The following is a 124,793-nucleotide window of genomic DNA, read 5'->3' on the forward strand; positions in this document are numbered from 1 at the left end:
AAATACTGTGCCCCTGCAAGTACTAGACTCTCAAGTGGTGGAAAGACCCAATGAAAGTCTGCATGGGAACCCCATTCTCATGTCCACCACAGTCAAAAATCTTCATGACAGATGCCTCTCTCCTGGGCTGAAGGTAGGGTTAGGGTGTGCATCTACAAGGGGCCAAAGTACAGGGCAAATGGTCCCCACAAGAGATATTGGTCCACAACAACATCCTGGAACTATGGACAGTATGCTGTGTGTGTCAGCACTTCCTTTATGACACAGAGGGACACTCTGTCAGGTAATGCTGGACAACAGGGAGACTATGTACTGCATAAACCAACAATGGGGAGCAAGATCCCAGTCCTTATGTGCAGAATTTCTGAGACTGTGGAAAATGGTGCATTTCCTATCACATAGAAATCTCCCTGGTTTACCTACCAGACCTTCAGAACACAGTTGCACACATCCTGAGCAGGAATTTCCATCAGGATCATGAGAGGGCATTCAACTGTTCTGTCTTCCACAGCATCTGTCAAATCTGGGGCCTCCAGAAGGTGGACCTCTTTGCAACTCCAACCAATGCCAAATGTCACCTTTTCTGCTCCAAGAGACAATATGGCTGTAACTCCTTGGGAGATGCCCTGCTAATACGTTGGCCCAGCATCCTGTTCTACGCTTACCTGCTTGTACCTCTAATCCGCAGAATCTCGCTCAGATTGAGACAAGAAGGGGCAAGGGCTATCCGGATAGTGCCCTCATAGCTGAGACAAGTGTGGTATTCAGATCTACATTTCTCTCTCTGTGATTATGCCACTCTGCCTTCCCCTCAGAGAGGATCACCTGTCACAGAGCTCTGGTGCTCCGACCCATCCCAGCCCTTCATCTCTGAACCTGAAGGCTTGGCTCGTTAGTGGTTCTCAGGCACAGAGTTAAATTTATTAGCCAATGTTAAGTCACATATTTTGTCTAGTAGAAAAGCTATTACTCACAACATTTACCTGAAGAACTGGAAACATTTCCATACCTGGTGCTCTCACCACTCTTTGTAAACTTCAGAAGCTTCACATTCAAGGATTCTGGATTACTTTTGGATTTAAAGACACAAGGTCTGTCAATGATCTCAGTCAGAGTACACTTAGTACTATCATGGTCTTCCATTCACCTAAAGAAGGGGTTTAATTTTTGGCCCACCCAAATATGATCAAACTCCTTGTACAATATATTTCCCCCAGTCTGGAACCATGCTCCACCATGGAATCTGAATCTGGTTCTCCAGTCTTAAGAAAACCCCATTTGAACCAATGGCTACCTATTCTTTCTCCCACCTCTCCCTTATGACCATTTCTAATAGCCATCATCTCATCCAGAAGAATGGAAGAACTCAGGGTGCTCATGGAAGACTCACCATACCCTACTTTCTACCATGATAGTATCACACTATGCCCACATCTTTGCTTCCTCTCTAAAGTCTTGTCAGCATTTCATATCAACCAAGAGATTTGTTTACCAGCATTTCATCTGAAGCCTAATACCTCAAGAGAGGAAGCTAGTCTCCACATATTAGAGGAGCCCTTGCCTTCTATCTTGACAGGACTAAGACCTTTAGCGCTTCTCTCAGACTCTTTGTATCCTTTGCTGAAAGGATGAAGGGTCAGACATTTTCCACTCAAAAGATTTTCAAAGTGGGTTTTAGGTTGTATCTTTACATGCTACAAAGTGGCTGAGATACATCCCCCTGGTAGAGTGACAGCTCACTGTACAAGGTCTCAGTCCACTTCCATAGCTCTCCTCCAAGACATCCCCTTAGTGGAAATCTGCAGGACTGCAGCTTGAACCTCAGTTCACGTTTGCCAAACATTGTACCATCATACCTGCATCCAGAGTTGATAGTACCTTTGGTGATGCAGTCCTCCAGACTCTCTTGGATTTCCTGCTTCAGCACCCACCTCCATGTTGAGATAGTGCTTGGGAGTCTCCTGTGGTGGAACACGCATAGGGACATATACTCGAAGAAGTTAATCAAGTTCCACCACTTGATTTCAAGATGTTCTGTCCCTATGGGTGCTCCACCTCCCGCCCTCCTTACCCTGTGCTGAGACGTCTTCAGGCTTTATGGTTAAGAAGGAACTGGAATGGCGGTGGGTCCACGCCTCATTATATGCCATTGCGTGAAAGCACCAGGTGCTGCTCTACACAGGCATGGACCTGTGGACCCTGCTAATTGCAATATTCAGTCAAGAGTGCATTGTCGCCCACAGATCCTATGGTGGAGGCACATAGGAGCAAAACATCCCAAGGAACTCAAGTTACAGGTAAGTACAGGTAAGTAACCTCTCCGTCTGTTGTTCAGTTCTGAGGAGCTGCTGTAGACAAAACAGAAGGGAGAGACGTGATAGGATAGTAAAGATGGAAAAAGACTACTTTTATTGATGTTCTCAGGATAAAGGGCAGCTAGTTAGTCATGGACAGATAAGAACATAAGAACGGCTATACTGGGTCAGACCAAAGTTCCATCTAGCCCAGTAGCCTGTCTTCCAACAGTGGCCAATGCTAAGTGCCCCAGAGGGAAGGAACAGAACAGGTAATCATGAAGTGATCCATCCGCTGTTGCCCATTCCCAGCTTTTGGCAAACAGAGGCTAGGGACACCATCCCTGCCCATCCTGGCTAATAGCCATTGATGGACCTATCCTGCTTTGGGCTGACAGGTTGGCCATAACATCTGTTGATTTGGATCCTGACTCACCTCTCCAGAGACATCATCTGGTTGGTCTGGTTAGGTTCTTCTTCACTGGTCCTTCTCAAACTGAGCAGAGCTGGATAGGCTGTCTCATCTTGCCAGGCTGGTGCCATGTAGTTTTCAGGCTCAGGTGAAAAGCCAAGAGAGAGAGAAATAGGACAGCCATGGTTAAAAAAAAAGTTCCCTTTTTCTCTCCCAAAGTCTCTTTTTAAAGGCTGCAAAAAGGCAATGTGCAGAATGGTCCATCCACTTACATTGCCAGCCAACTAGGCCTAATGTCTGGTCCTTACCTCTTCTTGTTTACTAGTCATTATCCTAACATAGTCCTTGAGTGGTATTAGTAAACCCTTTATGTTTAAATTAATTCAGCCTTTCTGTCACCTTTTTACATCTTTTCTTAAACAATTTTATATAACAGCTCATTATGACAATTCATGAACCTTTACCCACTTTTCGCCAGTTAGGCTAACAATTAAAGTAGGCCAGCTAGGGCTCGGCCCCAATTGTTACACCACCGTCAATGCATGGGGGAAAAAAAATCTGTAAAAATTGACAAAGCTGTCACCTTATCCTTTAAATCCCTCCTTAAAACCTAACTTTACTTACAAATCATTCCCATCTAGTATTAGTTAGGCAAATGACATCTTCCCAACTACCCACACCCTGTTTGTCCATATGTCACATTCTGTTTGACACCTAAACTACAAGCTTTCTAGGGTAGGACCCATGTTGTTTGTCATCTTTCTATATGCTGTCTAACAAAATGGAGACCTGATTCCTCTTTGGTGTTCTAAGGCATTAAATAAATAATAACTCAAAGATCTTGATATGCACACAGAAATCACTATAACATTCATTTTTATTGAAGCAGAAAAGTCACACCTTTCATCTAGACTTCAGGATAACTACAGTCACTTGACGTCACCTGCCTTGTGCTGGAAAAATTGTGACACATCTCTGGTTTAATGCAGTCTGGTCACATTGCTTATTGACACCCCAGCAGAATGTTAGAGGACTGCTTTATAAAGTGATTCCCTAGAAAAATGAAAATAAAAAAACTGACCACAAGGAAAACTGCACTAGAAATCTGCTAGTAATAAATGTGTTTAAACATGGTAATAGCTTTCATAGTATTCATCCTAGTCTGGGAAGGGCCTGTAAATGTCAGACTCAAGCAACATGCAGCCCCATAGCTTTAAAATACAGTGAATAGTAGGCATTAGTTTACTCTTTGAATTGTGTCATTTTATATAATTTGGTTATTATTTTCACTCACTGCACATTTCTTGTCTTTTAAGAGATTTTTTAAGCTTCCATCTCAAGAAGATTAATTCTATTTTTTTCTAGTTTTCCTATTACCCTCATCACCATATTCTCGGAGCACCTTGGGCTGCTGTTCAAGTCCAGTTTAATTTTAGTAGCAGCATAATTACCTATTTCATACTAATGTCCATTTAAGACCAAATCCTGCAGGCTTAACCAAGTCCAAGCTTCCAGTTAAGTCCTGTTGAGTTCTGAGTAGCTATGTCTGAATTTGTTCCTTAGACAAAGAGATTCATTTTGACACATTCTTAGATGTGAATGGGTTTTTAGTAACACAGAGAAATACAAGTGAAAAAGTTTACTGGTGAATATACCTGTGACATTGCACTCCATATGTTTATGGAAATATGCTTATGAGTGTAAATATAATGTAACTGGAATATGCTTTCTGCAAAAGGTCTCTTGTAAGGTATCGTTACAAAGACTATAATCTACTGAGTGCGTTCATCCTATTTGTATGTATGTATCATTCCTGTATCTAAAACTAGAAATATGAAGTTAACTCTGAGATCCTATTGTAATTATGCAAAGTGTGGGCCATTAATGGTGGTTTAGAATCTTGACGGCACCCATTGACTAGGACAATTGGCTGTAGATGGTTTATTTACCTGCAAGCCTTCTTGCGGACATGGGGGCTAGCCTGTGGGTAATGAAAGAATGAGGTTTTACAGTAACAAGTGATCATGTCACCTGGTACTGGAATCCATCTTAAACCTGGTGCTTTTCCATTTAGGAGGGGTGGGGACCCTGAGAGACAAAAGATTCCTGCCTTATGCCAAAGATATTAAAGGGGGTGGAACAGAACAAAGGTGCACAGTCATGAGAAATCCCCTAGTTACCACCTGAGCTGGAACAAGGACTGTACCAGGGGAAAGGATTGGGCCTAGACTAGGAAGGAGTCTAGTCTGTGAAAGAAGCTTATTGGAACATCTCTGAGGGTAAGATTTACCTGTATTCAGTTTCTTAATGTATTAGGCTTAGACTTGCGTGTTTTATTTTGCTTGGTAACTTACTTTGTTCTGTCTGTTATTACTTGAAACCACTTAAATCCTACTTTTCATACTTAATAAAATCACTTTTGTTTATTAACAAACCCAGAGTAAGTGATTAATACCTGGGGGAGCAAACAGCTGTGCATATCTCTCTATCAGTGTTATAGAGGGCGGACAATTCATGAGTTTACCATGTATAAGCTTTATACAGAGTAAAATGGATTTATTTGGGGGTTGGATCCCTTTGGGAGCTGGGTGTCTGGGTGTTGGAGAGAGGTGACCTCCTGAGTAGTTTTTGGTTAAAGTCTGTAGCTTTGGGGGCATGGACCAGACCTGGGTCTGTGTTGCAGCCTGCTAACATGCCTGGCTTAACAAGGCAGGGTTCTGGAGTTCCAAGCTGGCAGGGCGGCTCAGAGGTAGTTTTAGCACATCAGGTGACAGTCCCAAGGGGGTCTCTGTGACCGAACCTGTACAATACCTTTTTTCCTCCCTCTCAAATATACAAAACATGCTTGGGGTAACATTGTGCTAGATTCTAGATAGACATCTAGTAAAAGACAGTCCTGCCCCAATGACATAAATAACAGTGTATTTTGAAAGTTGTAAAATGTGCCCATTGCACAGTCTTCCAGAATATGTGTTGGAATTATCAATAATATTTGAAATTATTAATAATATGGGAGACCATCAGACATTAATTTAACCATAATTCCTTTATTAAGTCCAAAGGCCAAATGGTATTTTATACAATTGCTCTAAACATGCCTAACAACCTAAAAATAAGCAGTCACTACATGCCAGTACAGTAACAAAGTAGTTGTAAGCATCTGATCAGTATACTTACTTACAGACAGACCAGACCTAAGTAAAAACCCTCTAATCCTAGTGTGCTCCAGCATGATCAGACAGTGTCTCACAACCTTCAGATTCATGGCTCTCTTTATATCCTTCAGCTAATTTTCTATCTTGAGCAAAAATCCCATTTGAAGCAGTATATCCTTGCTATTTTCCTTCCTCCAAGGTCTTCCCTTCTTATCTCCTCCCCATTCCTTGCTTATCAGCAGAACGGTGGGAAGGTTCATGCTTGTTTCTTTTAAGACCGTTTTTGTTTGTTTGTTACTGTAGATCTTTATTTTATTGGTTACTTTTTGAACCAAACATCCTTCCCACACTACAGGCAATAAGTAATACTACTTATTATTCTCATGGCCTTCTTTTACTTGCTGATTGGGGCCTTTTCCTTACTAGCCACAAACATAAAGCAAATATATTATTTTCTTAACCAGACTTAAGCTAACTTTAATTCTTTTATTTTCATAATTATCCCCACAATATGCATGAAAGCGTAAAATAAGATATGCAATTTACTGGCAGAATGCAACTGTACTTTCCCCACAATCATAACCTTCAGGCACAAGACTGAGCAGGTTATGCTGTGCTATATCCAGTTCACAGTATAAGAACATAAATAGGGCAGAATTTTCCTCTCAGCTATCCTACATGGAACTTAATTGAGCAGTTCCTGCTTTATTTTCTGAAGAAGCATGTGTCACCATTCAGGGCAACTGTACCTGTACTTCCCTTCTGTGGCACCCAATCCAAGCTTGTGACACCTGAGCTATCACCTCTCTTGGGCAGAGAGCTGTATTTTTCTCTGTCCTGACCAGGGTTTTTTCCAGGTTGCACAGTTCCCCTGCATACACTGCGATATTCTCAGCAAGCCAGACTGCCTAAATAGGCCAGTGTCTGCGCTTTGCTTTCTCTTTGTAAGCTATGAACAGCTGTAATTGCCAGCAGTTATGCATTACCATGCAGCCCTTTACAAGCAAGCACATTTATTCATAAGTTGAAAGCATTACAGAGAAAACATATTAAAAACAATAAAAGGTCCTATATGCATGCTAAAAGCTTAGCAAAGGTCCTCCATCAGTCTTATAGAGCCTAAGTATACCAAAGATCTTGCAACCCTCCCAGGAAGGATTCGGGATCCTCTGGGACAGAGGGTCCTGTCAGTTTGTTGGATCAGAAAGAAGGCCCTGAGTCAGTTTAAATTCAGGCTATTTATCTAAAAGTCCACTCTTTGTCTGTTGGTCTCTAGAGAATCCAGCTTGAAACAGTATGTATGAGCCTCTCCTAGTGGTGGTAACTCTGGAGAGGTTACAACCTGAGTAAATTTTCCAAATCACCCCCACTGTTCTTAGTTCCTGGAGAAGCTGTGTTCGCCCACCCCCATGGAATTACATACAGTGCCTCGCCCACAATGTTACATATTGTGACAAAGCTCTGTCCTTGTCTCCGTGGGTCCCACATTTCCTGGCAGATTTGGCTAGCCTCAGGGGCTCACTGTGACCCTCCAGGAAGCCCTTCTCTCTCTCTAGAGGCAAGGGTCACAGCTTACTATGCCATTTTCATCATAAGCCAGCAAGGGCGGTGAGGAGAAGCAAACCTCCCTCGCACAGTCTGTGTTGTCTCCCAGTCTCAGTGATTAATCAAGGAAGGGAGGGTGGAGCCCTCTACTCTGGGCTCCAGCCCAGGGACCCTAATAGTAGAAGCTATGGTAACTGACTTTTTGGAAATAGGATGTGTAAAATTCCCTGGGCCACTTCCCCACAGCAGCCCCCACTCAATATCTCCTTCACCGTTACCTCAGGGCTTCCTTCCTTGTGCCTGATATGGATTTGTACTGCTTAGTTCCTCCAACAGCATGGCTTCCTCCTACAGCTTCTGTCACGCACGCTTCACTGACTAACTGGGAGGCTTTTAACTAGTTGCAGCTAGCCCTTGATTGGCTTCAGGTGTCCCATGGTACCAGGGATTTGTTTAGCCTGGGGCCAACATACCTGTTCCTCACTACTTTACTATAGTCATCTGGCCTTGCCCCGTCACAATATACTTAAAACAGCAAGATCTCTCAAAGATATTGTAGTAAATTGCAATACCTGTCACAGCAGGCATCTTATATACAATAGTAATACTTTGCATTTATAGTGCCCCTTTCATCTGAAGATCTCAAAGAACTTTACAATTGGTGTGGTGGCTGTGGTGGGGGCAGAAAGAAACTTCAGTATTAAAATAGCTCTCAGAATGTGCTATTTGAAAGAATTATATAAAATGGTTACTATCTTAATGGGCAATACATCATAATACAGAAGTATATTAACCTCATTTCCCCCCAGGCAGTTTCAGTTGGATATGGTATTTCTCACTGCCTGTTTTTAATTTGTATAATGTTGCTGTGTGCTGAAGAGTAATCATGGTCCATTACAGTAGCAGCTGAATTTCCTGTGTATACACATAATTTGTATATCATTTTGTATGCTTGAGCTGAAGAATGCTATTGAAATGATAAGATTAAATCTGACACACATAGAGGCTCGTAGTGCATCCTTTGCACACCTAAAACTCCACTTGATGTCAGTAGGCATTTTAGGTATGCAAAGAATGGAGAATTGGAGGAAAGATGGGTTTGAAATGAAGGAGATGGACTAGCACTCAGGAGAGCCAGGTTCTGTTCTTGGATCTGCCACAGACTGCCTCTGTGACCATAGAAAAGCCACATGATCTCAGTGTACCATAGAGAATAATAGTTCACTACATCAGTGAGAGTTATAAGGCTTTCAGTTACTACGGTGATGGAGGTTATATACACTCCAAGATATAGAAAAGAAGTACAATTCTTTACGAAGAGACTTCACTAAATTCTGCTATGAACACCAAGGAAGGTCTGAAATATTAAACATGGTTCTGAAAAGTCAGTACAACACTCCCCGCCCCATAATACAAAATGTATGGAACAAGATTCTTTACAGAAATATGTAGCAGCATAGAAAACAAGATAATTAACCTGAAAAATACATTTGGTACAGTATCAAGGTGTTTTCATAACTTCTTCTAATGTTACATAAAACAGCAAAGCAAACACTGGAAAATAAACACACATAACCTACATGCATTTCCACAATTAGGAAAAACAGCTTTTCCCCCTAGTATAAAGTGCTTTGCCGAGAACAAAAACTATTTACATTGATCAGAATGCCAAGTCTGGACATAGTCTTCGGCGAATTTCTGTGAAATTTGGCAAACGATAAATTCTTCATACTTGGACTTGGTCTTGATTTCCCTTTATAACTTGGCCCCATAAACTAACTTCATAGTCCATTATTTGGTCTGCTTGTAAAATTGGCATTTAAGACTTGCAACTTTATGTACCATGCCCATCGTGTAGTATGACCGGCATTTGACCAGGTCCCATTTATCATTGGCAGGTTCATCTGAAAGAGACAGGCTTGACATATAAGGTTTGGATCAGGATTAATATTTCCCCAAAGTCTGGAAGTGTTTGTCCATAATGGCCAGAACCAAACTCCTATATCCAAAGGGGTCACCAGTGAAATTTCTATCCAGATCTTGGTTCAACTTCTGCAATTCCCCACTGTAGTTCAGGGATCTGTGAATCCAGGTTCAGATCCACTCCTAATAGAAAGGCAATTTAAAATATACTGTTTCCACAAATAAATAGCCTTGTAGCAGGAAAAGCTAAATGAACATTAAGACTAAGCAGTGGCTAGTTTTGGGATTGAACCTGGGTCTTCCATTCCTAGGATCTGACTTGCTAGTGATAAAACATTAGACATTACTAGACAATGAAACTAACCCCACTCCCTTTTCAAGGGCATGATACAATCCCTTGAGAGGATATATCTGATCATCCACCATCCTGTAACTGAGGTGCTTGTAAAGATGAATTCTATATCATGACTGGAGCCTGCTGTAACTACTAGGAGGAGATCCTGAATGCTTAGCTGCAGCATTAATACATATAAATAAAGTATAATCCAAAAGAGATACAATCAAAAAAACAAAACAATACACCTGACACGAGAAGAGCTGATCCAAAACTATCTGGAAAGTTTTGTGGAGAGAACTTCAGCATTTTTTCTCTGATTTTCTCCTCTCTCAGCAGCAAACAATGTAAAAACGATGCTGGAGATCGAACGAGCTCACACTTAGATAGCATCCATCCAGAACAGGGCTGAGGAACACTGGTGAAGGTAATAGTGGTGGGACAATATGGGGAAGTTTGCACTCCCACTGTTTGTGCTGTACTTGTGTCTGTGAATAAAGTGAGAGTGTGTCAATCTCCAGAACTGTTGATCCAGCAACTTTCACCAGAACTAAATAAAATTAAAAAGTGAAACATAAATCCTCTAATAACTAAAAGCTCTGTTCATTTCTGTCTATCTGAAGGATGTATAGTCCTAACTGACTTCTCCATTTTTCACTGAATAGAAAGGATATTTGTGGTGGATCTTCCATTGTCAAGTGTGGAAATATTAATGTCTCATTCTTGAACAAAACCCCACATTTTTGTATTGTTGTTCTGACTGTACCGGGGGTTATAACAAAAAAATTACAAGTTCTTTCTTTATCAGCCTCTCTAGTCCCACAAGCAATGTTGTTTGCTAATTGTCCCAGCGTTTGGCAGAGGGTGTTTTCTTCAGTTCCAGCCATATCAATTATTTCTACTAGTGGGTCTCTCTTATTGATACTGAGCAGAAACCTGGGAGGCATATAGGTATGAGCAAAGAGTAGAGTATAGTGTGTTGGATGGTTCAGGGATTCTGGAGAATGTATGAGCTGTTCTAAATGAGACAGGCATGGGATCAGCCCTCCCTGGTGTAAGCACCCAAATAAAAGGGCACCAAGAACATTGAAAATAATAATGATGGGTTTCCACTTCAGGGTTCTATTCTGCTGTGTGATCAATAGAACTAGTGGTAAAATAAGAGGAATGAGGAATCGAGGTTCTTGGTGGCTGAACAGGGAAAGGAATGCCAAAGGAACAAAATAGAATGATAATAATGTTGGATTGCCCTTGGCAAGCACCAACATTGTAGGTGGCCTATGATTATGTAGTCTGATCCATGATAATTGACGGATGTTTATTTTCAGCATTTCTAAACCAACACTGATGGCCAGAATGTGTAGGATCCCAAAGAGCATTATCCCATTGACTACAAAATGAGTAAATCGTGGGTGAATCCCATGCTGTGCAAGATTATGGGGATTAAGGTTATAGCGGAGAAAATTAAAAGGGGTCACTATTACTTTCTGATTTATTTGAGCTATGGTGCTTAACAAGCCATTCTTTTTAATGCTGTATAGGCTAATCTCTGATCCAATGGAGGTAAAATATAACGTGTCAGCTGCTGTGAAGATGATGGCAGTGAAAGCTGTGCTTGAAACAAGCTTCAAGAGGTGGTTTGCAATAGTTTTAATGCTGTGCTGAGAAGTGGCATTTAAAACTGCCCAGTAAAGCAGTGGCATTAAAGCAAATGCCAGAAAAGTTGGCCTGTTGAAAAACCCAGCAACTGTTATAATTCCTATGAGACTGCTACTGGTAGGTTTCACTTGGCTGATGTCTGACTTAGGTGCTGTTCCATAACCAACTGCTTTTGGAGATACTAGTACCATCAGCAGGGCAAACAGAAGTCCTTCAAGTGTGTTGGTAAATGTTCTTGTGTAAAATACTAGTGTGACATAGGACCCAGCAAGCAGAACCAGGGCGTTCCACCGATCTGCACCCCAGAAAGGAGCTAGCTGATACACGCTATAGTCTAGTATGAAAGAAAAGGTGGTGAGGAGAAGACGAGGTGACACAAGAAGGGTGTAGCTGTTGATGCCATTTGGCCACATGCCCAGCTGTTGCAAAGACTTGATCATCCAGTAGGTAAAGCCAGATGTAATTAATGGGAACACAACGGTTCTACAAGGAGAACTGGAAAGGAATTCCCAGGGATAATAGACTTGTAGGTCTAAAATATCTCCTGTGGAGGGAGAAGAAAAGCAGATGACACATTTTGGTAAACTGACCAGTATATGTGTATTAAAAATACAGTTTAGTGTGAGAAGCAGCATGGTTTAGTGGACAATAATACTGTAACAAAACTATAACCATCTAGGACTTCAGAGTAGTTATTATGTTGTCCATCATGGCTATTTAGAACTTCATGGTGAGAACAGAAAGAGAAATCAGATCGTCCTGTTCCCAAAATAAAAACTTCTATCCATCTGAGCTGCTCCAGCCCTAGCAGCTGCTCCGGTTATGGGGGGCTGCTTCAGGCGAGGGCCTGCTCTGGCCATGGGGGATGCTCCAGCCCCAGCCGCTGCTCCAGCCCTGGGGACTGACCCAGCCCCGACCGCCCAGGGTGCTCCAATCCTGGCTACTGCTCTGGCCCTGGAGAGTGCTCCAGACCCCTGCCGCTGCTCCAGCCGTAAGGACTGCCACTGTTCCAGCCCTGGCTGCTGTTCCTGCAGCCAGGGAAGAAGCTCAAGAACTCACAGGGGTCTGTTAAAGTCACAGAATCCAGACCTCCATGAAAAAATCATATCCTTAATTATAATACATACAGAACCCACCTTACATGGGGGTTGTGAGGATTCGTTAGCACTTGTATAGTGCTTTTTGTAGATGAAAAATATTATGAAGGCTAAGTATTATTAATTTAAAAATGTTCAAATGGAAAGTTCAGTTCTCAAAATATTTTCAAACAACCTGCCCATTTTATATAAATATACTAGACATAGGTTTGTTATTAATCAATTATAATTCCTAGATAATAGAATTAGGGTCCAATGCTACAGCCACCCAGCATGCAGAATATCCATTATCTTCAATAGGTATTTTGCATACAGAGAGCCTGAAGAATTCAGAGACTTTTAAGGCCAGAAGGGACCACTGTGATCACCTAATCTGACCACTTGCTTAACAAATATATATAGAATTTCAGTCAATATTTGTTGCATCAAGCCCAATAGCTGTGCATTGTGTGAAGCATTACTTCCTTTTGTTTGTTTTACACCTCCTGCCTATTAATTTTATTAGGTTATTGTGTTATGTGAAGAGGTAAATAACACTTCCTTATTCACTTTCTCTAGACCATTCACAATTCTGTGGACCTCTACTAACCCCCCCCCCCCCCCCCAGTCTTCTCTTTTCCCAGCTGAATAGTCGCAATCTTTTTAATCTCTCTGGCAAGCTGTTCCATACCCCTAATCATTTTTGTTGCCCTTCTCTGCCCCTTATCCATTTCTAAGATATCTTTTTTGAGATGCGGGGGGAACCAGAACAGCACACTGTATTTAAGGTGTGGGCATAAATGTATTTATATAGTGGCATTATGATATTTTCTATCTTATTATCCATCCCTTTCCTAATGGTTCCTAACATTCTGTTAGCTTTTTAGACTTCCGCGGCACATTAAGCGGATGTTTTCAGAGAACTATCTACGATGACTCCAAGATCTCTTTCTTGAGTGGTAACTGCTAATTTAGACCATATCATTTTGTATTTACAGTTGGGATTATACTTTCCAATGTGCATTACTCTGCATTTATCAAACTTGAATTTCATCTGCCATTTTGTTACCCATACACCCAGTTTTGTGAGATCCCCATTGTTACTCTTTGCAGTTTGCTATAGACTTAACTATACTGTATCGTCTGCAATCTTTGCCACCTCACTGTTTACTCCTTTTTCCAGATAATGTATGAATATGTTGGACAGCACTGGTCCCAGTACAGATCCCTGGAGGACACTGCTATTTACCGCTCTCCATTCTGAAAACTGACCATTTATTCCTATGCTTTGTTTCCTGTCTTTTAATCAGTTACTGATCCATGAGATGACTTTCCCTCTTTTCCCCATGACTGCTTACTTTGCTTAACAGTGTTTGGTGAATGATCTTCTCAAAGGCTTTCTGAAAGTCCAAATACACTATATCTATTGCATCATCCTTTTCCATATGTTTGTTGAACCCCTCAAAGAATTCTAATAGATTGGTGAGGCATGATTTCCCTTACATAAGCCATATTGACTCATTCCCAATAAACTGTGTTCCTCTATGCATCTGATAATTCTGTTCTTCACTATAGTTTCAACCAATTTGCCTGATACTGAAGTTAGGTTAACCAGTCTGTAATGGTCAGGATCGCCTTTGGGGCCTTTTTTAAAAATTGGCATCACATTGGCTATCCTCCAGTCACCTGATACAGAAGCTGATTTAAGCAGTTGGTTTACATACCACAGTTAGTAGTTCCGCAATTACATATATGAGATCATTCAGAACTCTTGAATGAATACCATCTGGTCCTGGTTACTTATTAATGTTTAATTTACCCATTTGTTCCAAAACCTCCTCTATCAACACCTCAATCTGGGAGAGTTCCTCAGATCTTTCACCTAAAAAGAATGGCTCAGGTGTGGGAATCTCTCCCACACCCTCTGCAGTTGACAGACTGATGCAGAGAAGCTGAATTTTGTAATTTTGCAAATCTTTGCAATGGCCATATCTTCCTTAAGTGCTCCTTTAGCACCTGGATTATCTAGTGGCCCCACTGATTGTTTGGCAGGCTTCCTGCTTGTGATGTATTTAATTTTTTTTTTTTTGGCTGTTAGTTTATGTCTTTTGCTAATTGCTCTTCAAATTCTTTTTTGGCCTGTGTAATTACACTTTCACACTTGACTTGCCAGAGTTTGTGCTCCTTTCTAATTTCCTCAGTAGGATTTTACTTTCAATTTTTAAGGGATGCCTTTTTGACTTTAACTGCCTCTTTTATTCTGTTGTTTGGCCATGCTAGCATTTTTTTCTGGTCCTCTTTTTTTTTTTTTTAATTTGGAGTATACATTTAATTTGAGCCCCTCTTATGGTGTTTTTAAAGAGTTTCCATGCAGCTTGCTGGAATTTCATTCCTGTGACTATTCCTTTTGATTTCTGTTTAACTAGCTTCCTCTTTTTTATGCAGTTCCCCTTTTTGAAGTTAAATGATACAGTGATGGGCTTCTTTAGTATTTTGCCCCCTACAAGGATGTTAAATTAAATTACATTATGGTCACTATTATCAAGCAGTTCAGCTGTATTCACCTCTTGGATCAGAACCTGTGTTTTAGGAGCAACAGGCAGATTTGCTGTTTATAGATTGAAGACCAGTACAGGGGGCCATCTGTGGACTGTTGTGTTTGTAACCATTCTCACATAATCAGAATAGCACAATAATCCAATCAGAATCCAGCTGTAGAATTACATACTTTACAAACATTGATGATTTTAGCCTCAGAGCATATTGTCCTGGTGAGGTAGCAAGTACTATATTATTCTAATGTTACAGGTGGGAAAACTGAAGCAGAGAGGTTCAGTTACCTGCTCAGAGTCACACTGCCTGTCAAAGGGACAGCCAACTGCTCAACAATGCTGCCTTTTTACCTCTGATAGTGTGAATAATGTAATGTTTCCTGCTTAAACCACTATAATGTAGAGTTCTAAATGTGGGTTTCTAAAAATAACCGTGCACAAATGCAGGAAAATTTACCTGCCATGACCTCAGGTGATTGGAAGAATTCATCAGGATGAAGGTAACCTGTCTGAGGAAGAAGGCACCAGAAAATTCGGAGCAGAGCAAGAATCCCCCAGAAAGTCTTGGCTGACATCCTAAGTTCACTCCACTTGCCAGAACTCAATGATGTCTGGGCGAAGTCACAGACTTGGACTATTAGAAACATCAGTTGCCATGGGATCATTAACTTTGACCCTGAAATGGACAAAAAGTTTATTACAGGAACAAATCTGGCCCATCAAAGAGAGAAAAACATTGTCAATCATTCCTAAAAACTATAAAGCAAAGGTACATGGAAGTATGAATGAAAACTAATTAGGGATAAAGTCTCCCCTCTGATGTACAGGTTTATGGCTAATATTGGCCTTGAATGGGTGAAAGCCTTGCACAGCCTTTATGGACACATTCTCACAGCTGAGCCCACAGGATGGATACACCCTATCACACCTTTTCCCTTAAAAACATGAAGTAACTGTAGGCCCCAGTATCCATTTGCAAGCTCATTTTACTCAATTTTCATGCTCAAAGAGTGTATCTGCATTTTTACAGACTTACCTACTGCACTCAGCTGGGAAAATAGATTACTTCCTAATAAAATTAACACAACCCACTTAAAACTATGAGAGCATGTACAGTATGAGTATAGCATGTACAGTATCAGTTCAGCCCAACAGGAACGAATGGACAGCATTTATTTCTTTCAGAATAGCTAGATTAGATTAAATGTTTATTGATGTTCATAAAGAAACAGGTTTCAGAGTAGCAGTCGTGTTAGTCTGTATCCGCAAAAAGAACAGGAGTACTTGTGGCACCTTAGAGACGAACAAATTTATTAGAGCATAAGCTTTCGTGGGCTACAGCCCACGTCATTGGATGCATAGAATGGAACACATAGTAAGAAGAGATATAGATACAGACAGAGAAGTTGGAAGTTTCCATACAAACTGTAAGAGGCTAATTAGTTAAGATGAGCTATTATCAGCAGGAGAAAAAAAAACAAACAAAAACAAAAAACTTTGTAGTGCTAATCAAGATGGCCCATTTAGACAGTTGACAAGAAGGTGTGAGGATACTTAACTTAGGGAAATAAATTCAATATGGGTCACATTTTATTATATATATAAAACCTTCTTACTAGATGTTCCATTCTATACAGCCGATGAAGTGGGCTGTAGCCCACGAAAGCTTATGCTCTAATAAATTTGTTAGGGTATGTCTACACTACGAAATTAGGTCGAATTTATAGAATTCGTTTTTTTAGAAATCGGTTTTATATATTCGAGTGTGTGTGTCCCCACAGAAAATGCTCTAAGTGCATTAAGTGCATTAGCTCGGCGGAGTGCTTCCACAGTACCGAGGCAAGCGTTGCCTTCCGGAGTGTTGCACTGTGGGTAGCTATCCCACAGTTCCCGCAGTCTCCGCTGCCCATTGGAATTCTGGGTTGAGATCCCAATGCCTGATGGGGCTGAAACATTGTCGCGGGTGGTTCTGGGTACATATCATCAGGCCCCCGTTCCCTCCCTCCCTCCGTGAAAGCAAGGGCAGACAATCGTTTCGCGCCTTTTTTCCTGAGTTACCTGTGCAGACGCCATACCACGGCAAGCATGGAGCCCGCTCAGCTCACTGTCACCGTACGTCTCCTGGGTGCTGGCAGATGTGGTACTGCATTGCTACACAGCAGCAGCAACCCCTTGCCTTGTGGCAGCAGAGGGCGCAATAGGACTGGTAGCCGTCATCGTCATGTCCGAGGTGCTCCTGGTTGCCTGTGTGAGGTCGATCAGGAGCGCCTGGGCAGACATGGACGCAGGGACTAAAGTTGGAGTGACTTGATCAAGTCATTCTCTTTAGTCCTGCAGTCAGTCCCATTGAACCATCTTATGGTGAGCAGGCAGGCGATACGGATTGCTAGCAGTCCTGTTGCATCATCTTCTGCCGGGCAGCCATGAGATGTGGATGGCATGCAGTCCTTCTGCACCGTCTGCTGCCAGCCAAACATGTAAAAGATAGATGGAGTGGATCAAAACAAGAAATAGACCAGATTTGTTTTGTACTCATTTGCAAACCCACCCCCCCGTCTAGGGGACTCATTCCTCTAGGTCACACTGCAGTCACTCACAGAGAAGGTGCAGCAAGGTAAATCTAGCCATGTATCTATCAGAGGCCAGACCAACCTGCTTGTTCCAATAAGAACAATAACTTAGGTGCACCATTTCTTATTGGAACCCTCCGTGAAGTCCTCCCTGAAATACTGATTGATGTAAAGCCACCCCCTTTGTTGATTTTAGCTCCCTGAAGCCAACCCTGTAAGCCGTGTCGTCAGTCGCCCCTCCCTGCATCAGAGCAACGGCAAACAATTGTGCATCTGAGTTGAGAGTGCTGTCCAGAGCAGTCACAATGGAGCACTCTGATGGGGCTAAAACATTGTCGCGGGTGGTTCTGGGTACATATCGTCAGGCCCCCCTTCCCTCCCTCCCTCCCTCCATGAAAGCAAGGGCAGACAATCGTTTCGCGCCTTTTTTCCTGAGTTACCTGTGCAGACGCCATACCACGGCAAGCATGGAGCCCACTCAGGTAACCGTCACCGTATGTCTCCTGGGTGCTGGCAGACGTGGTACTGCATTGCTACACAGCAGCAGCAACCCACTGCCTTGTGGCAGCAGATGGTACAGTACGACTGGTAGCTGTCATCGTCATGTCCGAGGTGCTCCTGGCCACGTCAGCCAGGAGCGCCTGGGCAGACATGTGCGCAGGGACTAAAGTTGAAGTGACTTGATCAGGTCATTCTCTTTAGTCCTGCAGTCAGTCCTATTGAACCAACTTATGGTGAGCAGGCAGGCGATTCGGATTGCTAGCAGTCCTACTGTACCATCTTCTGCCAGGCAGGCAAGAGATGAGGATGGCTAGCAGTCCTACTGCACCGTCCTCTGCCGAGCAGCCATGAGATGTGGATGGCTTGCAGTCCTTCTGCACTGTCTGCTGCCAGCCAAAGATGTAAAAGATAGATGGAGTGGATCAAAACAAGAAATAGACCAGATTTGTTTTGTACTCATTTGCTTCCCCCCCTCCCCCGTCTAGGGGACTCATTCCTCTAGGTCACACTGCAGTCACTCACAGAGAAGGTGCAGCAAGGTAAATCTAGCCATGTATCTATCAGAGGCCAGACCAACCTGCTTGTTCCAATAAGAACAATTACTTAGGTGCACCATTTCTTATTGGGACCCTCCGTGAAGTCCTGCCTGAAATACTCCTTGATGTAAAGCCACCCCCTTTGTTGATTTTAATTCCCTGTAAGCCAACCCTGTAAGCCGTGTCGTCAGTCGCCCCTCCCTCCATCAGAGCAACGACAGACAATCGTTCCGCGCCTTTTTTCTGTGCAGACGCCATACCAAGGCAAGCATGGAGGCCGCTCAGCTCACTTTGGCAATTAGGAGCACATTAAACACCACACGCATTATCCAGCAGTATATGCAGCACCAGAACCTGGCAGAGCGATACCGGGCGAGTAGGCGACGTCAGCGCGGTCACGTGAGTGATCAGGACATGGACACAGATTTCTCTGAAAGCATGGGCCCTGGCAATGCATGCATCATGGTGTTAATGGGGCAGGTTCATGCTGTGGAACGCCAATTCTGGGCTCAGGAAACAAGCACAGATTGGTGGGACCGCATAGTGTTGCGGGTCTGGGACGATTCCCAATAACTGCGAAACTTTCGCATGCGTAAGGGCACTTTCATGGAACTTTGTGACTTGCTTTCCCCTGCCCTGAAGCGCATGAATACCAAGATGAGAGCAGCCCTCACAGTTGAGAAGCAAGTGGCGATAGCCCTGTGGAAGCTTGCAACGCCAGACAGCTACCAGTCAGTTGGGAATCAATTTGGAGTGGGCAAATCTACTGTGGGGGCTGCTGTGATGCAAGTAGCCCACGCAATCAAAGATCTGCTGATATCAAGGGTAGTGACCCTGGGAAATGTGCAGGTCATAGTGGATGGCTTTGCTGCAATGGGATTCCCTAACTGTGGTGGGGCCATAGACGGAACCCATATCCCTATCTTGGCACCGGAGCACCAAGCCTGCGAGTACATAAACCGCAAGGGATATTTTTCAATAGTGCCACAAGCTCTGGTGGATCACAAGGGACGTTTCACCAACATCAACGTGGGATGGCCGGGAAAGGTACATGATGCTCGCATCTTCAAGAACTCTGGTCTGTTTCAAAAGCTGCAGGAAGGGACTTTATTCCCAGACCAGAAAATATCTGTTGGGGATGTTGAAATGCCTATAGTTATCCTTGGGGACCCAGCCTACCCCTTAATGCCATGGCTCATGAAGCTGTACACAGGCAGCCTGGACAGTAGTCAGCAGCTGTTCAACTACAGGCTGAGCAAGTGCAGAATGGTGGTAGAATGTGCATTTGGACGTTTAAAGGCACGCTGGTGCAGTTTACTGACTCGCTTAGACCTCAGCGAAACCAATATTCCCACTGTTATTACTGCTTGCTGTGCACTCCACAATATCTGTGAGAGTAAGGGGGAGACGTTTATGGCGGGGTGGGAGGTTGAGGCATATCGCCTGGCTGCTGGTTACGCGCAGCCAGACACCAGGGCGGTTAGAAAAGCACAGGAGGGCACAGTGCGCATCAGAGAAGCTTTGAAAACCAGTTTCATGACTGGCCAGGCTACGGTGTGAAAGTTCTCTTTGTTTCTCCTTGATGAAACCCCCCGCCCCTTGGTTCACTCTACTTCCCTGTAAGCTAACCACCCTCCCCCTCCTCCCTTTGATCACCGCTTGCAGAGGCAATAAAGTCATTGTTGCTTCACATTCATGCATTCTTTATTCAGTCATCACACAAATAGGGGGATGACTACCAAGGTAGCCTAGGAGGGGTGGTGGAGGAGGGAAGGAAAATGCCACACAGCACTTTAAAAAGAAGGCTGGCATTCAATAAATTTTAAAGTTGTAAACTTTTAAATTTATTGAATGCCAGCCTTCTTTTTATTGGGCAATCCTCTGTGGTGGAGTGGCTGGTTGGCCGGTGGCCCCCCCACCGCGTTCTTGGGCGTCTGGGTGTGGAGGCTATGGAACTTGGGGAGGAGGGCGGTTGGTTACACAGGGGCTGTAGTGGCAGTCTGTGCTCCAGCTGCCTTTGCTGCAGCTCAGCCATATACTGGAGCATACTGGTTTGATCCTCCAGCAGCCTCAGCATTGAATCCTGCCTCTCATCACGCTGCTGCCACATTTGAGCTTCAGCCCGCCACTTACTCTCTTCAGCCCGCCACCTCTCCTCCCGGTCATTTTGTGCTTTCCTGCACTCTGACATTATTTGCCTCCATGCATTTGTCTGTGCTCTGTCAGTGTGGGAGGACAGCATGAGCTCAGAGAACATTTCATCAGGAGTACGTTTTTTTTTTCCTTTCTAATCTTCACTAGCCTCTGGGAAGGAGAAGATCCTGTGATCATTGAAACACATGCAGCTGGTGGAGAAAAAAAAAAGGGACAGCGGTATTTAAAAAGACATTTTATAAAACAATTGCTACACTCTTTCAGGGTAAACCTTGCTGTTAACATTACATACATAGCACATGTGCTTTCGTTACAAGGTCGCATTTTGCCTCCCCCCATCGTGTGGCTCCCCCCTCAACCCTCCCCGTGGCTAACAGCGGGGAACATTTCTGTTCAGCCACATGCAAACAGCCCAGCAGGAACGGGCTCCTCTGAGTGTCCCCTGAAGAAAAGCACCCTATTTCAACCAGGTGACCATGAATGATATCTCACTCTCCTGAGGATAACACAGAGAGATAAAGAACGGATGTTGTTTGAACGCCAGCAAACATACACTGCAATGCATTGTTGTACAATGATTCCCAAGTATGTGTTACTGGCCTGGAGTGGTAAAGTGTCCTACCATGAAGGACGCAATAAGGCTGCCCTCCCCAGAAACCTTTTGCAAAGGCTTTGGGAGTACATCCAGGAGAGCCGCGAATGCCAGGGCAAATTAATCCTTTCACATGCTTGCTTTTAAACCATGTATAGTATTTTAAAAGGTACGCTCACCGGAGGTCCCTTCTCCACCTGCTGGGTCCAGGAGGCAGCCTTGGGTGGGTTTGGGGGGTAGTGGCTCCAGGTCCAGGGTGAGAAACAGTTCCTGGCTGTCGGGAAAAGTGGTTTCTCCGCTTGCTTGCTGTGAGCCATCTTCTTCGTCCCCAAAACCTGCTTCCGTGTTGCCTCCATCTCCATTGAAGGAGTCAAACAACACGGCTGGGGTAGTGGTGGCTGAACCCCCTAAAATGGCATGCAGCTCATCATAGAAGCAGCATGTTTGGGGCTCTGACCCGGAGTGGCTGTTCGCCTAATCTGGTTTTCTGGTAGGCTTGCCTCAGCTCCTTAAGTTTCACGCGGCACTGCTTCGGGTCCCTGTTACGGCCTCTGTCCTTCAAGCCCGGGGAGATTTTGACAAAGGTTTTGACATTTCAAAAACTGGAAAGGAGTTCTGATAGCATGGATTCCTCTCCCCATACAGCGATCAGATCCCGTACCTCCCGTTCAGTCCATGCTGGAGCTCTTTTGCGATTCTGGGACTCCATCATGGTCACCTCTGCTGATGAGCTCTGCATGGTCACCTGCAGCTTGCCATGCTGGCCAAACAGGAAATGAGATTCAAAAGTTTGCGGTTCTTTTCCTGTCTACCTGGCCAGTGCATCTGAGTTGAGAGTGCTGTCCAGAGCGGTCAAAATGGAGCACTCTGGGATAGCTCCCGGAGGCCAATACCGTTGAATTGTGTCCACAGTACCCCAAATTCGACCCGGCAAGGCCGATTTAAGCACTAATCCACTTGTCAGGGGTGGAGTAAGGAAATCGACGGGTGCAGGTTTACATCGATTTAACGCTGCTAAATTCGACCTAAAGTCCTAGTGTAGACCAGTGCTGAGTCTCTAAGGTGCCACAAGTACTCCTGTTCTTTTTTCATAAAGAAACAGACAATGAAAAGTACAAAAAGGTAAATGACTTACATCTTGTATGTTTCCAAATACACAGTTTATATTTCTTAAGGTACAGTGACACTTTAATACTCTTAGACCTTGCCTATATAAGAGCGAAGTACAGCTCTAAGACCCATTTGGGCCTCCTAGTATACATGTAAAATACCTTGAGTCCACAGACAAAAGTACTCAAACAGTATACATACATGTGGATAAGCCACAAATTAAAGACATCTCAGCCTGCAACATTTTAGTGATGGTGTGATAGGAAGTTGTCATAAACACAGAGCTAAAGGTAGCCTAGAATTCCTCCTTACCTGTAAGGGGTTAAGAAGCTCAAATAGCCTGGTTGGCACCTGGCCAACAGGACCAATGGGGAAAGAAGATACTTTCAAATCTTGTGGGGGGGGAGGTTTTGTTTGTGCTCTTTGTTTTGTGTGTGGGTTCTCTCTTGGGACTGAGAGGGGCAAGACAGAAATCCATCTTCTCCAAGCCATCCCAATCCAAGTTTCCAATACTGCAACCAGTATAGGTAAGCCAGGCAAGGCAGATTAGTCTCTCTTTTGTTTTATGTGAATTTTCCCTGTGTTAGGAGACAGGTTTATTCCTGTTTTCTGTAACTTTAAGGTTTTGCCCAGAGGGGGATCCTCTGTGTTTTGAATCTGAATACCCTGTAAAGTATTTTCCACCCTGATTTTACAGGGATGATTTTTACTTTTTTTTTTTTTTTTTAAATAAAATCCTTCTTTTAAGAACCTGACTGGTTTTTCCATTGTTCCAAGAGCCAGGGGTTTTGGTCTTTGATGATTTTGTAACCAATTGGTTAGGATATTATTCTCAAGCCTCCCCAGGAAAAGGTGTGTAAGGGCTTGGGGGGATTGCTGAGGGAAGAGGAACTCCAAGTGGTCCTTTTCCCTGGTTCTTTGTTAAATCACTTGGTGGTGGCAGCGTTACTTCAACCCAAGGTACAAGGGAGAATGTGAGCCTGGGGAGTTTTTAAACCTAAGCTGGTAGAAATAAGTGTAGGGGGTCTTTCATGCGGGTCCCCACGTCTGTACCCTAGAGTTCAGAGTGAGGAGGGAACCCTGACAGAAGTCATTATCCTAATAGCAGAAAGGCCCTTATATAAAAAGTGATACCCCACCCCACCCCACATTGAGATTTTAGAATGCAAAGACTTTACTCTGACTGAGTTAAAGTCTAACGTTTCATCTACATTATATGCGAAAATAATGCTGGTGAAAATTGAGTAGATTAAGGGGGGGACAATGATTGTGCATTGTTAGTTCATCATTGTTAGTGTGATACATGAAGGGAGGGGGGAGTAGCTCCCTTTTATGGACACCCAGCCAGCCAGTTAGCTGTAAAATCCCTCTTGGTCTGTTCTCTGCTTGCTTTACCTGTAAAGTGTTAACACAAGTAAAAGAAAAGGAGTGGGCACCTGACCAAAAGAGCCAATGGAAAGGTAGAACTTTTTAAAATGGGGAGAGAAACTTTTCCTTTGTCTGTTGTTGTTCTCTGGGCTGCAGGGATGGAGCAGCGATGCTGTGTAAGGCTTGAACCAGGTATGCAAATTCATCGTCCATACCTAGAAGAAATTATTTGGATAGGGAATGTTTAGACAGACACAATCAGGTTTATTTTGGCTTGCGGATCTCCTCTGTGCTAACACTAGATGCTTTTGTTTGCTTGTAACCTTTAAGCTGAGCACCCAAGAAGCTATTCTGGGTGCTTGATTTTGGAATTGCTCTTTTAAAAATCTAGCAAAAGCCTAAGTTCCAAATGTAATTTTTTTTCCTTTTCGTTTTTAATAAAATTTACCTTTTTTAAGAACAGGATTGGATTTTTGGTGTCCTAAGAGGTTTGTGCATGTTGTTTGATTAGCTGGTAGCTACAGCTAATTTCCTTTGTTTTCTTTCTCAGCTCTTCCCTGGGGGGGGGGGGGGAGCAGCGGCGGCGCCCGGAAAGGGCTTGAGGGTACCCCACAGGGAAGAATTCCCAAATGCTCCTTCCTGGGTTCAAAGGTTGGGTTTTTTTGCATTTGAGTGGTGGCAGCGTTTACCAAGCCAAGGTCAGAGAAAAGCTGTAACCTTGGGAGTGTAATACAAGCCTGGAGTGGCAAGTATTAATTTTTAAAATCCTTATGGGCCCCCACTTCTGCACTCGGAGTGACAGAGTGGGGATTCAGCCTTGACAGTTAGTTTTAAGTAAATTCTATGTTAGCTTTTATAGTATTTCTGTAGCTTTTAGCTCTAGCTTCTTCTAAGTCCTAGAGGCCAAATTTAGGCTGCTAGGTAAGAGCTTCAGAGTAGCAGCCGTGTTAGTTTGTATCCTCAAAAAGAAAAGGAGGACTTTTGCATCCGATGAAGTGAGCTGTAGCTCACAAAAGCTTATGCTCAAATAAATCTGTTAGTCTCTAAGGTGCCACAAGTCCTCCTTTTCTTTTTAGGTAAGAGCTTGAAGTCCAGGACCTCCACAGTAGCATTCTCTGAAATGCTTCCAGTTCCAAGCACAGGGCCAGTTAGACAGGAAGAACAGCAGGGTCTCAATGCATGGATGAGATGATGGTATAGGGAGGAGGGGTTTAGATTTATTAGGAACTGGGGAGCCTATACAGGAAGAATGGGCTCCACCTAAACCAAAATGGAACCAGATTGCTGGCACTTAAAGTAAAAAGGTCATAGAGCATTTTTTAAACTAAGGGCTAGGGGAAAGCCAACAGTGCAGAGGAGCACATGGGTCGGACAGAGACATCCCTTTGTGGAGGATCTACTAATGGACATTCTCTGTGTCCTGGTAAGAAGGAGAGTATGGAAGATAATAAAATACAGGTAGGATCTGATGAGAAACAGTCAAATGAAAAAAGTCTCATTCAATTACATCATCTAATGGGAGATAGCTAAAAAGTGACAAGTTTTTAAAGTGCTTATATACCAATGCTAGAAATCTAAATAATAAGATGGGTGAACTAGAGTGCCTCGTATTAAATGAGGTTATTGATATAATAGTCATTGGTGGAATGAGGATAATGAATGGGACACAGTAATACCAGGTGTGACATTCTATACCTTGGGGGAGCATGCTGTAACCCCTGTATTCCTCATTTTCATATAATTGTGATCTTACGTATAAAGCATGCCTTGTAAAGTATAAGGAGAAAGGTTACGATCTGCTGAAAGTCATTTATCTGTCCATATATGTATATCATTAACGCATATGAAGTTATGAGAATTGTGTAGTATGGTTGTCACTAAAACATGCTGTAAGTTGGGGAATCAGCCAGATATTAGCTCCCCAGAGGCAACAGCAAGGAAAGTAACCAACACCCAGGCAGGGTGTCAATCAACCCATCAACAGCCATTGTCCAGCAAGGGAGCTACCATGCGATGACTCACCTGCATGAGGCCGCACCAGGGGAATTGCTCAACCTTGCTTGGAGAGACTCAGTCATGCTCACCTGACTCTGAAGGGGGGGAAGCAAAGCCAAGAGGGAAGAAAGGACATGAGAGACATTTGCCATGCTGGCTCTCTCTCTTCCACCTACATCTACAGACACGACCAAGCACGGTGACAGGTTTCAGGGTGGTAGCCGTGTTAGTCTGTAACAGCAAAAACAACGAGGAGTACTTGTGGCACTTTAGAGACTAACACATTTATTTGGGCATGTCAAGGTTCCTCCCCCACTCTGAAATTTAGGGTACAGATGTGGGGACCTGCATGAAAACCTCCTAAGCTTACTTTTACCAGCTTAGGTTAAAACTTCCCCAAGGTACAAATTAATTCTACCCTTTGCCCTTGGAATTTCCACTGCCACCACCAAATTTTAATTGGGTTTACTGGGAAACGTAGTTTGGATATGTCTTTCCCCCCCAAAATCCTCCCAACCCTTGCACCCCACTTCCTGGGGAAGGTTTGGTAAAAATCCTCACCAATTTGCATACGTGACCACAGACCCAAGCCCTTGGATCTTAGAACAATGAAAAAGCATTCAGTTTTCTTACAAGAAGACTTTTAATAGAAGTAAAGGAATCACCTCTGTAAGCTCAGGATGGTAGATACCTTACAGGGTAATTAGATTCAAAACATAGATAATCCCTCTAGGCAAAACCTTAAGTTACAACAAAGACACACAGACAGGGATAGTCATTCTATTCAGCACAGTTCTTTTCTCAGTCATTTAAAGAAATCATAATCTAACACATGCCTAGCTAGATTACTTACTAAAAGTTCTAAGACTCCATTCCTGTTCTGTCCCTGGCAAAAGCAGAATACAGACAGACACAGACCCTTTTTTTCTCTCCCTCCTCCCAGCTTTTGAAAGTATCTTGTCTCCTCATTGGTCATTTTGGTCAGGGGCCAGCGAGGTTACCTTTAGCTTCTTAACCCTTTACAGGTGAGAGGATTTTTCCTCTGGCCAGGAGGGATTTTAAAGGGGTTTACCCTTCCCTTTATATTTATGACAGGGCATAAGCTTTTGTGGGCTAAAACCCACTTCATCAAATGCATAGAGTGGAAAATACAGTAGGAAGAGACATATATACACACACAGAGTACATGAAAAGATGGGGGCTGGTAAGGGCTACTAGGATGATCCGAGGAACGGAAAACCTGTCTTATGAAAGGAGACTTAAGGAGCTTGGCTTGTTTAGCCTAAAAGAAGGTTGAGGGGAGATAGGATTGCTCTCTATAAATATATCAGAGGGATAGGAATTATTTAAGTTCAGTACCAATGTGGACACAAGAACAAATGGATATAAACTGGTCATTGGGAAGTTTAAACTTGAAATTAGATGAAGATTTCTAACCATCAGAGGAGTGAAGTTTTGGAATAGCCTTCCAAGGGAAGCAGTGGGGGCAAAAGACCTATCTGGCTTTAAGATTAAACTCGATAAGTTTATGGAGGAGATGGTATGATGGGATAACATGATTTTGGTAATTAATTGATCTTTAAATATTCATGGTAAATAGGCCCAATGGCCTGTGATGGGATGTTAGATGGAGTGGGATCTGAGTTACTACAGAGAATTCTTTCCTGGGTATCTGGCTGGTGAATCTTGTCCATATGCTCAGGGTTTAGCTGATCGCCATATTTGGGATGAGGAAGGAATTTTCCTCCAGGGCATATTGGAAGAGGACCTGGAGGTTTTTCGCCTTCCTCTGTAGCATGGGGCATGGGTCACTTGCTGGAGGATTCCCTGCTCCTTGAAGTGTTTAAACCACGATTTGAGGACTTCAATAGCTCAGACATAGGTGAGAGGTTTTTTGCAGGAGTGGGTGGGTGAGATTCTGTGGCCTGCGTTGTGCAGGTCAGACTAGATGATCATAATGGTCCCTTCTGACCTTGATATCTATGAATCTTTTCATCTACTCTGTGTATATATATCTTCCTACTGTATTTTCCACTCCATGCATCTGATGAAGTGGGTTTTAGCCCACGAAAGCTTATGCCCAAATAAATTTGTTAGTCTCTAAAGGTGCCACAAGTACTCCTCTTTGTTTTCACCACCACCACCACCAAGCGACTGAAGCACTGTTCAAAGGGGAGAGCCTGGCTGAAGAGCAGCCAGCCTGTGGTGAGAAGCATCTAAGTTTCTAAGGACATTGAAAGTGTTAAGATCAGTTTAGAATGCGTTTTGCTTTTATTTCATTTGACCAAATCTGACTTGTTCTGTTTTGACTTATAATCACTAAAATCTATCTTTATAGTTAATAAATCTGTTTGTTTATTCTACCTGAAGCAGTGCGTTTGGTTTGAAGTGTGTCAGAGACTCCCCTTGAGATAACAAGCCAGGTACATATCAATTTCTTTGTTAAATTGATGAACTTATATAAGCTTGCAGCGTCCAGCAGGTATAACTGGACACTGCAAGATGGGGGTTCTTAGGGCCGTGTCTGGGACCGGAGATATTGGCTAGTATCATTCGGTTGCAAATAGCTAGGAGCAGCTTACATGCCAGAAGCTGTGCGTGAGCAGCCCAGGAGTAGGGGGTTCTCACAGCAGTGCATGGTAAGGCTGGGTCCCAGAGTCAAGGATTGGAGTGACCTAGCAGATCACCGGTCCAGATAACACCAGAGGGAAACGTCACACTAGGGTACAAAATATACTGGAAGGTCAGAACACGTCGTCCTGGTGGGGGAGTAGCACTATATGTGAAAGAAAGTGTAGACTCAAATGAAGTAAAAATCTTACATGAACCAAACTGTACCACAGCATCTCTATAGATACTAATTCCATGCTCTAATAGGAAGAATATAGCAGTAGGGATATATTACCGACCACCTGACCAGGATGGTGATAGTGACTGTGAAATGCTCAGGGAGATTAGAGAGGCTATTACAATAAAAAAAACTCAATAATAATGGGGGATTTCAACTATCCCCATATTGACTGGGTACATATCACCTCAGGACAGGATACAGACAGGGACAGCCCACAACATTTTTGGCACCTGAGGCGGGAAGCTCAAATGACACCCCCATGTCCCCTCGCTTGGGACAAAACTTTGAAAGGTCTCAATTCTGCCTTCTTCCTGTTCTACTCATCTCATGGTATTGCTCTGCTACCTACCCCAATAAAAGGGAACTAACAACTTAAAATGCCTTGTTCAAAAATTTTAAACACTTAACTTTCAAACGCCTGAACAGCAAATGTAACTTTTCTTGTCTGCATAGTAAACTCTGGCATTTTTATCTGTTTGAATTAATCAAAGTGGTACTTTCCGTGCCTTCTTGGTTGCAAAGATTTGAACTGCTTCCTGAAGGTCCAAAGTCTGGGCCAGCTCATGCTCTATTGAGATGGTTGCAAGGCCGACCAGCCTCTCCTGTGGCATTGTGGAGCGTAGATGTGTTTTATCAACTTCAGCTTGGAGAAGCTGCGTTCTCCACTGGCAACTGTTACAGCAAGTGTTAGAAGTATGCGCAGAACAACAAAAGCATTTGGAAACAGGGTGGTCGTCTTATCTGTGCACATATATTCCAGAACAGCCTCTGGAGTTGATCCTGCTGAACTGTACCTTGAAAGGGCTTTCAGTTCATCACCTAAATCACTCGCATCAATATCGCGCATGTCACCATGTGTCAACACTGTCTCTAGTGCCCTGCATTGCTGGTGTAGGTCTTCAGGTATAGTGAGGAGTTTTGGAATATCATACAATGTCCCAAATATACTGCTGTGTTCCTTGGGCTGCATGAAACATTCTTCAACTGACTGTATTGCACAATCTAGCACCTGGTTAAAGAATTCAACTTTGCATTGTTGTTTGGGGTCTCTTATGGGATTATCCCGTGCCTCGTAATCAAAATGTCGTCGTCTTCTTCGGTGACTCTTGTATTCTTGAATGGGTGGCAAAATAGCTTCAGTGTGAAGTTCCTCTGCCAACTTCTGTGCACGCTTCAGAAAGTTTTGAAATCCCTCATCTGACCGGTAAGACTGTACGTATGACTTTGCTTTGTCCAGTTGTTCCACTGCTCCAGATATATCAAGATCGACACCTTGGAATCTCTTGCTTACAACATTTATTTCAAACAGTATGTCATGCCACAACACTAAGCCACACAGAAATTTGAAGTTATGTATGTTTCTGGTGATTCCATTTCCCTCTGCTACTGTTCTCCTAAGAACAGTTCCTGTCATAGCATTATCCTCCATAATGGCAACTATGGCATCATCTATCTTCCCAATTTGGTGTTTGATAGGCTTTATCGCCTCCACTTGACTTTTCCATTGTGTGGCACTCAGGGGTTTCAGTGTGAGAGAGGATGTTCCCAGATGTTGCTTTAAAATTTGCCATCGATGAGTTGATGCAGAGAAAAATACATAGATGCTTTGAATTACATTAAAAAGATGCAGCATCAGCTTCTAGTGAGACTGCTGAATCACTGACCACCAAGTTCAATGAATGAGAACTGCATGGGACAAAAAAAGCTTGAGGGTTTAACTCTCTGATCCGTGTCTGCACACCTCTGTTCTTTCCTCTCATGTTGGCACCATCATCATAGCCCTGACCTCTCATGTCAGCTATAGCAATTCCCCTATCTTTCAGCTTTTTAAGCAGCACATTTGTCATACCAGCTCCTGTAGTATCATCAATGTCAATAAATTCTAGAAAATGCTCTGACAGTCACCATTGCTGGAACATTTTCACTAGGTTCTGCTGTTATTACAAAATGCACCATTAAAGCCATTTGTTCCGTATGGCTGATGTCAGGTGTGCAGTCCAGAACAGAGTAATATCTTGCTGACTTCAGATCTGCCACAATCCTCTGTTTGACTTTTGTTGCCCGTAACTGTATGATTTCATTTTGAATTGTTTTCCCAAGGTAGTGGTGTGTGTATGTTTCTTGGGCGGCGACTCTTCTTAAATGCTCCTGGAGTACAGCAGCAAACAGCCATCAACTCCACAATTTTAAGGAAGTTTCCATTGTTTGGCACATACAGCTGATCTTAAGTGCCACGCAGTGCTAGGTTTTGGATACCAAGCATTCTCACAATGGCAATGAGCCTTTTCAGAAAATTTTGCCAGTAAAGAGACTCTGATGCAATCTTCTCTTGATGCTGATCATCTATGGTGGCCTTTAATCTTAGTTTCATCTCAAGCTCTTTCTATGGAATGTTCTCCGGTGATTTGCTGCCTTCTCATGGCATGCCAAATTTCTAGCCAGATTTTTCCAGTCCTTTGTTCCTGTAGAACCCAATGTGGCTGGAACATTAGACTGGCAGAGTTTGCAACAAAAACAGTATGCAGCATTCTGGGTTTTTGATTGAGTACATAAGCCATGGCCTCTCCACTTTGTCACCACTGGGGATTTCACGCCAGTAATGTGTTGGATGGAAACTTCTATTTTCATTGTCTTTGGGGAACATGAAGTTTTTCACTTGCTGCGGCCCATGCAGTACAAGGAAGCCCCTCAGGCTACTGCTCAAGTGCGTCCACAGTCCTGGATCATCTAGACTTAAGGAACTAAACTCAGCAGCAGCAGTTTCTTCACCACACTCTTCTCTGATCTACACTTTTCTTCAGGAATGTGCATGGTTACATCCATTTGAGATGGAGATATGGATGCTGCAGTGGCTGCCACGTCACCTGCACTCTGACTACCTGGAAGATCTGGCCCCAGTTAAGATGTGAGTAGTGAGGAGATGCCTGAAGGCCCACTGTGACCATTTGTGTCTATGTATCTCAGAAGAGCTCCTTCCCGCTTAGATAGAAAAGCTTCCTTTGCTTTCTTTCTTTTTCTGAATGCTGCCCCAGAGGGACATTTTCTTCTTTCACTCATGACTGCTGTTCTGTGCCAGCTATAGTGGCTCTCAACACTCAACTGAAGGAGACAAATAAGCAGGTGGTAGCAGGGCCTGAGTGAGGGAAGATATCAGCGTCTTAAGGGCCTAACTTGCTCCTACTACTTCAGTTGACTACCTGTTCTCCTCAAGTGGGTTCAGGGAAGCAGCAGGAAACAGGAAGCTCCCTGAGAAGCTGGTGTTAATCAGTCCATGCTCCTGTGGGTGCTAGAAAGTTACATAATAGGCTCCTCCTCCACTCTCCCCCTGCAGCTCCCGCTGCTTTCTCTTATTCCCTCTCACCTTTTCTCCTGCCTGCCTATGTCTCTTGTGCCCTCCTTCCTCCAGCATAGCACTCCACCCTCTCTGTGCATCTAGAGCAGAGAGAATACATATGCACCAGCAGCAGACACAATTTTCTAAACTCTGGGTCCTAGTGGTGCCCCCCCCACAGTCTGGCACCTGAGGCAACCGCTTCAGTTCACCTCATGGTAAGGCCAGCCCTGGATGCAGAGATAAAGTTTCTTGATACCTTAAGTTACTGCTTCTTGGAGTAGCTAGTCCTGGAACCCACAAGAGGAAAGGCAATTCTTGATTTAGTCCTAAGCGGAGCAGAGGATCAGGTCAAAGAGGTGAATATAGCTGGACTGCTTGGTAATAGTGACCATAATATAATTAAAGTTAACACCCCTGTGGCGGGGAAAAAAACCACAGTGGCCCAAAACTGTAGCATTTAATTTCAGAAAGGGGAACTACACAAGAATGAGGAGGTTAGTTAAACAGAAATTAAAAGGTACAGCACCAAAAGTTAAATCCCTGCAAGCTGCATGGAAACTTTTTAAAGACACCATAATAGAGGCTCAACTTAAATGTATACCCCAAATTAAAAAGCATAGTAAGAAAACAAAAAAAGAGCCACAGTGGCTGCCAGGGTTCCTTCCCCACTCTGAACTCTAGGGTACAGATGTGGGGACCCACATGAAAGACCCCCTAAGCTTATTCTTACCAGCTTAGGTTAAAAACTTCCAAGGTACATGTTAGGATATAGATATTCAGGCCTGTCTGTAAAGGCCTATACTCTAAGAATTTAGGTGTATTCTTATCACTTGGCTAGTTAGAAGTATAAAAGAAAGAATAAAAATCACTGTCTGCCAATGTAAGGTCCTTCTCTTACTGTGACAGTCTGAGGCCCTGTTCTTAGGCTAAGGCCTTTGGCTAAGCAACAGAGGCAGCCATAAGCTGGGAAGTGACCAGTCACCTCCTCACATTCCAAACTAGTCACATTGAAATAAGGTGCTATTGGGCTGTTCGGAATACAATCCTGTCCTGATAATGCCTGTCACCTCCAGAGAAAGGGAAGTGCCTAGAAGATGTAAAAGAAAACTTAGTCTGATAGCATTCTCTCTGGCAAGAACTCACTTATCAATAGCTGGGATGTGAAATCCTCACTTCTGTATTGTTTTGTCATTATAGTTCCCACTTTGCTATTGTCTGTATAATCTCTGTCTTGTTCTGTGATTGTTCCTGTCTGCTGCATAATTAATTTTGCTGGGTGTAAACTAATTAAGGTGGTGGGCTATAATTGGTTACATAATCATGTTACAATATGTTAAGATTGGTTTGCTAAATTTCAGGAAAATGATTGGTTAAGGTATAGCTAAGCAGAACTCAAGTTTTACTATATAGTCTGCAGTCAATCAGGGAGTGAGTGGGTGGGGAAATTGGAATCATGTTTGGCTAAGGGCAGGAATGGGAACAGGGACACAGGTGTAAGGCTCTGTGGTGTCAGAGCTGGGAAGGGGGATACTAAGGAAGGAAACTGGAACTATGCTTGCTGGAAGTTCACCCCAATAAACATCGAATTGTTTGCACCTTTGGACTTCAGGTATTGTTGCTCTCTGTTCATGCGAGAAGGACCAGGGAAGTGGGAGAGTGAAGGAATAAGCCCCCTAACAGTACAAACTTTGCCTTGTCCTTGAACAATATGCTGCCACCACCAAGAGTTTTAAACAAAGAATAGGGAAAGAGACCACTTGGAGACATCTTCCCCCAAAATATCCCCCCCCAAGCCCTACATACCCCCTTTCCTGGGGAGGCTTGGTTACAAAATCATCAAAGACCCAAACCCCTGGATCTTGGAACAATGGAAAAACCAGTCAAGTTCTTAAAAGAAGGATTTTATTAAAAAAAAGAAAGAAAGGTAAAAATCATCCCTGTAAAATCAGGATGGAAAATACTTTACAGGGTATTCAGATTCAAAACACAGAGGATCCCCCTCTGGGCAAAACCTTAAAGTTACAGAAAACAGGAATAAACCTCTCTCTTAACACAGGGAAAATTCACATAAAACAAAAGATAAGCCAGGCAAGGCGGATAAGTTTACCTATACTGGTTGCAATATTGGAGACTTGGATTAGGATGGGTTGGAGAAGATGGATTTCTGTCTGGCCTCTCTCAGTCCCAAGAGAGAACCACCACGTAAACAAAGAACACAAAACAAAAGCCTTCCATCCCCCAAGATTTGAAAGTATCTTGTCCCCTTATTGTTCCTTTGGGTCAGGTGCCATCCAGGTTAGCTGAACTTCTTAACCCTTTACAGGTAACAGGATGTTGCCTCTGGCCAGGGGGGATTTTATAGCACTGTATACAGAAAGGTGGTTACCCTTCTCTTTATATTTATGACAGTGGCTAAACAAAGTAAAAAGAGCAGTGAGAGGCAAAAAGGCATCCTTTAAAGAAGGAAGTTAAATCCTAGTGAGGAAAATAGAAAGGAGCATAAATGCTGGCAAATGAAGCGTAAAAATATAATTAGGAAGGCCAAAAAAGAATTTGAACAGCTAGCCAAAGACTCAAAAAGTAATAGCAAAATTTTTTTAAAATACATCAGAAGCAGGAAGCCTGCTAAAGAATCAGTGGGGCCACTGGATGATCGAGATGCTAAAGGAGCACTCATGGACGATAAGGCCATTGTGGAGAAACTAAACGAATTCTTTGTAATGGTCTTCACGGTTGAGGATGTGAGGGAGATTCCCAAACCTGAGCCATTCTTTTTAGGTGACAAATCTGAGGAATTGTCCCAGATTGAGATGTCATTAGAGGAGGTTTTGAAACAAATTGATAAACTAAACAGTAATAAGCCACCAGGACCAGATGGTATTCACACAAGAGTTCTGAAGTGGAGAGACTGATGCAAAGAATTAATTTAGCTTCTCTGCAATGGTCTAGTCTTCTCTGAGTGCTCCTTTAGCACTTTCATTGTCCAGTGGACCCACTGACTGAATAGCAGGCTTCCTCCTTTCTGATGTACTTAAAAAATTGTTTGTGTTTTTTGCTAGTTGCTCTTCAAATTTTATGTTGGGCTACCTAATCATATTTTTACGTTTGACTTGCCAGAGTTTATGGCCATTTCTATTTTCCTCAGTACTATTTGACTTCCATTTTTTAAAGGATGCCTTTTTGTCTCCAATCACCTCTTTCACTCTGCTGTTCACTCTGAGTTTTTTGTCCTTTAACTATTTTTTTATTATTATTAATAGTATTATCATTATTATTTGGGGTATTATGTTTATTTTGAGCCTCTGTTATGATTTTTAACGAGTTTCCATGCAGCTTGCAGGCATTTCACTCCTGTGACTGTTCCTTTTAATTTTCATTTAACTAGCTCTCTCGTTTTTGTGCTATTCCCCTTTTTGAGTTTAACTCTTCTTTGGTGGGGTTTCTTTGATATTTCCCTCCCCCCACTGCAAAGATGGTAAATTTAATTACACTATGGTCACCATTATCGAGTGGTGCAGCTATTGCCACCTCTTGGATGAGATCCTGTGTTCCTTTTAGGACTAAATTCAGAATTGCCTCACCCAGTGTGGGTTCCAGCAATACCTGATCCAAGAAGAAGTAATTAATGGTGTCCAGAAATTTTATCTCTGCATGCATCCCATCTTGAGATGGCATATACCCAGTCAATATGGGGATAGTTTAAAGCCTCCATTATTATTGGGTTCTCTGTTTTTGTAGCCTCTCTAATCTCCTGAGTATTTCACTATCACCATCACTATCCTGATCAGTAGTATATTCTTACTGCTACAAGCATGCCATTTCTATCCACAGAGATTCTGTGGTAAAGTTTGCTTCATTTAAGATTTTTACTATATTTGACTCCCTGCTTTCTTTCACATATAGCACAACTTCCCCACCAGGGCAACCTACTCTGTCATTCCTATGTATTTTGTATTCTGGTATTACCATGTCCCATTGATTATCATCAGTCCATCAAGTTTCTGTGGTGCCTGTTATATCTTTATCTCACACTGTTGCCATTGTTAACAATTACCATGTTAACTGGGACTAATTATATTCTCATCCTTTAATTCTTTATTGATTGAATCCCATACCATCTTTTCCATTATTTGGGCTGGGATTTTAATCAGAGTAGTTGACTAAATTACCCAGATCATGCTGATTGTCTTTTTGGAATATTGGCATAACATTAGCATTCTTCCAGTCTTATAGAATTTCCCCACTATTCCAAGATTGAGTAAAAATTAACTTCAACAGGGCAACAATCACCTCAGAAAACTCTTTTAGGACTCATGTGTGCATGTTATTCAAACCTGCTAATTTAAAAAATGTTAAGCCCTAGTAGATACTGTTTAACATCTTCCATAGTTACTAATGGACTGAGAAGTACTTCCTCGTGCCCAAGTGATGTGAGTAAAATATCCTGCTTCTTTCTATATACAGTAGAGAAATATTTATTGAATTTTACTATCTTAATTTATCAGTGGGTCTACACCTTATTACAGGGGTTCCCAAACTTGGTTCATGGCTTGTTCAAACAAAACGCTTTGTTTACCTGAGCGTCCGCAGGTACAGCCGCTCACAGCTCCCAGTGTCCGCGGTTCGCCGTTCCTGGACAATGGGAGCTGTGGGAAGTGGCACGGGCCAGGCCACCGCTTCCCGCAGCTCCCATTGGCCGGGAACGGCGAACCGCGGACACTGGGAGCTGCAAGCGGCCGTACCTGCGGACGCTCAGGTAAACAAAGTGTCTCACGGCCCGCCAGAGACTTACCCTGAACAAGCCGCAAACCCCTGCCTTATTTGGATTTCTTCTGTTCCTGGTGTGGTTAGAAACATCTAGTTATTATCCTTAGCCCTGCCAGCCATGGATTTTTCCGATACCTTTAGCCTTCATAATCAATCTTCTACCCGCCATAATTTCTAGTTTATACTGATTGCGAGCTACTTCCCCTTTTTCCATATGTTATAGAATGTTTCTCCTTTCTAACTGCTGCCTCTGTAACACTGACAGACCCCGGTTGTCAGTGGGCGGGATCAAACCTGGGACCTCTGGAGCTAAATGCATTAGCTAAAAGCCATATGGCTGTTAGTTAAAGTTGTAGAGCAGACTCATTAATCTCTCTCAGTGGCCTTGGTGCCACTAGATCGGACAGAACGCCACCACACCCAGGAATTGTGTGGGTTTCATACTTCCGTTAGCTGAGAAAGCCCACCCCGAACTTCAGAGCCTTCCCAGTTGAAATCCCGGACAAGCCCTCTGTAAGGGAACTCAGCCAGGGCTCGTCCCTCGGCGGGGTGGTGGGGCACCACACCGCCTCACTACACTCTTTGCTGGGTTGGGGAATGCCCAGTCCATGGCCCAGTCCTTCAGGCTGGGTCCCGCAAGCAGTTCAATATAGGCCCAGGCTCTGGGTCAGGGCGGGGCAGCAAACAAACAGTCAGGGGCTCAGGCAGGGGCTGAGCCAAATAGTTCAACAGAAGCCCAGGCTCCTAGCTTTAGCAACCAGTGGGAGGGGGAGACTGCCATCCGCGAGGTGGGTGGCAGGGGGGACACAGGCCCACCCACTCCACTCCACTGCATCCCAGCCCGGGGCCCTAGCAGCAGCCAAAGACCCGCTGCTGTATCAGTGGGGATCCTGGCCGCAATACACTGACATTGGCTCTGGCAGTGCTGCAGCCAGACTGGGGTCGGCTGCCTCCAGGCTGCTTCTAGACTCCCCCTCGTAGGGTACCTGGGTCAGGGTGGCATCCTCGGAGGGTTCCAGCACCATGGGCTCCTCTGGGTAGCTGGCAAGGGGTAGGCTCGGTAGCTCCTCTGGGTGTCGGTCAGCATCAGGCATTGGCTGGTCCGGGTTGGCCGCGGCTTCCTGGGGTCTCCCAAGCCGGAGCCAGGCCACAGGCATCTGGCCTCTCCAGCTGCTGTCGCTCAACTGAGCTCCAGGTTTGGGCTTTTCTACTTCCCGTCCTGCGCCTTGACCGCCGGGGGGTGGGCGCTGGATCCACTGGCTCCGCCCACTTTGATGTCTGGGGAGGTTCTTCTCTCTGCAGGGTGGTGGGGCACCACACCACCTAACCACACACCCACTTGTAGCGCTGACAGACCCCAGTTGTTGGGGGCGGGGGGTCAGGATCAAACCCGGAGTCTCTGGAGCATCTCTCTCTCTAAGTGGTCTCGGTGCCACTAGATGGGACAGAACACCACACCCAGGAGGTGTGGGGATTACACCCTCACATTGCTTTTTAACCACTATGGGCTTTTAACCAAAGTTGGCCTGATTTGGAATTGTGGCTTTTTGACCATCTCAGTGGTGCTGGAACTAAGGGTGCTACCGCACCCCCTGGCTTGAAGTAGTCATAACAAACACCAAATACATTGTTTCCATCAGCATCCCCCCCCCCCATAAAAATTGTTCCAGCACCCCAAGCACCCCTACTTAACCTACTCCCAATTTTCATCAAATTTGCTATATGATTTTTTTTTTTTTTACCAATTTCACTCATAATTTTCCTCAGCGTTGGGCAGTTAGCCCATCTGAAGCACCATACACAAATCGGTTTGCACTGTTCAAAGTCACGAGGCGGCGGAGAGATGAGGCAATTGCTAATGGAAGGCAGACTTGAGCAACAGCAATATATGATGCCACTGCACCCAAACGCCCAGCTCAGGGGCCCTGCCTGCACTCGGGGCTATGCACCCGCCCTGCCAGCCCCATGCAGCCAGGGCAGGTGCCTGCCGGAGGCTAAGCTGCTCCCCGGGTCTATCAGCAACCGGCTGCCCTAAGGCAGGCGCGCGGCTGCGGCTCTGAGAGATGCGTCTAGCCGGTGGGGCGTGTCCACGGGGCGGGGCTACCTCAGAGAGGCGTAGTGCCACACACCTGGGAGCCAGTTAGGCGCTGAGGGCACTCGGCCTGTGCCATGTCAATGAGCTGCGGGGTGGAAAGACGCCGCCGGTGGCACGGGAGGTCAGGCTGCTCCGGGCGGCGCTGTGCCCACGTGTGCGGTCGCCGCCTCTTGACTCCGAGGAGCTAGGCTCGCTCCCGCTCCCGCCACAGAGCCGGCGCGAGTATCTGGTCCTCCCAGGCCAGCGAGGCAGCCGGAACCGCAGGCCAGACAAGCCATTGGGAGCAGCCATAGAGCGCGGGGCCTCCGCCATCAGGGAGATGAGCCGAGAGCGGGCGGTTGGGTCTTTCACCATCCCCGAACCCCCTCTTTCCACCCCGCGCCGCCTTCGGCTCCCCTGCCCTTGAGCGCCCTCTGCTGCCTCGGCTGGAGCCTCCGCCCAGCCGCCACCGCTCCGCCAACCCGCTGGGCCGGGCTTTCCCCGGCTCTGGGGCGCGCGGAGCGTTCACCGCCCCGACTGCGTCCTGGGCAGGCGCTTGCGACGTGCTGTCGCGGAGCGGACCTGGCCGCGCCGGCCCGGCCTGCAGCCGTAGAGGGTGGGGGCCGCGCGCTGGAGTGGAGCCTGGGGCGGAGGGAAGCCGGGACAAGGTCATACTCTTCTCACGAGTGAGTCGTTCACGACGCCGGCCTTCACAGTCGCGCCCCAAGGCCCTGCGCTGACCGGCGAACAGCGCTGGCGTTTACGTTGCCGTGCGGTTGCAGAGCTAACAGCCCTAGGGCGAGGAACGGGACCGCAAATCGCTGCATCACGTATCCTCAGCTCACGTTTGATGGCGGTTGTGGGTTTCTTGCAACCTGGAGCGCGGGAGACCATTTCTTTCACAGCGGTAGCTGAGATTTTGGAGTACAAGGAAGCAGCTTCCATTCAATAGTGCTGAACTCCTGCCCCATGATCAGCAAGGTCACTACATATACATATGAGGGTACCAAAACGAAGCATGCGTTCCTGTATCTTTCTGAACGTGTGTAGAGCTGATTACTGCCGCACTCTCTTCTTCAGCATCACCAATATCTGCTTCACCTCTCTCAAATTGATCCAAAATATGCCTGATAATTCCTTGTCCTTCAATCTAACAAGTTACTCACCTCTTTGCATCTATCTACTGGTTTCCTCTTGCCCACTGCATCAAGCTTAACATTATTTTCACCTTCAAGGCCCTGCAACACTCAACCCTGGCTCACATCTCAAACCCTCTCTCTTAGATCAATACTGCACCAACAATGTCAGTCTCCACATCCTACAAGTCTACTGTTCACTTACATCTTTTTTTTTTTCTACGCATGGAATGCCCTCCCCATCCCTATTTTTCCTAGTTACAACCCTTTCCTCATTCCAATCCTAAGGACTCATTTCTTCTACAATGCTCATAACTCACAAGTAAATCAAATAATTCAAAGACCTCTCTAAATTATTACTACTTCCATTTCCCAGTGAGTTTTGTCACATCTAAATCTTCCAAACAGCAATCTCTCAAAGCGAGGGCCTCTCTATTTTACCATCTGATACTTGTCCATGGATGTGAAATTAGTCTAAAACTAGTGCCTAGTGAACAATTATTCACATTACAAAAACTAAGAGTTAGCACCTGTGGTTGAATAAATAACTCCGCTCTCTGTTTCTCACCACACATGTGGGGAAGTTTGCTAAGGTTTATCATCATCTGCTCTGCCATGTCTTATTGTGGCCACAGAGTGATGCAATAGATCACAAAATCATGTATCCGAGCTTCTGTCCTGAAAGCTGACTTTCTGTACAAACTTAAGCAGGTGTGTCTCAATCTCTCTGACAAAATGAAGCAAACAGAAGGCAGAATCTTTGTGGGATAAGCTCTACTTGTGGAGAAGAGTACACCTAAAATGGCAGACATGCTAGTGATTCTAAGCCACTGGCTACAGTTATTATCAGGCCCCCATTTATACTCTCTAGTGCAAGACAGGAGAATTCTGAAACTAATGTGCTAATATGAGGTGAAGGAACATAAGGAATCTTAAATAAGGTTGGAACAGCTCAATGCAGGGAACATTGTTTGGAAGAGGAAAACAAGCTCTCTCTCATTTTCAACTCCCGATCAGTTTATTAATTTTAAATTAACTAGTCATTGAACTGAACCAGTTGAATAAATCAAAATGAAGAAAATATTCTCTTTGCCCCTGCAGAAGAGGCTGTTGCTGTGAAAAGCTTGTCTAGCATTTCAACAAATTCTGGTTCCAGGTGTTTAACCAGTGACTTCCACCAGGTCAGTGGTTTGACTTTCTTTAAAACTTCAGCAGAAAACATACTGCTTAATTTTTTTTTCATTTAATTGAGATTATTTTAATAAAGTAAATTTAGGTCATTTCAAATTTAGTAGTACCTGTAGAGGGGCAGCGCTTGAACCTCGTGGCCATAGCCCCTCCCCTGACCACATGAGGTGGCATCACCCTGACCCCCCCTCAATTCCTGCACACCAAATGCCCTTGAGATCAGACTCTGATGCAGAGGGGACAGAGGGTGGGTCATGGAATATATGTCTGCATCACATCTCGAACAACCACCGATCCAGTAAATAACCATTTCTTTTCCAAGTAGATATAGTTGTGTATTCTACTTAGGTGACTTATAAGCAGTACCTTTCCCAGGAGGCGGGGCTCAGAGTTTACCTAAATAAGGATTGCAAGACTGCCCTTTCAAGGCTTGCATCTGCTCTAGTAAATGTAGTAATGGCGTAATGCTTCATAAATGTATAGATGGATGACCATGTAGTAGCCCTGCAAATGTCCAATATGGAAATGCCACTGAGGAATGCTATTGACGTTGCTTGTGCTCTTGTTGAATGAGCTCACACCCATGGAGGGGGTGTAGCCAAAGCTATCTCATATGCAGTCTTGATACAGGATGTTATCCATTTACAGATGATCTGTGAAAAGACTGCTTGACCCTTCATGAGATCTCATATGTCACCTTGTGTCTTTGGAGAACTGAGTATGTATGTCCTACTATTTATAGCACCTGAGACGTAAGCAGTTCTGGATTTGTACATTAGTGGTAAAGAAAATCCTGTGAATTAAGCTTTGAAATGCCTGTTCATCATTTCTGACAAGGACACACACATGCTGCAAGAGTGCAATGCACATTCTAGACCAGTGGTTCTCAACCAGGGCTACGCATACCTCTGGAGGTACACGGTGGTACATCGACGCATCTAGATAGTTGCCTAGTTTTATTCTGGGCTACATAAAAAGCACTAATGAAGTCAGTACAAACTAAAATTTCATACAATGACTTGTTTATACCGCTATTCCAATTGATTTATTTTATAATTATATGGTAAAAATGAGGAAAGTAAGCATTTTTTTCAGTAATAGAGTGGCTGTGATACTTTTGTATTTTTATGTCTGAATTTGTAAGCAAGTAGTTTTTAAGTGAGGTGACACTTGGTGGTACGCAAAACAAATCAGACTCCTGAAAGGGGGTACAGTAGTCTGGAAAGGTGGAGAGCCACTGTTCTAGACCAGTGGTTCTCAACCTTCTTTCATTTGTGGACCCCTACAAAAATTCAAATGGAGGTGTGGACTCCTTTGGAAATATTGAATGGATGTGCTGATCTTTTTGGAAATCTATTGTCTGTATATATAGTAGACTTCTGTTCAGTCAGTTTTCAGTCTAAGTCATGGGGTCCGTGGACCACAGGTTGAGGACCACTGTTCTAGACAGTCCCTCCCAAATCATGTGCTTTTATGTTTAACCAATTAGCTTTTCGAAATAAAGGCTCTGCTTAGATAAGTGATTACTCTTCATCTGCAATTTAGCATGATATAAAATACATAAGTACGGGGAGCAGGGCTTGAATTGTTGGTGCGAGGTTCAGTATAACTACAACTCTTCTAAACTGCCCTTTTGTGTTCCAGAATCTACATTTTCATTTTACAAACATTTCTAGTCCTTATGATTATGAAGATAACTTTAAAAATATGATACACATCAGTAACCAATGCAGTGATGGCTGCCTAAAGTCTGCAGAGAGTCTGAAAGAATGCCCTTGAGATGGGTCAAATATCCTTGTGCATTTCAGATTAAGCACCTGTAAAAATCAGGACCAGATTCTGTGCTGCATCTCCTGAGACTTTATGTCACCTTTCTGCCATCCAGATCCTGGGCTGCTATGGAGAATGAAATTACTTCCAGCATAGGATAGAGGCCGAGTGCTGAGAGCATGCCATCACACACCCAATTTGTTTTACTTTATTTTATATTATTTTATTTTTAACTGCTGCCTTCACCTCAGTACAGCACCTATGCTAGGGTCTCAGGTGTAACGGGGGAGGGAAGGAAAGATACAAGGTCAGTCTCATAGACTCTATGCTGATCCTACATTGAGGAACTTCTCCCCCTGCCCATTGCAACTCCTTGACATACTCTATAAGGTGCCAGATTGGCATATGGGGACAGGTGTGGAGGCCAGAATCTGGCTCCATGATTATAAATCCTTTGAGATCCTGGGTAAGTAGGTGTGATAGAAGGGCAAGGGCATAACAACGGTGTGTCTGATAGAATTTTATCACTATCACACCAAAATTCTGACAAAATTAAAAACAACCCAAAATGTCCTCAGTTTTCCTCAACAAAATGTAAGGTTCCTGCTTGCAAAAACTGCATCTTGTTTTCATGAAAAATTCAAGGCAAATGAACATGAACTGATAAAAATTTGACTTTTTTTGTTCCTGAGGGTGAGAATTCCCCTGGACTGTAACTTATGCTGATAATCAAATGCAATACATTCATTCCTTGTATTGAAGTGGAGCTACTCATGCAAGAATGTAGTGTGTTAATTGTGAGTAGGTTACAGTTTAAAATGAATTAATTTTATTAATTTGAGTTTATTCTAGTTAATTAGTACAAGTCTAACACCACCAAATAACATCTACCTATATAATACCTATTTGGAGATCATTAATACTATATAACTCTAAGGCCATAGATCAAAGAGAGACTTTATGGAAAGTGTAGGGGAAGTTACATTTCCAGTTACACATACAGTATCTTCAACTCCTACCTGTCTGAGTGTTCAATGCAAAGCTGATATAATGAACTGAGGCTCAAGGGATTGGTGATGGCATTTCACCATTAGATAATTCAAATCAAGCCCGGGGTCAGTGGTAACTAAAGGGTGTTACAAGTGGATAGCTATTTGGTGGCCTATATGAAGAGTCCCAGTTTTTAGTGGCCTAATGTCCTCATCCCCCAACCCCCACTTAATTGGTATATAACAGTTCTAGCCACCTACCTGATTATTTGGCCTCCATCCCCATAGTATCTGAGTGCCTCTCAAAGCGAAAAGAAAGAAAAGAAAAGAAAAGAAAAGAAAAGAAATAATAATATAAAGTTACCACAGAGAGGCCAACGATTAAGTTGGTTGTGGAGACCAAACTAATATTCCACACTTAGAGGTGATCCCATGAAAACATGGGCGAGGCATATTGTGGGGTAGCTTTCATTGCCTCTTCCTGTATTGTACCTGGTCTGTGAGTATAAGGATGACTTCACTGACTTGGCCTGTGTGTCTGGAGCACTAAATTTACAAAGACAATTTACTTTTGAAGGAAAGTATTAACACGAAATTATTAATAGTGCTGTTCCTTCATACAGTAAAAAAAGGTAACCTTTCTGCCCACATGTTGTCTGCAGCAAGAAGGACCGGGTTCAATTTTCTAGGAGTTCTTTCTGAATGCTTACACCTGCTTAAGCCTCCACCACCCAAAAAACATGGTAAACTATATTTCACCCTGGATGACCTTGATGGTCAATATTTCCGACTAACAAGCACTGAGTCTAAAGATTTAAAACAATGAGAACTTTATTAGGGGTAGGGGAGACAACAGAATGAATTTGGGAAAGCTAGGAATTAATAAATTAACAATATCTATTAAGTAAGATTCCCCTCCCTTTTGTGTTTTTTAATAATAGTCCCAACCTCAGTCCATCTCTTGCAGTTGTGAGTGGCTAATGCATTTTAGTCACTTCCCTCATCCCCAATTTCCCAACTCTCAGTTTGTTGGCCAAGATTGGTGGAGTCCAAGAATTCTGGCAGGTCATTCTCTAGCCGCAGAGGGAAGAGCTGGCTAGTGTTCTTCAGGGGTCTCTACCACCCAGCCCAGCTGAAGTTATTTCAACTTTGATTGCTGGGTATGAAGACCTGCACCAGAGTCTCTGCTCATTACAGCTTCAGTCCAAGGTACCTCAGCACCATCATCTGCTTCAGCTCTGGTTGTTGCCTTGAAGCCATCCGCTCTCTTGAGACTACCTCTGTGCTGAGCCTTCAGAAAAGGATCAGTAGTATATAGAACCCTTAATAGAGTCCTCATAATCAGAGAGACACTCCCCATGGAAGATAGAAATCTATCTTTTCTGTCAGGTCTGTCCAGGCTCCCTTCCCTACGGGTGCCTGACTATGGTCTAGTCAGGGTGACCCCTTGCCCCAGGCATATTTCGTGCAGTTCTTCCATTTTCCACCAAGAATAATAGTATTTTATTTCCCCAAACGCAAAACTTAACTGTATTTTAACTAAAATGCCCCAAATTGTCACATAACCAAAATGCAAATGAGGCTGGCCTATTCATTTGGTGTTCTCAAGAATCTCTGGGGCACTCTTCTCCTTATTCACCAATTGGTGTCAATAGTAAAGTCCCCACTCTCTAGGGCTTCAGACATGAGGCTTACACCTGGAAGGATATAGGCAGCAAAGCCAATAGTATTAGGTGTGACTTGGGGAAGCCAGGGAGAGAATAGCCTTAGAAAAGGGAGTGAGAACCTGCAAAAGTACCCTGAGATCTTAAAAGGATTATCCACAAGCAAAGGGGAAACAGCAAAACATTTAAAGCCAATATTCATGTCCCTTACAAACACCGTCAATGCAGAATGATGGAGACATAGATAGAGAATTCTCCTCTCTGATGTGTGTTTAAAAACATTCTTTATTATTTTTCTTTATTATTGCTGAAATAGGGGATCCCTTAAGAAGCAGGCACACTGACCTGGCAACTAAATATTAGTTACACAAATGCATATACATATTGCAGTTGTCTGATTTCTTGTACAGAAAGACATGCAGACCACAAGAAGCAGGGGATCTCCCAATGAAATTAATAGGCAACAGGTTTAAAACAAACAAAAGGAAGCACTTCTTCACACAACACACAGTCAATCTGTGGAACTTGTTGCCGGGGATGTTGTGAAGGCCAAGACTACAACAGGCTTCAAAAAAGAATTAGATAAGTTTATGGAGGATAGGTCCATCAATGGCTATTTGCCATACTTGTCAGGGATGCAACCCTGTGTTCCTACACCTCTGACTTACAGATGCTGGGAGTGGACAACAGGGGGTGGATCACTTGATACTTGCCCTGTTCTGTTCATTCCCTCTGACGCATCTGGCATTGGTCATTGTTAGAGGACAGGATACTTGGCTAGATGGACCATTGGTCTGACCCAGTAAGGTCATTCTTATTGTAATCTTAGCAGCTGTATGTGTCCCATTGTGACTCAGCTTGACACTGAGCAGGCCATTAATGTTCCCGATATACTCTTTTATAGGGACTTTATATAGTTGTTTGTGTGTCAAGCTCTGTGTCACTAAAAAAGTGAAAAAAGTTGTATTGAGAAGAAAGTGTGTTTAAAAAAAACACTCAAAAGTTTTAGTCTTGAGTGAGCCCAGCGTGAGTGACAGTGCTATGCTGGGACTCAGAGGCTGACTCCTAATCTCTTCAATCAGGACTTGGGAGCACTAAAGGGTGGCAACTCAGCACTTTGTGGCCTGGGGGGACACTTTGGCTATGGAAGAGTCGCAAGGAACTCTTCATGGCTTAAGGAACAGAAATCATAACTCAGGTCATTTGAAAGTGGGAGGAAAGCAAGTGGTAGAATGGTTAAAAAAAAAAAGAAGTAGATATACTAACCTAATCAAAACGTCACATTCCCCAAATGAGAAGTGGGTAAGCTGAATTTATCCTGAACTACACTACAAGAGAGTAAGTAATGGGATGGTGAGAAGAGAAGAGGAAACCTTACAAAGGAAGATGCTTATCCATGAAGCTCCTATTCGGTAAGTATTTCAACTGAAATTTAGGGTTCTTCAGAGAACAATACAAAAATGGTGTGTGTGATTCAAGGCCATATACAGAAATTATGCCCACTTCAGGTACTCTCATGTGACAATGAGAATGACAAATGGGAGAGTGCTACCAGGCCACTGGGATAGGCCTTTAATCTCTTCCATCAGGAAATGCTGAATGTACAACTTGAAAAAGTTTGGATTAAATTCTGAGGGCACCTTTTAAAAAAAAACATGACCAAAAATTATCCATAGTTGTGGGTATCAGAAACCTGAGTCTATTTTCAGGACATGCAACAGCAGGATTGTATTTGGAGCCTATTTCCTTTGGTATCAAAGTGCCATGGCTGGGAACAGCATCCGTAAAACAAATGGAAAGGGTAAGAGAGGCAGGGAAGCAAAGGGAAGGAAGCCAGGATGAGGCTGCAAACTGCATCCTTCTCCCACCCTCCCAGATCTCCCATTACCTTTATGGATATATAGAGCATCAGGGAATGGCCTGGATAATTCTGCTGCTCTCCACATGCGTCTCTCATTCATTTTACATGTTTTATTTCATCTTATTTATATTATTATTTACCAGTATTTCAGTTTATTATGCTGAATATCTGTTAATCCAAGGAACGGCCTAATGATCACGAGTAGAATCTAATCAGAAGGACACTAGCTGCTGGCAGCACAACGATGTTCATGGATATTGCAGCTACGAATAAAAATACAAATTGAGCACTGAGAGTTAGAAGTTGATTTGACTGCTAGCTGATTGTGAAATAGTTATACAGGAGCAGGCTAATCAATTTAATCGGCTCCAAATACAGTTTTTAGCTCCTCAGAGGCATTGACCACACCATGCAGAAAGGTTCTAGAGCCAGATCACACCCAAATCAAATCACTCCTGGTGAAAGCTGCACCAATTTAAATATCACAGAGCAAAATGACATCTTTCGCTAAGCAGGGAACAGTGACACTGAGGTGCAAATATATGCTGATTATTCAAATATAAACAAATTCAGTGAACACATGTACTTGACTCATCTGCTCCTGAGCTCTCCTTCCCAGCTGCAAAACATAACCCCTGCAATCTCTCTAGTTTTCCTCAGCCCCCAGTGAATGCTGGGATTTAGTTGGGGATTGGTCCTGCTTTGAGCAGGGCGTTGGACTAGATGACCTCCTGAGGTCCCTTCCAACCCTGATATTCTATGATTCTGTGATCCCTTGCTTCCTTCCAGTGGGTGAAGAGCCTCGCTGAATACCTCTTCCCAGCCACCAGCATCTGCATGATACAAGAAGCTACTCTGGATTCCACACTTTATCCTCTGTCCACAGCCTGCCCTCCCAGCATACACTCATCCCCTGCTGATTCCCAACTTCTGCCTGAAGTCAGCAACCACACAAAGGGGAGGAAGGGGATAAGCCAGAACAGAGCCAGTGAGAGTAGGACCATTCCCATCAAGATGGCCAGACTGGATTCACTAGCCAGAAGTCCCAACACTGCACTGTCTCCCAAGGTCCAAAAACTGTCCCTCCTGCACAGCACACAAACCCAGTGTCCATGTCATGGAACCTGGGAATTGTCCAGTCCATAAGGATCAGACAGCACCTTACAATTAATACGAAAGAGGAAGAGATAGAGAAAATCATAATCTCACATACACCAAAAAATGCTGGCTCACCTGCCCCAGAACACTGTGGTGATTGCATCCCTTCAAGAGAATCTATGTATTCACTCCCCAGCCATTCTGCATAGGTTGTTTTCTCTCCTACTGGTACAATCTTAACGGTGGAATCTTTAAAGATCAAATCTGTTCCTAGGAAATCTGAGGAATCAAACATTTTGAATCCATTTCCATTGCTGTCATTTCCAAAGAAATCCTGAAAGCAATGCAGTTTCCATTAGTACCAGAGTTTGTATTATATAGCCAGTGCTATATTCATCTTTAGCAACATACATAACACAGTGGAAACTCACCCTCTCCATTTCTCAGAAGCTCACAGACAAACAATTCTAACTTCAAAATACTTGCCCTTTATATTGTCATAAGTTTTTAAAATCAATTTGGAGTAACCTTTTGTGTTAGTTAAAGGAGCGCAATAGAATATTCCAATTAAGGGTGAAAAGCTTCTTCAGTGTCAAGCCCATTCAGTCCAGGGCCAGTCTGCTGAGACTCCCAGTATTGGAGCCAATTAGCAAGGTATTTTCTGTGATCGTTATGGCATAACTTGAACCTTTTTTCTGTCTGGAACTCTCACCATAGTTGGCTTTCACATCCATCCATCTAAAATGTAATACATAAGGGCCAAATTCTGCTCCCAGGTTCTGTGTCAAAGTGAAGGCAGCAGTTAAAAATAAAATAAAATAAAACAAATGGGGAAAAAGGTATATAGATAGCAATCACTATAAATTGGAAGTTATGAAGTGTAGAAATTTGCTAAAGAAAGCTAAAAACATCAGAAAAAACCCATGGCCAGCAGTGACAACAAAAACAAGGAATTTTTAAAGAATATTAGGAACAAAAGAAATCCCAACAATGTTATAGGACCATTACTAGTATCTTAGTATTAGATAAGGCACAATTGTTAAAAATGATGAATTCAAATCAACTTCTTCCTCCTTCTCTTCCTCCTCTGTGCTTCCAGGGTGCTAACAGGGGGAGCATGGAGAGTCCAGGAGAGACAGTCTCCATATTCTTAGTTCCTGCGTGGGGCATCTCAGCCGCCCTCGATAGCCAGTATCAGGGAAAGCCCTGCTCAGTTACTGCATTCCTGGTATGGCACATGCTCAGTGGAGACAGAATCGTCAGAGAATTTAGCTGCCAAACTAACATACACTACAGAGTACGTGCACACTGAGATTTTCATAAGCTTGTAACTCAGCCATAGTTGGACAGATTTCCAGGGGGCTGGCAAAAGGCACATCCCTGACTATAGACACATCCCTGCTAAATTTCAAGTCCCTGCTCCAAAGCATGAAGTCATTAGCGGTCAACAAAATGGTGTTCTATTAACATGAGCAAAACAATGTATTTTCCTCTAATCTTGTGCTCAGAGAGAGTTGAACCATTTAGTTGAAACTTTCTCAAAACATTCATCTTGAAGCAGACACCCAGCATGGAAAATTTTAGTCCCACTTGTTTAAGTTTAGTAAAGTTATAAGCAACTGAAAATAGAGTCTTATAATGGAAAGTGTTGGGCAACCTTAAGTTTAGGTGTCAGTACCTGCACCACCTATAATAAACTGAATAGTTTGAGGGGTTGTTGTTTTGGAGAGTCTGCTACTAAGCCCTGGAGGCATTATGCTTTCAAAAGTCTTCTGTGTAATTACAATAATTTATCATACATGTTCTTTTCTCATGTAACTGTTGCAGTTCTATTCATGAGTTTAGGAAGATTTCAGGATAAACAAGTATTCTGGTTGTGCACATTTTCTTTTATATTTTTAAATTATGAAATTAGGAGCATTCCTTAGGCTTTTGGAAATTTGCCGTTGCGGCCTGTGATTGGGCCAAGTTTGGATACCCCTGCTCATGATGATCTGAGAATGGCCTGCGTTGACTTCTTATATAGTGCCTAACTACCTCATCAGGTGAACTAATTGTAAATTATACCTGAGCTTTGTCCAGTAGTCCATATACAGCAAAAATGTTGGTGTCTGGGTGGACCATGACAACCTGAGCAGGCACCTGAGCCAAGTGACATTGAGCAAACTGAGTGATTTCAGCACGGGCTCCATTTGGACACAGTAACTGGAAATCACTGGACTGCAAGTGAAGAGCCCAGGAATCAGCATTGTTACCTGAAAAAGGAAACTCGCCATTATGACTCACTGAATGCTTTAGAATAAAGACGACAACAAAAATAATGAGTTGTAATAAAAAGTTATATAAAACTAAATACCATCAGTGTTCTCAAAAACTGTTGAGTGCTTGACAAAGGCCACATCACCAGAATCCTCCACCAGACACCTTAAAATAAGACAGGTAAAATTCAATGCAATACAATGCAATGACATACAAACACAATACAGTGCAATGTCATGAATGCATCTTTAGTTTGTATAGTATCTTTCATAAAAACTGTCTACCAAAATACTTCTTAAGATTAGGATCTGATATGCCATCATGTGCCAGCAATGCCCCTCTGCCATGTACATTGGCCAAACCGGAGAGTCTCTACGCGAAAGAATAAATGGACACAAATCTGACATCAGGAATTACGGCATTCAGAAACCAGTAGGAGAACACTTCAGTCTCCATAGTCACTTAACAACAGACTTAAAAGTAGCAATTTTTCAACAAAAAAAACCTTCAAAAACAGACTCCAACAAGAAACTGCAGAACTGGAATTAATTTGAAAACGACACCATCAAATTAGGCCTGAATAAAGACTGGGAGTGAATGGGTCATTACAAAAACTAATTTCCCCATATTAATTTCCCCCTACTGTTACTCACACCTTGTCAACTGTTTGAAATGGGCCCCCCCACTTGATAAGGCAACTCCCATCTTTTCATGTACTATGTATATATACCTATGTGTATATATATATCAGCCACACTATCAGAGGCTCGTTCACCTGCACATCTACCAATGTGATAGATGCCATCATGTGCCAGCAATGCCCCTCTGCCATGTACATTGGCCAAACCGGAGAGTCCCTACGCGAAAGAATAAATGGACACAAATCTGACATCAGGAATTACAACATTCAGTAACCAGTAGGAGAACACTTCACTCTCTCTGTTCACTTGATTACAGACCTAAAAGTTGCAATTTTTCAACAAAAAAACTTCAAAAACAGACTCCAACGAGAGACTGCTGAATTGGAATTAATTTGCAAACTGGATACAATTAACTTAGGTTTGAATAGAGACTGGGAGTGGATGGGTCATTACACAAAGTAAAACTATTTCCCCATGTCTATTCCCCCCCTTCACCCCCCACTGTTCCTCAGATGTTCTTGTCAACTGCTGGAAATGGCCCACCTTGATTATCACTACAAAAGGTTCCCCTCTCTTCCCCCCACCGCTCTCCTGCTGGTAATAGCTCACCTTAAGTGATCACTCTCCTTACAGTGTGTATGGTAACACCCATTGTTTCATGTTCTCTATGTATATAAATCTCCCCACTGTATTTTCCACTGAATGCATCCAATGAAGTGACCTGTAGCTCACGAAAGCTTATGCTCAAATAAATTTGTTAGTCTCTAAGGTGCCACAAGTACTCCTTTTCTTTTTGCGAATACAGACAAAACGGCTGCCACTCTGATACCTGCTACTGTATTTTCTACTCCATGCACCTGATGAAGTGGGTTTTAGCCCATGAAAGCTTATGCCCAAATACATTTGTTAGTCTCTCAGGTGCCACAAGAACTCATTGTTTTTGCTGAGACAGATTAACATGGCTACCCGTCTGAAACCTTACTGACTTCACTACTTATGTTCTTCTTGTACATGGTAGGTTGCAGGGCTACTATTAGCAGGTCAGGCTGCTGTATAAGTTATGGACTGAGACAAGCGCTTCTTCCTCAAAGGGATACACACCAGATGTGTTCACTGTAAGATCCCTTAATGTTCTGCCAAGTATGACTGAGAGTCACATAAATAAAATGTTACACATAGCACCACCTACTAGTTGAACAGAAGAATACAGTTTAGCAATCCGTTTCATCTTCTGTAACTTCTATGTTCTTACCATATATAAAATTTACACTATCATTTTGTCTTTGAAGTTCAGTCTGTAACATGTCTCTAAATCATACTGGTTTTCTAACTACACAACTCAAACACATAACAACTTGGTCATCTAGTTGTCAGTGGTTTGTAAGTCTTGAGTCATCGTCTTCTTACTCTGCATCCCCCATCTGTAGAGTTTGCTCGGTTGACTGTATTTTCTGAAGAGCAAACTGTAGATGTTGATAGTTTCTATTAAATTTTCCCATGTTGGTCTCGATCACATATGGCCTAGGTGCTGAATTCTTTTCCTTTATGACAGCTGGACATAAGTGGTGTGTGACTCTTTCATTTGGGGAGGCTTATGTGAGCGACAGCAGCTCCCTCTGTCCCGAGGCCCTGCCCCTGCGTGGCCTGTTCCCCCGAGGCCTGCTCCCAAGCCACCTCTTTCCAACCTGCCTCTTCCCCCGAGGCCCTGTCCTCGCTCCACCTCTTCCCGCCCCCCACTCCACCTGTCATAAATATAAAGGGAAGGGTAAACCCCTTTAAAATCCCTCCTGGCCAGAGGAAAACTCCTTTCACCTGTAAAGGGTTAAGAAGCTAAAGGTAACCTCGCTGGCACCTGACCAAAATGACCAATGAGGAGACAAGATACTTTCAAAAGCTGGGAGGAGGGAGAGAAACAAAGGGTCTGTCTTTATGCTGCCTTTGCCGGGGATAGACCAGGAATGGAGTCTTAGAACTTTTAGTAAGTAATCTAGCTAGGTACATGTTAGATTATGATTTCTTTAAATGGCTGAGAAAAGAATTGTGCTGAATAGAATAACTATTTCTGTCTGTGTATCTTTTTTGTAACTTAAGGTTTTGCCTAGAGGGATTCTCTATGTTTTGAATCTAATTACCCTGTAAGGTATCTACTATCCTGATTTTACAGAGGGGATTTCTTTACTTCTATTTACTCCTATTTCTATTAAAAGTCTTCTTGTAAGAAAACTGAATGCTTTTTCATTGTTCTCAGATCCAAGGGTTTGGGTCTGTGGTCACCTATGCAAATTGGTGAGGCTTTTTTATCTAACATTTCCCAGGAAAGGGGGGGGTGCAAGTGTTGGGAGGATTGTTCATTGTTCTTAAGATCCAAGGGTCTGGGTCTGTAATCACCTAGGCAAATTGGTGAGGCTTTTTACCAAACCTTGTCCAGGAAGTGGGGTGCAAGGTTTTGGGAAGTATTTGGGGGGAAAGATGTTTCCAAACAGCTCTTCCCCAGTAACCAGTATTTGTTTGGTGGTGGTAGCGGCCAATCCAAGGACAAAGGGTGGAATATTTTGTACCTTGGGGAACTTTTTGACCTAAGCTGGTAAAGATAAGCTTAGGAGGTTTTCATGCAGGTCCCCACATCTGTACCCTAGCGTTCAGAGTGGGGGAGGAACCTTGACACCACCTCTTCCCCGAAGGCCCCCCCCACCCACCGCTCGCTCCTCTGCATCCCCTCTCTCCCCATCACTCACCCTTAAGGCAGGAAAAAAGTGGGAGGGCATAGCCCATCACTTTTAAAAGTGGGACGACTAAGCGCTCCCACCTTTTTCCTGCCTTAACAATGAGCAACAGGGGGAAGGGGTGGAGAGGAGCAAGTGGCAGGTGGGGGAGTCTCGGGGGAAGAGGCAGAGTGGTGGAAGGAAGAGGCAGAGCAAAGGAGACGCTTTCGGGGAGAAGAGGCAGGATGGGGGTGGGGCTTCGGGGGGAAGAGGCTGAGCAGCAGCAGGGTCTCGGGGAGGACCGGGGTGGAGCACAGGCCGGGACACGGTCCAGGCACCGGTGCCCCGCCTACTTCTAGGGCTCTTCCGGTGGCAGTGCTCCAAAGGCAGTGGGCCAGCACGCCTCCAAAGGGAGGTGACCTGTGCTACAGCTGGCATTTCTTGCCCCCCTGCACGGCCAGCCTTTTTTTGTGGAGGCTAAACCTCCCAGCCTCTTATACGTGCCGCCCATGCAGCTGGAATTGTCCAAACTTCTTCTTCATCCAATTTGATACAAATGGAGACACCAGGTTCTAAACACTGCAATTTTCTAACTGAGTGTCATCTCTTGTAAAAGCATTCGTAAGCTCTTTTTGCCTTTCATCCAGTATGGCTACTTTCTTCATATCTGTCCACTTGGAGATAGATTCTTTTGCAAAGTTGGAACTGTACTTCTGAGCTGTCTTACCCTCAGGAGCTGTGCTGGTCTACATTGACCAATATATGCTGGTTAGCATATCTATATCTATATAAAACAATCAATATTTATATCTGTCTATCTCAGGGGTCGGCAACCTTTCAGAAGTGGTGTGCCGAGTCTTCATTTATTCACTTTAATTTAAGGTTTCACGTGCCAGTAATACACTTTGACATTTTTTAGAAGGTCTCTGTAAGTCTCTATATTATATAACTAAACTATTGTCATATGTAAAGTAAACAAGGTTTTCAAAATGTTTAAGAAGCTTCATTTAAAATTAAATTAAAATGATGATCTTAGGCCGCCAGCCCGCTCAGCCCGTGGTTCCATTCACCTAGGCTGGCAGCAGGCTGAGCGGGGCCTGCGGTCGGGACACCGGCTGGCAAGGGGCTGGCAGCCAGAATCCCAGACCAGCAGCAGGCTGAGCGGAGCCAGCGGCCGGGACCCCAGACCGGCAGTGGGCTGAGTGGCCTGCTGCCAGTCTGGGATCCCAGCCCTGCCCACATACAGTGGGTACCTACCTTCTCCCTGGTTCTAGCCCATTCTCTTCCTCTCTCTCTCTGCACTGAGCTGAGGGTGGGAGTTCACTGAGCACAGAGCTGGCGGTGAAGGAGGAGGCTGGGTGTAGGGCCTGGCCAAGAGCTAGAGTGAGGGAGGGGGCTCAGGGTTGGGGCAGGAGATTTGGGTGTGGAGTGCTTACCTGGGCAGCTCCCATTTCGTGCAAGGGGTGGGAATGTGGGGGTGCAAGAGTCTGGGCATGGGGTGTGGGGGGTGCAGGAGTCAGGGCAGAGGGCTGGGGGCATGTGAGAGGGGTGCAGGAGTCAGGGCATGGGGTGTGGGTGTGGGAGGGCTGGGTATGTGTGTGGGGAGGCTGGAGTCAGGGCTGGGGTTGTGGGGAGTGCAGAGGTCAGGGCAGAGGGCTGGGAGTGTGTGAGGGGAGTGCAGGGGTCAGGGCAGAGGGCTGTGGGTGTGCTCCCAGGGATATGCCCTGATTCCACCCCCCTTCCGCAAGGCTCTGTCCCCACCTCTTCTCCGCCTCCTCCCCAAAGCAGCGAGTGCACTGCAGCTCGGCTTCTCCCCCTCCCTCTCAAGGGCCATCAGCTGATGGGCGGCAGGGAGGGAGAGAAGGAGGGGCAAGAACCCAGCATGCTGGGGGAAGAGGCAGGGGAGGGGGGACCTTGCCTGCCCTGCAGCAGTAGCCAGCAGGACCAAGCTTCTTCACCCTGCCCCCGTGGCGGGTGGGGGGGTAGAGAAGAGTGGGCTGGGGCAGGCAGGATTTTTCATGGCATGCTGCTGCCTGCCGGGGTCCAGGCCTGGGTTCGGCAGCGGGCTGAGTGGGGCCGGTGGCTGGGACCCGGCAGGCAGCAGCATGCCATTAAAAATTGGCTCACGTGCCGTGTTTGGCACACGTCCCATGTTGGATCATATTAAAGATCTGTATTAAAATCACAAATGAGTTTGATTCCCCATAGTTTAAATTCCAGGGTATTACTAATTAAGAGGTCTCTTGGTTTTTGGTACTGTTTCTCTCCCTCTATGTGTGAAACTTGCAAGCTGCTAATTGCGTTAGTACATTCTAAGACAGAGACTGTTCTCAAAACAATTCACATAGAGAGAGACTCAAAGCAATACTCTGTAACAACAGAAACAGCACCCAGAGACTCCCCGCCCTTTTGTTGTATTAACAATTGTGATTAAAATAGAGATAGAGGATGTATGTGGATGGATGCTTGGTGTGGATAATAACTGAATGATCAGGGAGGTGCCAGCCTAAGAATCCAGTGTCCATCGGCTGAAGAAGGCATCAAGTGGAAATAACCAGTGAACCCCCAGAGGGCAGACTGGAATCCACCCAACAGCCTCAAGAATGGGAGAACCAAAGAACAAGATAACATCTAGCAGCACGGAGCCGTCAGGAATGTGACATCTGCTGATTGGTTCAGCAACAGCATGATGAAGCAATTCCCATAGACTGGCCTAGGAAAAAATTTCTATAAAAATGGACTCTAGAAAGTGAGAACTTTGGGGTCTGATTCTGCAAACCAACTTCCAGGATTCAGAGTAACAGCCGTGTTAGTCTGTATTCGCAAAAAGAAAAGGAGTACTTGTGGCACCTTAGAGACTAACCAATTTATTTGGTTAGTCTCCAAGGTGCCACAAGTACTCCTTTTCTTTTTGCAACTTCCAGGAGCATCAGATGAGCATCTGACAAGGCCCTGCTCCCTCCTCATGTCCAGGCCACCTGGCCAGTGGCTTGGCATGAGCAACTCTAAGGCTGGTAACTATGATAACAACCTTGCAGAACCTGTGGGTGTGTGTACGAATGAATGTGTGAATAAATATGAGATTGAATGGAATGTTATAGCTATAACTAACTGCTTACTATGATTCTTTCTGTATTCACAATAAATGTGGTATTTTGCCTTTTCCCCTTTAATAAGATCCTGCTGGTTTTTATTTTATTGGTATAACATCCATAGGTTGCCAACCCCTGATCTATCTCATATTAATACGTATTATCCAGACCATGTATGTGTTAAGCACAAACAGCTTTAAGCACAAATATTATAGCAGTTTTATAGCCTAAATTGGCCTATAACTTTACTATAACCCTGTTCACTCATGCTAAATAGCCCATAACACCTTGCATTAGCTGAAATAAGCTTTGGCGTAAGCAGATAGGAAAGCTGTCAGGATCAGGACATATGAGGTATTTTACTATAGCAAAAGGTAGAGAGTTAGTCTCTCAGGCCAGTACTGGAATATCCCAAAGGAAGAGGACAAGACATAATGGTTGTTCTACCCTGGTACAAACCTAGAAGATACCTTCATGGACCAGTACCTGGAGTGCTAGTAGCCAAAACAAAGATAAGGAATGGAACAGGACATGTTAAGGAACTAGAACAAATTGATTAGTTGAATTTTAGTGACATGTAAATAAATATGTAATTTATAAAATTATCCTACAAATACAATCAGCTGAAATATGTAACTTTGGGAGCACACCTTTTGCATAAGGTGAATGTAACAACTCTACATGAGATGGTTTCCTGGAGACTGGTATTGTATAGAGCCTTTTTCCTGTACTATGTTATTATAAGCTCATACCAATACATTTGACTGACATTTGATCTCCTGAGACTATTTCATGATGAAACAAAGTGCGGTCAAGCAACTGACTATACATTTTATCAATAACTATATCCAGTAGCTGCTATTGGTATTGATCTGTAACTCACAAGAGCAAGGAATGGATCTTCCTGCTGTAGGATTTTCTTGGCTGTCTGTACAGCTCTCTCAGCCTCTCCACATACTTGTAGGTAATGTAGGCTGCTAGTAATATGATCAAAATCATATTTGGTTCAGAAAGATTTAAATTCCATTGCAGTGAATTGTGGTCTGTGGTCTGTCACTAGTTATTATGGAATACCTCAGTGAACAAAAATGCACTTCAGTTTCTCTATAACACTGTCACGTTATATCTTTCAAGTACATTATTTCTATATATTTGGAAAAATAGTCCACAAAGATGAGGTAATGATATCCTTTGAATTTACATAAATCTTCAGCTACTATCTTCCAAGGTCTGTTTGTTAGAGGTGTTTGTACATTGTATCGTTCAGTATTTTCTCAAGTTTATTTGTACTGGATCTCCTTTCCAAAGTCCAATATCCTCAAATACTCCATCGAATTCTTCCACATTTCTCACTAGGCCCATCATGGCTGCCATGCTGCGTCTAAGAAAGTTTTTGGTCTTTGATCATATGTGCTGTGAATGCATAGCTTTTGTCTTTGTAAGTTATTTCCATAGTGAACTGGCCCATGCAGTTCAGAATACCTTCAGGGCTAGTCAGAGCTGTGTCAGGTGACTTCAGCTCTGAAAGGGGTTGAAGGTTATTATAAGTCCTGTCTGAGTTGACTGTGAGGTCTGCTCCTGAATCACTTTTAAAGTCAATAGTCTTTCCATGAATAGGCAAGTTTCACTCTCCAAGCAGGTTCCGTGTCATCACACATGATAGATCACAGAAACAGTGACCCTTGATTGTCTGTAATATGAGTCAACTCCCTAACTGCTTTGGTGAGACAAAGAGCCACAAAATGTCCATATGCTGTGCATTTATTACACCTGGAGCCTTTGGCTCGATATGCATCATCTCTTGGGATATGAATTTTTCCATGTCTCCCCTTCTTCCCTTTAGCCAGTTCTTTATCCACCTTACCATTCTTCTACTAATCCCCAGCTTCTTTAATTTAACTAATAATTTTCCATGCAGTACAGTCTCTAATACTTCACTGAAGTCCAAGTATATTAGATCTACTGTATTCCCCTTATCTAGAACATGAGTTATTTTCTCAGTAAAGAAAATCAGGTTAGCCTGGCATGATGTATCTTTGGTAAACCCATGTTCTGTGAAACCAATTTATCAACAACCTTCTTGAACTGTGGACACCACAACTGGACATAGCATTACAGCAGTGTGTGTATCAGTACCAATTTGGGGCCCCCGGAAAAATCTCCCTTCATCTCAGCCCAGGGGCTGGAGGAGCTCTCGGGGGGACAGAGCTTCCCAGGTCTTGGGGCCGCAGCGGGGGGTGGTGTGCACTGGAAAGGAGAGAGCGGCAGGGCAAGGGCACATTGGGTTGGGGTCATGGGCGCCTCAGGCAGAGGGGGCAGAATGGAGTGGGGCCACAAGCAGATGGAGCAGGGCTGTGGGTGGAATGGGGGCAGGGTCACAGCGGAAGGGGAGGAATAGGGTGAGGCCATGGGTAGGGCCATAGGTGGAAGGGGTGGGCTAGGGCCACAATCCCCCACCCCCACTTGCTCTGGCCCAGGGTCCCAGTAGTAGACCTTAATCCATCTCTAGACTTGAGACACCTTCATAGTGGTACATTATCTTAGAACAAATGGCACAGCTCAGCCACAATGACATTTGTTGCTTATCAGTTTGTTGACTGCTAAATTATTATCTAAAGCTATGAAGTGTGACAGAAGGTCTGGAGTCTGCCACTAATCTACATTCCATGGCAAGGGAAAATTGCTTAGGTGGTTAAAAAACAAGAAGTCTGGATGAGCTGGATGCAGCCAGAGAAAATTATTTGTAAAAGGCTGTGCTTGAGTTCAATAGTTAGGCATTGGAAAGGCAGCTATTATCTCCTGGAAGGTGGAAAAGCAAGTGCTTGCCAACCCTTCTGTATGTGTATTTATCTTCAGAAAAGTGTTTTGGGAAAATAGGGCTAGAGCAGGGGTGGGGCGGGAGAGGTTTATAAGGGATCTAGGGTGAAGAAATGGGAAACAGCTCTCTCTTTGGACACATTAGCATGAGACTGATACATTGAACAGCAGATGTCAGAGAAGGGAGTTGCTCTTTAGACATGTAAGAGCATTCTTTCTTCTCTAGCTAAGCTAAGGGAAAAAACCTCTCTGGGCTCAGATTGAGTATCCAAATGAGGTATGTTATGCAAACCATTTATTTTAATTCTCTTAATTTGTAATAAATCCTGTTTTAAGGCAGCTACTCATAGACTCAGACTTTAAGTCCAGAAGGGACTATCATGATCATCTAGTCTGACCTGCACAACAAAGGCTACAGAACCTCACCCACCCACTCCTGTAATAGACCAATAACCTCTGGCTGAGTTACTGAAGTGCTCTCATCATGAATTAAAGACTTCAAGTTACAGAGAATACACCATTTACATTAGTTTAAACTTGCAAGTGACCTCTCCCCATGTTTCAGAGTAAGGCGAAAAACCTCAGTGTCTCTGTCAATCTGACCCAGGAGAAATTCCTTCCCAACCCCAAATATGGTGCTCAGCTGGACCCTGAGCATTTGAGCAACACCCAAAAGCCACACACCAGGAAAGAATTCTCTGTAGTAACTCAGAGCCCTTTCTATCTAGTATCCCATCACTGGCTACTGGGGATATTTGCTACTAGCAGTCCCAGATCGGCTATATACCGTTGTATCCAGTCTCATCATACTATCCCCTCCATACACTTATCAGGCTCTATCTTGAAGCCAGTTAGGTGAAGGTTTCTAACCATCCAAGGAGTGAAATTCTGGAACAGCCTTCCAAAGGGAGCAGTGGGGGCAAAAAACCTAATTTCAAACTTAGATTCATAGATATTAAGGTCAGAAGGGACCATTATGATCATCTAGTCTGACCTCCTGCACAATGCAGGCCACAGAATCTCATCCACCCACTCCTGCGATAAACCTCTCACCTATGTCTGAGCTATTGAAGTCCTCAAATCGTGGTTTAAAGACTTCAGGGAGCAGAGAATCCTCCAGCAAGTGACCCATGCCCCATGCTACAGAGGAAGGCGAAAAACCTCTGGGGCCTCTTCCAATCTGCCCTGGAGGAAAATTCCTTCCCAACCCCAAATATGGCGATCAGCTGAACCCTGAGCATATGGGCAAGATTCACCAGCCAGATACCCAGGAAAGAATTCTCTGTAGTAACTCAGATCAAATCAGACTTGTTGATAGCCAGTTTACATCCATTTGTCCACATAGTCTGCCTTAAATGAGAGCCAAGTCTTCAAACCTCTTTGAAGAGGAACAGCATGAAGAAAGGCATTGTAAGCTGTGTACAGCCTTCCCGCCCTAAAAAAGTCCTGATAGGTTAGGGGTGGGGCACATACCACACCCTGGCTTTTTGCCGTTGGCCTGCCTCCCATTGTGGGGGTGGTATAGTAGCTGGAGATTGGCTACTGACCACCTGATCAGCGATCCCCCATTGAAGGGGAGGAATGTCACTGCAGAACAGAGAGAGGAAATTAGCTGTAGGTCACCTGGTTGCTCTAGGTCAATCAAGCTGACACAGGGACAGGATTGGGAAAGTGCTGCTGCAGTGGCAGGCTGTTTCATTTTGTGGTGGGAGAAAGACATGAAAGGAGGGGACAGCTGAGAGCAACTGTGGAGAGTCAGGCAAGGGGCAGCAGCATTCAGCACCCCAAGCTCCCAATGCAGCCCAGCATCTGTGACTTCAGCAAAGTGCCAGTTGGCACCCAGGTTGGGACAAAGCACTCTGGGTCAGTCTTCTTGGGCTTTTAATTGGGTTAGAGAGCATTAAGCATTGGGGGCTGTGTATACTGTACTATTGCTAGGAAATGTGTATATGTAGATAGGGCTATACTCCTGGAATTTGCCTTGATACTGAGTGAGATTTGCCCTGCTTAGATAAGAGTTGTTTTATTGTTGAGAGAAGTGTTGGTCCTGGGATTAACTCCTGCTTCTCCAAGGGTGTGTGTGTGTGTGCGTGCGTGCAGGGGTTTGGATAGGAACAAGGGGAGATAGCATTCCCAGACTCATGGTCTAGGATCTAACAGTTTGCCTGGAGTCCAACCCCTACCATCTCAATCAGAAAGGCATGGACAGAAGCAACTTCTTTCAGCAAGATGTGCTGCCCAAGGTTATGACGGGTGCACACAAAGAGAGATGCTTACTGTACCAAAGAGGAGGTGTGTCAACAGGGACGTGGATGACATAAAGTGGCAGCTTTTTGGTATATTTTTATTGCTGGACTTCTGAGAGAGATTTGTGGGACAAGTGCCATGTTAAACTTATTAGACAAGGTAGGTGAGGTAATATCTTTTACTGGCCCGCACCCACCTTGTCTCTAATATTCTGGGACCAACATGGCTACAATTACATTGAATACAATAATGCCTCATCATCTTTTGCAAAATAAGCATCCACATTGCACAATAATTATGTTTGTTCATTACCTGAAGGCTCCACTGTAGCTATAATAACGTTCCTGGGTACTTGCATCACATTTATTGTTTCCACTGTTATCTCCGATGCAAAGCTCACAGAGTTTTGATGGGTAATTGTCCATCTTGGCTGCAGGCACACAGCTAGCGGAGAAAAAGTCACTCACAGCTGAAAAAAGAAAGATGTGCCAACAAAAAGCATGGAGAGGTGAGTGTCAGCCATTCACAAAACACCTAGATTACAATATCATTTAATTATATGGCAATGCAGGTTTCACTGAAAAGCCAGCAACATGCATATTATATTAGGCTTACTGGGACTGACTAATTATATCTTTCAAAACATCTTCAAAATTCAGTATAGATTGTTAGCTGGCGAGATAGGCTGAAGGATAGATTGGGTTAGATTCTCCAAGAGCACATGCTAAGCTTATAGTTGGTTAACAGGGGTACAAACTGCTTTGATTACAATAGACACTTCAGCTGCATTTCTGAAAGTTGGTTTAAGATTTTGCATGTCCATTTTGTTAAAACAAGCAAATCAATTAATTCAGTGCAAAAATGTGCCCCCTATGTAGAAAATACACTTGCACATTTAAAGAAGGCTATGTAAAATACCGGGCCTGCCCACTTCTTTGTTCATTAATTTGCACACACATTATTGATTAAAAATGCAATTGCAGGGGTAAAACTCTGCTTCGAGAACTACTCATTCTGGGCCAAAAGCCTGCAGATCTTGTTTAATCTTTACTCCAATAAGGTCTTGATGAAATAGAAAGTTTTCAGGATTTGGCCCATGCACAATCTGTACACCCAATTAAGCCACAACTTTTCAAATATTTAGCCCAGAAGTCTGTTCTTGCTCAGTAAACATAGGTTGGAAAATACACCAGAACTGTGGGCCAAATTCTCCACTGACTTCCAGTAAATCCTGTCTGATCATATTGACTTCATTGGGGTTACACAGAATTTGGCTCCGTGTTTCTTCTTCATTTGGGACTTCCATACAAAGTATCACAAAGAGCCTAATCCTGCAAGCCTTACTTACACAAGCAGCCCTATTGACAGCAATTATCTCCAGAGATGCACACTGAGGTATAGCGAGTTCATGACACTGTGTAACCCACACACCTCTTGGGTGTGGTGTTCTGTCCCATTTAGTGGTACCAAGTAGAGAGGGAGATTAATGAGTCTGTTCTGCACCTTAGCTAACAGCTGTATGGCTTTTAGCTCATGCAGTAGAGGCTCATGCACTAAGCTCCAGAGGCCCCAGATTCAATGCCGCCCGCCGATGACCGAGGTCTGTCAGCATTACAACTGCTTCTGTAAGGACTGCTTGCTGGAGAGGAAGGGCTGAAGGACTGGGCCCATATTGTTTTGCAGTGAGTTAACCATCAGATGAAATGGAAAAAAAGGTTTTTCTACTCTACCAGAGGAATTTCTCATGCATTACTCCCATGAGTCTTCCCAGGTGTAACAGACCTAATCCTCAGGCATCAAGATAAGCATTTAATACCAATATGAAACACACACAGAGCTAGGAAACTTCTCTTGGGACTTTTCTTCCCTGAATAAAAAAGGCACAACCAACCTGTCATTGCATCTTCTGATGTGTAGAACCCTTACCTTGAGGAATATTGCAGTCTGTGGGCCTAATAAAGCCCCTTTTAATTAGAACACCAATAGGGATGTTCCATCCAGCCATTCTCCCATATCCTGTGTGGCAGGACTTTTTCCCTTTCAGATCATTGATGGTGAAAGCATTGGAGGTGTTCCGTTTCACTAATGCCACAGCATAGTACATGTTGCTGTTGTCATCAGCTTGTTGGGAAGAAAAAAAATAATTATCCCTTTTCCTGAGTGGCCTTATAGTTTCATGAAAACCTGATTGATATGGCAGATCAATTATATCTCATTTGCTGCTAAATTCCTAACTCATCCTACATGAAAGAGATTGCACCAACAATTCCAGGTTATGGAACGTCATTTTTCCTCCTTTCATTATAAATACGTAATTCTTAATTAGCTGTTTTACACTAACTGACATTCATGTGGAGCCTTTCATTTATATATATGCCTTTACTGCTGTCTTAATATAGAGATGGGTCTGAATTGCTTTTTCAAATGCCATGAAAATATTTCTAAGTTTTAGTTTTTAGGAATTACCCCCCATCTTTTTTCCCCTTTTCATTTTGCAAAATCCTCCATTTGGGTCCTAAGCTACGTGACAAAGCTGCTTTAAAAAGCACATTGCTCATATGTAACTTTTACAGATTTGGAGGAAAAGCTCTAAACATTTTGCAGATTTCTATAGGCTCACCTTGATGACAAACACCACCACTAGTCAGCCTTTTATCACTCTACTTTTGAAAAGTATCAGTGAGGGGAAGAATTTGATCTCAGCTAGAACTTAAAATGTAAATTTCTGTATTATTTTCTTCTGTGAAAGTTCTTTCATTCATCCCCTGGGTGAAAAATGATTTTTGACACAGACAACAAAAGCTATGAACTAACACCACAAAATTCCAGAAACCTTCACATCTTTGCAGAACTGGTGAAAAGACAAAAAGTCACCAGTAACATTTTGGATAAACAATGTTACTCAGCCCTTTATTTGCAACTCATTGCTAAAGCACAAAATATTTGTTGTGGGTGGGTGAACAGAAAGGGCAGTAAGACATGCATGAGGTCAGATCATCAAAGAATAAGCACATAGAGCAGCCAGGGTCTGCCACTGACTTGTTGTGAGGCCTCCCCCCTCTGTGCCTCACTTTCCCTATTTGTAAAATGAGGATAACGATATTTACCCGCCTTTTTAAAGTGCTCTGACATGTATTGATGAAAAATGCTACCTAAATACTGTCAAGGTTCCTTCCTCACTCTGAATGCTAGGGTACAGATGTGGGGACCTGCATGAAAACCTCCTAAGCTTACTTTTACCAGCTTCCCCAAGGTATAAACTATTTTACCCTTTGCCCTTGGACTTTCGCTGCCACCACCAAATGTCTAACACCGGTATTATTATTATTAGGAAAGAGTTCGTTTGGAAACGTCTTTCCCCCCAAAATCCTCCCAAATCTTACCCCCTTTTTTCTGGGGAAGGTTTGATAAAAATCCTCACCAATTTGCATAGGTGACCACAGACCCAAACCCTTGGATCTTAAGAACAATGAAAAAAAAATTCAGTTTCTTAAAAGAAGAATTTTAATAGAAGAAAAAATAAAAAAGAATCACCTCTGTAAAAACAGGATGGTAAATACCTTGCAGGGTAATTAGATTCAAAACATAGAGAATCCCTCTAGGCAAAACCTTAAGTTACAAAAAGACACAAAAACAGGAATATTCATTCCATTCAGCACAGCTTATTTTCTCAGCCATTTAAAGAAATCAGAATCTAACGCATACCAAGCTAGATTACTTACTAAGTTCTAAAACTCCATTCCTGTTCTGTCCCCGGCAAAAGCATCACACAGACAGACCCAGACCCTTTGTTTCTCCCCCCTCCGCTTTGACAGTATCTTGTCTTCTCATTGGTCATTGTGGTCAGGTGCCAGCGAGGTTATCCTAGCTTCTTAACCCTTTATAGGTGAAAGGGTTTTTCCTCTGGCCAGGAGGGATTTTAAAGGTGTTTACCCTTCCCTTTATATTTATGACAAATACTAAGTATGATTATTGTGCAGCCCAAGTAGTAAGCAGGCAAAGTCCATTGACTTCTAAGGAGATGTGCACACACTTAAGCAGCGGTGAATATGGCTATGTAAAATATGCCATTGACAAATGCGAAGTTCTAAATGTGGGAGAGACTAATTGGAACTATTCATACACCATACTGGGGGTGTCAGCTAAGGAAAAGAATGTGGGAATCATTGTAGACAGCTCACTGAAGACCTCTGGTCAATGTACATCTGCGGTTAACAAACTAACAAAAATTAGCAATGGAATAGAGAATAATATAGAAAATATTATAATGCCATTATATAAATCAATGGACTGCCTCCACTAGAATACTGTGCGCAGTAATGGCCACCCCAGCTCAAAATGGCTATTGCAGAAATATATGGGTGTGTCAAAAATGGGTTACAAGAATGTTTGGGGCCTGGAGAGACTTTCATATGAAAAGAGACTGAAAAGGCAGGAACTGCTTAATAGACTATAAGGCCAGAAAAGGACCATTGTGATCATCTAGTCTGACCTCCTGTATATCACAGGCTGAATAAGACTTCCTGAATTAATTCCTGGTTGAACTAGAGCAGATCACTTAGAAAAAACATCCAATCTTGATTTAAAAATTGCTAGTGATGAAGACTCCACAACGACCCTTGGTAAATTGTTCAAATTGTTAATTACCCTTTCTGTTAAAAATTTGTAACTTATTTCCAGTCTGAATTTGTCTAGGTTCATCTTCCAGTCATTGTATGTTGCTATACCTTTGTCTGCTAGACTGAAAAGCCCTCTGTTATTAACTTTCTGTTCCTCGTGTAGGTACTTGTACACTGTGATCAAGTCACCTCGTAACCTTCTTTATTTTGGTAGGCTAAATAGATTGGGTTCCTTGAGCCTTTCACTATAAGCATGTTTTCCAAGCCTTTAATCATTCTTGTGGCTCTTCTTTGAACCCCCTCCAATTTATCAAAATTTTTCTTGAATTATGAACACCAGAAGTGGACACACCAGCAGCAATCACATGAATACCAAATGCCGCAGTAATATAACCTCATATAGGCACCGAATTTCTAATCTGCTGGGGGCTGCTCCCACCGGCTCCGCCCAGGCCCCTTCCCCACTCCGCCCCTTCCCCACTCCACCCCTTCCCCCAGTGTCCCCCCCACCCTGCATCTTCCCACCCCACTCCACCCCTGCCCTGCCTCTTTCCGCCCCCACCCCACCTCTTCCCCGCCCAGTCCCTCCCTAGGGTGACCAGATAGCAAGTGTGAAAAATCAGGACGGGGGTGGGGGGTAATAGGAGCCCATATAAAAAACAGCCCCAAATATCAGGACTGTCCCTATAAAATCAGGACATCTAGTCACCTTAGTCCCTCCCCCTGCGTCCTCACACCTCCTGATACCGCAAAACAGCTGATCCATGGCAGGCAGTAGGCACTGGGAGGGAGGGAGAGGCGCTGATCAGTAGGGCCTGCCGGTGGCAGGAGGCACTGGAGGGAGGGAGAGGCCTTGATAGCAGGGCTGCTAGTGGGGTTTGAGCACCCACCATTTTTTCCCCGTGGGTACTCCAGCCCCAAAGCCCTCATGGAGTTGGTGCCTATGTAACCTCCTCACGTCTACCTGAGAGTCACAGAATCATAGGACTGGAAGGGACCTGTAGAGCTCATCTAGTTCAGTCCCCTGTCATGGCAGGATTAAGTATTATCTAGACCATCCCTGACAGGTGTTTGTCTAACCTGCTCTTAAAAAGCTCCAGTGATGGAGTTTCCCCAGCCTCCCTAAGCAATTTATTCCAGTGGTTAACTACGCTGACAGTTAGGAAGTTTTTCCTAATGTCCAACATAAACCACCCTTGCTGCAATTTAAGGCCATTGCTTCTTGTTCTATCCTCAGAAGTTAGGAGTAATTTTTTTCTCCCTACTCCTTGTAACAACCTTTTATGTACTTGAAAATTGTTATCATGGCCCCTCTCAATCTTCTCTTCTTCAGACTAAACAAACCCAATTTTTTCAATCTTCCCTCATCGCTCATGTTTTCAATAATTTTTATTACTCTATTCTGGACTTTCTCCAATTTGTCCACATCTTTCCTGAAATGTGACACCCAAAACTGGACAAAATACTCCAGTTGAGGCCTAATCATTCTGGAGTAGAGCAGAATAATACTCCTGCATCCGATGAAGTGAGCTGTAGCTCACGAAAGCTTATGCTCTAATAAATTTGTTAGTCTCTAAAGTGCCACAAGTACTCCTTTTCTTTTTACTCCTGCTAATACATCCAGAATTACGTTTGGTTTTTTTGTGTGCAAGTGTTACACTGTTGACTCATATTTAGCTTGTGATCCTCTATGACCCTTGCTAGGCCATCATTTCCCATTTTGTACATGTGCAACTGATTGTTCCTTCCTAAACGGAGTACTTTGCATTTTTCTTTATTGAATTTCATCCTATTTGCTTCAGACCATTTCTCCAGTTTGTCCAGATCATTCTGAATTTTAATCCTATCCCCCAAAGCACTTGCAATCCCTCCCAACTTGGTATCATCCGCAAACTTTATAAGTGTACTCTCTATGCCATTATCTAAATAATTGATGAAGATATTGAACAGAACTGGAGCCAGAACTGATCCCTGCAAGACCCCACTTGTTATGCCTTTCCAGATTGACTGTGAACCGCTGATAACTACTCTCTGGGAATGGTTTTCCAACCAGTTGTGCACCCATCATCTAGTAGTTCCATCTAGGTTGTATTTCCCTAGTTTGTTTATGAGAAGGTCATGCAAGACAGCATCAAAAGCCTTACTAAGTCAAGATATACCCCACCTACCGCTTTCCCCCTATTTGTCAGACTTGTTATCCTGTGAACAAAAGTTATCAGGTTGCTTTTACATGATTTGTTCTTGACAGATCCATGCTGACTGTTACTTATCACCTTATTTTCTTCTAGCTGTTTGCAAACTGATTGCTTAATAATGTGCTCCATTTTCTTTCCAGGTATTGAAATTAAGCTGACTGGTCTAATTCGCCAGACTGTCCTTATCCCCTTTTTATATATTGGCACTATATTTGCTTTTTTCCAGTCCTCTGGAATCTCTCCTGTCTTCCATGACTTTTCGAAGATAATCACTAATGACTCAGATATCTCCTCAGGCAGCTCTTGAGTATTCTAGGATGTATTTCATCAGGCCCTGGTGACTTGAAGACATCTAAGTAGTTTTTTATTTGTTCTTTCCCTATTTTAGGCCTGGTCTACACTATGGGGTTAGGTCGAATTTAGCCGTATTAGGTCGATTTTAAAATGAATGCGTCCACACAACCAACCCCACTCTGTCGACCTAAAGGGCTCTTAAAATCAACTTCTGTACTCCTCCCCGGCAAGGGGAGTAGCACTAAATTCAACCTTGTTGGGTCAAATTTGGGGTAGTGTGGATGCAAATCAATGGTATTGGCCTCCAGGAGCTATCCCAGAGTGCTCCATTGTGACTGCTCTGGACAGCACTTAGAACTCCGATGCACTAGCCAGGTACACAGGAAAAGCCCCGGGAACTTTTGAATTTCATTTCCTGTTTGGTCAGCGTGGCGAACTCAGCAGCACAGGTGACCATGCAGTCTCCCCAGAATCGCAAACGAACTCCAGCATGGACAGAAAGGGAGACACTGGATCTGATTGCTGTACGGGGAGAAGCATCTGTGCAGGCAGAACTCTGATCAAAAAGAAGAAATGCAAATATATTTGCCAAAATCTCCCAGGACACGTTGGAGAGAGGCTACAACAAGGACACAGAGCAGTGCCGCGTGAAAGTTAAGGAGCTGAGGCAATCCTACCAAAAGACAAAGGAGGCAAATGGTCACTCCAGGTCAGAGCCCCATACATGCTGCTTCTATGATCAGCTGCATGCCATGCTAGGAGGGGACCCTACCACTACCCCACCACTGTCCGTGGACACCTGCAAGGGGGGAGTCTCACGCAACAGGGAGGAGGATTTTGTGGATGAGGAAGAGGAGGAGGAGAATGCACAGCAGGCAAGCGGTGAATCCGTTCTCCCTGGCAGCCAGTACCTTTTCATCACCCTAGAGCCAATACCCTCCGAAGGCAGGATCCCCGACCCTGAAGCTGGAGAAGGCACCTCTGATGAGTGCACATTTGTAACTAGGTACAGGGTTTAAAAGCAATAGTGTTTAATGTTTGATTTGCCCTGAAGAATTGGGATGCATTCGCAGCCAATACAGCTACCGGAAAAGTCTGTTCACATGTCTGGGGATGGAGTGGGAATCCTCCAGGGACATCTCCATGAAGCTCTCCTGGAGGTACTCTGAAAGTATTCTGGAATCATTTCAGCACAAAGCATGGCAATGAATGGTCCTGGGTTTTGGTCGCATTCAAGCAACATTTGGTCTAAATCCTTCTGTGTTAGCCTCAGGAGAGTGATATCATTCATGGTCACCTGGTTGAAATAGGGGAATTTTTGTAAGGGAACAGTAAAAGGACCCCGTTCATGCTGGGCTGTTTGCACTTGGCTAAAAGGGATCATCCCGGAGAATGCATCCGATGAAGTGAGCTGTAGCTCACGAAAGCTTATGCTCAAATAAATTGGTTAGTCTCTAAGGTGCCACAAGTACTCCTTTTCATTTTGCGAATACAGACTAACACGGCTGTTACTCTGGATCCCGGAGAATAGCCACTCGGTAGGGTGGGGGGAGGTGTGTGCTGCACATTAACCTGAAAACCGCAGCCCCTCCTTTTAAATGTGAAACCCAACCCATTGCTTGCTATGGGAAAGGATGGTGCTGCAGTTTGAAACCATTCCCACATATTATGCGTAAGAAGCCAACCCCACGTACCCTTTGCCTTACCATGGCTGCATGGAAACTGAATTCTGTTGCCCAGCCATGTGTGATGTGTCACCATACCAGCAGGCGCTCAATATAAAAGGCAAAATGCGACCTTGTACCTAAAGCACATGTGCTGTCTGCTGTGAATTGCTTGATTCACTGTGAAAGAGTCTCCCTTTTGTTCTCAGAAATGTAACATCTTAAATTTTACTTTCCCTTTTTATCTCCCCCCATATCATCTCCGTCCCTGAGGTTATCACAGATTAGAAGGCAAAAAAAACCGCACTTGCGATGACACATTTTCTGAGCTCATGCAGTCCTCCTGCACTGATAGGGCACAGCTTTATGCATGGAGGCATTCAGTGTTAGAGGCTAGGAAAGCATTGAGTGTGAAGAGCAGAGACACGAGTGTGAAGAGCGGAGGCAAGAGGTGATGCTAAGGCTAAGTGGGGAGCAAATGGACATGCACCACTTTGTATAATTAAGTATTCATTGGGCCAGAAAGAGAGACAGAGGAAGACATGAGAGATTGATTGGAGTTTGAGGCGCAAGTGGTCTTCTCGTCCATCCTCCCCGTGGAAGGAAAAGGCCTAGGTAGAGACTGTCGAATCGTAGAAGTCAATGAATGGCTACGCAGGTAGTGTCGGAGAGAAGGCTTTGGATTCTTTGACCATGGGATGGTGTTCCAAGAAGGAGGAGTGCTAGGCAGAGATGGGTTCCACCTAACGAAGAGAGGGAAGAGCATCTTCGCAAGCAGGCTGGCTAACCTAGTGAGGAGGGCTTTAAACTAGGTTCACCAGGAGAAGGAGACCAAAGCCCTGAGGTAAGTGGGGAAGTGGGATACCGGGAGGAAGCATGAGCAGGAGCGCGCGAGAGGGCAGGGGTCCTGCCTCATATTGAGAAAGAGGGACGAACAGTGAGTTATCTCAAGTGCCTATACACAAATGCAAGAAGCTTGGGAAACAAGCAGGGAGAACTGGAAGTCCTGGCACAGTCAAGGAATTATGATGTGATTGGAATGACAGAGACTTGGTGGGATAACTCACATGACTGGAGTACTGTCATGGATGGATATAAGCTGTACAGGAAGGACAGGCAGGGCAGAAAAGGTGGGGGAGTTGCATTGTATGTAAGGGAGCAGTATGACTGCTCAGAGCTCCGGTATGAAACTGCAGAAAAACCTGAGTGTCTCTGGATTAAGTTTAGAAGTGTGAGCAACAAGGGTGATGTCGTGGTGGGAGTCTGCTGTAGACCACCGGACCAGGGGGATGAGGTGGATGAGGCTTTCTTCCGGCAACTCACGGAAGTTACTAGATCGCAGGCCCTGGTTCTCATGGGAGACTTCAATCGCCCTGATATCTGCTGGGAGAGCAATACAGCAGTGCACAGACAATCCAGGAAGTTTTTGGAAAGGGTAGGGGACAATATCCTGGTGCAAGTGCTGGAGGAACCAACTAGGGGCAGAGCTCTTCTTGACCTGCTGCTCACAAACCGGAAAGAATTAGTAGGGGAAGCAAAAGTGGATGGGAACCTGGGAGGCAGTGACCATGAGATGGTCGAGTTCAGGATCCTGACACAGGGAAGAAAGAAGAGCAGCAGAATCATAGAATCATAGAATATCAGGGTTGGAAGGGACCTCAGGAGGTCATCTAGTCCAACCCCCTGCTCAAAGCAGGACCAATCCCCAATTAAATCATCCCAGCCAGGGCTTTGTCAAGCCTGACCTTAAAAACTTCTAAGGAAGGAGATTCTACCACCTCCCTAGGTAACGCATTCCAGTGTTTCACCACCCTCCTAGTGAAAAAGTTTTTCCTAATATCGAACCTAAACCTCCCCCACTGCAACTTGAGACCATTACTCCTTGTCCTGTCCTCTTCTACCACTGAGAATAGTCTAGAATCATCCTCTCTGGAACCACCTCTCAGGTAGTTGAAAGCAGCTATCAAATCCCCCCTCATTCTTCTCTTCTGCAGACTAAACAATCCCAGTTCCCTCAGCCTCTCCTCATAAGTCATGTGTTCCAGACCCCTAATAATTTTTGTTGCCCTTCGCTGGACTCTCTCCAATTTTTCCACATCCTTCTTGTAGTGTGAGGCCCAAAACTGGACACAGTACTCCAGATGAGGCCTCACCAATGCCGAATAGAGGGGAACGATCACGTCCCTCGATCTGCTGGCAATGCCCCTACTTATACATCCCAAAATGCCATTGGCCTTCTTGGCAACAAGGGCACACTGCTGACTCATATCCAGCTTCTCGTCCACTGTCACCCCTAGGTCCTTTTCTGCAGAACTGCTGCCTAGCCATTCGGTCCCTAGTCTGTAGCTGTGCATTGGGTTCTTCCGTCCTAAGTGCAGGACCCAGCACTTATCCTTATTGAACCTCATCAGATTTCTTTTGGCCCAATCCTCCAATTTGTCTAGGTCCCTCTGTATCCTATCCCTGCCCTCCAGCATATCTATCACTCCTCCCAGTTTAGTATCATCCGCAAATTTGCTGAGAGTGCAATCCACACCATCCTCCAGATCATTTATGAAGATATTGAACAAAACCGGCCCCAGGACCAACCCCTGGGGCACTCCACTTGACACCGGCTGCCAACTAGACATGGAGCCATTGATCACTACCCGTTGAGCCCGACAATCTAGCCAACTTTCTACCCACCTTATAGTGCATTCATCCAGCCCATACTTCTTTAACTTGCTGACAAGAATACTGTGGGAGACCGTGTCAAAAGCTTTGCTAAAGTCAAGAAACAATACATCCACCGCTTTCCCTTCATCCACAGAACCAGTAATCTCATCATAGAAGGCGATTAGATTAGTCAGGCATGACCTACCCTTGGTGAATCCATGCTGACTGTTCCTGATCACTTTCCTCTCATGTAAGTGCTTCAGGATTGATTCTTTGAGGACCTGCTCCATGATTTTTCCAGGGACTGAGGTGAGGCTGACTGGCCTGTAGTTCCCAGGATCCTCCTTCTTCCCTTTTTTAAAGATTGGCACTACATTAGCCTTTTTCCAGTCATCTGGGACTTCCCCCGTTCGTCATGAGTTTTCAAAGATAATGGCCAATGGCTCTGCAATCACAGCCGCCAATTTCTTTAACACTCTCGGATGCAACTCGTCCGGCCCCATGGACTTGTGCACGTCCAGCTTTTCTAAATAGTCCCTAACCACCTCTTTCTCCACAGAGGGCTGGCCATCTACTCCCCATGTTGTGATGCCCAGCGCAGCAGTCTGGGAGCTGTCCTTGTTAGTGAAGACAGAGGCAAAAAAAGCATTGAGCACATTAGCTTTTTCCACATCCTCTGTCACTAGGTTGCCTCCCTCATTCAGTAAGGGGCCCACACTTTTCTTGGCTTTCTTCTTGTTGCCAACATACCTGAAGAAACCCTTGTTACTCTTGACATCTCTTGCTAGCTGCAGCTCCACGAATACGGACCCTGGACTTCAGAAAAGCAGACTTTGACTCCCTCAGGGAACTGATGGGCAAGACCCCCTAGGAGAATAACATGAGGGGGAAAGGAGTCCAGGAGAGCTGGCTGTATTTTAAAGAATCCTTATTGAAGTTACAGGGACAAACCATCCCGATGTGTAGAAAGAATAGTAAATATGGCAGGCGACCAGCTTGGCTTCACAGTGAAATCCTTGCTGATCTTAAACACAAAAAAGAAGCTTACAAGAAGTGGAAGACTGGACAAATGACCAGGGAAGAGTATAAAAATATTGCTTGGACATGCAGGAGTGAAATCAGGACGGCCGAATCACACCTGGAGTTGCAGCTAGCAAGAGATGTTAAGAGTAACAAGAAGGGTTTCTTCGGGTATGTTAGCAACAAGAAGAAAGTCAAGGAAAGTGTGGGCCCCTTACTGAATGAGGGAGGCAACCTAGTGACAGAGGATGTGGAAAAAGCTAATGTACTCAATGGTTTTTTTGCCTCTGTCTTCACGAACAAGGTCAGCTCCCAGACTACTGCACTGGGCAGCACAGCATGGGGAGGAGGTGACCAGCCCTCTGTGGAGAAAGAAGTGGTTCGGGACTATTTAGAAAAGCTGGACGAGCACAAGTCCATGGGGCCGGATGCACTGCATCCGAGAGTGCTAAAGGAGTTGGCGGATGTGATTGCAGAGCCATTGGCCATTATCTTAGAAAACTCATGGTGATCCGGGGAAGTCCCGGATGACTGGAAAAGGGCTAATGTAGTGCTCATCTTTAAAAAAGGGAAGAAGGAGGATCCTGGGAACTACAGGCCAGTCAGCCTCACCTCAGTCCCTGGAAAAATCATGGAGCAGGTCCTCAAGGAATCAATTCTGAAGCACTTAGAGGAGAGGAAAGTGATCAGAAACAGTCAGCATGGATTCACCAAGGGCAAATCATGCCTGACTAACCTAATTGCCTTCTATGACGAGATAACAGGCTCTATGGATGAGGGGAAAGCGGTGGACGTGTTGTTCCTTGACTTTAGCAAAGCTTTTGACACGGTCTCCCACAGTATTCTTGCCAGCAAATTAAAGAAGTATGGGCTGGATGAATGGACTATAAGGTGGATAGAAAGCTGGCTAGATTGTCGGGTTCAACGGGTAGTGATCAATGGCTCCATGTCTAGTTGGCAGCCGGTATCAACTGGAGTGCCCAAAGGGTTGGGCCTGTGTCCGGTTTTGTTCAATATCTTCATTAATGATCTGGAGGATGGTGTGGATTGCACCCTCAGCACGTTTGCAGATGACACTAAACTGGGAGGAGAGGTAGATACGCTGGGTAGGGATAGGATACAGAGGGACATAGATAAATTAGAGGATTGGGCCAAAAGAAATCTGATGAGGTTCAACAAGGACAAGTGCAGAGTCCTGCACTTAGGATGGAAGAATCCCATGCACCGCTACAGGCTAGGGACCGAATGGCTAGGCAGCAGTTCTGCAGAAAAGGACCTAGGGGTTACAGTGGACGAGAAGCTGGATATGAGTCAACAGTGTGCCCTTGTTGCCAAGAAGGCCAATGGCATTTTGGGATGTATAAGTAGGGGCATTGCCAGCAGATCGAGGGACGTGATCGTTCCCCTCTATTCGGCATTGGTGAGGCCTCATCTGGAGTACTGTGTCCAGTTTTGGGCCCCCCCACTACAAGAAGGATGTGGAAAAATTGGAAAACATCCAGCGGAGGGCAACAAAAATGATTAGGGGCCTGAAACACATGACTTATGAGGAGAGACTGAGGGAACTGGGATTGTTTAGTCTACGGAAGAGAAGAATGAGGGGGGATTTGATAGCTGCTTTCAACTACCTGAAAGGGGCTTCCAAAGAGGATGGATCTAGACTATTCTCAGTGGTAGCTGATGACAGACCAAGGAGTAATGGTCTCAAGTTGTAGTCGGGGAGGTTTAGGTTGGATATTAGGAAAAACTTTTCCACTAGGAGGGTGGTGAAACACTGGAATGCGTTCCCTAGGGAGGTGGTGGAATCTCCTTCCTTAGATATTTTTAAGGTCAGGCTTGACCAAGCCCTGGCTGGGATGATTTAGTTGGAGATTGGTCCTGCTTTGAGCAGGGGTTGGACTAGATGACCTCCTGAGGTCCCTTACAAACCTGATATTCTATGATTGATTCCATAGCCTAGTGGTTAGGGCACTCAGTTCAATCCCTGCTCCTAATCAGGGATTAAACCTGGGTCTCCCACATCCCAGGTGAGTGCCCTAACACCGGGTAGACTGGGACACACACATGTACAGTTAGCAGCCCAAAATCCTGACTTGCTTCTCCTGGCTGTCTTCTGTGCAGTTTAGGCCTGACAGCATGCATACTGGATTGGGCCAGGCAGCTGAAATAGTCTGGGGATTGCCTAGTTTGAGAATCCTGCTGGCTTTTAGGTGTGAGCTAGGGTGCCAAGCAACTTGGTGCCCTCAGGACTTAGGCAACTTTGCACATGCACACCACTTATTGGGTGATGTGGCAGCTGAGTGATGGTTTTGTGAATGTCAGTGGTGCCTAAATGTTGATACCTTTGTGCCTTTAGCCCTTTGTTCCTAAATGTTGCATCTGATAGTATTAGATTGAATGTGGCTAAAATAAGCCTGCCTTATCAAGCAATCCATATTGCTCTGTATAACTGACCTGCCTCCACCGTTAGTTACCACTCTATGAAATTTTTTTGTCATCTGCAAATCTTACTCACAATGATCTAATATTTTTTCCAGATCATTGATAAGATATTGAATAGCATTGGGCCAAGAATACATTGTTGTGTGACTGTGACGCTCTGTACCTCGGGGGAACACCCAGCACCCCCATGTTCATTCTTGTAAAATGATTGTGTAGTATCCAATGCAAAGTTTGTCATGTCGGGTGTCTTCGGAAGGCTCATGATGCACTGAGCATTGTTGTTATAGTTATGTTATGAGTTATAATTTCATGTATATAGTTATGAGGCTGAAAATGTAGCCTCATGGCTTAAAGCAAGCCCAGACAAAAACTCTCCAAGAGCAGAGAGGCAGTTCACACCTCATCAGAGCAGGTATGGGACAAACCAAGCTCAGCTTCACAAGAACAAAAGACATTGGCTTAGGCAGCAACAAAAGAATCTGTTAGACTCTCGAGGGAGTCACCCCCCTTCCTTTGGTCAGTTTGGAACTGTGATGAGGTAATGCTCACCTGACTCTGAAGGGGGGAGGGCAAAGCCAAGAGGGAAGAAAGGACACGATAAAAGGGAGAGAAATTTGCCATGCTCTCTCTCTCTCTCTCTCTCTCTTCCTTCCACTAACGTCTACAGATATCACCACCAAGCGACTGAAGCACTGATCAAAGGGGAGAGCCTGGCTGAAGAGCAACCAGCCAGCCTGTGGTGAGAAGCATCTAAGGGCTTGTCTACACTGGCAATTTACAGCGCTGCAACTTGCTTGCTCAGGGGGGTGAAAAAACACACCAGAGCGCAGCAAGTTTCAGTGCTGTAAAGCTCCAGTGTAGATAGAGCACCAGCGCTGGGATGATACTGGACTAGAGAGATAATACTAGATTAGACACTGGACATGATACTGGACTAGATAGATCACTTGGTCTGATTCAGTATGGCAATGCCTATGACCCTGTGACTTTAACAAGATCACTCTTTAACAGCACAGGCTCTTTCATGGTGAAGTAAGGTTACAGCTGAATTGTGAGGCTCCCAAGCATGGGCAGCATGTGAACCGCTGGGTGGGGAGGCCAGCTCCAGCCCCGCCCCTTCCACCTGAGGTCTTGCCCCTTACCCCTTCCAGAATCCCCCCACCCCAGGTTAGCCCATGCAGCCCCAGCCCTAGAGCACCTGGCTGGGACCGCCGCACTGGGGGAGCCACAGAGGCAGGCCTGGGGTCAGAGCTTTGGCAGGGCCATGTCTGGCTGTTTGGGGAGACACAGCCTCCCCCAACCTATGATACCCACCACCCATGCTCCCAAGTTATAGCCTTAATTAAGAAAGAGTTCATATTGTATTATAAAATGCTAAAACTCTATTATAATTTATCATAATTTCAATAAATATAACAAATAAACATGTTACATAGGGGAAGGTGCACCATAGTGCAGATTAGTTGTCTACACAGTCCTGTACCCTTCCTCCACCAATGGCTAATGCCAGAGGGTCAGAGAGAGAGAGAGACATAAACTTTCTATAATGCACCTAATTGTGCAAGACTGCATGTTTTACTTTGACAGTATATTGCAAGATGTCCTAACTGGTCAGAAAGGAGATGGGTATTATTGACGTTCATGCTCAGTACATGATGTAAACCTCATTCCCACCTGATGATCTCAGTTAACAGACTACCAGGGCAACCCAGTTCTATCAACACAGAGTCATGTAAGTTCAAGGTGTGGATTAGCTTCTGTCTGAAAAATGATTTTCCAGACAGGTCCACTGACCTCAAACTATGTTTCTAGAGTGTTTTCAAACAGCCTGGAAATAAAAACCCTATGTTCTCTGCTCTTCTTACCAGAGTAACTTTCCCCAGCAGCTGGCACTAGGCCATACATCTTTCCAGCTATGTAAATATCAACTCCATCCACACTTACAGCATCACTTTCTTTTTTCTGAAAGGCAATGAAATTAATGAGTTGTGTGAAAAGAAATCTTTCCTAGACACAGTGATGACACACATCTAGTTCAAGCATCTCTCACAGCAAGGATCCAGGAGGCACAATATCAGCTGCCTCATCCTCTATCACCCTAAAAATGAGTCCTGGCCCAGTAAAAATAATACTCCCAGGTCTTACTCCACAGTCCAATCAACTTTAATCAGATTCTTCAGCTGGTTGTGGATGAGCTGAAGTGATTTTTCTGTCAAATCATACCCATAAATTTCAGAATAAAACCTAATAACCAGACAGATGCAAAAATGCAGACATGCAATCTCAGCAGCAACAGATTTAACCCTTAGGACACACTGGCCAGTGTTAAGGAGTTAAGAAGGTTAGATAACTAGAGTCATTGGTGATGCTGTGGTGGGAAGGCTTTTGGCCACTGAAGGTATGTTTACATGGCAAAAATCCCCCGTGGTAGTCAGGCCTCAGAGCTCAGGTCTATAGATTTAGGCTTGTGGGACTCACACCATGGCACGAAAAATAGCTGTGTAGATGTTTGGGCTGGACCTGAAGCTTGGGTTCTGAATCTCATGCCCCTATCCGTACTTCAGTGCTCAAGCTTGAACAACTACAAGACTGTTTAGTTGATTTAGTTGGGGACTGGTCCTGCTCTGAGTAGGGCATTGGACTAGATGACCTCCTGAGGTCCCTTCCAACCCTGACATTCTATGATTTTTAGCACTGTAGTGCTATCCTGTAGACCTGGGTTCTGAAACTCACTGCCGCAGAGTTTTTTGGTTACGTAGACATACCTTGGAAGGCCCAGTCAGATTATGATTTTTGCTAAAGTGAGTTTCAACAAGTCCCATATCCTTTTGACAGAAACTCCTCTCCTCCATGGCATTCCTCTTCCATTTTCCCACCACTAGTCCTGGCCACGTTCTCATGCTAGCCCTTGGATGGTGGATCACAGGGAGCCCAAAGCAGCCCTGTGTTCTGACATGGGGGTGAGAATTAACTGGGAAGACATAGAGCTTGTTTTCACTGCAACAGTTAGCTTCAGTTAGCACACTCGAGTCACTGTACTTGAGCTAGCCTCGCTCAAGTGAGAATGACCACACTTCAAAACAGCACTGGAGTTACACATAGTGATTGGATTAGCTGCTTCTGAGTTGTTGTAACTCAAGCTGTTGCATCCTTTCTGCATTACTAGCTCCAGCATCAGCACTGCTTGAGAGCTTCAACCCCTCCACCCTTGCCACATGGGCCAACCAGTTCACGTTTAGAGCACCATTTAACTTGAGCTCGGGATTTTTGCATGTGGATAGGAGTTGAGTTAGGGGTAACACTTGAGTTACAACTCATGGTAACTGTGCTATAAAGACACACCCTTAGCTGTATTATTGGGTCATGGGACATGTCTCAGTCTCAACAGGAACAGGACACGGTGGACCTCAGTTTTATTATTGATGTTTTAGCAAGTTTCCTCTAAAATGGACAAATACAATAAGACTGAACTCAAATTCAACTTCAGATTGCTGAAGAATTTATACAGAGGCCATTATTACTTATTTAACTGTAAAATAAGTTCTGCCCCATGGATAGTTTCATTGAATTTCTGTGTGTAATCTAGTGGCATTCTTCTCCCTTCAAAGCAGCACAGTGGCCATAGTCAGGGTAGCTGCAATTTAATATTGGATGATAGAGGGAGATGCATCTTTTTAAATAAAGTGAGTACATAATTAATCTTGTTTGTAAGTGGCACCGATGGATTTCAGCTGATAAAGGATCTATGGATACATAATATTGTAACAAATCTATAGCCACCTAGGGCTTCACAGCTATCACAATTCTGCACCTCAGAATTATTCAGAACTTTACAGTGGTAATAGGGATAAAACTCAGATATTCAAGTCTTTCCCATAGCTCTTAAGCTAAATAAATTTCTAAATTTTTTCTTGTAAAACAAATTTTGTAATCCTCATGTAAGATTGCATGATCTTAGACTAATAGCATATATTATACAAGTCACAACTGCATTTGATGCTTACCAGCATGATAGAGTGGGATATGACTATCAAATTGTGAAGACTATTTTGTACCTGTATTTAAAATACTGGCATTGTGGCTATGTTAGTTTGGATCTACCATGGAGCAGCCTGTTATGTAATATTCCAGATAGCCACCTTGCCCACAAAAGGCATTTGACACCTTGCTGAAGGACCACCACAAAGCCATCAAGGTTAAAAATCTATTGACTTTGACTCTCAACTACTCGCATGGAGCAATGGAATTTCTACACAGAGGCCTACAGAGTGAAAGCAGGACAGGCAAGCACACTGGTGTATTTGGAACTTCAGCTGGCACAAAAACAGAGGATCTAGTTAAGAGCAGGGTTCTGCTCTGTATAGGGGGGCCAACCATTGCTACATGTAAGCAGGACTGCAGGAGAGGAGCGCAGGAGGGCTCTGCACAGCCTGAAATACTGACAAACCATGGACTGTACAGACAAGGTAAGCCCAGACTAGAGAGGGTGTGCCTTGGGACTTTTGTTATTTAAAAAAAACCTGTAACTTTCAAGTGCTTTAAGAGTAAAGTCACTGTGGCATAGGTATTGGAACCAGGGGTGCAGCCACGCCCTGGCTGGAAATGGTTTCCATTATAGACAGGGTTTACAGTTTAGTTCAATGGCTCTCAGCACCCCCACTATAAAAATTGTTCCAGCACTCCTGCACAGTTGTTAGGAAATTCTTTTTCTAAGCCTCTGTTCTTTGCTGTCCTGCCATGTTGATCCCAAAAGGGTTAAACAAGTATGCCCATAGCCTAAGTAGAACTGGGGGGTGAGGGGGCACATATAAGCAACTGGGGCGCTCAGGAGGTCTCAGAATCTGATTCCGGATTATAGGGCAGCTGGGCAGCAGTACCCATGTTAAAAGAAAGGCATCAGACAAGAGGTCTGAGCCCAGGAGTATGCGCTAGACTGCCAGAGCTAGAAATAGTTACTTGACTCTCCCCAGATCCACTTGGCTTTGAAGCACATGGGATCATGCCATTGGGGCCACTTACAACAGACTGGGGACTTTACAGTGTGGTACTGGGCCAGTTTTTAACAAGAAATGTATTGACTGGTAAATGATAACATTAATCTATGTAGTGTGACAGAAGGTCTGAAGTCTGCCAGTAATCTACATCCCATGGCAAAGAAAAATTGTGAACAAATTTAAAAAAAAAAAAAAAGAGGAGTCTGGATGAGTTGGATAAAGCCAGACAAAATTATCTGTGAACTGCTGTACCTGTTGTCAGCAGGTAAGCATTTGAAAGGCAGCTATTAATCACTGTTAAAGGACTTTCTTTCTCTCAGTGTCAGACCACCTGTTGGAGGGTGGAAAGGCAATTGTTTGCCAGCCTCAGTGTTTGTGTATTTATCTTTAAAATATTTTGAGAAAATAGAAGTGCAACAGATATCAGAGGTTAAGAAATAGGAAACAGATATCTCTCTGGACACAGTAGCATGAGATACTCACCCCAAAATCTCAGGCCTCTACCACAAGACCTCCAGAGAATCCTCTATAATCTCCTGGATTTACCAGCCAGTGCCTGCTGCTTACATACAGAACCAAAGTCACACAATTGAGTAGTTCTGATTCTATCCAGCAGAGGACAGTTGTCAATGTACTCATTAACTAATGCATTACAATATATTTCATAATCAAGAATCAGTATGGTTCATACAAATCATGGTAATAAACTCACCTGGATCATTTCCATACACTGTTCTGTTGTCTTGGCTGAAACACACTGGATCTCTGGTTTCAAGTTCTTTTCTTTAAAGGCAACAGACATTTCACTACATTTCCAGATCTCCTCAGTGAGCACAACGCACCATCGCAGGCTTTCTGGTAACCCTGCATTAAATTTGAAAGAAAATAATAGGGATTAAATGTAATAGATGTAAACATGTATATATTCTGCTCATTACCATACACCTGGGCCCCTCACCTTATTAAAAATGCACACTTAGAAATGAACACAACGGTAGTAAACCTCACAGTACAAAATAAAGAGGGCTGGGGTGTAATGAACACGAAGACGATTCTTTACTGATACTTATGGCACAGACAGACCGCATGGTTCTCTCTAGCTCCTACACTAAGAAAGCACTGCCCGTGCTGCTTAATGGTTCCACACAGGGTCTCCCTAACCACTGGGCTAGACTTAGCAGCCACAGAAGGAACTGCTGACTATACTACAAGTCCACTCGCAGAGGGTGGATAAATGACTCCTGCTACTGTTGCCCTATCCAGTGTGCTACTGTGACGCCGACAGACCCCGGTCGTCAGTGGGCGGGACCTCTGAAGCTTAGTGCATGGGCCTCTACTGCATGAGCTAAAAGCCAGCTGGCTGGTAGCTAAGGCTGTAGAGCAGACTTATTTTATCTCTCTCTCTAAGTGGTCTTGGTACCACTAGATGGGACAGAACACCACACCCAGGAGGTGTATGGATTACACTATCTCAAAAGGTAAACCATAGGCCAGCCTGAACAGATGCATCTGGTGTGTTCTCAAGGCCAACTAATTCTGGAAAACCAGCAAAGCAGACAAGTTCTGTAGGCAAAGGCTCCATTACTGAAGATGTTCTGGGTTCTGAGAAGTGAAAGCAAACATGGTATCAGGTGGTCCAAACCGCCAGGAAAGTTCATTTTCTAGTATAGGGATTTAAAGAATATTCTGTATCATAGGCGCCGACTCCGGCTGGAGCACCCATAGAGAAAAAATGGTGGGTGCTGATCACCCACCAGCAGCCCCCCATCAGAACCTCCACCTCCCCCCAGGGCCTCCAGCCCGTCAGCTGGCCCTGCCGATCAGCGCCTCCCCTCCCTCCCAGTGCCTCCTGCCCACTGCAATCAGCTGTTTCGCGGTGTTCAGGAGGCTCTGCGGGGAGGAAGGAGGAGCGAGGATGTGGCGGGGAGGAAGGAGGAGCGAGGATGTGACCAGTCCCCAAATAAATCAACCCAGCCAGGGCTTTGTCAAGCCTCACCTTGAAAACCTCTAAGGAAGGAGATTCCACCACCTCCCTAGGTAACCCATTCCAGTGCTTCACCACCCTCCTAGTGAAAAAGGTTTTCCTAACATCCAAACTAAACCTCCCGCACTGCAACTTGAGACCATTACTCCTTGTTCTGTGATCTGCTACCACTGAGAACAGTCTCGATCAATCCTCTTTGGAACCCCCTTTCAGGTAGTTGAAAGCAGCTATCAAATCCCTCCTCATTCTTCTCTTCTGGAGACTAAACAATCCCAGTTCCCTCAGCCTCTCCTCATAAGTCATGTGTTCCAGTCCCCTAATCATTTTTGTTGCCCTCTGCTGGACTCTCTCCAATTTTTCCACATCCTTCTTGAAGTGTGGGGCTCAAAACTGTACACAGTACTCCAGATGAGGCCTCACCAATGTCGAATAGAGGGGAACGATCACGTCCCTCGATCTGCTGGCAATGCCCCTACTTATACAGCCCAAAATGCCATTGGCCTTCTTGGCAACAAGGGCACACTGTTGACTCATATCCAGCTTCTCGTCCACTGTAACCCCTAGGTCCTTTTCTGCAGAACTGCTGCCGAGCCATTCTGTCCCTAGTCTGTAGCGGTGCATGGGATTCTTCCATCCTAAGTGCAGGACTCTGCACTTGTCCTTGTTGAACCTCATCAGATTTCTTTTGGCCCAATCCTCTAATTTGTCTAGGACCCTCTGTATCCTATCCCTACCCAGCGTATCTACCTCTCCTCCCAGTTTAGTGTCATCTGCAAACGTGCTGAGGGTGCAATCCACACCATCCTCCAGATCATTAATGAAGATATTGAACAAAACCGGACACAGGCCCAACCCTTTGGGCACTCCAGTTGATACTGGCTGCCAACTAGACATGGAGCCATTGATCACTACCCGTTGAGCCTGACAATCTAGCTTTCTATCCACCTTATAGTCCATTCATCCAGCCCATACTTCTTTAACTTGCTGGCTGGAATACAGTGGGATACCATATCAAAAGCTTTGCTAAAGTCAAGGAATAACATATCCACTGCTTTCCCCTCATCCAGAGCCAGTTATCTCCTCATGGAAGGCAATTAGGTTAGTCAGGCATGACTTGCCCTTGGTGAATCCATGCTGACTGTTCCTGATCACTTTCCTCTCCTCTAAGTGCTTCAGAATTGATTCCTTGAGGACCTGCTCCATGATTTTTCCAAGGATTGGGTAGCCTCTGGGCCAGCAGCAGCAGTTTGGGTGCATGGGAGGGGGTAGGGGAAGGGGGGTGCAGGGAGCTCAGGGTGGGGGGCTCCCCAGCGCCCACTGGCATGGCTCTGCAACTCCTAGGCGGAGGTGCCAGGGGGCTCCATGCGCTCCCCCGCAGCTCCCATTGGCTGCGGTTCCCGGCCAATGGGAGTTGCGCAGCTAGCGCTTGTGGCCGGAGTAGCCCCCTGGCCCCTCTGCCACCTAGGAGCTTCAGGGACATGTGGAGCCTGGTAGGCAGCCCCTGCCAGCCCCACCAACCGGCCCCCCACAGCACCAGCAGGGGTCCTGGGCCGCACATTGATGCCCACCCCCCCAGCACCAGCGGGGGTCCCGGGCCACCTCCCCCAGCACCTGCAGTGCCCCCAGACCACCCTCCCCCTCCCGCTACAGCACCTGTGGTCTCCCACCCAAGTTTTAGGTAGGAGTATGTAGTAAAGTCATGGACAGGTAACAGGCCGTGAATTTTTGTTTACTGGTTGTGACCTGTTTATGACTTTTACTAAAAATACCAGTGACTAAAATGTAGCCTTAATTATAATCTATAGTCTGAGGCAGGAGTGGCAGAAGGCTCCTAAAAAGTGAGAGGGCCACCAGCATCAGAAACATGGCCCCACACCCACCCCTTCCCCTGAGGCCCTACTCTCGTGCTGTCCCTTTCCCCGAGGCCCCGTCCCCACCCTGACCCTTCCCCCAAGACCCCACCCCCTGCTCACTCCTTTCCACCCCTCCTGCCCCCCCTCGCTCACCCTTATGGCCGACAAAAAATGATGGGGCCATGGCCCGCTGGCCACCCCTATTCCAGAGCTCCTGGTCTGAGGCCCAGAGCCTTGGTCCCACTATTGTTAATGTATTTTCCTCACAACACTGGTAGGAAAGTGCTATGAAATACCCATTTAACAGATGGGGAACAGAAGCACAGAGTGGCTAAGTCTCTTGCTCAAGGTCACACAGGAGTTCAATGGTGGACTTAGTGTAGGACATGAAGCCAAGCCCTACGCTGGTGTTGTAACCACGTCCATCCTCTCTTTATATATAAGCCAGCTCTATACCATCCATTCTCTGCCTCTTCGTTGTAGGCAATAAACTGTGGATGGGACAGCGCATGGTCAAAGTACACTTCAGTCTGGAGATCCCTGGTTGATTTAAGGGCTGTGTGTGGTTGTTACAAACCAGCACAATTTAGAGCAGTCCTGAGGCTGCTCGTTCAGTCTGGATTAAGGTTTCAGCATTCTAGGCCTATGCCTAGGGCCCTAGTTCATAGAGTCAGATTCTGGGATCAGAATCTCAGCTCTCATTAGAAAAAATAATATTTTTAGGATGCATGGATGCAAAGAAAAGCTTGACAAATCTGAAGGTAACTAATGCCTACCAAAGTGTGCTAGAACAATGGCTTCAACAGGTGTGAGCTGCCTCATTCCTCTTACTCTGGAACCTGCTGCCACTCCAAGAGAGACTGAGCCATGGTATTGGGTCAGGGCCCTAGTGAGCCCATGCTAAGTGTGCCCAGGGCTCCAAATTACCTTAATTTGGCCCTGGCTGTTCCAAATTAGCCTAGGAGCTGAACCACTTTCCTGGCCAGCCACTGAAGAGAAGGGAAAGAATGGAAATGTGAGACACACACACAAAGGGCACAGAGCACTGCTACAAAACACCTGAGTCCTGAAAATGCATTAAAACATCTCATGCATTTGGAAAAGGAGCTTCTTTGTTTCTGCAGCTGGGGTGAAGTCTTCTAGAAAGAAATAAATTAGTTTCTGTCAACCAATTAAAAAAATGAGCCATGATTAATTGTGCAATTAAAAAAATTAATCATGATTAATCACGTGATTAATCACACTGTTAATAATAAAATACCATTTATCTTAATATTTTTGGATGTTTTCTACATTTGCAAATATATTGATTTCAATTACAACACAGAATACAAAGTGTACAGTGCTCACTTTATTTTTGATTACAAGTTTTTGCACTGTAAAAAAACAAAAATAAATAGTATTTTTCAGTTCACCTAATACAAGTACTGTAATGCAATCTCTTCATCATGAAAGTTGAACTTACAAATGTAGAATTATGTACAAATACCCTGCATTCAAAAATAAAACAATGTAAAATTTTAGAGCCTTTTAGTCCACCCAGTCGTACTTCTTGTTCAGCCAATCCCTCAGACAAACAAGTTTGTTTACATTTGCAGGAACTAATGCTACCCTCTTCTTGTTTACAATGTCACCTGAAAGTGACAACAGGTGTTCTTATGGCACTGTGGTAGCCGGCATCGCAGGATATTTTCGTGCCAGATGTGCTAAAGATTCATATGTCCCTTCATGCTTCAACCACCATTCCATCAGACATGCATCCATGCTGATGACGGTTCTGCTCAATAACAATTCAAAGCAGTATGCACACATGTTCATTTTCATTATCTGAGTCAGATGCCACCAGAGGAAGGTTGATTTTCTTTTTTGGTGGTTTGGGTTCTGTAGTTTCTGCATCGGAGTGTTGCTCTTTTAAGACTTCGGAAAGCATGCTCCACACCTCATCCCTCTCAGATTTTGGAAGGTACTTCAGATTCTTAAACCTTGGGTTGAGTGCTGTAGCTATCTTTAGAAATTTCACATTGGTACCTTCTTTGTGTTTTGTCAAATCTGCAGTGAAAGTGTTCTTAAAAAGAACAACATGTGCTGGGTCATCATCTGAGACTGCTATAACATGAAATATGTGGCAGAATGCGGGTAAAACAGAGCCAGGAGTCATACAATTCTCCCCCAAGGAGTTCAGTCACAAATTTAATTAACTCATTATTTTTTAATGAGCATCATCAGCATGGAAGCATGTCCTCTAGAATGGTGGCCGAAGCATGAAGGGCCAACGAATGTTTAGTATATCTGGCACGTAAATACCTTGCAATGCCGGCTACAAAATTCCCATGCGAATGCCTGTTCTCACTTTCTGGTGACACTGTGACTAAGAAGTGCATTATCTCCTGTAAATGTAAACAAACTTGTTTGTCTTAGCGATTGGCTGAACAAGAAGTAGGACCGAGTGGACTTGCAGGCTCTAAAATTTTACATTGTTTTATTTTTGAATGCAGTTATGTAACACACAATAAAAAACCAACATTTGTAAGTTGCACTTTCACAACAAAGAGATTGCACTACAGTACCTGAATGAGGTGAATTGAAAAATACTATTTCTTTTGTTTATCCTTTTTACAGTGCAAATATTTGTAATAAAAATAATATACACTTTGATTTCAATTACAACACAGAATACAATATATATGAAAATGTAGAAAAACATCCAAAATATTTAATAAATCTCAATTGGTATTCTATTGTTTAACAGTGTGATTACAACTCCGATTAATTGAGATAATTTCTTTTAATTGTGATTAATTTTTTGAGTTAATCGCGTGAGTTAATTGCGATTAATCAACAGCCCTAGAATAAATTTTCAAGCACTGAAGGAATAAACCTGCTAACAGAACATAATGTAGTGGAACCAAACAGTAGGACAAATCCTGCCATTCTTACTTAATCCTTATTCAAGCAAAAGGCCCACCAAAACAATGAGAACCCATCCCATTAGTTTGCCTAAAAGACAGCAGAATTTGGAGCTGTATGTTTCACGTTTCTGGCTACAGTATGATACTTAACTGACTGAAATGTGGGCACTCAGCATATCAAAATTATACAAAACAAACCCTAAGTGGTCCAGGAAAAAGAAAAGGAGGAGAAGCTGTAAATGAGGGAGTCTTTTCAGGCAACAATACCAATTTACCAGACTAAAACCCCTCCCACTCATATGGGCAAGATGGGTCTACTTTTCATGCAGTTTGCAATGAAGCTCTGCTGGCTCCAAATTGCAGTTTGGGGATTTTTAATAGGAGTTTGTGGTTCAACACAGAGGCTACAATCATTAATGTGGAGAAGGAAGACTGTCGTGCCAGGTGCTCAGGTACCACTGAGAGGGGCATGCTGCAAGAATCAAGATAGAATAGGAAAGAAACCATGAGATCTCATCACCAGTCAGTGTACATTTCAGGACTTGGGAACTACTGATGTAGGTAACACAATGCAAATCGGCACATTTGTGCTGCCCCACTTGCAAGTATTGTGCATTCTCAGGGCGGTGCAAGGAGGTTTCACGCCCTAGGCGAAACTTCTACCTTGCGCTGCCCACCCCCCCCGCAGCAGCTCCCCGCCCCACCCCTACCCTGAGGCGCCCTCCCCGCCACCCCCTCCCTCAGCCCGGGGAGACACCCAGCGGCAGCTCCCCGCCGCCCCCTCCCTCGGCCCAGGGAGCCCCCCCCTGCGGCAGCTCCCCGCCGCCCCCTCCCTCGGCCCGGGGAGCCCCCCCCTGCGGCAGCTCCCCGCCGCCCCCTCCCTCGGCCCGGGGAGCCCCCCCGTGGCAGCTCCCCATCCCAGCTCACCTCTGCTCTGCCTCCTCCCCGAGCACGCCGCCACTTCTCCCTCCTCCCAGGCTTGCGGCACCAATCAGCTGTTTGGCACGCAAGCCTGGGAGGGAGAGAAGCAGAGCGGCGGCGGTGCTCAGGGGAGGAGGCGGAGCAGAGGTGAGCTGGGGCGGGGAGCGGTTTCCCTGTGCGCCCCCCCCCCCCCCGTTACTTGCTGCAGGAGGCCCTCCCCACTCCCTCCTGCCCCAGCTCACCTCCACCCCCAACCACTTGGCACCCCAGGCGACCGCCTAGTTCACCTAGTGGTTGCACCGGCCCTGTGCATTCTGTCTCAGGGCCAGGGACAGATTACAATTAAACGGAGTATCAGTCTAAAATTCAAGGGTCCTGTCTCTTTGGTCTCCCTCTGGTCTTTGTACTGAGCTCAGTGATCAGCACTCTGCTTTCTATGCCCACCCTGTGGAAGAGGAGCCACATCCTGAACAGTTCGCTCAGCACAGCGAGCTCCTATACCATGGTAGGTGGATCCTTGAAGCAGTGTTTCATGGTCCCAAATTCAGAGTGGTCTCCTCTCCCACTGCAGTGTGATGTTTGGGTCTTCATGCTCCAAGGATTCTCCAAAAGGTCAGGATGCAAACATGAATTCAAACAAAATAAAGGTGGTCTCTCTTGTAAGAGCACCTCTGCTTGTGATTACAGAGGCAAATCCAAAGGCCCAACTTACTGCTGAGATCGCAGCTCAAGCCTTGCATGGCATGCATATATTCGTCACCCAGCCAAGCCTGGTAGTTCTGATTTGTGATTTGAACCAATTCTGTGGTGGTGTCTTTGAAGAGAAGATTCTTTGCATTGTAAGCAGCAGAATCAAACATCTGAAATCTTTGCTGTAACATTAAGGAAAGAGAAAGTGTCTATAAGGCAAACACACCTTTATCTAATGCTTGGTCTACACTTAAAAAGTTAGATTGACATGGCTCCCTTAGTGAGGTGTGTTTAAAAAAAACATACCCGACTGACATAGCTCTACTGACCGAAACCCCAGTGGAGATGCAGCTATGTTGATTGGCAATGCTTCCATTGATACAGCTACTGTTGTTCGGTGAGGTGGCATCTTTACACTGATGGTAAAACTTCTTCTGTTGGCACAGGCTGCATCTACACTATGGGGTTATACCTGCATAGATACGCCAACATGGCTATGCTGATATAATCTTTGTATTATAGACATAGGTCATGTCTACACAACTGCAGCACAGCTACCGGGTTGCTACTATATTACTGTAGTGCCACAGAGTAGATAGTTCCTATATCAATGGAAGAGGTTTTTCCACTGATGTAGGTAATCCATCTCTCTGAGAAGCAGTAGCCCGATTGATGGAAGAATCTTTCCGTCAGTCTAGCTGCATCTACACCAGGGGTTAGGTCAAACTAACTATGGGGCTTAGGGTGCAAAATTTTTCACAGCCCTGAATGAGTTGCTAAGTCGAACTAAGTTGTAGGTGTACACCAGGCCATAGCCTAAGTAATGTTTAAGTCTGGGGTGAAAAGATCCACATAGTTGGAAATCTTGGCATTAAGGGCACTATCTCACTTGTACCTTCCCAAGCCATAAACAATTGCCCCTCAAGAAGTTCAAGCCTTTTTCAGTCTCTTCATATCTGGGGGCAGAGATAGTGGTGTGAGACCACCAGCCACATTTTGTGGCTGAAATCCATCTTTAGGCCTGATCTTCCCAGCTGCTGAGTGCCCTCCACTCCCATTTAATTCTCACTGAGCTGAAGGTGGTCAGCATCCCACAGGATCAAGCCCGGTGGGTGGAAGGGCAACTAAAAAAACAGTACAACAGACACCAAAAAACGTAATCCACCTGCCCCCGCTTAAGCATCTGGAAGATGAGTGATCCATCAGTGTCAGGTCCGACAACAACAGCATGAGCTGGGACTCGGGCCAGGTGGCATTTCCTCCAGTCTGTAACCTCAGCTGTGCTGCCATCGCGGCAGAGAAGCTGGAAGTCCCTGGAGTGAAGCTCTTGGGCCCATGAGGAAGGAGTCTGGCCTGAAATCAAATAGAACACAGTTATGAAACAGCTTTCAGAATCACACTGATGGACACAGAGCTGCTGATGCATCTGTCTCCCTCTGACCCTGCTCTACCCATCCAGCCACACTATTTCTAAGGTACCTAATCATATGAGCAGCAATTCTCCACTACATTCTGTCTGATTTTCCCAACAGCTGCATAAAGCAGGAGGAAAGCTGGCTTAACTGGCTACCCGAGAATTCCCCCTGTCTAAGAGTGCTCTCTAAGAGGTGAAGAACCACCAGAGCGGCTGTAGGCCACCCTATCACCTCGTATTCCCCAATGTATAGTTGGGGGGAAATATATTATGGTTGAAGCTATTCCTTTGGCTTCAGATATAACCCTATGAGAGTGTAGGCAGTTAAACATAAATTAGAACAGCGTTCAGGCAGCTCTGAATTATGCTGGGGACCACAACAGTGCTGAGATGGTCCTAAAATCCAGGGGCCACAAGCGTGGCCCAGAACAAACTTTTACACCCACCCACCCTGGTGGCCTGCACTAAATGGAGCTCCACTGGACTTAAAAATCGGGACCTTGATATCTAAGTGGTATATACTCACAGGTATACTCAATAAGTGCCATGGGTATAAGGGAGGTTGCATTGATTAGTGGTACCACAAACTAAGTTCCCTTCTGCCTGTTTCTGCAGAGATTCCTGCGTAGAGAGGAGCCTAAGCCACAATTATTTGTATTCAACTTTTAAAATATACCAAAGACTAAGACTGTTTGTATCCAGGATTTTGGTTCAGGTCAATCTCTGCTTCCAGGCTGCAATTAAAGATCCCACTTTACTTTTTGCTGAAATCGCCAGTTGATTTGAAAATGTCTGACTTGGGGGCATTTTTCTTTCCCTTGTGTTCACAGTGTTCTGGCTTTATTCCTTGCATCAGAATAAATTCTGAACATATGACATCACTCTGATTGTTGGGGTCACCAGATTTGCAATGCTTTAGAGACTACAGCTGGACTTTCAATTGAGAGATGAACCCTTACATTACTCACCATCTGTGTTTTCAGACACTGTGCTGTGCTTCACAAAGGCGACATCTCCAGCTCCTTCAGCCAAACACCTACCATAAATCAGACTATATTTATACACTATGAATCGTAAGTATGGAATACTGCTTGGTGACAACAGTAGGCCTGTGCAGTGCAATGTACCCAAAGACCACCAGTAGGAAGATGCTGAACTATGTTATTTTTATGCTGTGTGTAAGGATCAAGGCAGAGGCTAATGCAGAGGTGGGCAAACTAGGGCCCACGGGCCAGATCCGGCCCGTCAGGGCTTTGGATCCGGCCTGCGGGACTGCCAGCCCTGCGCTGCTCCCGGAAGTGGCTGGCACCATGTCCCTGTGGCCCCTGAGGGGGGACGGGACAGAGGGCTCTGTGCGCTGTCTTGCCTGCAGGCACCCCCCACCCCCGCAGCTCCCATTGGCTGGGAACAGGGAACCGCGGCCAGTGGGAACTTCGGGGGAGGTACCCACAGGCGAGGGCAGCGCGCAGAGCCCTCTGCCCCCCACCTCTCCCAGGGACTTGGTGCCGGCCACTTCCGGGAGCCTTAGCCCCACTGCGCACCACTGCCATCCTGGAGCCGCTCAAGGTAAGCAGTGCCAGGCCAGAACCTGCACCCCAACCCCTGCCCTGAGCCTCCTCCTGCACTCTGCACCCCCTCCTGCATCCCAACCCCCTGCCCTGAGCCCCCTCCCACACTCCGCACCCCCTCCTGCACCCCAACCTCCTGCCCCAGCCCTACATTCATGGCGCTGCATGCAATTTTCCCACCCAGATGTGGCCCTCAGGCCAAAATGTTTGCCCACCCTGGGCTAATGGCTAGTAGGGCAGGTGATGACAATGCTTGGTGCTATACAAGAGATACATATCAAATGATTTCCTGAAAAGTCTACAGTCTCGGACAGACACAAGACGCATTGGAAAATCTGGAATGAGGTGTCACTGTTTAAAATAAAATTATACAGATTTTTAAATTTGTGACATCTGTGGGGGCCTAGTCCAGGCCATGGGGATTGGGAAGTTTGGGCACACACACACACATGCACACATAGAAGAGAATAAGGCATGCACAGAGGAGTGAGAAAAATAGAGGAAGGAGGTATTGAGGTTGGCATTGGCAAAGTGGAGGAGGAGGGGAACACAATAAGAGATAAAAGAACTAATTGCACTTGAAATGGGAAGCTTCAGATTTACCAAATAGCTGGCTAAGCCCAATGTTCAGGTGTGAAACCTGTCAGGGTCCATCAGCTCTTGCTAAGATGGCATCAAATCCAAGCATGTTAAGCACTTATGGATCTGTGCTCAGGTGAATATCAAGATTTATTTTCCCATGAGGTGAATATTGATGAAGACAAAAATAACATCAATGGGATTTCCACAAAACAAGTTATGTGAGCTAGAGTTTGTATAGAAGAACAGATATGCCTTTGGCCTTAGTATCTAGTGAAATTATAGTGAAATTATTTTAAGATTACCTCAAATTATAAATTTACTTAGTTTTATGTTTTAACAGATTTTCTACTAGCATTATTCATTGGCTCTCTGGAATTCTGCTGGAAGTCAATTGGGGCTCAGATATCTTGCCAATTGGCACAGCATATACAGACAAATGTTAAAAATTAAACACCAAGACTTTACCTGAAAGCCCCGCTGTAGTCATAATATTGCTCTTTTGAATTTCTTTCACATTTGTTCTGCCCAGATGCATCCCCTTTACAGAGCTGACAGAGGGATTTTGGGTAATTTACATTATTGGCTCCAGGAACACAGCTTGCATTGAAATATTCACTAACAGCTATAAGTAAAATTAAGGTAACAATATTTTAGCAACTAAAACCAAAACCAAAAATGGCAAAAACACATTTTAACAAACCTTAATTATACATTTCTATACATTAAAAAAGTGATAATAGCTTCTATGTATAAACTGTTTTTAAAAGCCAGCAAGTACAGTAGGCTAAATTCTGATCTGAGCTGGCTTCAGGTCAATTCTCAGTTAGAATGAACAACAAAAGAAGGGGGAAAAAATCAGCTAGAAGCCAAGGTTCTTGTCCCTGTGAGTGCTTCCGCTATCCAGGGAGCCCATATTCATGCCAGTGGTCAAGCAGGTTACATCCCAGCAGCCCTTACCTTTTGGAACATTGCATCCCATCACTGACATGCGACCACTATCAATGAGGTAGCCAACAGGAACATTCCAGCCAACTGTTCTGTTGATGCCTGTGTGGCATGACCTTACACCCTTCAAACTGTTGATGCTAATGAAGGATTTTTTTCTGACAACAGCCACTGCATAGTATGAAGTGCCAATTTCTGCATAGGAACAAAAAGGGATCAAAATTAAACTAATGTAGAAGCAGTATTACGATAAGAGACATTGACCTGACACCTTTTCATAATCTTCCACGTCCATATTCAAAGGGCACAAAGCTCACACCCCTGGTATGACGCCACTGACCTCAGTAATAAATTCTGCCTGTTGTTTCTTCCTTGTGTAAATGTTTTTGTAAATAAAGCCATATTTAGACTTTAATTTGTAAAAGAAATGCCCCATAATTACCTTCTAATTTAATAATTTTTATTTTATAGCATCAGAGCCCATTAGCACCAAGAGTATGAAGGGGCAAACATTATTTTCACCAGTTTATGGCTGATGTGATTCACAAATTCATAAAGCTTAATGCCACAATGGACCATTAGATCATCTAATTCGACTCCTGTGTATCACTGGCCATTACATTTCATCCAGTTACCTTTATATTGAGCCAAATAATTTGTGTTTGACTAAAGATAACTTGCATTTGACTGAAGCATACCTTCCAGAAAAGCATCCAGTCTTGATCTGAAGACATCAAGGAGAATCTACCACTTCCCTTTGTAGTTTAGTTAATCATGCACACTGTTAAAACTTTGTGCCTAATTTCGAATCTGAAATGTACCTTTTTGTGAATCTTAATCTGGAAAACTCCTGAATGCTAACTGCACAAGTCCCATTAACTTACTCTCTGAGGACTTCAGGATGTCACCTATGGCTTGTCTACACTCACAGTTCTCTTCACATTTCTCTCCCAACACCCAGCTGCACTAGCAGTTCCACCAGTGGTATTGATGGCAATGGGGGGAGCACTAGTGTAGACCAACTAGCTACCATTTAACCAGCATCATTAAAGAGCTGCTTTTAGCTGGGTCAGAGGAAATGGAGGTTAAAATGCTGGTGGACTACCTACACTAGTACTCCCATCATGTTATCACTTGGATGGCTGCATCCGTGACGATGGGAAAATTGAAGGAAAATGCTAATGTCTGAGTTCCCTCTTAGTGAAATAGGGTCAGAAGGTCAGATTTTACAGGCTGTACTTATGTTAGTCCCGCTAAATGCCAGGAGAATGATCCTGCTTCCATTGAAATAAATGGCAAACCTCATGTTGACTTTAATGGGAGCAGGATCAGGCCCTGTGGGACTGTTCACATGAGTGACACATCTAAGACTGGGCCCAAGCATTCTTTCATTAACATATATTAACTTATTTGTTCATTTTTGCATAGTGTTTGGAATATAGAAAGCACTAATGGCTAAGTATAATTAATATAACCAGCTTCGGATTAATACTGGACCCATGCCCAGGGGCTCTGGCCAATTTGGGTGCCCCTACAGGAGCACCAGAACCTGTGTAGAAGTGGTGGGGGAGGGCTCTCCGGCGCCAGAACTGTGGCCCTGCCCCCTGCTCCTCCTTTTTCCCCTGGGGCCCCACCCTCTGGCCAGGCCAGAAGCCAGAGGCAGGCCATGGTAATAGCCACCCAGGGAGCCTGTGCCGGTATGGGGAGCTCCAGACCCTCCACCTGCCCTGGGTGGGCAGGGGAAGAGTGCCCAAGAGCAGCCCCTGGTTCATGTCTCTGCCTCTCGGGCCATTCCACCCAGGGCAGGTGGAGAGTCTGGGGCTCCCCACAGTGGCCCGGGCTCCCTGGGTGGCTCTTACCATGGCCTGGCTCCAGCCTCTGACCAGCCAGGGCCTCAGGGGGAAAAGGAAGAGCAGGGGGCAGGGGCAGCCCATCCATATAGGCGAACTAGGCGGTCGTCTAGGGTGCCAAATTAAATTGGGCACCAAATTTGAGGGAAAAAATCAAATTTAAAAAAAAGAAAAAGATGAATATAAAATAAAACAACAAAGATGTCATTATTTCAATTCCTGTGCACGTATGGTGGGAATATGAATTATAATTCTGAGAATTTATTAATATGTCAAATCTTTTATTTACTGCAAAAATAAATAATATTTTAGCAAATTTTTTTTTATTTAGGGTCAAGATTACCCACTCCACAATTTTGATAAGCAATAACTCAGCCACAAAGAAACACATTCGCCAGCGGCAAAAGCTGCAATGCTAGTGACACCTCACTCGAATATACATCAAGGCTGCATAGCCGGAAATTCATGTATAGCAGAGATATTGCGAGTTGATACATGTCAAACGGTCATTTGAACTCACGTCGCAGGTAGATGGTTAAGAATCGAGCAAATACTGTGGAAAATTGTGTTTCTTGGTGCCAAAGAATAAAGAATAACATCTTTCAGCATTATAAATCCAAAATGTGAGTATCTTTAAGCATTATTAAACCTTAGCATTTTTATTGGGCTCTATAATTATGAACTTTTCTTTGTTATAACTGGTTCACATGTAATAAATAAGGTCCATAACAGAAAAGTAACAGCATTAACGCTTAACAGACTACGAAAGTGATGACGTCACACTCCAAGCGAGTAACCGTGAGGAAGCGGATTACTTTCCAAAGAACCGGTGTTGGGTTATAACAGGGGTGGCCAACCTGTGGCTCTGGAGCCACATGCAGCTCTTCAGAAGTTAATATGCAGGTCCTGGTATAGGCACAGACACCGGGACTGGAGCTACAGGTGCCAACTTTCCAATGTGCTGGGGGGGAGCGGTGCCCATTGTTCAACCCCTGGCTCTGCCACAGGCCCTGCCCCCACTCCACCCCTTCCCGCCCCCTCCCTGAGCATCCCATGCCCTCGCTCCTCCCCCTCCCCACAGAGTCTCCTGCATGCCATGAAACAGCTGATCAGGTGGTGTGGGGAAGGAGGGGGAGGCGCAGATCGGCAGGACTGCTGGTGGGTGGAAGGCGCTGGGAGCGGCCGGGGAGGGAAGTGGAGCTGATGGGGGCTGCTGATGTATCACTGTGGCTCCTTGGAAATGTACATTGGTAAATTCTGGCTCCTTCCCGGGCTCAGGTTGGCCACCCCTGGGTTATAACGTCAAAAAAGGTTATTTTGTTTCCATGTAAATGCTGTAACTAACTGTTTTAATAGGTAAGTGAGTGCATGTTACTAATCACTGAAACTTTAAGCAGTGAAAAGATGTGTTGGGATGGCTGCAATGTGGTTTAAATCGCCAACTATGTGGTGGGTGTGTCAGCCATCCTTAATACTATAATGCTTGCAGTCGGGAGCACAGTACATAACAATATTCAAATGCCCCATGGCAGAAAGAGGAAAAAGAAAACCCTCAGGAGCTCAGTATTGTAAATGAAAGGCTGAGAAGGAAAAGGACTAAGCAAAACAGCCGGGATCCTTCCTGAAATATCTTCTCTTTAATCCAAATAAAGATGGAAGCAGTTCACAGCATCCAGATTAAGAAATTGTACTTGGAGAGGTGGTTAGCTCACATCTGCGTGGAAGCAGTCTGGAACATCAAGATAAAGGTATATTACTTGGAGATGAGGGTAGCGCATATCCACAAAAACGGAGTTTGGAAACTCAAGATGATCATAGAATATCAGGGTTGGAAGGGACCTCAGGAGGTCATCTAGTCTAACCCCCTGCTCAAAGCAGGACCAATCCCCAACTAAATCATCCCAGCCAGGGCATTGTCAAGCCTGACTTTAAAAACTTCTAAGGAAGGAGATTCCTCCACCTCCCTAGGTAACGCATTCCAGTGTTTCACCACCCTCCTAGTGAAAAAGGTTTTCCTAATATCCAACCTAAACCTCCCCCCTGCAACTAGAGACCATTACTCCTCGTTCTGTCATCTGCTACCACTGAGAACAGTCTAGATCCATCCTCTTTGGCATCCCCTTTCAGGTAGTTGAAAGCAGCTATCAAATCTCCCCTCATTCTTCTCTTCCACAGACTAAACAATCCCAGTTCCCTCAGCCTCTCCTCATAAGTCACGTGTTCCAGTCCCCTAATCATTTTTGTTACCCTCCGCTGGACTCTTTCCAATTTTTCCACATCCTTCTTGTAGTGTGGGGCCCAAAACTGGACACAGTACTCCAGATGAGGCCTCACCAATGTCAAATAGAGGGGAACAATCATGTCCCTCGATCTGCTGGCAATGCCCCAACTTATACAGCCCAAAATGCAATTGGCCTTCTTGGCAACAAGGGCACACTGTTGACTCATATCCAGCTTCTCGTCCACTGTAACCCCTAGGTCCTTTTCTGCAGAACTGCTGCCTAGCCATTCGGTTCCTAGTGTAGCGGTGTATGGGATTCTTCTGTCCTAAGTGCAGGACTCTGCACTTGTCCTTGTTGAACCTCATCAGATTTCTTTTGGCCCTATCCTCTAATTTGTTTAGGTCCCTCTGTATCCTATCCCTAACCTCCAGCGTATCTACCTCTCCTCCCAGTTTAGTGTCATCTGCAAACGTGCTGAGGGTACAATCCACACCATCCTCCAGATCATTAATGAAGATATTGAACAAAATCATGGAAACTTACTTCTAGACGAAGGCAGCTCACAGCATCAGGCTGATATGGAAGTGGAGAAAATTTATTCACCTTCAGAGAGACATGCAGAAATTGAAGTAAATGAAGTAGAAGGAACAAAGGATGAGGAAGTTACAAACAAGTTACAGTATGGGGACCCAGGTTCATGGCCCAGATGTAATGACAGTGTGCGGCAAATTCTCGTAGAACATGAACCTGAACAAGTTCATGAATTTCCCTTTCCTAAGGATGGAAATAAAAGAAAATTCTCTGCTCAGTATTACAAGACGAAACTCATTAATGGGGAAGAAATTAATCAAAACTGGTTACAATATTCAGTGCTGAAGGACTCTGTGTTTTGCTTTTGCTGCAAGTTGTTTAGAAATCAAGCAACTGGTACATCACTTACTGAAAATGGTTCGAAGGACTGGGAAAACATATCTTCAATTCTCTCTTCACATGAAAGAAGTACAGAACATTTGGAATGTTTTCAAAATTGGAAAGAACTTGAATTACGATTGAAAAAAGGAAAAACTATTGATGAAGAAAATTTAGGTGTGATCAAGGAAAAAGAAGAATATTGGCAACAAATATAAGAGCGTCTGATTACTTTAGTGAGAGTTCTCGGTGGGCAAAATTTAGCGTTTCGCAGCCGCGGTAGAAATGAAAAATTATATGCTCCAGGTAATGGAAACTTTTTAAAATTTGTTGAATACCCAGCTTTGTTTGATCCAGTCATGAAGGAGCAGCTACGTAAAATAACTGATCATGAAACACAGGTTCATTACTTAGGAAAAAATAAGCAGAATGAACTGATTCAAATCCTAGCAAATGCCATTAAAAAGAAAATTGTAGAAGCTGCCCATTCTGCAAAATACTTTTCAATAATACTGGGCTGTACACCAGATGTGAGTCATGTTGAAGAAATGACAATGATCATTCGTTTTGTGGATATGGAAAAGTCTGAAGATAATGCTGAAGTGCTCATAAAGGAACACTTTTGGGGTTTTGTACCACTGAAGGAGACGACTGGTGCATTTATGACTGAAACTATTCTACAAGCGCTTGAAACAATGTCATTATCTGTTGAAAACTTACGTGGCCAAGGCTATGATAATAGGAGTAATATGAAGGGTAAAGACAATGGTGTGCAAAGGAGAATGATGGAAATCAATCCTAGGGCCTTTTTTGTTCCTTGCAGTGCGCATTCTCTGAATTTGGTTGTCAATGATGCTGCTAGATGCTGTTTGGAGGCAAGCAGTTTCTTTGACCTGGTGAAACATGTTTGTGTGTTTTTCTCAGGCTCAACATGCTGTTGGGAGATTCTGACTCACCATGTGAATTCTCTAACTGTGAAACCACTTAGTCAGACAAGATGGGAGAGTCACATTAATGCTTTGAAGCCTCTTTGCTATGAATTTGGAAACATTTATGATTCCCTAATTGAAATTTCTGATGATACTACCTTTACTGGATCATCTGGCAATACGGCACATCCAGATGCAGAAGCTATTGCAAATGGCCTTTCCAAGTTCAAATTTGTGACTTCACTCATTTTGTGGTATAATATCCTTTTTGTGATTAACCTCACTAGGAAATGTATGTTCAGGAAATGTATGTTCAGGAAAAGAACCAGAACCTGAACATACATTCTGCAGTTCAAAAACTGCAGCAAATTACAAATATTCTGGAGGAATTCAGAAGTGATGAAGGGTTCGAAAGAACACTGGCAGATTCTCTCGAGCTTGCTGAAGAAATAGACCTTCTGACAGAATTTGAACCAGAGCCAGTTCGCATGCGGCAAAAGAAACAGCAGTTTTCGTATGAAGGCCGAGACACACTCATTCAGAACCCAAAACAGGTTCAAAGTGAATTTCTACTTTGCAGTCCTTGATACTGCTATTCACTCGGTTAATGAAATATTTCAACAGATGCAGCAGCTAGAGTCAGTATTTGGCTTTTCTATCCACAGCTTGCAAAAGAAAACAGCAAAACAGGTACGAGAACTTTGTATAAAACTGCAGTCAGCATTGACTCATGAAAATTCAAAAGACATTGATGCTACAGATTTGTGTAGTGAGCTTCAGGCTTTTTCAGGACGACTTAAGAAACATTGCACTCCTGAAGAAGTACTGAGGTTTGTTTGTGAAAATAAATGCACAGACAGTTTTCCAAACATTTTTATAGCTCTACGCATTCCTTTAACTTTGCCAGTTTCCGTAGCTAGTGGGGAACTAGGTGGACTCCTCCTGAAGGTCGAGACAGCAGACTGGACTTCTACATAGAGTGCTTCCGCCGACATGCACGGGCTGAAATTGTGGAAAAGCAGCATCACTTGCCCCACAACCTCAGCCATGCAGAACACAATGCCATCCACAGCCTCAGAAACAACTCTGACATCATAATCAAAAAGGGTGACAAAGGAGGTGCTGTTGTCATCATGAATAGGTCGGAATATGAACAAGATGCTGCTTGGCAGCTCTCCAACACCACTTTCTACAAGCCATTACTCTCTGATCCCACTGAGAGTTACCAAAAGAAACTACAGCATTTGCTCAAGAAACTCCCTGAAAAAGCACAAGATCAAATCCGCACAGACACACCCCTGGAACCTCGACCTGGGATATTCTATCTCCTACCCAAGATCCATAAACCTGGAAATCCTGGGCGCCCCATCATCTCAGGCATTGGCACCCTGACAGCAGGATTGTCTGGCTATGTAGACTCCCTCCTCAGGCCCTACGCTACCAGCACTCCCAGCTACTTTCGAGACACCACTGACTTCCTGAGGAAACTACAATCCATCAGTGATCTTCCTGATAACACCATCCTGGCCACTATGGATGTAGAAGCCCTCTACACCAACATTCCACACAAAGATGGACTACAAGCCGTCAAGAACACTATCCCCGATAAAGTCACGGCTAACCTGGTGGCTGAACTTAGTGACTTTGTCCTTACCCATAACTATTTTACATTTGGGGACAATGTATACCTTCAGATCAGCGGCACTGCTATGGGTACCCGCATGGCCCCACAGTATGCCAACATTTTTATGGCTGACTTAGAACAACGCTTCCTCAGCTCTCGTCCCCTAACGCCCCTACTCTACTTGCGCTATATTGATGACATCTTCATCATCTGAACCCATGGAAAAGAAGCCCTTGAGGAATTTCACCATGATTTCAACAATTTCCATCCCACCATCAACCTCAGCCTGGACCAGTCCACACAAGAGATCCACTTCCTGGACACTACAGTGCTAATAAGCAATGGTCACATAAACACCACCCTATACCGGAAACCTACTGACCGCTATTCCTATCTACATGCCTCCAGCTTTCACCCTGACCACACCACATGATCCATTGTCTACAGCCAAGCTCTGCGATACAACCGCATTTGCTCCAACCCCTCAGACAGAGACAAACACCTACAAGATCTCTATCAAGCATTCTTACAACTACAATACCCACCTGCGGAAGTGATGAAACAGATTGATAGAGCCAGAAGAGTTCCCAGAAGTCACCTATTACAGGACAGGCCTAACAAAGAAAATAACAGAATGCCACTAGCTGTCACCTTCAGCCCCCAACTAAAACCCCTCCAATGCATTATCAAGGATCTACAACCTATCCTGAAGGATGACCCAACACTCTCACAAATCCTGGGAGACAGGCCAGTCCTTGCCTACAGACAGCCCCCCTCAACCTGAAGCGAATACTCACCAGCAACCACATACCACACAACAGAACCACTAACCCAGGAACCTATCCTTGCAACAAAGCCCGTTGCCAACTGTGCCCACATATCTATTCAGGGGACACCATCACAGAGCCTAATAACATCAGCCACACTATCAGAGGCTCGTTCACCTGCACATCCACCAATGTGATATATGCCATCATGTGCCAGCAATGCCCCTCTGCCATGTACATTGGTCAAACTGGACAGTCTCTACGTAAAAGAATAAATGGACACAAATCAGATGTCAAGAATTATAACATTCATAAACCAGTCGGAGAACACTTCAATCTCTCTGGTCACGCGATTACAGACATGAAAGTTGCGATATTACAACAGAAAAACTTCAAATCCAGACTCCAGCGAGAGACTGCTGAATTGGAATTAATTTGCAAATTGGATACAATTAACTTAGGCTTGAATAGAGACTGGGAGTGGCTAAGTCATTATGCAAGGTAACCTATTTCCCCTTGTTTTCCTTAACCCCCCCTCCCCCTCAGACGTTCTTGTTAAACCCTGGATTTGTGCTGGAAATGGCCCACCTTGATTATCATACACATTGTAAGGAGAGTGATCACTTTACATAAGCTATTACCAGCAGGAGAGTGGGGTGGGGGGAGAGAAAACCTTTTGTAGTGAAAAATACCCATTTTTTCATGATTTGTGTGTATAAAAACAAACATCTTCTGTATTTTCCATAGTATGCATCCGATGAAGTGAGCTATAGCTCACGAAAGCTTATGCTCAAATAAATTGGTTAGTCTCTAAGGTGCCACAAGTACTCCCCTTGCGAATACAGACTAACACGGCTGTTACTCTGAAACCTAGTGGGGAACGTAGCTTCTCAAAGTTAAAATTGATAAAAACATATCTGCGTTCAACAATGGTGCAGGAGAGACTTGTTGGACTTGCCACAATGTCAATAGAGCATGAAATAGCTGGAAAACTGGATCTAAAAGAACCAGCTAGTGAATGAATTTTCAAAGCTTAAAGCAAGAAAAGTGATGTTTTAAGAGCACAGAGTGTTTTTTATTTGGAGCGTTTTGTAAATACAGGTTAAAGTTCATTGAAGAGTTTTCTTATTTCTTTCTGTATTGGATGTGGTGGTAATGGCAGTTAAAGCAGGATAGCGTAATGGATGATTTTGGATTTGTAATAATAAAAATTATAATTAACATTTTAAATGCATTTTTATTTGAAATTGGACTGAAATATCATCTAGCTGTCGTGTACAAATCTGTTCTGAAAATTTCGTGTCTCTATTTTATCTGATCTCAGAAACATTGGTTGGACGGATGGGCAAACCAAATAACTAAGCGTCTGTTTAAAAAAACCAAAAAACACTTAAAAACAATAAAAGGAAAAAAGGGGCAAAATGTTTCCCAGTTTACCAAAAACCTCAGCCTAGATCTGCCCTTGGAGTTTGGGGCGGGGGGGGAGCACGATAGCATGGTTCACCTAGGGAGCCAGTTGCTGGCAGCTAGTCTAGGGCCACCCCTGGCAGGGGGCGGGGCTGTGACCCACCTCAGCCTCTCACCACCACTGGGAAGAGACTGGCGCCACTAGCAGGGGCTTCACTTCACTGCAGGAGAGCTGATCACCTCACCGCAAAGTGCAGCCCCTCCTACCATCACTCCACACCTTCGTCCATGTTAAAAAGTGGGGGGGCATGGTCCCTCTTCCCCCTCCAGTTCTAGTGCCCCTAATTGTGTGGAGTCCAAATGTTCTTTGTGCCCAGGGCCCGAAAACATCTTAATCCACCTCTGCATATACAAATCATGTTGTAGGGATGGGGAGCCAGACATAGGAGAGACTAGACTTGAGGAAAGACACATTTTTAATGGAATTTGTAAAAAGCCCTTTGACAACGTCCAGGTACCTGGGAGGAGTGTGGAGAATAGGGGGCAAATAAATTAATAGATTTTAAGACCAGAAGGGTCCCTTGTGATCATTTCCTATAACCGCCTGGATAATACAGGCCATAGGACTTCCCTGAATTAATTCCTGCTTCATGTCCAATAGCTGTGGTTAAACTACAGCATGTCTTTTAGAAAAGCATCCAATCTTGATTTTAAAATTGCCAGTGATGGACAATCCAATACAACCCTTAATGAATTGTTCAGATGGCTAATTGCCCTGCCTCTTAAAAATGTGCATCTTATTTCTTGTCTGAATTTGTCTATCTTCAATTTCTAGACATTGAAACTTGTTATAACTTTGTCCGCTAGATTGATAAATTTCTGTTTGCACTTAGGTGCTTGTAGACTGTGATCAAATCACCCCTCAACTTTCCCTTTGATAAGATAAATAGATTAAGCTCCTGGAGTTTCTAATTACAAGATATGTTCCGATCTAATAATCATTCTAATGGCTCTTCTCTGAATCACTCCAATTTTTCAATATCCTTTTTCAAGAGTTTACACCAGACCTGGACACAGTTTTTTAGTAGTTGGGGGCATCAGTGCCAAATAGAGAAGTAATATAACTTCCCTACCCCTCCTCTATATTGCCTTGTTCAGACATCACATAGCCCTTTTGGCCCCAGCATCATACTGGGAGTTCAGGTTCAGCTTATTATTCAGTGTGACCCCCAAGTCTTTTTCAGAGTCACTGCTTCCCAGGATGAACAAGTGTCAGACTCTTTTTCAGCCTCTTATAATTTCATAGTGTTTAAGTCCAGAAAGGACAATTAGATCATCTATTCTGATCTCATGTATATCAAAGGCCATAATTTTTCAACCAGCTATCCCTATATTAAGACCAGAGACATTAGTTAAACTAAAGTATTTCAGTCCTCAGGAGAGGTAAACTGTGTGCCACATGCATAGAATGGGACAGACCAAAGTGTCACCAATGTCCAAGGCCCCTGCAATGGCAGGAAATTGATTGGGTGAGATATACCCAAGTGATCCCAACAGGTGAACGTATTAACTAAAATGACTTAAAAAAACCCAAGCCCCCCTCCCCACACATTTCACCTAATTCTCAGGAATCTCTGGATCCTATATCTGGGCATTTTCCTTTCCTCTCTGGCTTGAGGAAATGAGGTGATGGGTTGTTTTAGGAAAAAATACAGTTTCTCCTTTGATGAAAGGACAAGGTTTCCTTTCCCTTAGATATCATCATATTGTGACCTTCCTTAATTTATTATCATTAATTACATTGCTGTAGCACCCAAAATATTCTGGGCACTGCATAAACAGGTAGGAAGACACAGTCCTCACCCCAGAGATTACACAGTACACCTTATTAATTCTTTTGTGTATATATACCTTGATCATATACTTCTCCAACCACAGGTTTCAGATTATGTTCCTTTCCAGCTTGATAAATGGTGCCACCATCCAATGTCACTGCATCTGCCAAATTGTTCTGTGTAAAAACAAAGTCAGAATTTATATTTCATCACAGTTATTAACATCCCTTCACCAGCTGAGGGCAGAGCCTTCATAAATTCAATAAACCCTTTATGTACATAGTAGATATTGATCTCTAGCTGCCAGGGTTCTCTCTCATAGTCTTCTATGGCAATCAGATTATTAATATACTGACAGAGAATATGTGTCACCAAAAATTTGTATAGTCAGATTTGGGTCTTTAATTTAAAAACAGTGGTGAGGTGGTTCCTACTGCTGCTGAATAGCACAGGACTGTGGTGACCCCAGTGGTTTGTGTACTCCTCATTTTCAGAAAGGTCCCTGCATTTTGCCGGTGTGCCTCCCATCCCTAAGTATTTGTGAGCGAGTTTGTGGCCCCACCATTTTTGATCAGTTGGGCCCACTTTTAGCTTTCCATACACCTCTAGGTAATCCTCTCAAACTGGAAGGTAGGGATAAGGATAAGGGACCATATTTTTAAGTTAACGAGCTGAGCACTTTTGTGGCAACATTTTGTAGGGATCAAAAATACTGATACCAAAGACAAGTGCACTCTATTTAAAAAAAAAAAAAAAAAGTATGCTGGTATAAAATGTAAAAAAAAAAAAAAAAAAAATATGTCAGCAGAGACCTGGGTATAGTTCTTGGAGAGGAGCGTTTTTCCCCTCGTAACTTTGTATCTGAATGAGTTCATCATGAAACTTGGAACAAGTGCCATTCATATTCACTTCAAAGAAAACAACAGCTCAGAGTGTCTGCACTCATTTAATTTTTCTCTTCACTTCAAACGCTGTGCATCATACTGAACATTCGTTCCATTAGACTGTTTGTTCCTAATAAACAACAAATTTTACTTAGTATAGAAATACTCTTGAACAAATACTTTGGAGTTTGACTAATGAAATAAAAAACTGAGACGTTGTATCTGCCCCAAAGAAGATCTTGGACCATTAGGATTGCCTATGAAAAACTGGCACTGCCTAGAAAAATACCAGGACATATGCTTCCTTTAGCGAGGGAGGTTTTCTGCTATGGGTTTGGGGTAGGGTTGCCAACTTAATGACCGAACAAAACCGAATACCCTTGCCCTGTCCCGCTCCCTCCCTCCCTTGCTGTCCCCCACCCTCACTCACTCACACATTTTCACCGGGCTGGAGAGGGTCCCTTTTTGACTGGGTGTTCGGTTGAAAATTGGACACCTGGAAACCCTAGTTTGGGGCTAAGCACCAATGGATAGACTAATCACTGTGTACGTCAAGGAAATTATGTTACCAATCAGCTAAGAATATACATTCTCTGTCTGCTAACAGTTATAGGGCCAATGTCCCCAGTGATTAGTCTATTTTATATCTCAAGCAAGTTTGGTTAATGCCTATAGTACTTGTGACCTAAGATGAAGTAAAAGAGGAAGAAGGAGGAGCAAGAGGTTCTGTTATGGCAGATTGTGTTTGGCCTGATGGTGGAGCAGAGACACCTTAAATTTTATCAGTGCCCTATATGCAGTCATTTCAAGAGCCCTGATTTCTGGGGCTCAACCCACAACTTGCACTTGTTGCTACATTTTTATTCACTCTACAGTTTGGCCATTATCAGCTGAGATGTTTATGTATATGCTGTACCCCCAGGAAGCTCATCCAAGGATATTTTTATTTGCTGTATTCTGAAACTTTTTATCAGCCCTAATTTCTTTTCTGACCCAGATTATATCCACATAATAAATGCTGGTTGCAGTACTGCCTTATATATTGTTGATGTCAGTGATACTTTTGTGGGAGACATCTAGGGAAAAACATCAATGGAAGTATTTCACCTCGGAGTTTTGATAAATGTATTAGCAGGGCACTACTTTATCATGTTTACTGTTTTCAGAGAAACCCTGTCTGTCTGTCCCACGGCATTTGTAAAGTTCCCATCACAGTATCTATCTGCCCACTCTCAATGCTGATTCTGTTTCAGTTGGATATTAGTTAGGAACAAAAGGATGGAGCATTTAGCAAATGCTTTTAAAATAGCTTAAGCTATTGATGGAAATTATGTTGTACTTTACCCTTAGTATGAAGCATGTTGGTGGAACTAAGTCCAGGTAACGTGGCACTACAAAACAGCAGACCTCTATCCACAACCCTTGCCTACAACACTAGCCCTCCCCTCCCCTCCTCAGAGAGCAGAGTTCAGTATACCTGCAGGCTCAGAGATCACATGCAGTCCTATATGTAGCACAGCAATGAGCAAATGTTTAGTAGATCATTAGCAAAGGGAAAAAAAAGAAAAAAAAAAACCAGCCTCAAGGACAGAGCTGCGCCTGAGGCATAACTGTGCTAAGTTTCCTTGTATCAAAAAGCTATCAATTTGTGTCAACTCTCTGCAGGATTCTGAGTTGATCCAGTAAGCAGGAGGGAAACTTCTGAGTTGATCCAGTAAACAGGAGGTTTAGTTGTGCTCTGAGCATGTTTACCAGATTGTGAATCATGCCAGGGTTTAGGCATGGATTAGGTGCTAAACTGCCTGGCAGTGCAGGATTTAAGCAGCTCAGCTTCCAAACTTTAGGGACCTAGCTAATTTAGTCACCTACAGGGTCTGCAGGAGAATGGTACTCGAGGGGAACCAGCATGGGGGCTGAGTGCTCTATACTGGAGAGGGGGAAAGACTTAAAGGCAGCCCAGACAGATGATGAGAACAGGGTCCAGAAGGCAGACTGAAGAAAAGCCCATGAAACGTGGAAGACCTTTTTGTTTGTTGAGACTTTTTTAGTTGGTTTGTGACGTGGCTGGAGGGCGAACCCGCATCTCCAGCACTGGCCCATACTTGTGGAGTTTATTAAGGAGTCCAGAGAAGTCGAGGCACGGTGCTACAGAGCCACCTCTGGCCCCAAGGGGGTGCTTGGGAGGTGGCTGACCCTGTCACATGGCAGTTAGATGCCTAAATCTCCCTTGTGAATACCACCCCAAGAGAATTAGATCTGCTGAGCTTAATTTGTGGAAACTTCACATCTCAGTGTATGAACCTGGGGTAGTCTGCTTCCTAAATCTTTTCTCTATCAGATACCACAGTGTCACAGCTCTGCGATTACTCTGGTTTATTGTTGCTCCAGATAAGTGGAAATAACGAATGCCATGAAGAGGGTTTATGCATACCAACCCAGAACCTGATACTCTCAATCTCATATCATGATCCTTCTCAGCTCGGTGGTTGTAGCCTTTGTGTTGGAAGTGCAAAGGAATTGCTAGACCACTGCAGTTTGTGTTTATCCGTCTGCAACAAAATCTCTTAGAAATTGCATGACAGAATTTTTTCCCTGGGCATGTGCTGATCGGGATCCACTTGGGTTATTACATTCAGCACAAGTTAGATCTTGCATTCTTTTCCCCTTGCATCACAGAAGCAGCTGCATTTTATTGCTGGGTAAAGTGTCTTCTATTTTTATAAGATCAGATCCCAAGGTGGTTCTTTCAATTTTAGTCAGCCCCAGGAATTTGCGTATGGCTTTAGTAAAATTTGAGTAGGCTTCAAGATTTAGCTCAGGATTAATATTTTGCATTTATTTAGCAGCTTGCATATCAGGATATCAAAAAAATTTATAAGCATGTATTAATTAAGCCTCACTATGTGGTAAGGAAGTATAATTATCCCTCTTCTGCAGATGGGGCACAGAAATGACCTGCTCCCTCCCAAGGTCACAAATAATGTATGTGAATGAAGTATTATCTGTTCCACTGAGGCTGAGCAATATGACCAAGCCCTTTGGACTAACCCCCATTAATGCTGCCTACCAAGCCTTTTTGCTGTTTGTGCATATACATGTACTGTAGGGTATCAATAACACTTAGCTCTACTCTAGCACTTTCTCTGTTCCTAGTGCTTTACGCATATTTATTAATTGACCAAGTGAAGCAAGACACGACACTCAACTTGATGGCATTTCTCTGTCTGATAACTTCTGAACACCAAATCTAATCAATGCCAAAATTTCATGGAATGTTCTAGGCATCAAAAGGCAGACATCTATTGATTTTTGGTGAAAATCTGAAAACTCAAAGATAGACAGAGACAAGCTCAGCTCCCCACACAGCAACAGCAGCTCCTCCTCACTCAGGGTACTACATGGCACCCTGGACACTTCCACCTCTGCGCAGGAAGGAATCAGGCCAACCCTGTGGAGGAATATACTTCATTGCTTATGACAGGTTTCAGAGTAACAGCCGTGTTAGTCTGTATTCGCAAAAAGAAAAGGAGTACTTGTGGCACCTTAGAGATTAACCAATTTATTTGAGCATAAGCTTTCGTGAGCTACAGCTCACTTCATCAGATGCATACTACATGCCTCCAGCTTTCACCCCGACCACACCACAGGATCAAATAAATTGGTTAGTCTCTAAGGTGCCACAAGTATTCCTTTTCATTGCTTATGTAAGCTGAGCTGTAGATCCCTGCTTCATCTTTACACACACCCATGGCTCCAGGTTTCTGCTTCCCCCTCCCTGACCCCCATTCCATTCCAGGTCCCTGCTTCCCCACTCCACACAACTTCCCTTCCCTCTGGGACCCTTCTTCTTCTCCACTTCCATTCCCCCACTTTCCAGATCCCTGCTTCCCACATCAGTCACCCCACCCCAACCCTTCCCCCCCTCACCTTCCGGGTCTCTGATTTCTCTTCCCTACTCTGCTGTCCCTACCCCCACTTTCCTCCCCAAATCCTCCCTCTAATGCTTTCAGTTGGGGATGGGTGGAACCAGGGACCCAAACAGGGGTGGGCGCACAGTATGGAGAGGAAAGCAAGGGCCCAAAAGGAAAGGGAAGCAGGGACCTGGAATTGGGGGGAATTCAGCTTAGCCTATAAAAGCAATGAAGTGTGTGACCCTCTAGAAAAAAGGACACATACACACACAGAACCCGTGGCATAGAGGGAAAATGGGGGGCACACAGAGTTCCTGGCATGTGGGGGGGCTGGAGGAATGAGGCGGGAGAGGTTGCAGGGAGTCCCTGAAATGGAGCAGGGTGGGAAGGTCGCACACACAGAGCTTTGGGGGGAGAATGGAGGGATGCAAGAAGCTCATGTTGTGCACAATGAGCTCTGCTGACAGAAGCAACAAAGATTACAACCCTCTAGTTAAATTTCACAGCAACCTTATGTGGTAAGTAGTTAGAATTATCCCTGTTTTACAGATAAGGATGCTGAGGCAGAGAGGTTAAGTGACATGTCTGTAGCCACAGAGGCAGTCTATGCCAGAATTAAAGATTTCCTAATTTCCAATACTGTGGTTCTAAGCTCTTGCCCCTCCACTACCCCTCCACAACTACCTTCCAAGGAGGGTGTTATACAATTGCCTGAATTAGAGGATCTTTCTTTTAAAGGGAAGGTTTAAGGTTCTTGTTCATATCCCCAGTGACTGGGTCACAAAGTTTCTGTCTGAACAGAAAAGACAGGACCATCTTTTGTTTTAAACCTCAGTCTTATCTACTGAATGCAAAAATAAATAAACAAACAAAAAAACAAACAAACTCCCAAGGCAGGGGATCTTTAAAAGTATAAACACCTGTACAAGAATACTCTTCTGCCTGATTTTATCAGAAACTCGATCTAGAACAGTCAACTTTAGTGACTGGAACAACTGTTTTCACTCTGTTGCTTATCTTCCAGTAAAGAAAGACCAGGTGGGTGAGGTAATAGCTTTTAGTGGACCAACTTCTGTTGATGAAAGAGACAAGCTTTCGAGCTACACAGAGCTCTTCTTCAGGTCTGGGAAAGGTACCCTAAGTGTCACAGCTAAATGCAAGATGTGACAAAGTAGGAATGTTCTTAGTGTTTTCTCTGAATACTGTGTGGGTGCCTCAGGTGGTGGGATAAGCTGTGTGATTGTTGTAGAGCCCTAGAGGGCCAGTGTGATGCTGTCCGCACAGAGAATGGCCGACACCTGGTCTCCTGGCAACTGGTAGCCTGGGCCCCTTCTCTGCAAAGGTGCCAACTGAAGGTGTTAGAGAACAAGGAGATCAGGTGACCTCCTGGCCTGGGAAAGAGACAAAGGCCAGAGGAGGGGTGGGGGAGTTTCAGTTTGGAGCTGGCTGGGGAAATGGAGGGAGGCCCAGATGGGGCTCTGGCCTCCCTGCCCCCACAAGACAGACCTGACTGAGTGGTCCTGTTCTCTGTACCTACAAGCTCTGTTTTAGACCGTGTTCCTGTCGTCTAATAAACCTTCTGTTTTACTGGCTGGCTGAGAGTCATGTCTGACTGCAGAATTGGGGTGCAGGGCCCTCTGGCTTCCCCAGGAGCTCCGCCTGTGCGGACTCACTGTGGGAAGCACACGGTGTGAGAAGGGGATGCTGAATACTCCAAGGTCAAACCCAGGAAGTTCAAAGCTGTGTAAGCTTCTTGTCCTGGAGACAGTCTGGCCACAGAGAGGAGGCTCCCCCAGAGTCCTGACTGGCTTCGTATGGAGTAGTTCCAGAGCATCGCCCAGAGACTCCGTGACACAAGGTCGAACAGATCATGTAGCATAAGTACTTAGTACATATTCTAAGTGACCATGCAAGGTGAAGTGGCCCTATAAGGCATAGCAAGAAGCTATACTGACACTAATGTAATGACTTCAAACTCACCTTGATCATATGGGTGCAGTTAATGGCTGAGCCGCCATTAACACACAATACGTTGGGAAAGATGTTGGCATCAGTGAAGGCTGCACTCATGTCATTACACTTGGCCTGTTCTTGTTCAGAGACAGTGCACCACCTCACATGCTGCAGGCTCAGAGCTGAAACAAAGCACCAAGGGAAAACTCTGTTAACAAACAATGCCTTTATAACTGCGCTCCCTGCATACTGATTACAGAAGAGCCAGACCACAGAAATTCATGGCCTGTTCAAAGCTATGGCCTTAGGGCCCACTCCTGTTTTCATTCAAATCAATGAGAGTTTTGCCATTGACGTAAATGGGAGCAGGATTGGGTCCATCTCTCATATTGTCACATGCTGATATAGGCGCTGCATGCACGACAAAGCAAATAAGTGCATACAAAGAACCCACACCACCTATGAAAATGATACAACCTTGATTCCTCTGTATTTTATTTATTCAATCTCCACAGTTCCCTTAGTTGTGTGGCAAAAAGTTGAGCTTTGATGTAGCTAGCACTGTCCTACTCTGAGTACCTTCTAGGATTTGTTAACCTGAAATTGCTAGAGATATTGTAAATTATCAGCAGTAAAATTCAGTCACTTAAGACATGGTGTCTTGGGTTTATCTAACTTTTTATTATCATGAAGAAAAGAAATATCCATTTAAACTACATACATAGCAAGAGTAGTAATATTTAGAGTGAAGCATTTGACCTGAGAGCTGTTGAATTCATCTGTCTGTAGAATCACTATGAATCTGGGGCACACTCAGAAGGTTTTATCCGCAACCTTACGAGCTGGAATAATTGTTTAAAATTACACTGTGCAGCAAATGGCTCCTACAGAGAAGTCCCAGTCTAGCATAGCACTATGTACTGGCTTGGGTCCAGCCCAGTTCCTTTAGCAGCTTAAACAAGCAAGCAAGCAAACAAACAAACAATCCCTGATGCTCAGAGACCATGGCATAAGAATTGGAAGAGAGTAGAAGAGAAAAGTTGCCGACATGATACTGGACCGAAAGAGGCCCTCACCCCAGTCACTCAATGAGATATACAAATAAATATATGGGAACAGGTCAGACATGGTAGATTTCAGTTACCGACGAAGGAAACTGATCTGGCTATCTACACTGTACCTGCTAGCTAAACTGTAACACTTGTTTGGGTAAACAGATATTTGCATATGTAACTTGGGTAACTGTACATACAAATGAGCATATCAACTAATCAGTAGCTACAACCACACACCACACAACAGAACCACTAACCCAGGAACCTGTCCTTGCAACAAAGCCCGTTGCCAACTGGGCCCACATATCTATTCAGGGGACACCATCACAGGGCCTAATCACATCAGCCACACTATCAGAGGCTCGTTCACCTGCACATCCACCAATGTGATATATGCCATCATGTGCCAGCAATGCCCCTCTGCCATGTAGATTGGTCAAACTGGACAGTCTCTACGTAAAAGAATAAATGGACACAAATCAGATGTCAAGAATTATAACATTCATAAACCAGTCAGAGAACACTTTAATCTCTCTGGTCACGCGATTACAGACATGAAAGTTGCGATATTACAACAAAAAAACTTCAAATCCAGACTCCAGCGAGAAACTGTTGAATTGAAATTCATTTGCAAATTGGATACAATTAACTTAGGCTTGAATAGAGATTGGGAGTGGTTGAATCATTATAAAAAGTAACCTAATTCCCCTTGTTTATTCCTCCCCCCCCCCGTTCCTCAGATGTTCTTGTTAAACCCTGGATTTGTGCTGGAAATGGCCCACCTTGATTATCATACACATTGTAAGGAGAGTGATCACTTTAGATAAGCTAGTACCAGCAAGAGAGTGGGGTGGGGGGAGAGAAAACCTTTTGTAGTGATAAACACCCATTTTTTCATGGTCTGTGTGTATAATAACATCCTCACTTTTTTTTTTCCTCATGGTCTGTGTGTATAAAAACATCCTCACTGTATTTTCCACTTTATGCATCCGATGAAGTGAGCTGTAGCTCACGAAAGCTTATGCTAAAATAAATTGGTTAGTCTCTAAGGTGCCACAAGTACTCCTTTTTGTGAATAAAGACTAAAAAGGCTGTTACTCTGAAACCAGTGATTTTACTAAGTCATTAGAAAAAAAGACCCAGAAACTTGACATTTCTCAACCAATTTTCAGACCAACATGCATTATTGAAGAGAGAAGCAAGCTTCTCACTAGGCCACTAAGCTATAGGAGGTCTGAGACCCTAAGAACATAAGAATGGCCATACTGGGTCAGACCAATGGTCCATCTAGACCAGTAGCCTGTTTTCTGACCGTGGCCAATGCCAGGTGCTTCAGAGGAAATGAACAGAAGACTTAGTAGAAAAGATAAGGCGTCCTGTAGTGGGACAGTTTGGTTTGTGTTAGGTGATCAGGCAGTTCATGGATGCTCAGGGATACATATTGTCTTCTTTATTATTCCATTTACAAGTTCACAATAATAATTTTCCTTCTAGAAGGACTTCTTAGACCCAGGAAAAAGGACTCCTTATCCTTAAAACCTTCTAAGGAAGGAGATTCTACCACCTCCCTAGGTAACGCATTCCAGTGTTTCACCACCCTCCTAGTGAAAAAGTTTTTCCTAATATCCAACCTAAACCTCCCCCACTGCAACTTGAGACCATTACTCCTTGTCCTGTCCTCTTCTACCACTGAGAATAGTCTAGATCCATTCTCTTTGGAACCCCCTTTCAGGTAGTTGAAAGCAGCTATCAAATCCCTCCTCATTCTTCTCTTCTGGAGACTAAACAATCCCAGTTCCCTCAGCCTCTCCTCGTAAGTCATGTGTTCCTGTCCCCTAATCATTTTTGTTGCCCTCCGCTGGACTCTCTCCAATTTTTCCACATCCTTCTTCTAGTGTGGGGCTCAAAACTGGACACAGTACTCCAGATGAGGCCTCACCAATGTCGAATAGAGGGGAACGATCACGTCCCTCGATCTGCTGGCAATGCCCCAACTTATACATCCCAAAATGCCATTGGCCTTCTTGGCTACAAGGGCACACTGTTGACTCATATCCAGCTTTTCGTCCACTGTAACCCCTAGGTCCTTTTCTGCAGAACTGCTGCCTAGCCATTCGGTCCCTAGTCTGTAGCGGTGCACTGGATTCTTCCGTCCTAAGTGCAGGACTCTGCACTTGTCCCTGTTGAACCTCATCAGATTTCTTTTGGCCCAGTCCTCCAATTTGTCTAGGTCCCTCTGTATCCTATCCCTACCCTCCAGCGTATCTACCACTCCTCCCAGTTTAGTGTCATCTGCAGACTTGCTGAGGGTGCAATCCACACCATCCTCCAGATCATTAATGAAGATATTGAACAAAACCGGCCCCAGGACCGACCCTTGGGGCACTCCGCTTGATACCGGCTGCCAGCTAGACATGGAGCCATTGATCACTACCCGTTGAGCCCGACAATCTAGCCAATTTTCTACCCACCTTATAGTGCATTCATCCAGCCCATACTTCTTTAACTTGCTGACAAGAATACTATGGGAGACAGTGTCAAAAGCTTTGCTAAAGTCAAGGAACACCACGTCCACTGCTTTCCCTTCATCCATAGAACCAGTTATCCCGGCATAGAAGGCAATTAGATTAGTCAGGCATGACTTGCCCTTGGTGAATCCATGCTGACTGTTCCTGATCACTTTCCTTTCATCTAAGTGCTTCAGAATTGATTCCTTGAGGACCTGCTCCATGATTTTTCCAGGGACTGAGGTGAGGCTGACTGGCCTGTAGTTCCCAGGATCCTCCTTCTTCCCTTTTTTAAAGATGGGCACTACATTAGCCTTTTTCCAGTCAGCTGGGACTTCCCCGGATCACCATGAGTTTTCAAAGATAATGGCCAATGGCTCTGCAAATCACATCCGCCAACTCCTTTAGCACTCTCGGATGCAACGCATCCGGCCCCATGGACTTGTGCTCGTCCAGCTTTTCTAAATAGTCCCGAAACCACTTCTTTCTCCACAGAGGGCTGGTCATCTCCTCCCCATGCTGTGCTGCCCAGTGCAGCAGTCTGGGAGCTGACCTTGTTCGTGAAGACAGAGGCAAAAAAAGCATTGAGTACATTAGCTTTTTCCACATCCTCTGTCACTAGGTTACCTCCCTCATTCAGTAAGGGGCCCACACTTTCCTTGACTTTCTTGTAGTTGCCAACATACCTGAAGAAACCCTTCTTGTTACTCTTAACATCTCTTGCTAGCTGCAACTCCAGGTGTGATTTGGCCTTCCTGATTTCACTCCTGCATCCCCTAGCAATATTCTTATACTCATCCCTGGTCATTTGTCCAATCTTCCACTTCTTGTAAGCTTCTTTTTTGTGTTTAAGATCAACAAGGATTTCACTGTGAAGCCAAGCTGGCCGCCTGCCATATTTACTATTCTTTCTACACATCGGGATGGTTTGCCCCTGTAACCTCAATAAGGATTCTTTAAAATACAGCCAGCTCTCCTGGACTCCTTTCCCCCTCATGTTATTCTCCCAGGGGATCTTGCCCATCAGTTCCCTGAGGGAGTCAACGTCTGTTTTCTGAAGTCCAGGATCCGTATTTCGCTGCTTTTCTTTCCTCCTTGTGTCAGAATCCTGAACTTGACCATCTCATGGTCACTGCCTCCCAGGTTCCCATCCACTTTTGCTTCCCCTACTAATTCTTCCCGGTTTGTGAGCAGCAGGTCAAGAAGAGCTCTGCCCCTAGTTGGTTCCTCCAGCACTTGCACCAGGAAATTGTCCCCTACCCTTTCCAAAAACTTCCTGGATTGTCTGTGCACTGCTGTATTGCTCTCCCAGCAGATACCAGGGTGATTGAAGTCTCCCATGAGAACCAGGGCCTGCGATCTAGTAGCTTCTGCGAGTTGCTGGAAGAAAGCCTCATCCACCTCATCCCCCTGGTCCGGTGGTCTATAGCAGACTCCCACCACGACATCACCCTTGGTGCTCACACTTCTAAACTTAATCCAGAGACACTCAGGTTTTTCTGCAGTTTCGTACTTGAGCTCTGAGCAGTCATACTGCTCCCTTACATACAGTGCAACTCCCCCACCTTTTCTGCCCTGCCTGTCCTTCCTGAACAGCTTATATCCGTCCATGACAGTACTCCAGTCACATATCCAATCCCTGTGTCTGATACAAGGGTCTGTGAAGATAAGGGTGCATTGGGCAAGGCGTATGATTACCTCTTACATTAATTTGTGAGATGAAAGATAAAAGGCCCCTGCCTAGCTCCACATTCTTCTAGCATGTGTAATCATAGAATCATCGAATATCAGGGTTGGAAGAGACCTCAGGAGGTCATCTAGTCCAACCCCCTGCTCAAAGCAGGACCAGCACCCACTAAATCATGCCAGCCAGGGCTTTGTCAAGCCAGGCCTTAAAAACCTCTAAGGAAGGAGATTCCACCACCTCCCTAGGTAACGCATTCCAGTGCTTCACCATGCTCCTAGTGAAATAATGAAATAGCATGAATCCACCTCTTTCTTCCTCACTCTGTTTACAGGGGCTTAACTGAAGTTTCTCTCTTGCCAAACTGCAGCTTTTCTCCCAGCATCTGGCCAGGTGCCTACTTGTAACAGAGGATGCCTTTCAGTCTGCCAGTGGGAGTTAACCTATTTGAGGTGGGGCTAGAAACATAGAGATGACTTGTGGTTTGAGTCCTCTGCTACAGCTGGCCAAGCATGCATTAAAACAGCAAGCTAGTCTCTGAACCCAAGTTTACTCAGTTTTCTGGTCTTCCATGAAGTACACTAACTATGAGGTGGTGGGGGCTAGTAACTTCCATTTGAAATACATTCCTGGGCCCTATGTTAGACAGACAGGTAAACAGCCGATTAACTCCTTTAGCAACAAAACAATACTAGGTTTGTGCAGTAGTGGTGTAATATACTGCAACTTACATGTGTCAGGAGAATGTTTGGGGCCATTGATATTCTATGGGACTTTCAACAGGAGCCATCTCAAAGAGGACTAAAACAAGATTATTTTACACATAAACAGAGCATCTTTCTTTCTGAAAGATTTCAAAGTGCTTGAGAAATAGCCATCCAGTAGGCATAAGAACAGTCAATGCACCTTTGGGCCCCTGAACATTCCAGGCAAAACTGTTGAGATTTCTCTCTCTGCCCTGTGCTCATTGGCTGTTTGCTCCAACCCTACCTCTCCCTTTCCCCTCCCCTCCCCTCCAATCTCTTTACCACAAATTCACTCCACATTTTCCCCCTCCCGTCACCCTCTCCTTCAGCTGATCCCCTCCTAAGTAAACCCACACACTCCTTCAAAAAAGAAAACAAAATTGTGGATGTAACATGGCATTTGCCACTACCTCATATTCACTGTGTGTGTTCTACCCCTTCCTGCACCCTGTATCTGTCCTGTCTATTTAGACAATATTGTCTCTTTGTATTCTACCTCCTGTTTGTAGCCATCTGTTGCTGTTTCTTGTTTTATACTTAGATTGTAAGCTCTCTGGAGCAGGGACTGTATTTTTTTTCCTGTGTTTGTACAGCACCTAGCACAATGTGGCCCTGGTCCACAACTGGGGCTCCTAGGTATTACAATGACAAAAATAATAATAAAAAATGCAATCACCTCAGGGGTGAAGGAAAGGCAACACAAAGCATGGTACATAACAGAAAAGGTTGGGGATATTAGGGTATCATGGATCCACAGAATCTATGCTATGCCCCAGCTTTTAAACAGACCTTTGGAGGAAAAGTGTGCCAGATCCCCAAGGGGGTCCCACTTGTTCTTAAGTGTAGGTCAAGGGGTTTGCAACACCTCTGCAACTGAGCCTCTCGGTGCCAGCACTCCTGCTTCACACCCATGAGCTCTGCCCAGCAAGTCCAACTGAGATAGTCTCTGACCAAGACTCTTTTCACTCCTCAGGGAACAATACATCTCAGCAAGTACTGGCAGACACCAGGTAGCCTTTTTAAAACAGAGTAGAATTTATTAGTCAACTGGCATTTATTAGCATAGCGCAATAAAGGTTAAGACATAGTCCATTCTGACCAAGTCAGTATTCCACCCGGCCAAGCTACCATGGAATCCATTTTTGGCCCTTTCCATCTTTGTCAGTCCCACCTGAGAACTGCTGTCTCTTCCCAAAAGCCAACTCTAATCCCAGCCACCTGACACATTTCAGTCCATTGTCCAACACCTGCAGAACCATGCTGAATTCACATATTCCACCTGGCAGAGATTTCCGTGGGTACGTATCAGCTGTTCACTCATTGGGTTTCCCATTGTCTTTGCGGTCCCTCCACTAATATGGGTCTATTTTAGCCAGTTTTTTAACAATCCATTCATTCTACTCTACACACTTACATGACACAACACCTCATGTTTCCTGCTCTTCCCCATGAGCAGCTTTTTAACCCTTCTGCACTCACTGAGTAGCAATGAGAAGTACAGAGGGAATCCAAGGCACATAACTCAGCTGCCTGTTTTCCCACCATATCCCTCCCTCCTTCAGAAATAAAGTGATTCTGAAATTATTTTAATTCTCTTTGTGCTGTATCATCTCACAGACTAGTCAACCCCAGAGGTACCAAGTGGCCCAGTGAACTCTTCCCTCGAGATTACCAGGCACTTACCAGTGTGAAAGAAACAGAGATGATAAAATATGCCCTGGAAGTTCATGATGAGAGCTCCGGGTTCTCTGCTCCGTCTCCAGCCTTCAGAATTCCAGCGATCAATGCTTTTATAGTTTATTCTGGTCAGTCTGCTCCTCTTCAGACCACTCCCTGTGGGAAATCAAGTCCCTCACACTGCATAACAATTACTCTTTGTTACTCCAGCACATTCTAAAGGAAGAGGGAAAAACTGCATCCGTTTACATTAACTTCAGTCTTGAAAAGGAAATGCAAACTACAAATGCAAAATTCCTGGGACACTGAAACAAATTATGACCTGTCATTGCTTAAGCACCACCTGCTGGGTCAAATGGGTAACAACATGTCGATCATGGGTGTAGAGTGAGATTGTGAAATAAAGTGTTCAGGAATTTTTTTGTTTTGTTTTGAGCAGGTGCTATCAAGCTTTTTCCACATGGAGATCAGGAAGTGCACATTGATGCAGTTATGCCTTTCACTCAATATACCTGTCACTTATCACAGGCATAGTGGGCTTGATTCACAAAATAACTTATGCCTACCTGCCACTTCAGGTGCCTAAATCCCAGAAGCAGGTCCCACTGGGATTCACAAAAACCCCACTAAGCTGCCGCCAAAAGCTCTAGCTACTTAAGCTCCCTTGATGCCTAAGTTTTTGCTTCTGTGCATGTGCACTGCTGCTCCCATCTAGGCATCCAGATGTCTAAGCCCCCATTGTTATGCACAAACCAGAAGATTGCCATTCCTCTATCGCATCTATGGGGTCTGATCGGATATGTATGTTCAGAGCTTGACTACTGGATTAGGCCCTATATGAGTGCACACACAAAACAGCTGGGGCAGGGGCTCAGAAGGAGAATGACCTCCCGCATAAGTTTTACCCCAGTGGTTAGGGTACTCACCTGGGAGACCCCCCAGTTTAAGTCCCCCCTCCAGCTGAAAGGGAGCAGGTATTTGAACAGGGACCTACTATCCCTTAGTAGGCCACTCTAACCACTGGGCTATGGGATATTCTGAGGTGGTACTTCCTCAGTATCTCCTGTTGAAGCAGTTCCACTGTGGCATTAAATAATTAGAGAGCTATTGGGCCAGAATAACTCTGTGAAGTGTGGTTAGAGAACTTAGCTATGTGGTGGGAGACCAAGGATCCAGGCCCCGCTTCCCGCGTTCTCATGACTCTTTAAATTATTTATCAGCAGTGGAACAGCTTCAACAGGAGAGATTGAGGGAGCCCCACATCAGCATAGCCTATAGCTCAGTGATTAGTGTATGCTCCTGAGATGTGGCAAATCCTTGTTCAACTCCTTTCTTCCCTCTTCTCGTAAGATGAGGGCCTGAAACATAAGCCTTGTATCAGAGGCCTGGTATGAGGCCAGAACTACAGTAATGGTCAAGACTTTGCTAACCTAAAGGAAAGTTAAGCTGTGAGCCAGAGGCAGGCCTTGCTCACAGAAGTTGGCAAGAAGAAGGCTGCTAATTAGACATATACACATGCCTAAAGGTATCGAGTTCTAGTAAGATGAACATATGCCAGGATGGCACCAGAACATCCCAGTACAAACACGTTCCACAGAGATAATAAGGAACATGCTGACCCATCCTAACGACAGGGACAAAAGGATAATATGATGGATAGAGTTGTTTGTTCAAACCAACATGTACCAGGAGAGAGACAGCATCCTAACACGTAGAGGGGTTGTACCTTAATGGGCCAGGAGTGATGTGTAACTTGTTTGTACCTAAAAAGAAAAGGAGTACTTGTGGCACCTTAGAGACTAACCAATTTATTTGAGCATAAGCTTTCGTGAGCTACAGCTCTGTAGCTCACAAAAGCTTATGCTCAAATAAATTGGTTAGTCTCTAAGGTGCCACAAGTACTCCTTTTCTTTTTGCGAATACAGACTAACACGGCTGTTACTCTGAAACTTGTTTGTACCTGTGTATAAAAATGCATCCCTGAGTGGATATCTTTGTCTGGTCTAGGGGGCAGTGGTAAGACCCACCACTGACTGAGCCGGTCCATTGTCAGGGGGCACATATTCGTAGTATGTCCTGTACAGTCTGCGGGAAACTATTACTCTGCTTCATTTGGCAACAAACCTGTCCAGGTGCCTTCATACCTTATCAGAGTCTGTGGTCCTTGGGGTTTCTCTCAGGGTGTGCTGTGTCAGATATCTGCGCAGAGCTGGGGCAGCACACGGAGGGAACACATGCACGCATCCGACTGTTATCAACATTGGACAGAGCAGAGCACCACACTGGTGACGTCTGACAACACTGGTGACTCCGACCGCTGATCTAGTAAGTAAGCGAGCTGTCCGCTGTAGGAATTGTGATCTAACATGACAGAAAACCACGAGCTAGGGAACCCCCTTATCCCCTCCCATCAAACCTCCACATAACTCCACATTTGATAACTCGTGGCCCACTGGGTTGCTAGCAAAAGGGTCCATGTGAATTAAAAAAAATATAGTGGGGAAGAAACATGGAATGAAATTTGTTAAACTAGGGCAGAAACTGTAGCCTTGGAATGTAGAATGCTGCAAATCTATAACCATGGCTGTTAAATGGTTAAGACAAAATGCCACAAAATTGACGGGGCAAGTAACAGAAACAAAGAAAGTGTTAAAAGAATCAGAGATGCTACAAAGCCCTGGACTATTTTCACTCTCCTTGCGAGGTAGTAAGCAGTCCACAGACAGCAAGCACAGGAACATAATAAAACATTGAAAACAGCTGTAAGAAACCTGCAAAAAAGAGATGTGCTGTCCCCGGTTATAAATATTTGTGGTCAACAGCAGGCTTCCGGTAGCTACCCTGAGCCTGAAGAATAGGCATAGAAATGGAAAAAGGTGGCCCTAGCAAAATTAAAAGATGAAACAGTGTCCACTGCATTGCAACCACCACTGTATGATAAAAGCCAGGTTCTGGTAAAACCTAAACCTAGATTGGTGCCTGTCAGAACAGGACAAGTAAGTGCACAAGAGGGGAAAGTAGCAAGCAATACTGTCACTGAATTGGTAAATCAGATGAAGTTAAAAATGGAATGGTTCACAGAGCACATTAGGAGACAGGAGCTGGGACTCAATGGCAGGGTAGTAAATAAAAAAGAATTTCAAAGTGAAAAACCAAGATTAAGCAGGTTAACTCCTATAATTAATATATTAACACATGGAGCTGCCCAAAAAACAGTTAACTGCAGCAAAAAAGGGCACTCCTGCAATCCATTTGGCATGCACACAAAAGCAACAGACACTGGGGGAACAAATTCAGGTTTTACAAGAGCAGGTAACTACCCCCTCTCTCCTCTCAAAGCCAGGATAAAAACTAGGGGCGCGGTTCTCAACTGCTTTGACCCACGGAACCACACTCGCACTTATATCTAAAAATATAACCTTCTTTCTTAAATATTTTTACATACTGCTTAAGTTTTTTCCTTTATATGCTTTCTCAGTTTGCTAAAGTCGCTGCTGCTGCTGTCTGTACTTTCAAATACCTTGATAGAGTTAATCTCTCTTGGCTCAGGTCTCGCTACCTTCCTAGGTTGCTCTTCACCCTCCCCCCTCACTTCCGCTCTCTCTCTGTTTTAAAAGTTAAAAGTTATAGTTTTTACAGAAACCTCCAAAAGATAAAGGAATTGAAAACAGAACAACAACAACAAACAGAGAAAACAAGGTAAAAACTTTTACTTTAAATAAATCCAGTAGATTATTTTAACCCTTCAGGAATGCAATAGCTGGAATTACTCCTAACTTTCTTGAAAATATGGTTGCCAAGCAACAGAAATGCAGACT

The 124,793-nt window shown here is 44.3% G+C and overlaps 2 protein-coding genes across 6 annotated transcripts; both read right to left on the reverse strand.

Moving 5' to 3' along the window:
• Positions 1 to 5,797: 5,797 nt before the first annotated feature.
• PIGZ (phosphatidylinositol glycan anchor biosynthesis class Z) lies at positions 5,798 to 39,159 on the reverse strand. 5 transcript variants are annotated; one of them, XM_074963310.1, is made up of 4 exons: positions 38,858 to 39,159; positions 37,715 to 38,163; positions 15,408 to 15,626; positions 5,798 to 11,866 (listed from the first exon to the last, which is right to left on the reverse strand). In XM_074963310.1, exons 3-4 carry the CDS (start codon positions 15,613 to 15,615, stop codon positions 10,254 to 10,256), a joined length of 1,821 nt encoding a protein of 606 aa, XP_074819411.1. In that variant the 5' UTR covers positions 15,616 to 15,626; positions 37,715 to 38,163; positions 38,858 to 39,159; the 3' UTR covers positions 5,798 to 10,253. The 5 variants fall into 5 exon arrangements, 3 of the variants coding, with proteins under 3 accessions (XP_074819411.1, XP_074819412.1, XP_074819413.1); XM_074963311.1 differs by lacking the exons at positions 37,715 to 38,163; positions 38,858 to 39,159 and adding an exon at positions 21,483 to 21,598; XM_074963312.1 differs by lacking the exons at positions 37,715 to 38,163; positions 38,858 to 39,159 and adding an exon at positions 17,009 to 17,134.
• Positions 39,160 to 44,776: 5,617 nt separating this feature from the next.
• MELTF (melanotransferrin) lies at positions 44,777 to 121,695 on the reverse strand. The gene is made up of 16 exons (XM_074963308.1): positions 120,982 to 121,695; positions 113,334 to 113,488; positions 106,635 to 106,734; positions 95,028 to 95,210; positions 94,536 to 94,692; positions 92,889 to 92,956; positions 91,672 to 91,859; positions 90,529 to 90,688; positions 82,862 to 83,013; positions 79,021 to 79,117; positions 64,193 to 64,387; positions 62,579 to 62,735; positions 50,865 to 50,932; positions 50,576 to 50,763; positions 48,644 to 48,842; positions 44,777 to 47,673 (listed from the first exon to the last, which is right to left on the reverse strand). The coding sequence occupies exons 1-16, from the start codon at positions 121,025 to 121,027 to the stop codon at positions 47,606 to 47,608; spliced, it is 2,181 nt and encodes a 726-aa protein (XP_074819409.1). The 5' UTR covers positions 121,028 to 121,695; the 3' UTR covers positions 44,777 to 47,605.
• Positions 121,696 to 124,793: the final 3,098 nt, after the last annotated feature.

The sequence above is a fragment of the Natator depressus genome, chromosome 9 (genome assembly GCF_965152275.1).
Source record: "Natator depressus isolate rNatDep1 chromosome 9, rNatDep2.hap1, whole genome shotgun sequence".
NCBI classification, from domain to species: Eukaryota; Metazoa; Chordata; order Testudines; family Cheloniidae; genus Natator; species Natator depressus.

Bases quoted from the DNA above. Each gene is read 5' to 3' on its own strand.
- PIGZ (XM_074963310.1), bottom strand. From the start codon at position 15,615: ATGATCCCATGGCAACTGATGTTTCTAATAGTCCAAGTCTGTGACTTC. The intron at 11,867-15,407 runs GTAAATTTTCCT...CTCCCTCCACAG, and splicing joins ATCACCTGAGGTCATGGCAG to GAGATATTTTAGACCTACAA.
- MELTF (XM_074963308.1), bottom strand. From the start codon at position 121,027: ATGAACTTCCAGGGCATATTTTATCATCTCTGTTTCTTTCACACTG. The intron at 106,735-113,333 runs GTGAGTTTGAAG...GTTTTTACACAG, and splicing joins ACTGCACCCATATGATCAAG to AACAATTTGGCAGATGCAGT. The intron at 95,211-106,634 runs GTATATATACAC...GTTCCTATGCAG, and splicing joins TGGAGAAGTATATGATCAAG to AAATTGGCACTTCATACTAT.